Source organism: Bombina bombina, chromosome 7 (assembly GCF_027579735.1).
Source record: "Bombina bombina isolate aBomBom1 chromosome 7, aBomBom1.pri, whole genome shotgun sequence".
In the NCBI taxonomy this organism is placed as follows: Eukaryota; Metazoa; Chordata; class Amphibia; order Anura; family Bombinatoridae; genus Bombina; species Bombina bombina.
The window spans coordinates 216598412-216742590 of record NC_069505.1 but is presented as its reverse complement, the minus strand read 5'-3'; positions in this window follow the sequence as shown (position 1 = coordinate 216742590).

Here is a 144179-nt window from a genome sequence, read left to right as displayed (position 1 = left end):
AATTGTCTACCTAAACTTTGTGACAAATTGATACCTTTCTTTTGTTTCAATCTGTGGTCAGAGTTAGCGTTAATGCGATCTTTTAGCAAATTATTTCTATCAAAACTTGATACTAAGAGAGACTGTTTTTTCAAATCTTCCAAGTTGTAACCTCTAGCTACCAGGCGTTCTGTCAGATCATTGGCATGTTTCCAATAATCACTTAGGTTAGTACAATTACGTCTAAGTCTAATATATTGGCCTTTTGGTATCCCTTTTTTTTAAAGTGTTTAGGGTGGGAGGAGTCTGCCTCGAGAATAGTATTGCCTACTTATTTCTTTCTATATACTTCTGTAAATACTGTTTGACCCATCATTTCTTAGTAGTGTATATCAAGATAAGCAATGCTGGTGTGGGAGGCACTGAAGGTAAACTTAAGATTCCCATCATTGAAATTAATATAATCTATAAAATTATTTAATTCTGCCTCAGAGCCCTCCCCACACCAGTAAAATATCATCTATATACCTGGTATACATCTTATTATTATGATAGGTGTTATTCCTCACTGAATATCTTCAAAATTTCAAAATTGCGAGATAGAGATTAGGCATACGAGGGGGCAAATTTTTTCCCCCATCGCAGTAACCCCTGAGTTGGACAAAAAATTCTCCATTGAAGATGAAAAAGTTCTGTTCAAATAGAAAAGTTGTAGCCATTAGGAATAAATTCTATTAATTCAGCATCATATCCAGAATATCTTTCCAGCATTTTTTCATAGCATATATTCCCAGATTGTGTGGAATGCAGGAATAAAGTGAGGTTACCTCTAAAGTGACAAATAGAAAACCCTTTTTCCATTTAAAATCTTGAATTAACCTAATCAGATGTTGTGGTATCTCTAAGAACTCCCAGGTAGCGATTGCACAATGGTTGCAATTGGGCATCTACCCATTGGCCCAGTTTTTCTCCCAGGGAGCCAATCGCAGAAATGATTGGTCTCCCTGGGGGGATTAACCAAAGATTTGTGTATTTTTGGTAAAAATTTGAAAAACCGGTACTCTTGGGTTCTCAACAAAAACAAAATCACCATGTTTTGGTTGTGAGTATTGAGTTCTCTAACCCTAATCTAGGAGATGTCTTAGTTCTTTTTGAAATTTGTTCGTTGGATTAAATGTCAATTTTTTATATGTGTCAATATCATCTAATTGCCTGTAGGCTTCTTTTAGATAGTCAGTACTATTCAAGACTACAATGGAGCCCCTTTGTCTGAGTCAACAATCACTATATCTTTGTTGTTTTTCAACCTCATTAATGCCTGTGTTCTCTTTGTTACTTAAATTCTTATAAGTTGTGTTTACCTGACTTATCATTATCAATTACGTTTCTCTGACAAAGATATAAGATCTTGTTCCAAAACAGAATGGAAGAGGCTCAATGACATCATTTCTAGCATTCACTGGATAAAAAACACTAGGTTTTCCAATCTTTAAGTAAACATTGTTTTGTATATCTGCCATTATTCATGTCTGCATCCTGTAGCTCACTTAAAGACACTATGTCACAAAGATCTTTGAAATTACATGTGTCATTCACTGTACTGTGTCATATCTGTGTGCCACAGGGTTGATCATCAGTATCCAAATTTTTAAAGTCTTTAGTTAAAGTTATTTTACGGACAAATTTATTAATGTTCCAACATTGTTCAAATAAATTGAAGTCCCTAGTTGGTGAAAAAACCCAGTCCTTTGCTAAGAACCGAGACTTTGTTGGGATCCAATATAGTTGATGACAAATTGATTATTTGTCGTTTTGGGGTTGTTTTTCTCTTCCACTGTGTGCGTCGACTTGGATACCTGGGTATCACTGGTCCCGGTACTTGATTCTCCTCTGGTGTTTCTTTTGGTTTTTCTTTTGTATTGATCACCTGGACTCTCCCCGTTTTTTGGCTTAGCTCTAGTCTTGAATCAGGGTCTGCATGTATTCTAATGGGTGTTGAAGTTGTTTGGTACAGCTGGATCTGTTGCTGTTACTGAGGCGGAGCTTGTGTTAGTTTCACTTAAGCCTGCTGTGCTTTCAAAACTTGAAAAAGTGACTTTTTTTTGGTTCTTATCTTTATTCTTGATTTTATTGAAATTCTTCTGCTTGTTATTCTTATTTCTTTGCATCTTCCTCTCAGTGTTCCAGCTATATACTATACCCAGTTCGTAATCTTTGCAGTCTCTTTGATATTTTTTATATTTGTGGTCAGATAGCTCCACACTCAATTTCTCCAAAGTCTCATCCAATTGATTTTGATAAGGTATTAATTTTTCATCATCCTTAAAGCACTCCAATTGTTTGTCCATTGATTCAATTTCAACTAGTATATTTTCTCTTTGTTCCTTTTTAAACTTCACCAGTTTCTCCATTAATATCAGGGAGCAATCTGACAGAGATTCATTCCATGTTAACATAAACTCTGGGAATTCCCTGTGAAATGCCGGAAACTTTTTCATTCTCAAACCTCTGGGAATTCTTTTTTCTTCAAGATATTGTTCTAAAAATTCTATATCCCACCAGAGTTTGAGTTCTTTGATATGTGTCTTTTCTTTATTGGCAAAAAAGGTTCCCAAGTCAGGTTTGTTCTTATTATGTGCTGTGCCTTTAAGTACCTGTTCAAATCTCTCTCTCCTATGTTTATCGTTAATCTATGCAGACAGGGAGGTCCTATAAAATAAGAGAATCCATTAACTGTAATTCCACTTACATAGTTTATCTTATAACTTGCTCATTTTGTAATTTTCAATATATTGGCCTTACCTCAAGGAATCTCAAAGATCGAATAAGAGAGCATCTGTTGTCATTGGAAGCAGAAGTTCCAAAGACTCCAGTTGCCAAACACTTCTTTGAACATACCAACAGACTTGCTCACTTTCTTTTTCAAGGGATTGAGCAAGTCACATTGGGAGCTAGAGGAGGAGATAGATATCAAGCTTTATCGAAAAGGGAAATTTTTTGGATTCATACTTTAAAAACGGGTCATCCATTAGGGATCAATAAAATTAGCGATGTCAAACTGTTCATAGATAGGAGCTAATATACACACAAAAATATTTGCACCAAATATTTAAAATACTCTAGAAATATAGGTGCTTATTTAATTATTATGTTGGCCTATCTAATATTTTACAAATATTACCTAACATTTGTAACCCTTAATTCGGTGTCTTTCATATCCAGAATCATAATGTATCTTTCTTATGTACTTTTCTTGATGCTATAGTTAAAAACTAGGATTGCTGGTCTATTTGTTTAAAACCATTTAGTTATCTTTCGATCTTGATGATGACCCTTAGACAATATTTTGCATTTATCTTATATATCGTAAACGGCTATGGGCTAACTCATCTTTATTATCATTAACTTTAAACAACGTTACAGCAATGTTTAAACATAGGCCTAACTTTTGCATGTTATTGGCTAAGATCTAAATTGTTCCCAAGCAAGTTTTATTATATTTACTAAAATTTTAGATTAAATTGTTCACACTTTGTATTTCTATGTTTGCGCTGTTACACCTCAGGTACCCCACCGGCTCGGTCATATATAAACAATGTGTAATACATCAATGGTAATGAATGGGTTAAAGAGTGGGTGTTTTCTACTAACACCTAGCGAAAATGTGATTGGACCTTGTGGGTTTACCTGTGTGTTTAAACAGCAGCTTCAGGTGATCTCTGTATGCTCTGATGAACTGCCCGTGAGGCAGGAAACGCGTCAGCAGTGGAGATTTCTATGTGCTGTGCCAGGTCTGTTTTAACGAATTTAATAAAATGATATTTTAATATATACCAACAACTCTCTCTCTCTTTAACTCCTATTGACTGAACTGTGAAATCTTGTTGTACTGTGTTACTGAATCAGACAGGTGAGGACAGTGACACTCAGTCACAAAACCACCGGCAGGCCCTGCAGCTTCTCTATCATCCATATTAACTCCAGTGCAAGCAATTTCATTTTCATTTCCCTAAGACTATGGTATAGTTTTTCACCCTACCCTTTCTACGCTCTCTCACCCCCTCTCTATCTCTCCACTGTCTACCCCTTATCTGTCTCTCTCCCTTCCAATGTTTCCCCTCTCTTTCATTCTTCCTCTTTTCTCTTCCACCCCTCTAGGTCTAGGAGTCGGATTTGAGGTGTGTCTATAGCTGACAGATCGGTTGTGAGGCTAGCTGCCTGATGAGTAACAGCGGACTTGCAGGGCCACATGTTTGATGCCAGTATATGTCTGATAGGCCAGCTGCAGGACAAGGTGCCTGATCTGAGGTCTGATGGTCACATGAGCCGCAGGGCCAGGAGTCTTATCATGAGCATGCTACTTTTTTTGTTTTTATAATGTTGCATTACCTGGGCACTGTACTTGCTCCCTGGCCCCAAAGTTGCTAGTCCTCCCCTGATGCTAACTCAAACGAATTTTGTCTGGTCTCTAGGCTATACATCTTATGCTGTAATTCTTATGTTTGGCTTATTTGTGACTGTAGTAAATGAGGTCCATAGTTTATAATAGAAATTGAAAATATGTTTCACTGGAAATATCAGTTTTCCTTTTTTAAATTTATAAGATGTCCTGCCAAATAGTTTAAAACTCATAGAATGGATGAAGTTGTGTGTTAGCACTGCTCATTTACTTGTGTACTCCAGTATTCAATAGTTATACTTTTTGTAATGGTGTATTGCACATGAAAGACTCTAATCAAAACCGTAGGCCTCAAAATTCAGTCATTTTAAGCTTTATTTTAAAAAATCGGTCCCAAACTGGGTTTTTAACTAGCTACTATTTAAAGATCTTCTTAAACACTTCATAAACCTGGAATTGATACTCTCCAATGGGCTTGCAAACATTAACCTGCTTAGTTTCTTATACTGTAGTTCCCACTGTCTTTGTTTCTGTTTTCTTCTGTGCGTGTGTGTTAGTGTGTGTGTAGTGTTAGTGTGTGTCCTGTGTTAGTGTTTCTGTATGCATGTCTGTATCAATGTGTGTCGTGTTAGGTGTCTGTGTGTCTGTCTTTATATATAAGCTTGTGTGTGTCAGTGTTAGTGGCTCTCTGGTGTGTGTAGTGTTAGTGTATATCTGTGTTAGGTGTTTCTGTGTGTGTATGTCTGTGTTAATGTTTCTGTGTGTGGTGTGGTCTGTGTTAATGTATCTTTGTGTGTGTTAGTGTTTCTGGGGTGTGTAGGTGTAAGTGTGTGTCTGTGTTTCTCAGTGTGAGTGTCTCTAATAATGTGTATGTGTTAGTGTGTGGCTATGATTCCTGAAGGAACGCAGCGCCGCCAGACCATATCTACACTTTGAACATATGGTTTAAGGAGGACCAGGGCAGGCAGCAATCTCTTTTAAGGGAAGTCATTTACACAGTTTTATACTTACCAAATATCTATTTTAGTGTGTCTATGTTTGTTTAAGTAAGTGTTAGTGTGTCTATGCCTGTGTATATATGTACCCCAACATATATAGCTGGACAGATAAGGTTAGCATGCTAAGGCACTGTGGCTGAGCTCTGTAGCAACCCAAGGGTTGAAGGTTCAATCCCCAGGGAGGTCCACTCAGCCTTTCATCCTTCCGAGGTTTATAAAATGAGCATACCTTGAGCCCCTTACGGGGTGATTAGCAGCACTTTGCAAGTACCCAATACATTTATATATACACATATTTTGAGATATATTGATTACTTTACTATATGGTTTTATCTGCTTTTATTGGATCTGTATTTGAGATATATGCATTTCATCAATACATGCTTTTATCTGCTGATATTGGAGCTGAATTTGAGATTTACGTATTAGTTTACTTACTACATGCTTTATCTGCTATAATGGAGCTGAATTTGAGATATACATTACATTAGTACAATGCTTTATCTGCAGGCATTGGAGCTGTACATGATAAAATGCATTACATTACTACATGACTTTTATCTGCTGGTATTGGAGCTAAATTTGAGATATTTGCATTACTTTACTATATGGTTTTTATCTGCTGGTATTGGAGGCTGTATTTGAGATATACATATTACTTTACTACATGTTTTTATTTGCTAGTAATCAACATTGCAGATGAGCTGATGCTTTAGTGCAGTATTTCCCAACAAACGGTTTCTCAAGTACCCCTTGCAGGCCAGGTTTTCATTATAGCTGAACTGGTGCACAGGTGAAGTAATCAGCTAATTAGTAACACCATGGTTACTAACCTGCTCTCACCCATCAGCTTATTATGTCACATGTGCACTGGTTCAGCTATATTGAAAACCTGCCCTGTTGGGGGTACAGTGGCTCACCAGCCTCTGACCTCACTGGAGTTAAAGGCACAGTCAAGTCAAAATGATACTTCATGAATCAGATAGGGGCATGCAATTTTAAACAACTTTCCAATTTGCATTTATTATAAAAGTTGCTTTGTACTCTTGGTATTCTTTGTTGAAAGCTAAACCTAGGTAGGCTCATATGCTGATTTCTAAATCCTTGAAGGCCGCCTCTTGTCTCAGTGCATTTTGACAGTTTTTGACAGTTAGATCAAGTGCTAGTGTGTACCATAGAGATAACAGTGTGCCCCCCCCCCCCTCGGAGTTATTTTGAGTCAGCACTGATTGGCTAAAATACAAGTTTTGTCAAAAGAACTGAGACAAGGGACAGTCTGCAGAGGATTAGAGACAAGGTAATCACAGAGGTAAAAAGTATATATATATATATATATATATATATTATCTACATGGCACACATGAACTAGCACTGTCTAACTGTAAAAACCTATCAACATTTACTGAGATAAGAGGCAGCCTTCAAGGGCATAGAAATTAGAATATAATACTACCTAGTTTAGCATTCAGCAAAGAACATCAAAAGAACAAAGCAAATTTGATAAGTAAAAGCAAATTGGAAAGTGGGTTAAAAAATGTATGCGTACATGAGGCAACTGCTCAAAGCAACCTTCACTGCTTAGTAAATGGGGGCCCTTTTTTCATCAATTACCCCAAAACTATTTGATGATTTTTCAATGATTTATAGATGTTCATCTTTATGACCCCTATAATGCAATTTAAAAGGAAACTGGAATTCAATGAATGCAAACCTGTTCCGAAAATGGCAAATATCTTCCAATATTCTATTATGCTTCTATTTTGCAAGGGTTCACTAAACATGGCAAACATTTTAGATTTTTTTGTTTCCAGTGAATGACCATTTAATAAGTAACTCATGGTTTGGAAACATATATCATTTTCTATGAAATACAATAATGTCCAGTTCATTCTGTCTCCAATACCGTTCCAATTTTTCAGAACACTATAGCATGTGCATACGGCATGCACTGATAGGCACATAGATCCGGAACAATCGAGGGGAATAGGTTAGGTTGAATAACAATCTTCTTATATGAAAGATTCTATTTCTTGCTATACAAGACTGAGTTGTGCTTTCATATATTATGATGGATGTGAGGTTATGGATCACGTCCCTCACTTGGAAAAAATAAATGTACTTTGCTAGCTGCCAATTTACTTGGAGTTTTTTTTTTTTGTTTTTTTTTAAATTTGTATTCTTTCTCATAAAAAAAAAACACAATTTAATGGAGGGGGGGCCTTTGAAAATGAGTGACATGGTAAGAAACTTCATTATTTGTAGTCCCATATATATGTTTTCTTGAATATATTGAAAATGATGGAAATAATATTGAGAAATAGAGTTGATTATAAAAGATAAAGAGTAACAAAATTACATATAGTGACACACATCAATTCAACTTATGTGTCGGTCTTTGCAAGTGCCCTAGAGAGATTTAGCACTACAGATTAATGTTTCTGTTACTACATCTGTACCAATATTCAGCTGGACTTTATATATTTATTCCTTTCCAATAAGCAGTACACATCATATAGATTAGTAGTGTCTAACCAATCCCCTTATGGGCCAAAAATAGGGAAAAGATTTAAAATCTCCACTGCTTCTAGCAGAGGTATTTAAAGGGACATATAAAGCAATAGCTAGGGAATGTATATTCGGTAGCATTTGGGCTGATCAGAATGCAAAAGAAGGTATCAGCAAACCCCATTCGTCAATTTTCAGAGCAGTATTTATTTCCGATTGCCCAAATACTCCAAATGCACATCCTTTGCCATAACTACAATATTTTTAAAAACATTAAAGTTTACTTATTTGATCATATGTACCTCTTTTGTTTGGTATCCTATGTTAAAATGAAGTTCCTTTTCATTGAGTATACTTAGGCCTAGATTTGGAGTTTGGCGGTAGCCGTGAAAACCAGCGTTAGAGGCTCCTAACGCTGGTTTTAGGCTACCTCCGGTATTTGGAGTCACTCAAAAAAGGGTCTAACGCTCACTTTTCAGCCTCGACTTTTCCATACCGCAGATCCCCTTACGTCAATTGCGTATCCTATCTTTTCAATGGGATTTTTATAACTCCAGTATTTAGAGTTGTGGCTGAAGTAAGCGTTAGAAATCTAACGACAAAACTCCAGCCGCAGAAAAAAGTCAGTAGTTAAGAGCTTTCTGGGCTAACGCCGGTTCATAAACCTCTTAACTACTGTACTCTAAAGTACACTAACACCCATAAACTACCTATGCACCCCTAAACCGAGGCCCCCCCACATCGCCGCCACTCGATTTTTTAACCCCTAATCTGCCCCCTCAACGTCGCCTCCACCTGCCTACACTTATTAACCCCTAATCTGCCGAGCGGACCGCACCACTATTATTATAGTTATTAACCCCTAATCCGCCTCACTAACCCTATAATAAATAGTATTAACCCCTAATCTGCCCTCCCTAACATCGCCGACACCTAACTTCAATTATTAACCCCTAATCTGCTGACTGGAGCTCACCGCTATTCTAATAAATGTATTAACCCCTAAAGCTAAGTCTAACCCTAACACTAACACCCCCCTAAGTTAAATATAATTTTTATCTAACGAAATTAATTAACTCTTATTAAATAAATTATTCCTATTTAAAGCTAAATACCTGTAAAATAAATCCTAATATAGCTACAATATAAATTATAATTATATTATAGCTATTTTAGGATTAATATTTATTTTACAGGTAACTTTGTATTTATTTTAACCAGGTACAATAGCTATTAAATAGTTAAGAACTATTTAATAGCTAAAATAGTTAAAATAATTACAAATTTACCTGTAAAATAAATCCTAACCTAAGTTACAATTAAACCTAACACTACACTATCAATAAATTAATTAAATAAAATACCTACAATTACCTACAATTAAACCTAACACTACACTATCAATAAATTAATTAATTAAATACAATACCTACAAATAACTACAATGAAATAAACTAACTAAAGTACAAAAAATAAAAAAGAACTAAGTTACAAAAAATAAAAAAATATTTACAAACATAAGAAAAATATTACAACAATTTTAAACTAATTACACCTACTCTAAGCCCCCTAATAAAATAACAAAGCCCCCCAAAATAAAAAAATGCCCTACCCTATTCTGGATTACTAAAGTTCAAAGCTCTTTTACCTTACCAGCCCTGAACAGGGCCCTTTGCGGGGCATGCCCCAAGAAGTTCAGCTCTTTTGCCTGTAAAAAAAAACATACAATACCCCCTCCAACATTATAACCCACCACCCACATACCCCTAATCTAACCCAAACCCCCCTTAAATAAACGTAACACTAAGCCCCTGAAGATCTCCCTACCTTGTCTTCACCTCACCGGGTTCAGCGATCGGTCCAGAAGAGGGTCCGAAGTCTTGATCCAAGCGGAGCAAGAAGAGGTCCTCCATCCGATAGAAGTCTTCATCCAAGCGGGGCAGAAGAGGTCTTCCATCCGATTGAAGTCTTCATCCAAGCGGGATCTTCTATCGTCATCCATCCGGAGCGGAGCAGCAGGATCCTGAAGACCTTCGACGCGGAACATCCATCCTGGCCGACGACTGAACAACGAATGACGGTTCCTTTAAATGACGTCATCCAAGATGGCGTCCCTCGAATTCCGATTGGCTGATAGGATTCTATCAGCCAATTGGAATTAAGGTAGGAATATTCTGATTGGCTGATGGAATCAGCCAATCAGAATCAAGTTCAATCCGATTGGCTGATCAATAATTTATTGATAGTGTAGTGTTAGGTTTAATTGTAGGTAATTGTAGGTATTTTATTTAATTAATTTATTGATAGTGTAGTGTTAGGTTTAATTGTAACTTAGGTTAGGATTTATTTTACAGGTAAATTTGTAATTATTTTAACTATTTTAGCTATTAAATAGTTCTTAACTATTTAATAGCTATTGTACCTGGTTAAAATAAATACAAAGTTACCTGTAAAATAAATATTAATCCTAAAATAGCTATAATATAATTATAATTTATATTGTAGCTATATTAGGATTTATTTTACAGGTAAGTATTTAGCTTTAAATAGGAATAATTTATTTAATAAGAGTTAATTAATTTCATTAGATTAAAATTATATTTAATTTAGGGGGGTGTTAGTGTTAGGGTTAGACTTAGCTTTAGGGGTTAATACATTTATTAGAATAGCGGTGAGCTCAAGTCGGCAGATTAGGGGTTAATAATTGAAGTTAGGTGTCGGCGATGTTAGGGAGGGCAGATTAGGGGTTAATACTATTTATTATAGGGTTAGTGAGGCGGATTAGGGGTTAATAACTTTATAATAATAGCGGTGCGGTCCGCTCGGCAGATTAGGGGTTAATAAGTGTAGGCAGGTGGAGGCGATGTTGTGGGGGGCAGATTAGGGGTTAATAAATATAATATAGGGGTCGGCGATGTTAGGACAGCAGATTAGGAGTACATAGGGATAATGTAAGTAGCGGCGGTTTACGAAGCGGCAGATTAGGGGTTAATAATAATATGCAGGGGTCAGCGATAGCGGGGGTGGCAGATTAGGGGTTAATAAGTGTAAGGTTAGGGGTGTTTAGACTCAGGGTACATGTTAGAGTGTTAGGTGCAGACTTAGGAAGTGTTTCCCCATAGGAAACAATGGTGCTGCGTTAGGATCTGAACGCGGCTTTTTTGCAGGTGTTAGGTTTTTTTTCAGCTCAAACAGCCCCATTGTTTCCTATGGGGGAATCGTGCACAAGCACGTTTTTGAGGCTGGCCGCTTGCGTAAGCAACTCTGGTATCGAGAGTTGAAGTTGCGTTAAATATGCTCTACGCTCCTTTTTTGGAGCCTAACGCAGCCTTTATGTGGACTCTCAATACCAGAGTTATTTTTATGGTGCGGCCAGAAAAAAGCCAGCATTAGCTTTTCGGTCGTTACCGACAAAACTCTAAATCTAGCCCGTTAGCAAGGCTTAGGAGTGTGCACGTGAGCCTACTGCACTTTAAAAAAAATAAGTAAATAAATTCACAAGTTTTTCTAAAAGGAATCTACTCTGTAGATGTCAGTTGATTACCACAGGTAGGCTGTGTTGTTGCACAAATGTCCAGGGCAAACCCATGTCAGTAGAAACACCTACACAACAGTTTTTTAATTGCCAGTAGATACATGGATATCAGTCCAGCCTAACTTTCTAATTAAAACTGACCTTATTTGAAGGCAACGGGGTTTAACATTGAAGTGTACTATCTTAAAACAGTCAAACTAGTGCATATTGATTTTGGCCTTTTACAATTTTTGGACTTCACTTAAAATTTGCTTTCTCTCTATCTCATTAAACTAGGTCAGAGTTTTAATGCTGTCTCTTTCTTGGTTGGGAGGTCATGGCCTATAAAGGTCAAAAGCCTCGACTGAGTGACAGCTGGGACAGTGTTTGGGGTAACAATTCTCTGGTGTTAGTCTAGAAAGGCCCCTTCCTCATAGGTAGGTTGACTGAAGACATCCTAGGTCTTCTGTGTCTTTCAGATAGGAAAGTACGAGTGCTCCACATTTGTTCAAAGACCCATGTTTTTTTTTTTACTCTTTATACTTTGGGGTTTATGATAGGGAGCTGCAGCTTGGAAGTTCCAGCTTCTTTACAGAGTTTAGTTCTGTTGATAATTAATAAACACTATCAGGGTTTCCTTCCAATTTTCCAGCTCTGCTTCTGTCTTATATTCTCTAGGGAAGATACCTGTTGCAGCAAGATACCTGTGATGAAGTAGAGGGCCCAGAATAGTGTAATCCCATAGTAGTTAGTCTTAAGTAGGTGACAATTAAGAAGGGATGTATCGCTTATGTACAGATTTTGTGTCACATGGGATTTGGAATTTCTGTACTATTTGTATATTAAACAAAGATTTATTGTGGTCAGTTTAAATGTCTTAGGTAACAAATGGAAAATGTGAGAGTGCTCTGTATATATAATGTGATGCAAAAATAGATATCAAAAAATATTTGTGTAATTTTCTTTAATAGACAAACTTATGTTTTACTAAGCAAAACTACCAGGTGGGAAAAACACCTGCAAACTGTAAAAAGAAATTGACTCAATATATTACACTGCATCATTTTAGTTGTAATTTAAATATGCTGCCAAAAAAAGCAGTTCAAAAAAGATAGCTTTTTACTACTGAAATGCGTCTGCCAATATTAAACATCTCCAACTGTAATTATTTTATTTGAAAGCAGACTTCAAGGGCACTACGGATAATATGTATTTCACAACTAAGAAATATATTTAACTTTTTAAATATAATTCAGATTTCTAGGACTATATTGTTTTTAAATTTAGTCTTCACTTAATTTTGCAATGATTCAAAGGAACACAGGAAGCATTGTGAGTTATAATGAGTCTCTATGCATGTAATAAATACGAAGTCTATATTCATTACAGAAACTAATTTAAAAATAAAATCATACGTATGTTTTCCAGTATTCTTAAAAGAAATACACTGAAAAGAAACAAAATGTATGAATCTCGATCCAGCCATAGAACCACAAAGAACAGGTAAATTAGTAGGTAAGTTATTATAAACAATGAATTAATAAAACACATATTACATGCTCTCCTGAGCACAACACGGTCAGCAAACCAATCATGCAGTCACATTTAAACACCAGTCATCGGCCATTTCCTATTTAGAAAACATTAATATTTGTAGCTCCATTATGGGACTTTAACCCCCAAAAGGACTTACATATAGATAGACACCTAGGTCTCCTTTTATTAATGAGCTTGCAGGCAAGTATTCAAATAGGCTTGCAAAGGGGCATCTGCCTTTAAACATTAGCATTGCACAAACACTAACTTTCCTGTAATTGGTTAGGCTTTTCAACCATTTTACTCCACCTGAAGTGGCTGTGAAGTTAGAAAACAACAGTCTTGAGATGGCTGCTCCTTAACTTGTGATTACAGGCTAGAAGGAATAATAAATATATTGCTCATTGTTACACCATCTGTTAAGGTAAGATATGGCTGAGATATAAGCAGGGTGTTAAACTGCAAAGAGCTATAATACATGTATTTACATACATATACATTTCTTAATTATCTGTATGTATATATGTGTATATATATATATATATATATATATTAAATATATATATATGTGTGTATGTATATATATATATATATATATGTGTGTGGCGTGTGTGTGTATATATGTGTGTGCGTCTATGTATTTTATGTGTGTGTGTATATATACTGTATATATTCATGTGTGTGTATGTGTATTTATATGTGTGTGTGTGTATATAATATATATATATATATATGTGTGTGTGCGTATGTGTATGTATTTATATGTGTGTGTGTGTGCATATATATATTCATATGTGTGTGTGTATATGTATTTATATGTGTGTGTTGTGTGTGTAATATATATGTGTGTGTATGTATTTATATGTGTGTGTGTGTGCATATATATATTCATATGTGTGTGTATATGTATTTATATGTGTGTGTGTGTATATATATATATATATATATATAAACATATTTGTGCGTGTATATGTATTTATATATGTGTGTGTGTGTATATATATGTGTGTGTGTATGTATTTATATGTGTGTGTTGTGTGTATATATGTGGTGTGTGTGTGTATATGTATTTATATGTGTGTGTGTGTATATGTATTTATGTGTGTGTGGCATATATATATTCATATGTTGGTGTGTATATGTATTTATATGTGTGTGTGTGTATGCTATTTATATAGTGTGTGTGCATATATATATTCATCTGTGTGTGTGTATATGTATATACATGCTTCTTTTAAAATTGAAATGTTACATACACCCACATCCCTACAGTACACACACACACACACACAACAAGTAGCCATAGGAAATTACATTCACATTGTGCAGACAGCCACAGAAACAGGCTCCCACAGACCTCTACATAAATACACACACAAGCATCCACAAAAATCCCCAGTCCCATTCTTCACAATACTTTTTTAATAATAAATCCTACACCGCTTCTTGACAATTTAATGATCTACAGACATTTCCTGCCACTGAAGTGTGCTCCTCTAGTGAATCAGAAGAGGTAGATGACATGATCATTGACTTTCACTCACACACAAAACTTTGCTTTCCACTTGTAATACACACACTAACCTACGTGTGTTAAAAGTTTATGTCTTGTGGTGTTTGTGCATAATTGCTAAATAGCGTGCCACTTCTGGCCCTATACTGGGGGCGGGCTAGTGTCCCTCCCTGGCAAAGCCATTGCTATTGAAAGGAGGACTCTAGACTGAGCATCAATATTAGGGGAGGGGAGGTTCCATGAAGTATGAACAGCTTACAAGTCATACAAACCTTCAAATAGATTTTTAATTATCCTAGGTGGAAGTGGACAAGAACTCTATCTAGCCTGCTAAGATAACGAAAGGATTATGGCGTGTGGGCAAAATGTAGTTGAATGCTGTACCCTTGCCAGCAAGACATATTGAAATGAGCCACCCTTCACCTATTCTTTTCAAGGGCTTTTCAGATCAAAGCAAGGATACTATATTCAGGTCACAAAAGAATTGGTGCATAAATTCAATCAATTAAATTCGTCAATGCACATGTATGATTGCAAGTTAGCCGTAGCTTGAACACACCAAACAATTCTCCAACAATGCAAAGTCACTATAGACCACAATTGTAATAGATAATAAACTGATAGGCAGACTCACGCTTCCACATGGTGGGAGGGACCTCCGCTAATCCTGCGGTGCGAAGAGAGCTATGCTCCCTACTTCCTTCATCTTCTGTAACGGGCGTGTCTCCAACCTCCGTGACGGTTCTGTATCAGCTGGTATCTGATTCCTTGGCGCTCTCAGTGACGTCAGCACTGGTGCCTGTGACCTGAAGCTTATGCAAAGAAGCCTGTGATGCTGGCAAAGTTACCGTTCTGTACGTTGTAAGGAGTATCCAGATCTGCTTAGAATTTTAGTGAGGCAAGAAGAAGAGTTCGATCCACTCCCAAAAGGGTTTAAAACATCCAATCTTTAATCAAAAAAGGTTTTAAAACAAATGATGCTGGGAGCACTTTACAGAGTATGGCCATAGCAGACATAGCACTGGGCTTACGCGTTTCGGCTGAGTGAGCCGTAATCATAGCCTGGTGTGCTAAGCCTTGTCATACACTTAAAAGGCAAAGGTCTTATACTATTGGCTAATAGTTTAAACCTATTAAAACAATTGAACATCTGCTACGAATAATTTAACCGCTCTCAGTATTGCAAACAGAGTACATAGTAGAGGGACAACTTTAGAAACTTCCATTAGAGAGTTGAGAGAGATCTGGGTTAAATTGGCCCAGGAGATGGAGAAACCATCTCAAAATTTAACTAACAGGGAAAGGAAGGCATTGGTATCTCTACAGAAAAATGAGAATTTGATGATACGTACAGCCAATAAAGGAGGGATCGGTTGTCGTTATGGTCAGGGAAGGGATTAAGTAGCTGAGGCTTTACGCCAGCTTCACAACCCTATGAGTGGTGAAATTCTTAATAGGGATCCCACCAGTGAAGTTGGAAGAGAATTAAGACAACTTTTGGATGATGGTAGGGGACCAGGGTTTCATTGATAAACAGAACCTGTGAGTATTTGGATGTGCAACATCCTATGATGCCCTGGTTCCACCATCTTCCAAAGGTGCATAAGTCTTACATCAGGTCCAGTGGAAGGCCCATTGTGAGTGGAATTGGCTCACTTTTGGAGCACCTCTCACAGTGGGTCGATTCCATTCTCCAACCACTAGTAACATCATTGCCAGCGTTATTTGAGGATACTACGCATGTGATTAATATACGTATATTACAAGGAATGGAATGGGAAGTAACAAGCGCATGGCTTACAGTGGATGCTGTATTCCTGTATACCCATGAGAAGGGTGTACAAGCAGTTGCCTTTTTCTAGATTTGTGTACTGATTATTCGCTTCAATTTCAAAGTTATATAGTCAGGACTGTTTCATTTTTGCTTACTCACAACTATTTTAAATTCGAGAGGGTTTGCTATCTCCAGAAGTGCGGCACAGCCATGGGTTCAAAGTTTTCCCCATCATACGCAAATTTATATCTTGGCAGGTGGGAGCGGTGCTGCATTTTTGCGAGATAGCAACCCCTTCAGAGGTAACATCAGATTATATCGCAGATTTATTGATTATCTGCTATTTGTCTGGGTTGGTGATTACAGGCTTATACCACCCGGATTTTGACAGATTTCTGAATGTCAATTTGGGTATGCAGTTTACATTCAAGTCTGATACAGTGAAGAACAATTTTTTGGATCTTACACTGAGAGGTAAAGTAGGAGAGCTGGTAGAGATGGGGTGTATACCGCAAACCCATTTCTGGTAACAGTTTGTTACATGGAAAAAGCAGCCACCCTCGGCAAATCAGATATGCAATTGCAAAATGACAGTTCTCAAGAATCAGGAGGAATTGCTCTAATGACAGAGAATTTGAACTTGAGGCGAAAGAATTGAGTAGAAGACTCAAAGAAAGGAAATATCCTGAGCGGGATATAAATAAGGCCAGAAGTGTAGTTGAGTCTACCTCTAGAGAGTTACTTCTGTCTAACATGCAGAGATCAACTAAGAAACAATTTGAAGGGGTATATTTTTATTACACAATTAGTGCCCAGTATCAATCAGTGTGTAATGTTATAAAGAAACACTTTCCAATTTTAAAGGCTGATGACAACTTGGTAACCCTAGTAGACAAAGGAATTAGGTGCTCATACAAGAAAAGTACCACACATGGGGAACATCTTGGCACCAACACAATTACGTAAGGAGACGCCATTCCACCAGCTCATGGCTTAGGCATTCAGAGATGTTTAAGTGTGGCAGCAGACGATGCAAGCCATGCGAATAGTACAAATTGCCAAAGTTTTGTTTCATATGCTAATGGGAAAAGAATACAGGATACAGTCCTGTGTCAATTGTAAATTGAGCTATGTGATCTATCTAATTTCCTGTACTCAATGTCACCTACAGTTACGTAGGTTTAACATCTAAGGACATGAGAAGCAGGGTCAGGGAGCATTTGTCAACCATTAATGTGGGCAAGTCAACCACCCCTTTGGTACAGCACTTTGTGACCAAACACGGAGGGTAATCTCAATACCTTTCAGTGGTGTATTATTGAGGAAGGTAGTGCTACCACCAAGGGGTGGTGACTTGGATCATATTTGGCTAAAAGAGAAATCTTTTGATCTTTCAATTAGAAACAAGAGTACCTAAGGGCCTAAAATTCAAAATATGATATGATAAATTTCTAGGAGTAAATGGATTGCATTTACTCTCTTTTTTAAAGATTTAAGTACATATAAGTGTTTTGGATATCTTGGTTATTGTATTTGTGTAGTGATCATGATTTTGTATTTTTCAGGTTATGATGGACACTGTTCTGGTAATAATTATTTATTGTATGGGTCCACAATGTCCCATGTCTTTTTATTTTTAAAGTTATGTATTGAATTTAACGTCTTGCTACTGTTTTGGGGCCTTAATATCATGTAATAACGTTGAGTACTTTCTTTTAGGAAATGTAAGAGCCTAGACGTAATAGTGTTTAAATTCATTTCATTACATTTATACATGCATTCTTATATGATATGAGCCTATAAGGGTTATAAATCCACAAGTGCTTTTGTTAAGTATATATGCATAATATGAAATGTGCATTGTGGAAAGATAAATTATAACTTACAAATAGGCTATTACAATACACGTAGATATATTGATTAAATTTAGCCAAGGCTCAATCAGTATAATATTGTATATTAATTTTTGACAATGCATTTGTTCATTCTTTGTTTGCAATACTGAGAGGGTTAAATTATTCGTAGTAGATGTTCAATTGTTTTAATAGGTTTAAACTATTAGCCAATAGTAATATGACCTTTGCCTTTTAAAGTGTATGACAAGGCTTAGCACACCAGGCTATGATTATGGCTCACTAAGCCGAAACGTGTAAGCCCAGTGCTATGTCTGCTATGACTATACTCTGTAAAGTGCTCCCCAGCATCATTTGTTTTAAAACCTTTTTCGATTAAAGAATGGATGTTTTAACCTTATGGGAGTGGATCGACTCTTCTTCTTGCCGCACTACTATATTCCGTGGCTATCTATCCTGGAAGGTTTTATTACCAAAAGTGTGCTTGACTGACTGAATGGAGATAAGACAAAGAAAGTCAAAGAGGTTCCTTTCCCCCTTATGGTTTCTGAAAGTATTTTAAGAAGCTACCAAACAGCCAATGGACGTAGGCTGCATACAGCACCTACCTAAGTATCACAGAGAATTTATGCAGATGTATGGAGGGACATTATTTGTATTATTGTAAGCCAGGTCATGCAGTCTGTGTCCAGCTGCTTAAATGTAGTAACTAAATGGCTTAGAGAATAATTGTGGAGCCTGTCTAAGCATCAGGTCCACCCTTTCACCTCCTGAATCATGGTTATGAATATTATTTATGGTTAAACCACTGTCTTCAGAGAAGTCTTCATAGATTCAGGTGCAGCCACTAACTTCATAGGTCATCCAATGAACAGGGTATGTCTGTGATATCTGTAGATGGAAAACCATAGGTACTGACCTAGTTACCCACAAGACCAAGGCAGTACACCTGACTAAAAGAGCTGATCATCAGTCTCGTACAGCCTATTGAGTATTACACCTTTAAAGTTATCCCAGGATTTTCATATGCACAATGCTATAATTAATTGAAAAATAAAAAATAAGAAACCTAATTTATGCTTATCTGATAAATTAATTTCTTCATAGTGGTGAGAGTCCACGATCCATTACTCCTGGCAACTACTCTTCCCTATCACTAGGAGGAGGCAAAGATTTCCAAACCCCAAGAGCTAGGTAGTAAAAGAAATTAGAGTAAAAAAATAGCAACACACAAAAAAACACAGGATGGGGTCTCGAGGACTCTCATCACCATGGAAGAAATAAATGTATCAAGTAAGCATAAATTATTTTTTCTTTCATACAGGTGGTGAGATCCCCGAATCCATTACTCATGGGAACTAATACCCAAGCTGTGGTGTCCATGAGTAATGAGACATAAAGAGCGGAATTTAAAAAACATATTTTTATGTGAAAAACAAAATTGACAATTCACAAGAACCCCAAAACAGCATTTGTTTTTTAATGCACTTAAAATGTAAACAACAAGAAAAAATAAATAAAACTGAGACAACTGCTTGAAGGACTTTCCCACCAAAGGCTGCCACAGAAAAAGCAAAAACATCAAAAAGGTAGAATTTAGTAAAAGTATGCAAAGAAGACCAAGTTGCTGCCTCACATATTTGGTCAACTTAAGCCTCATTCTTGAAAGCCCAAGAAGTAGCAACGGATCTTGTAGAATGAGCAGTAATCTGGTTTGGTGGAGGCTGACCTGCCTTTAAGTAAGCCTTATGAATCAAATGTTTCAACGAAGAGGCCAAAAAAACAGCAGAAACTTTCTGCCCTTTCCTAGAACCAGAAAAGTTAACAAACAAACTAGAAGTTTCTCTGAAATCCTTAGCAGCATTAAAATAATATGGCAATGATCTAACAACAACTAAATTATGCTAAAATCTCTCTGAAGCATTTTTGGGATTAGGACACAAAGAAGGGACAACTATTTCTGATATTGTCTGAAGACACAACTTTAGGCAAAAAATCATATTTAGTCCTTAAGACAGCCTTATCCTGATGAAAGATAAGGAGGGGTCACAAGAAAGAGCAGACATTTATGAAACTCTTCTAGAAGAAGAGATCAGCCAATAGAATGCGAGCTCAATCTGATTGGCTGATTGGATCAGCCAATCTGATTGAACTTGAATCTGATTGGCTGATTCAATCAGCCAATCAGATTTTTCCTACCTTAATTCCGATTGGCTGATAGAATCCTATCAGCCAATCGGAATTCGAGGGACGCCATCTTGGATGACGTCATTTAAAGGAACCTTCATTCGGACTTAGGTCATCGTTAGAAGAGGATGGATCCACGCCGGCTGCTTCAAGATGGAACCTGCTCCGGATGGGAAGAAGATAGAAGATGCCGCCTGGATGAAGACTTTGGACCCTCTGGAGGACATCTTCTTGCCGGATAGGATGAAGACTTCGGACCCTCTGGAGGACATCTTTCTTGCCGGATAAGGATGAAGACTTCGGACCCTCTGGAGGACATCTTCTTGCCGGATAGGATGAAGACTTTGGGACCCTCTTCTGGACGGATCGTGATACTCGGCTCGGTGAATACAAGGTAGGGAGATCTTCAGGGGCTTAGTGTTAGGATTTTTTAAGGGGGGTTTGGTGGGTTACATTATGGGTATGTGGGTGGTGGTTTGTAATGTTGGGGGGGTATTGTATGTTTTTTTTTACAAGCAAAAGAGCTGATTTCTTGGGGCATGCCCCGCAAAAAGCCCTTTAAAGGTCTGGTAAGGTAATATAGCTGTTAACTTTTTATTTTAGAATAGGGAGAGGGGCATCTTTTTATTTTGTGTGCTTTGTTATTTTTTTAGGGGGCTTAGAGTAGGTGTAATTAGTTTAAAATTCTTGTAAATCTTTTTTTATTTTTTGTAATTTAGTGTTTGTTTGTTTTTGTAATTTAGTTTAGTTGATTTAATTGTAGGTAATTATAGTAGTTTAGTTAATTAATTTATTGATAGTGTAGTGTTAGGTTTAATTGTAGACTTAGGTTAGGATTTATTTACAGGTAATTTTGTAATTATTTTAACTAGGGTACTATTAAATAGTAAATAACTATTTAATTAATTATTGTACCTAGTTAAAATAAATGCAAAGTTGCCTGTAAAATAAATATAAATCCTAACTAGCTACAATATAATTTATTTGTTATATTGTAGCTATATTCGGGTTTATTTTAAAGGTAAGTATTGAGGCTTTAAATAGGAATTAATTTATTTCATAAGAAATAATTTATTTCGTTAGATTTAAATATATTTAACTTAGGGGGGAGTTAGGGTTAGGGTTAGACTTAGCTTTAGGGGTTTTATACATTTATTAAAGTAGCGGCGAGGTCCGGTCGGCAGATTATGGGTTAATAAGTGTATGTAAGGTAGCGGCAACATTGGGGGGGGGCAGAGTTTAGGGGTTAATAAATATTATGTAGGGTGGCGGCGATGTTAGGGGCAGCAGATTAGGGGTACATTGGGATAAAGTAGTGGGCGGCGGTGTGCGGGTCGGCAGTTTAGTGGTTAAAAAATGTTATTAGAGTGGCGCGATGTGGGGGGACCTCGTTAGGGGTACATAGGTAGTTTATGGGTGTTAGTGTACTTTAGAGCACAGTAGTTAAGAGCTATAAACCGGCGTTAGCCCATAAAGCTCTTAACTCCTGACTTTTTTTTCTGCGGCTGGAGTTTTGGTCGTTAGAGGGTCTACACCGCTCACCTTCAGCCAAGACTCTAAATACCGCGTTAGGAAGATCCCATTGAAAAGATAGGATACGCAATTGGGCGTAACTGGATCTGCGGTATGGAAAAGTCGCGGCTGGAAAGTGAGCGTTAGACCCTTTCCTGACTGACTCACTAAATACCAGTAGGGGCGGCCAAAACCAGCGTTAGGACCCCTTAACGCTGGTTTTGATGGCTAACCGCAGAACTCTAAATCTAGGCGCTTGTATCTAAGCCTCTGCAGACTGCCCCATTATTTCAGTTCTTGCATTTTAGCCAATCAATGCTGATTCCTAGGTAATCTCCACGGGAGTGAGCACCGTGTTTATCTATATGGTACACATTAACTAGTATTTCTTGCTGTAAAAACTGTCAAATTGCATAAGAGGCTGCCTCTTATGCATAAGAGGCTGCCTTCAAGAGCTTAGAAATTAGCATATGAGTCCAAGAGAGAACAAAGCAAATTTGATTATAAAAGTAAATTGGAAAGTTTGTTTAAAATTGCATGCCCTATCTTAATATGAAAGTTTAATTTTGACTAGACTGTCCCTTTAAGGAACTACCGTTCAATCTCCATGCCATCAAGCTTAGAGATTTGAGATCCAGATAGAAAAATGGACCTTGAGAATAAAAATTCTGAGAAAGCGGAATAGGCCAATGACGAAAACTGGACATCTGAACCAGATCTGCATACCAAATCCTGAAAGACCAAGATGGTGCAGTCAGGATTACTGTTTATTTCTCTAGCCTTATTTTGGAAATTACTCTGCGAAGAAGAACCAAAAGAGGAAACATATAAGCAACTGGAAATGAACAATGAGCCACTATAGCATACCCAAAATCCGCCTAAGGGTCCCTTGACCTTGGAAAGAACCTGGAAAGTTTGTTTTTCAAATGAGAACCCATCAGACCTATTTCTGGGAGACCCCAAAGATTTATAATCTGATTAAACACACATCCTGGAGAAGAGACCCTCCTGGAAACGAGACGATTTCCATTAGATGCAGAGACTGACAACTGAGAAAATCTGCTTCCACCTCCTGCAATATAAACTGCATAGACTAGACAGGGATTGACTTATCCCATAAAAGATTTAAGACACTTCTCTCATGGCTAGGAAACTGTGGGTTCCCCTATGATTGATATAAGCCACTGGTGTGACATTGTCTGATTGAAAGTGGAGATGAGACTCTCTTTTCTACAGAGGCCAAATCTGAAGAGCCATGAAAATAGCAAAGAGTTCTAGAAAATGTTTTGGCAACCTTGTCCTCCTGAGGAGCCAGTTCAAACCCCCCAAACAGCTCCCCGAGCCTGAAGGACTTAGAATAATGAACTGATGATCCAGCCACCAAGTCAGAGACTGACTTGTACTGTGATCCAGAGAAATCTTTTGAGCTGAGTATGATCCCTGCACCACTTACAAAGCATACAAAGCTGATGAGGTCTTATGTGAATTGAGCAAATTTAATTGCATTTAAAGCTGCAATTATGAGACCCAGTACTTCCATACAAAGAGCAACAGAGGAAAATGAGAGAGACAGAAGGTTTAGACTGCTGACATCATTCTAGCCTTCTCTGATCTGTTAGAGAAAGACTGATGGAGACTGAAACTTTCCTGAAACCCAAGAAAAGATGAAACTATAAAGTCTGTTAGTGTAAAATTCTTGCTAAAAGAAAAGATGAAACTTGAACCATGATATCATCCAGGTAAGAAAACACTGCAATACCCTTAGTTCTGAGTAAAAATAATAGGGAACCCAAAAACTTTTTTGAAAGTACTTGGAGCTGTAGCCAGACCAAATGGTAGAACAAGAAACTGAAAATGCTTGTCCTGAAAGGCAAACCTCAGAACCTGGAAATGTTCCCTGTGTATTGCAACATGCAGATATGTATCCTTTAAATCTATTGAGGACATAATCTGAACTTGCTAAGCAAAAGGGCATAATAGTCCAAATGGTTTCCATTTTGAAAGTAGGGATTCTGACAAACATTGTTCAGAGCTTTCAGATCCGGAATTGGGTCTGAAAGTACCTTCCTTCTTTGGAACAATGAATAGATTTGAATAAAATCAACATTCCCTGAACCTGCAAAGGAACTGGTATGATCCACTTCCATAGTTTCCAGATATGAAACTGACTGAAAAAAGCTTGGGCCTTTAAGGTATTCCTTGGAACATTGGACAAAACAACTTTCTTCTGGTAAGCCTTGTTCTGAAATGTATCCGATAACACTGGGAATCTATATTCAGAACCAGAGATCTGGAACAGACTGAACCCAAGCTACCTGAAAAGGGGCCTAAACCTGCCCCTACCAGGGCTTCTGGATCAGGGGGCCACACCTTCATGCAGACTTAGAAGTAGGGGTGGAATATTTGTCTTGCTTAGATCTGTTCCAATTTGCACAAGGCCTCCAGACTGGCCAGAGGGCTTTGCTTCTGAGAGGAGAAATCATACTTTCTGTTCCTTGTTCTGAAAAATGGAACGAAAATAATTTGAGGATTTAGATTTTCCCTTGGACTTTTTGTTCTGAGGAAGAAAAGCCCATTTACCTTCAGTAACAGTATAAATGATAGAATTCAAAACAGAACCAAGCATGTATTTCACTTAAAAGAAAGAGATAAAAGGTCTGGATTTGACATCAAATATCAGCAGACCAGGACTTAAAGATCTTCTTGAAAGAACTTGCCAAGACATGTTTTTAACATTTTAATAATATCAAACACAACATCACAAATAAAGCAATTAGCACTTTTAAAGAATCCAAGAGGTTTAAAAAAACCTTCACTAGGTAAATCATTAGAAAAAAGGTCTGAAAGATTAGTTAACTACTAAGAAGAAGAAGCAGTTACATTATACAAGATAGATAGCTGACTTAACAAATAACCTGCTTTCAGAAAGGACCCTACTTTGAAAGGATTTATAACTTCCAACCTAAACGGTCCTTAAAAAAAGTTTTGTCTTCTAAAGGGACAGTAGTACACTTAGCCAAGAAGAAATGGCCCCATCTACTTTAAGGGGACAGCCTCCCTCAGATCAATATTAGAAGCAGGTAAGGGGCATAGCTTTTTAAACATTGCAGAAGGATTAAAAGAATTACCTGGGCTTAGACTATTCCCTAGACACTATTTTCAGAAACAGCATCTGGAGTAGGAAAAACCTCAGGGGTTTTAGCAACAGTTTATAGATTAAATCTAAACTGTTAAAAAGGGGCTTATCCTCAGAACCCTTAGAGTCTTAACCCCTAAAGTAAGCAAAAACCTCTTTAAAAGGGAACTAACATTTCTAACTTTAAATACAAAAGAGGATTGTTCAGGTTCCACATCAAAAGATGATTCCTCATCACCAGAGGAAACTTCTCGTTCTGAAGACACAACAGAATTATCCCTACCCTCAGAAGGCATAGCACTAGTAGAAGGTAAATTCTGAGCTGACCTTTTATGCTTACTTGAAGGCAGAAGGGCTGCCAACATTTCACAAATAGTAGATTTGATGAGATCTTTCACATCTGAGAAAACTCCATAGAGCTTCCCTGCAAGGAACAAACAGGAGGAGCAGTAATACCCATAGAAGCAGCATTACGCTGGTCAAATGCATAGTCATCTTTAAACATGAGTCAGATAAATAAGCTGAAGGAGATATGTCAGCTTTTTTTCATATACACACTTAATATTGGTAGGAAAGTGTTCAGAGGACCAAGCTTCAAAAGTAGATTTAAAGGGACAGTCAAGTCCAAAATAAACTTTCATGATTCAAATAGTGCATGTAATTTAAAAAAAACAATTTACTTCTATCACCAATTTTACTTTGCTCTCTTGGTATTCTTAGTTGAAAGCTAAACCTAGGAGGTTCATATGCTAATTTCTTAGAACTTGAAGCCGCCTCTAATCTGAATGCATTTTGACAGTTTTTCACCACTAGAGAGCATTAGTTCATGTGTTTCATATAGATAACATTGAGCTCATGCACGTGAAGTTACCTAGGAGTGAGCACTGATTAGCTAAAATGCAAGTCTGTCAAAATAACTTAAATAAGGGGGCAGTTTGCAGAGTCTTAGATACAATGTAATTACAGAAGTAAAACGTCTATTATTATAACTGCATTGGTTGTGCAAAACTGGGGAATGGGTAACAAAAGGATTATCTATCTTTTTAAACAAAAAAAATCTGGTTTTGACTGTCCCTTTAAGGACTGAATCAGAATGCTCCATTATAGCATAAATAATAGCATAATTAATTATATCCCCTTAAAAAAGTTCTTGAGTGTTAGGGGTTAATGTTGACCTGACTAGTGCCATCTTGTTCTTGGCATCCATCTTGTAATGATTAATCTTTTTATAATGGGTTATTCTGTAGTGAGAAATATATGCTTGTTATTTTACTCTGCAAAGCCAGCTAACCTTGTTGATGTCCCTGGCACTAGGCCCGGAGGGTACTATCTCTATAAGATGTTCAAACTACCTTGTTGTTCTCCGAGATGCACTGCTTATTATGACTATAGAATATTGTTTAGAGCTAGTGACTTTCCAGAACAACACTGTGTATAACTGTGTAAAATGACTCGGTCATAACGTGTCATCAAGTTAACCCTATCTGCTGTTACTGTAGCCTATAAGACATGCTTTGTATCTTGATGGATGATTGAAATCCGTGTAGAGGTTAAGTAGCAATACTTAACTAGCATTTCATGCTTACTCGTGCAAGCCAAAAACGCTTGGGCTCCGAAGCTGCTCTCGCAACTTGATAAATGGAGCCCACTTATATTTAAGCATAGCTGAAAATCCTATTAATAGGAGGGGCAAGTGAAAACATGTCTTATAATGTATTCTCATCTGTATCTTATCTGATGTAAAAGCTAATTAGTTTGATCTAAGAATTAGACTGAGCTATCTTAATAACAGGACATCCCTTAAGTCTAATTTAAATTAGTTTCTGTTGTTAGAGAATCACTTGTATTTCAAAGCAAAGAAATTAGTTCAATAACAATTTTATGTCTTTCTTATTATTTATTTTGTCTGGCTCTGACCTGTAGATGGATACGGGCAAGTTCCAATATGATATTGAATGGAAGGAGCCAACCAGCTTCAAGGGGTTGCAACAATGTTTAGAATTCAAAAATTCCATCACCATTTAAACAGAAATTGTTCTAACATTACAGTCCCACCCCCCCCTCAGTAGACTAAAATAAGAGGGGTAATCCCAGGTTTTGCCTTGAATAAGACAATCTTTCTGAAGTTAAAGACAGGTTCATCTCTGCTCCAACACTCATGCATCCGGATCTCATGATCCCATGTTTCAATTTATTGTTGCTGTGGAAACATAGGCCTAGATTTGGAGTTCGGCGGTAGCCGTCAAAACCAGCGTTAGAGGCTCCTAACGCTGGTTTTGGCCGCCCGCTGGTATTTGGAGTCAGTGATTAAAGGGTCTAACGCTCACTTTTCAGCCGCGACTTTTCCATACCGCAGATCCCCCTACGCCATTTGCGTAGCCTATCTTTTCAATGGGATCTTTCTAACGCTGGTATTTAGAGTCGTTTCTGAAGTGAGCGTTAGAGCTCTAACGACAAAACTCCAGCCGCCTGAAAATAGCAGGAGTTAAGAGCTTTCTGGCTAACGCCGGTTTATAAAGCTCTTAACTACTGTACCCTAAAGTACACTAACACCCATAAACTACCTATGTACCCCTAAACCGAGGTCCCCCCACATCGCCGCCACTCTATTTAAATTTTTAACCCCTAATCTGCCGACCGCCACCTACGTTATACTTATGTACCCCTAATATGCTGCCCCTAACCCCGCCGACCCCTATATTATATTTCTTAACCCCTAACTTGCCCCCCACAACGTCACCGCAAGCTACTTAAAATAATTAACCCCTAATCTTCCGACCGCAAATCGCCGCCACCTACGTTATCCCTATGTACCCCTAATCTGCTACCCCTAACATCGCCGACCCCTATATTATATTTATTAACCCCTAATCTGCCGAGCGGACCTGAGCGCTACTATAATAAAGTTATGAACCCCTAACCCGCCTCACTAACCCTATCATAAATAGTATTAACCCCTAATCTGCCCTCCCTAACATCGCCGACACCTAACTTCAATTATTAACCCCTAATCTGCCGACCGGAGCTCACCGCTATTCTAATAAATGTATTAACCCCTAAAGCTAAGTCTAACACTAACACCCCCCCTAAGTTAAATATAATTTTTATCTAACGAAATAAATTAACTCTTATTAAATAAATGATTCCTATTTAAAGCTAAATACTTACCTGTAAAATACATCCTAATATAGCTACAATATAAATTATAATTATATTATAGCTATTATAGGATTAATATTTATTTTACAGGTAACTTTGTAATTATTTTAACCAGGTACAATAGCTATTAAATAGTTAAGAACTATTTAATAGTTACCTAGTTAAAATAATAACAAAATTACCTGTAAAATAAGTCCTAACCTAAGATATAATTAAACCTAACACTACCCTATCAATAAAATAATTAAATAAACTACCTACAATTACCTACAATTAACCTAACACTACACTATCAATAAATTAATTAAATACAATTCCTACAAATAAATACAATTAAATAAACTAGCTAAAGTACAAAAAATAAAAAAGATCTAAGTTACAGAAAATAAAAAAATATTTACAAACATAATAAAAATATTACAACAATTTTAAACTAATTACACCTACTCTAAGCCCCCTAATAAAATAACAAAGCCCCCCAAAATAAAAAATTCCCTACCCTATTCTAAATTAAAAAAGTTACAAGCTCTTTTACCTTACCAGCCCTGAACAGGGCCCTTTGCGGGGCATGCCCCAAGAATTTCAGCTCTTTTGCCTGTAAAAGAATAAATACAATACCCCCCCCCCAACATTACAACCCACCACCCACATACCCCTAATCTAACCCAAACCCCCCTTAAATAAACCTAACACTAAGCCCCTGAAGATCTTCCTACCTTGTCTTCACCATACCAGGTTCACCGATCCGTCCTGAAGAGCTCCTCCGATGTCCTGATCCAAGCCCAAGCGGGGGCTGAAGAGGTCCATGATCCGGTCAAAGTCTTCATCCAAGCGGGGCAGAAGAGGATCTTCCATCCGATTGAAGTCATCATCCAGGCGGCATCTTCGATCTTCTTCCATCCGGAGCGAAGCGGCAGGATCCTGAAGACATCCAGCGCGGAACATCCATCCGGACCGACGACTGAACGACGAATGACTGTTCCTTTAAGGGACGTCATCCAAGATGGCGTCCCTCGAATTCCGATTGGCTGATAGGATTCTATCAGCCAATCGGAATTAAGGTAGGAATTTTCTGATTGGCTGATGGAATCAGCCAATCAGAATCAAGTTCAATCCGATTGGCTGATCCAATCAGCCAATCAGATTGAGCTTGCATTCTATTGGCTGATCGGAACAGCCAATAGAATGCGAGCTCAATCTGATTGGCTGATTGGATCAGCCAATCGGATTGAACTTGATTCTGATTGGCTGATTCCATCAGCCAATCAGAAAATTCCTACCTTAATTCCGATTGGCTGATAGAATCCTATCAGCCAATCGGAATTCGAGGGACGCCATCTTGGATGACGTCCCTTAAAGGAACAGTCATTCGTCGTTCAGTCGTCGGTCCGGATGGATGTTCCGCGCTGGATGTCTTCAGGATCCTGCCGCTTCGCTCCGGATGGAAGAAGATCGAAGATGCCGCCTGGATGATGACTTCAATCGGATGGAAGATCCTCTTCTGCCCCGCTTGGATGAAGACTTTGACCGGATCATGGACCTCTTCAGCCCCCGCTTGGGCTTGGATCAGGACATCGGAGGAGCTCTTCAGGACGGATCGGTGAACCTGGTATGGTGAAGACAAGGTAGGAAGATCTTCAGGGGCTTAGTGTTAGGTTTATTTAAGGGGGGTTTGGGTTAGATTAGGGGTATGTGGGTGGTGGGTTGTAATGTTGGGGGGGGGGGGGTATTGTATTTATTCTTTTACAGGCAAAAGAGCTGAAATTCTTGGGGCATGCCCCGCAAAGGGCCCTGTTCAGGGCTGGTAAGGTAAAAGAGCTTGTAACTTTTTTAATTTAGAATAGGGTAGGGAATTTTTTATTTTGGGGGGCTTTGTTATTTTATTAGGGGGCTTAGAGTAGGTGTAATTAGTTTAAAATTGATGTAATATTTTTATTATGTTTGTAAATATTTTTTTATTTTCTGTAACTTAGATCTTTTTTATTTTTTGTACTTTAGCTAGTTTATTTAATTGTATTTATTTGTAGGAATTGTATTTAATTAATTTATTGATAGTGTAGTGTTAGGTTAATTGTAGGTAATTGTAGGTAGTTTATTTAATTATTTTATTGATAGGGTAGTGTTAGGTTTAATTATATCTTAGGTTAGGACTTATTTTACAGGTAATTTTGTTATTATTTTAACTAGGTAACTATTAAATAGTTCTTAACTATTTAATAGCTATTGTACCTGGTTAAAATAATTACAAAGTTACCTGTAAAATAAATATTAATCCTATAATAGCTATAATATAATTATAATTTATATTGTAGTTATATTAGGATGTATTTTACAGGTAAGTATTTAGCTTTAAATAGGAATCATTTATTTAATAAGAGTTAATTTATTTAGTTAGATAAAAATTATTTTTAACTTAGGGGGGGTGTTAGTGTTAGGGTTAGACTTAGATTTAGGGGTTAATACATTTATTAGAATAGCGGTGAGCTCCGGTCGGCAGATTAGGGGTTAATAATTGAAGTTAGGTGTCGGCGATGTTAGGGAGGGCAGATTAGGGGTTAATACTATTTATGATAGGGTTAGTGAGGCGGATTAGGGGTTAATAACTTTATTATAGTAGCACTCAGGTCCGCTCGGCAGATTAGGGGTTAATAAGTGTAGGCAGGTGTCGGCGACGTTGAGGGGGGCAGATTAGGGGTTAATAAATATAATATAGGGGTCGGCGATGTTAGGGCAGCAGATTAGGGGTACATAGGGATAACGTAGGTTGCGGCGGTTTACGGAGCGGCAGATTAGGGGTTTAAAAATATATGCAGGGGTCAGCGATAGCGGGGGCGGCAGATTAGGGGTTAATAAGTGTAAGGTTAGGGGTGTTTAGACTCGGGGTACATGTTAGAGTGTTAGGTGCAGACGTAGGAAGTGTTTCCCCATAGGAAACAATGGGGCTGCGTTAGGAGCTGAACGCTGCTTTTTTGCAGGTGTTAGGTTTTTTTTCAGCTCAAACAGCCCCATTGTTTCCTATGGGGGAATCGTGCACGAGCACGTTTTTGAGGCCGGCCGCGTCCGTAAGCAACTCTGGTATCGAGAGTTGCATTTGCGGTAAAAATGCTCTACGCTCCTTTTTTGGAGCCTAACGCAGCATTTGATTAAACTCTCGATACCAGAGTTAAATTTATGGTGCGGCCAGAAAAAAGCCCGCGGAGCGTTAGCAGCCCTTTTACCGCCGAACTCCAAATCTAGGCCTTAATATGTGGGTTGTTGCAGTTTTATTTTCCAAGAGGATAGCCAAATACATCCCTAATACTTTATTTCTAAAAACAAAATAAATGACATCATTAGAAGCAACGAGCTTTTAGCTGCCTTGAAGGTGCTATGAAATCTTTTCTCATATTAATCAATCATAATAATTTTCTCTACATTTTGTCCACTAAGAAATTAAATGCCTTTTAGGCCCATTATATTCTCTTTTCTTTTCAGAGAAATAAATTAGCTTATTTACCTGTTTAGCAAATATGCTTATTTAAGATATAGCTGATATCTTTCTGTAGGAGGTAGAACATCTCCATAAAATTTATGTATGTATTCGTGACATACATTGGTAAATCTACCACCTGGAATTTAATAAATTTACATAATCATTTCTTACCAACATCTCCATTATTTGCTGATTTAGGACATCATCCTATTATCCTTTCTTCTAGTCCAGCTACATTTCAGGTATGTCAAGCTCTCAAGCCTGCTGTAGAAAATTTAAGAGATTTGCTTACCTTTCCTGTAGGCCAACCCTAGTGAATTAGGGGCTGATTATCTAAACTTCACCAGATCAAACATAGTTTTTCACCCCGACCCTTGGAGTTGCTGCCCTGGTGACATTTTCTAAAAAAGGGAGAGTCCCTGCTAGTGGGGAGATATCACCTATATAAAGATCTGGAGCTCGCTGGAAAGGGAAACTTCACTATTTAGAGCAGGGGTGTCAAACTCAAATTCATCGGGGGCCACATCAGCAGTTTGGTCACCCTCAAAGGGCCTCAAAGGGCCGGTTGTATAGGACTATATATATATTATATCATGCTGGTGGTATTGATATTTAAAGAGCTAGGGAAGGCTTAGCAATGCATTAGGGCTAACAACTGCTGGCTTCTGCTTATTATGGGCCTCTGGTTGTGGTTTATTATAAAATTAATCAGTGAGTAGAGTAGTCAGTAATAAATTATAGATGGCGCCAGTGCCAGACCCTTCCCTTAAGTTCAGAGACCCCCATCAATATGTGGACAGACAGTGACACAGTGCCCCCCTCCCCCATCCCCAGCCTGGCCATTCAAGATTTTCCAGCAATCAATCTGTGGATAGACAGTGCCCACCCTGGCCCCCCCATCCCCAGCCTGGCCATTCAAGATTCTCCTACCTGGCTGTACTGACAGTCGACACTGTGGACCTGGACTAGTTGTCTGACTCCACTCGTCACTGAGCTACCTGCAGCCTGCTGCCTGTCTGGAGACGTCACGTCAGGCGGCCATGGCTGTATCCCTCTGCTTTCTCCCGCTCTCATTCAGAGTGAGTGACGTCATGTGAGGCAAGTGAGCTGCGCCTGGTCACCAGTCCTCCACTGACACAATCACAATACGCATGCGTGATCAATAGGCAGTATTAGGCTATCTATGCCGGGCGGCCGGGCCAGCACACTGTGGGAGGGAGAGGAGTGGGACGGGAGGCGGCAGTGACAGTCAGTGAAGAGGCACACAGGCAGGCTAGGCAGCAAGTCAGTACTCTGCAGGTGTACTCTGCTATGCATAATAATAATAAGGCGGCGGCTACACGGGCCACATGACAAGGTCTGGTGGGCCGGATTCGGCCCGCGGGCCTTGTGTTTGACACCCGTGATTTAGAGCAGGGGTGATAAACTTTCATCCTCCAGAGCAGCGGTTCCCATCCTTTTTTCTCTCCCGTACCCCTTGATTAGGCTTTTCATTTATGAGTACCCACTGTCTTTATTACCCCCACTCATCCCTCAAAAAAGATATGTCATATATATATATATATATATATATATATATATATATATATATATACTTATTGCAGATGGGTATGTATTCTCTTTCATTGTAAATTTTACATTTAGAAATAATTTAAGGACTGAAATATGATTGGCACAAAAAAGTGTGTCTATCCAAGATAACTGGAGAATGTCTTAAATAGAGATGCCCAGTATTTATGATATGATAGATATTTTTTCATTTCTACTGGAAACAAAGCAGGACATTATTATATTATTATTTAATAATTGCATAAGACAGCATGTTCTTTAGTCATATTGGGAGTTCAATGAAAGATATACAAAACATAACAAAAGACATACAGTAGTTAGGGCCAAATCCATACGAGTCATAAGTGGTGCTTGCTGGGGACAATAAAAAAGAGGACTTATTGATAAATGTCAACTTGTTTTAAAATGCTATCAAACAAATATAAGTCTGAAATTGTCATACAGGATCTAGGAACTGTCATAGCACATTTAGCTATGAATACAGAGAGTAAGCCTGGCAGAGAGAGATGGGAGTGTTACTAGACAAGTGCATTATAGGAGATTTCTAGTTGAAGTGATGAATATATATATAGGGACCTAATTATGAAAGGCCTGTCGGACATGATCCGGCATTGCGGATCATGTCTGACAGACCTCGCTGAATGTGGAGAGCACTACAAATTCTAGAGCAACAAAGAATTAGGATTGTTTCCTGTGCTTCAGTTACTTCCTGCTGCAACACACAATGTTTTCCTATTGTACTCTGCATCCAGTAGTTCTGAGTTCATTTTTGATGCTTATATCTAAGTTACCATCAAGGCTGTGACACACTGCGACGCGGCACTCAACATGATGAAGCAGCTATGTGCGCTCAGTGTGTCTTGCCTTTTCTTCTCTGCGCGCTCAGCCGCATCAAGTTGTGTAGCTGAGAGCTCAGAGTTGAAATATTTGAACTTCAAAAGCGATGCAATGTGGCGCGAAGCAGCTGCTTCACCTTGCGCAGCATCGCTTAAAGTGTGTCACAGACTTCATTCACTGTTGTGAGGTTTTACACTCTGACATCTGTGCAACATATTGTTAATCAGAATAAACTATTTGGCATCTATTTATCAAGCCGTCAACCGCAAATAAGCTGGAATTCCGCAGCGTATTTGTGGCGAGCCTGATTCGCCTTAGTTAACAAACCCTACAAACCGTCAAAAGTAGAATTTAGTGACGTAACATACGATCCGCCAGACTCAGTCCTACACAGATCGATGCTTACGTCACTACAGATGTTCCAAACTCAAGTTCGGCACTATCTGACTACTTTTGCTAGTTATCAAATAACTAGCATGTACGCTCGCCACTATTCCGGCCCAGCGTACCTGGTTTTCAATCCGCTGCCCTGGAGGCGGTGGATGCCATAGGAATCAATGGGAGTCGGAAAGCAGGGAAAGCTCATGTTCGCTGCTGCCCGATAGCCCATTGATTCCTATGGGAATGTTTAGACCTAACACCCTAACATGTACCCCGAGTCTAAACACCCCTAATCTGCCCCCCCTACACCGCCGCCAAATAAATAAAAGTTATTAACCCCTATCCCACCGCTCCCGGACCCCGCCGCAACTAAATAAATGTATTAACCCCTAAACCGCCGCTCCCGGAGCCCACCTCCACCTACATTATACTTATTAACCCCTAACTTTCCACCCCCTACACCGCTGCCACCTACATAATATTTATTAACCCCATATCTACCGTCCCCAACGTCGCCGACACTATATTCAATTTATTAACCACTAAACCTAAGTCTAACCCTAACCCTAACACCCCCTAACTTAAATATAATTTAAATAAATCTAAATAAATATTACTATCATTAAATAAATTATTCCTATTTAAAACTATATACTTACCTGTAAAATAAACCCTAAGCTGGCTACAATATAACTAATAGTTACATTGTAGCTATCTTAGGGTTTATTTTTATTTTACAGGCAACTTTGTATTTATTTTAACTAGGTAGAATAGTTATTAAATAGTTAACTATTTAATAACTACCTAGTTAAAATAAAGACACATTTACCTGTAAAATAAAACCTAACCTAAATTACACTAACACCTAAAACTACACTATATTAAATAAATTAACTAAACTGAATACAATTAAATACAATTAAAAAAAATATCTTAAGTACAAAAAACCCCCCACTAAATTACAGAAGTGACGTCTTGGATGACGTCACTTAAAGGAACCTTCATTCTTCAGTCGCCGTTATCAGAAGAGGATGCTCCGCGTTGGATTTCTTGAAGATGGAGCCGCTCCGGGCCGGATGGATGAAGATTGAAGATGCCGCCTGGATGAAGACTTCTGCCCATCTGGAGGAAAACTTCTGCCCGTCTGGAGGACCACTTCTGCCAGCTTCGTGGAGGACTTCGGCCCGGTTGGGTGAAGACTTCTCAAGGTAGGGTGATCTTCAAGGGGTTAGTGTTAGGTTTTTATAAGGGGGGATTGGGTGGATTTTAGAGTAGCGGTTGGTTGTGTGGGTGGTGGGTTTTAAATGTTGGGGGTGGGTTGTGTAATTTTATTTTTACAGGTAAAAGAGCTGATTACTTTTGGAGCAATGCCCTACAAAAGGCCCTTTTAAGGGCTATTTGTAATTTATTGTAGGTTAGGGGCTTTTTTTTATTTGGGGGGGGGTTATTTTGTAGGTGTAATTAGTATTAAAAATCTTGTAATTATTTTATTATTTCTGTAATTTAGTGGGTTTTTTTGTACTTTAGATATTTTTTTTAATTGTATTTAATTGTATTTAGTTTAGGGAACTTAATTTAACTATAGTGTAGTGTTAGGTGTAATTGTAACTTAGGTTAGGTTTTAGTTTTACAGGTATATTTGTATTTATTTTAACTAGGAAGTTATTAAATAGTTACACAACTATTTAATATCTATTGTACCTAGTTAAAATAAATACAAAGTTGCCTTAAAATAAAAATAAACCCTAAGATAGCTGCAATGTAGCTATTAGTTATATTGTAGCTATCTTAGGGTTTATTTTACAGGTAAGTATTTAGTTTTAAATAGGAATAATTTATTTAATGATAATAATATTTATTTAGATTTCTTTAAATTATATTTAAGTTAGGGGGTGTTAGGGTTAGGGTTAGACCTAGGTTTAGGGGTTAATAAATTTAATATAGTGATGGCGACGTTGGGGGCGGCAGATTAGTGGTTAATAAAACTAATGTAGGTGGCGGTGGGCTCCGGGAGTGGCGGTTTAGGGCTTAATAATTGTATTTAGTTGCGTCGGGGTCCGGGAGCGGCGGTTTAGGGGTTAAACACTTTATTAGAGTTGCGGTGGGCTCCAGGAGTAGCGGTTTAGGGGTTAAACACTTTATTAGAGTTGCGGTGGGCTCAGGGAGCGGCGGTTTATTGGTTAAACACTTTATTACAGTTGCGGTGGGCTCCGGGAGCGGCGGTTTAGGGGTTAAACACTTTATTAGAGTTGCGGCGGGGTCCGGTGTGGCGGTATAGGGGGTAAACAGTATAGTATAGTGTGGGTGTTTAGTGACAGGGTACCAAGAAAGCTGTAAAAAAGCCAAAGAGCAGCGAGATCAATAACTGTTAGATAACAACAGTCCGCTGCTCATCGCCCCGTACTTGGCGCACAGCTTTTTTGATAACTTTGGAGAACATATTCAGGTCCGCGGCAGCGATGTTAGGTGATCTTAGGCGTATTGGTGCTGTCAAATGCAGGTCAGTTGACGCTTTGATAAATAGATGCCTTTGTGTGTAATATTCAACTTCTGCATTATAAGAGGGCTCTCAATGGTATACAAAATCACAAGTAAACATTAGAAACTTAAACCATAAAAACCTAGGGCCCGATCCGATATGCAGCGTCACCCGCAAAAGCCGGCGACGCCAAATTTTGCGTGGGTTTGGTATCACATATACGGCGTAGCATGCAACTTACGCGCGTATATTTCTGCCTTCGTCCGTAGCTTTTTACCCATAGACTGACATACAAAACACGCGCAGTTTGGTATCCAATATACAGCGTAAGGACTTACGCGCACAGATTTCAGAAAATCTACTCCATTCTCATCTCGCTACAAATTGCAGGCGCAGAAACCCTTGCACTGACTAAAAAAGCAACGTAACTCCCTGAAAGCCTTAACAAACACATACATTTAAGCAGCATCTCACAAGGTTAAAGGGACAGTATACTATGATATTGCTTTTTTAAGGTTTATTTGTGTATTTGAAATAGTTTGAAGCCACAACATAAGCAAATGGATTGAGCTTGTAGGTACCTTATCACATTGTGGACATATACTTGCTTATTTACTTTCAATTGGATTATCTTAATCTCTTTAGAACCCACTGGATTGTAATTTATTCTAATGCTAACACAGCTTGGCACTGATGCCAAAATATTTAAAGGGACAGTCAAGTCCAAAGAAAACCTTCTTCTTTTAAATAGGGCATGTTATTTCAAACTACTTTCAGATTTAATTAGAACACTTGCTTTGTTCTCTTGGTATTCTTAGTTGAAAGCAAAACCTAGGATGGCTCATATGATCATTTCTAACACCTTCTTGAAGGCTGCCTCTTTGCAATTGTGTCAAACCAATCACAGACACCACAACCTCTCACCTGCAGACTTAAAACACCTGATAATGCCCACCCTATCAGTAACATCACTACTATATATACCAATGTGTCAATTTATATTGGATGTGAGATACATTGATTTACATCTTACAAGTGAATATTACTATATGTACCCTTCAGAAACTACTATTGTGGATGTGAGTTATAGTACAAGAATATGTCAGAAACAGGATAATATTACCTTTTTGGGCCATTTCCACACAGGCCTTATTATATGTTTAAACAATATTATTGTACTAAAACACCCCTCACATGGATGTGGATGACAATTATATGGTAAATAACAGAGGACAAGATTTATGGTGAACAATAAGAATATTTTTTTTTTTTCGGCTTCTTGGATGTGGGGGCTAAGGTGACTGGAGTGGATTTCCTGGTTTTCCTGGTTTGGGAAGCTTTAGATGATTCTGCTGGAGTGCTGGCCACAGATGAAAGGCTGGAGGCCTGCTGGTGTGTAGTGCTCAACCAACACACCCAAGAGTTGGTTTTGTTCCCGCCATCTGTTGTCAATCTGCATCTGCATATCAGAAATAACTCTCATCATCTGCAACTGTTTTTTTACAATTGCAGAAAATGAAGCTGCCATGTCCCTCTGCAGCTCTATGCTACGCTGGAGTAACCTCTGTTGGCTCCTGTGAAACCTGTGTTGGCCTTTTTGTCTGCTCTTGCAGCTTGTTATGAGCCTCCTCTGGAGTGAAATGTATTCCTCGCCCAGGGGAGAATACAGTGGATCTACAGGCTCTTGAGCAGCAGTGATTCTAGGTGCAGGTTCAGCTCTATCTGCTGGTGCTTCATGGGCAACTTCAGCTGCTGGTCCTTCATGGACAACTTCAGCTGCTGGTGCTTCAGGGACAACTTCAGCTGCTGGTGCTTCAGGGACAACTTCAGCTATATGCTCATCTGAGGATGGAGGAGCTCTCCCAAGGGGAAGCGGATGGTGGAGCTCTCCCCAAGGGAAGCGGATGGTGGAGCTCTCCCAAGGGAAGCGATGGTGGAGCTCTCCCAAGGGAAGCGGCATGGTGGAGCTCTCCCAAGAGTAGAGGGATGGAGCTTTTCAGGCTGGATTGGTAGTCCCATTGACGACTACTGTGCAACCACTCAGCCTGTCCAATTTGCATTTCTTGTGACATCCCCTGTGTGGAAAAGCCATGACTGGCCTGATATTGTGTTTTGGGGGGGTAAAGACATGGACCCTTCGTGGCTGACTTGGCTCCCCCCAAAGCCCAAAAGGATATTCCTCAGGTCAGGTATCTTGCCAGGGGTCATATGCCTCGTGGTGGTGGCATAACTTCTGGGTCCTCAACGATGCAATCCAACCCTGATCATGCCTGGGAGCATACTGTCCATGTTGCTGCCTGAAGACTGGTGGTGGAGGTGGCTGCATGGCTGTGACTGGTGGTGGAGGTGGCTGCGTGCCTGTGACTGGTGGTGGGGGTGGAGGTGGCGGCATGCCTGTTTGCAGCCTGGTGACAGGAGGTTCTGTGGAGGAGTCAAATGATGATAGGGATTAGTACAGTCATATATATGTCCATGTGGGCATACAATGTACATTGATACATGCTAGGGACAATACTCATTCTCATGCATGTGCACAATGTGATTTGTGATATGAGGGATTTTAATCTGCACAGTATACAAGTATATGTTTCATACAATAGTTATGTGTACATGTCAGTGATGGAGAAAATGTGTTCTTTAAGTGACACTATGGTCACACAATTTACTTTAGCCTGAGGTAGGCACAGAACCTGCTTTCGGAGCTAAAAGTATTGTGATGGCTATAGTGTCCATTTACTGAAAACTCAACATGTGGCTTGTGGTCTGTGTTACTCTGAGACATGTTAGTATTGCACTATTCCACCTCATATCATGAATTGCAATTGTGTTAAGTAGTGCATTAATGTGACATATAATGTAGATGTTTTTTGTTAGGTAGGCCAAATACCATGCTCCCTCATTGTGTACATGAATGTGTGACATTAAAGGATGTTATATCTCAAATACATATAATACTGGGTGTGTGGGATGTTATACCACCAGCATGAGGTGCTGCAGTTGCAGCCCCTGAGTCACGAGCCGTGGAAGTCCACGGACTGCTGTGATACTCAGGGACCTGCGATCATCTCCTGCCAGGGTTTTGTATTCTGGGTCCAGGGGTGGAATTACCGCCTGTTCCCTCTGGTGCATGGCTTCCTGCCCCATCTTCTCTTTCACCCACCTCTTGCATCGTTCCACCTTTTTTTAAGTCCCTCGACAGGTCCTCCTCTGTGGGGCCACACTGTTTACAGCATGCTCTACCGCCAACCATGCTGCCTTACACCTTCGGGGCAATGCCTTTGCCCTTTCTCCTCGGCCAAATAGGGCACTGTGGTTGTCCATGATGGCCTGGACTAAGCGCAACATTCTCATCTAATGAAAAGTTTGGGGCATCTCACTGTGCTTCCTCCTCTGTGGCCACCTTGGCTTCCTCCCTGGGATGTCCCTGGTGTGGGTTCCTCCCTATCCTCCCCCCTCCTCCCCCCTTTTGTCCCCATGTTCACCCTCTGTCCTCTTCTAAGTGTGCCTGGTCTCTGGGCATCTCCCCTCCCATCATCCCTTCTAACTCTCCCTCTCCCCACTCCACTTACTCCCTGATGAGGACCCCGCTGCTCCTCCTGTCCGCTACAATACTCCTCTCCCTGCAACTCTGCTCCCTTCCTCCCCTCTGCCCTACCTCTCCCTGCCATCCTCACACTACACACACTCACACTCACTCCCAGTTCAATCACAACCAAACACTCAGCCTATCACACTGTAAAATTGAAATAACATGTGTGAGGGTGTTAGAAAAAAAAGTGTTGTGTATTTTGTATATATGTAAGTATGCAATATGTGTGCAATATGTAAAAATAAGTGTAAGTAAATGTACAAGCTTACCCAAACAAAAATCCGACTTAACTAAATATTATGCTGCGCCTCTCTCACTACTCTTACTAATCCTAAACTCACTGTAGTGTGCTGTAGCTCAAACGAACCATCCAAACACACTGAAGAAAATGGCGGCTGTGCATTGGGTTTATATATGACATTTGAATGCGTAATACGTTGCGCATTTTTAGATGGAATAGTTGGTAATTTTACGAGTCTTAGCCAAATTTGCATAAAACTACATTTACTTTATTGAGACTTTACATGAACAAAACACTGGCGGTAAGTACTTGCGATGACTAAAATGTGTATTTGCGCACTTTTCGGAACAACGCCAGTTTGTCCTACTTACGCCACTTTAGCATCTGATGGCGCCATATATTGGATAGCCCAATGTGCGAGATGAAATTTACGGCGGCGCGGGTTCCCTCACTTGCGCCAAAAACTACGAGCTATATCGGATCGCGCCCCTAGTTTTCTAGTGATTTTGAATGTAATTTGGAAACCACAAAACATGAGCAAACCATTTTCACAACTCTTCAAACACATTTGAATATACCTGATGTATTTTCTTAAATGTAGTAAAGACATCTACAGTTTAAAGTGAATGTCAACTTTCATGATAAAGTGAAAAAAAATGAAAAAAATGAAAAAAGGAAGAGAGGGCGCCACAATAGCGTAATATTGTCTGGTAGTGTAGGAAAAAATATACAGACAGGTAATATGCTTACCAAGAGCGAAAGGCACTGTACTATGACCAGTGCGTGACAGCTTCTAGCACTTAACAGTGGCTAGTACACTGGGAGAAGACGTTCCTTGGCGTCTTTTCTGATACCCCCTAGGCGAACTCCTCTAGGTGATAAAGTGCCCATTTCTTAAAAAAACTATTAAAAACAGGGCCTTTCATTCATGAAAGTTACATTGCACCGGATTTTACAAATACCTTCTTCTCCTGAAAATGCTGGATCACCGATCCCCCCACCTGCAGGTCCTCTGTACTTCATTTAGCAATGACGAAACCGACTTCCTCCAGTCACGGGCTTCCCCCCAGGAGCGCCCATCTGTTGAGGCCACGCTGTAATTGGAGGCAGATGATTTTGTCATTGCTGCGTAAGTATAGCAGGTGGGGGATCGAAGATCCGGAGTTTCAGGAGAAGAAGGTAAGTATTTGTAAAATCCAGTGGCAATGTAAACTTTCATGAATGAAAGTGCCCTTGTTTTATTAGTTTTTTTTTTTTTTAAAATAAAACAAGCTCTTTATCATGAAAGTTTTTTTTTTTTTAATAATACTATAAAGGAAGCTGACAAGGGGAAAGATTATTTCTTGATTTGTTCTCTTAATATTTTGAGCATACCTAGATTAGATTCAGGAGCATGCACTTGTATTGAGTTCTCTATAGCAGAAGTGTTTGTGTCTGCAGGGTACCAGGAATCAGACTGAAGTGAAGTGCAAAAAATAATTACACCTTTATTAATAACTAATTTACAAAAAATAAAAAATAATTTACAAACATTATAAAAATATTACAACAATTTTAAGCTAATTACACCTACTCTAAGCCCCCTAATAAAATAACAAAGCCCCCCAAAATAAAATAAATGCCCTACCCTATTCTAAAATAAAAATTGAAAAGCTTTTTTACCTTACCAGCCCTTAAAAGGGCCTTTTGCGGGGCATGCCCCAAAGAATTCTGCTCTTTTGCCTGTAAAAAAAAACATACAATACCCCCCCACCCAAAATTACAACCCACCACCCACATACCCCTAATCTAACCCAAACCCCCCTTAAATAAACCTAACATTAAGCCCCTGAAGATCTTCCTACCTTATCTTCACCACACCGGGTATCACCGATTCGTCCAGAAGAGGGTCCGAAGTCTTCCTCCTATCCGGGCGATGTCTTCATCCAAGCGGGGGCTGAAGAGGTCCATCATCCGGCCTGATAGTCTTCTATCAAGCGGCATCTTCAATCTTCTTTCTTCCAGCTCCATCTTCATCCTGCCGACGCGGGACATCCATCCTGGCCGACGACTTCCCGATGAATTACGGTTCCTTTAAGGGAAGTCATCCAAGATGCGGTCCTCGAATTCCAATTGGCTGATAGGATTCTATCAGCCAATCGGAATTAAGGTAGGGAAAATTCTGAATTGGCTGATTGAATCAGCCATCAGATTCAAGTTCAATCCGATTGGGCTGATTGGATCAGCCAATCAGATTGAGCTTGCATTCTATTGGCTGATCGTAACAGCCAATAGAATGCGAGCTCAATCTGATTGGCTGATTTTTTTACAGGCAAAAGAGCAGAATTCTTTGGGGCATGCCCGCAAAAGGCCCTTTTAAAGGGCTGGTAAGGTAAAAGAGCTTTTCAATTTTTATTTTAGAAAAGGGTAGGGGCATTTTTTTTATTTTGGGGGCTTTGTTGTTTTATTAGGGGGCTAGAGTAGTGTAATTTAGCTTAAAATTGTTGTAATATTTATAATGTTTGTAAATAATTTTTTTTTTTTTGTAACAGTTCTTTTTTTATTTTTTTGTACTTTAGTTTATTAATTGTATTTATTTGTAGGTATTTGTATTTAATTGTATTTAATGATAGTTTAGTGTTAGGTTTATTTGTAACTTAGGTTAGGATTTATTTTACATGGTAAATTTTGTAATTATTTTAACTAGGTAGCTATTAAATAGTTATTAACTATTTAATAGCTATTGTACCTGGTTAAAATAAATACAAAGTTGCCTTTAAAATAAATATTAATCCTAAAATAGCTACAATATAATTATTATATATATTCTAGCTATATTAGAGTTTATTTTACAGGTAAGTATTTAGCTTTAAATAGGAATAATTAATTTAATAAGATTTATTTTATTTCGTTAGATAAAAATTATATTTAAACTTAGGGGGGTGTTAGGGTTAGGTTAGCTTAGGGATTAATACATTTATTTAGTGTAGTGGCGAGGTCCGGTTGGCATATTAGGGGTTAATTCTTGAAGTTAGGTGTCGGCAATACTATTTATTATAGGGTAGGCAGGAGTGAGGCGGATTAGGGGTTAATACCTTTATTATAGTAGCGGTGAGGTCCAGTCGGCAGATTAGGGTTAATAATTGTAGGTAGGTGGCGGGCAACATTGGAGGCGGCAGATTAGGGGTTAATAAATATAATATAGGGGTCGGCGGTGTTAGGGGCAGCAGATTAGGGGTAAACTTATTATTAACCCCTAAACAACCGCTCCCAGACCCTGCCGCAACAAAATAAACGTATTATCCCTAAACCGCCACTCCCGGATCCCACCGCCACCTACATTATGGTATTAACCCCTAATCTGCCGCCCCCTACACCGCCACCACCTACATTACATTTATTAAACCCTAATCTGCCACCTCCAACATAAATTATTCCTATTTAAAACTAAATACTTACCTGTAAAATAAACCCATACACCTAGATTTAGAGTTTTGCGGCCAAAGGAGTGCGTTAGCTACGCGTGTTTTTTCCCCCCGCACCTTTTAAATAACGCTGGTATTTAGAGTTCTCTGAAGGGCTGCGTTAGGCTCCAAAAAGGAAGCATACAGGCATATTTTCTGCCACTTCAACTATAAATACCAGCGTTGCTTACGGTAGCGGCCATCTTGAAAAACGTGCTCGTGCACGATTCCCCATAGGAAACAATGGGGCAGTTTGAGCTCCTAACGCAGCCCCATTGTTTCCTATGGGGTAAATACTTCCTAAGTCTGCACCTAACACCCTAACATGAACCCGAGTCTAAACATCCCTAACCTTACACTTATTAACCCCTAATCTGCCACCCCCGACATCGCTGCCACCTGCATTATATTATTAACCCCTAATCTGCCACTCCGTACACTGCCGCAACCTACATTATCCCTATGAACCCCTAATCTTCCTGCCCCTAACACCCGCTGGACCCCTCTATATTATATTTATTAACCCCTAATCTGCCCCCCCAACGTCGCCGCTACCTACCTTAATTTATTAACCCCTAATCTGCCGACCGGCACCTCGCTGCAACTATAATAAATTTATTAATTCCTAAACCGCCGCACTCCTGTCTCGCAAACCCCTATAATAAATTTTATTAACCCCTAATCTGCCCTCCCTAACATCTTTGATACCTAACTTCAAGTATTAACCCCCCCTAATCTGCTGACCGGACCTCGCCGCTACTCTAAAAAAATTTATTAATCCCTAAAGCTAAGTCTAACCCTAACACTAACACCCCCCTAAATTAAATATAATTTAAATCTAACAAAATAAATTATTTCTATTAAATAAATTAATCCTATTTAAAGCTATATACTTACCTGTAAAATAAATCCTAATATAGCTACACTATAACGAATAATTATATTGTAGCTATTTTAGCATTTATATTTATTTTACAGGCAACTTTGTATTTATTTTAACTAGGTACAATAGCTATTAAATAGTTATTTACTATTTAATAGCTACCTAGTTAAAATAATTACAAAATTACCTGTAAAATAAATCCTAACCTAGAGTTACAATTAAACCTACACTACACTATCAATACATTAATTAACTAAGCTACTACAATTACCTACAATTAAATCAACTAAACTAAATTACAAAAACAAACAAACACTAAATTTCAAAAAAACAAACAAACACTAAATTACAAAAAATAAAAAAAGATTACAAGAATTTTAAAACTAATTACACCTACTCTAAGCCCCCTAAAAAATAACAAAGCCCCCCAAAATAAAAAGATGCCCTACCCTATTCTGAAATAAAAAGTTAACAGCTCTATTACCTTACCAGCCCTTAAAAGGGCTTTTTGCGGGGCATGCCCCATAGAAATCAGCTCTTTTGCCTGTAAAAAAAAGCATAGAATAGCCCCCCAACATTACAACCCACCACCCACATACCCCTAATCTAACCCACCCAAACCCCCCTTAAAAAATCTAACACTAAGCCCCTGAAGATCTCCCTACCTTGTATTCACCCAGCCGGGTATCACTGATCCATCCAGAAGAGGGTCCGAAGTCTTCATTCTATCTGGCAAGAAGATGTCCTCCAGAGGGTCCCAAAGTCTTCATCCAGGCAGCATCTTCTATCTTCTTCTTGGAGCGGGTCCATCTTGAAGCAGCCCGACGCGGAGCCATCCTTCCTCACCGACGGATTAATGACGAATGAAGTTCCTTTAAATGACATCATCCAAGATGGCGTCCCTCGAATTCCGATTGGCTGATAGGATTCTATCAGCCAATCGGAATTAAGGTAGGAAAAATCTGATTGGCTGATTGATTCAGCCAATTAGATTCAAGTTCAATCCAATTGGCTGATCGAATCAGCCAATCAGATTGAGCTTGCATTCTATTGGCTGATCGGAACAGCCAATAGAATGCGAGCTCAATCTGATTGGCTGATAGGTGTTAACTTTTTATTTTAGAATAGGGGTAGGGGCATTTTTTTTATTTTGGGGGGGCTTTGTTATTTTTTTAGGGGGCTTAGAGTAGGTGTAATTAGTTTAAAATTCTTGTAATCTTTTTTTTTTTTTAATTTAGTGTTTGTTTTTTTGTAATATATTGTTTTGTTTTTTTGTAATTTAGTTTAGTTGATTTAATTGTAGGTAGTTTAGTTAATTAATTTATTGATAGTGTAGTGTTAGGTTTAATTGTAACTTAGGTTAGGATTTATTTTACAGATAATTTTGTAATTATTTTAACTAGGTAGCTATTAAATAGTAAATAACTATTTAATAGCTATTGTACCTAGTTAAAATAAATACAAAGTTGCCTGTAAAATAAATATAAATGCTAAAATAGCTACAATATAATTATTCGTTATATTGTAGCTATATTAGGGTTTATTTTACCGGTAGGTATTTAGCTTTAAATAGGATTAAATTTATTTAATAAGAAATAATTTATTTTGTTAGATTTAAATTATATTTAATTTAGGGAGGTGTTAGGGATAGGGTTAGACCTTAGCTTTAGGGGTTAATACATTTATTATAGTAGCGGCGAGGGTCCGGTCGGCAGATTAGGAGTTAATAAGTGTAGGTAAGGTAGCAGCGACGTTTGGGGGGGGGGCAGATTAGGGGTTAATAAATATTATGTAGGTGTCGGCGATGTTAGGTTAAGCAGATTAGGGGTTCATAGGGATAATGTAGGTTGCGGCGGTGTGCGGTTGACAGATTAGGGGTTAAAAAAAATTATTAGAGTGGCAGCGATGTGGGGGGACCTCGGTTTAGGGGTGCATAGGTAGTTTTATGGGTGTTAGTGTACTTTAGAGCACAGTAGTTAAGAGCTTTATGAACCGGCGTTAGCCCAAAAAGCTCTTAACTCCTGACTTTTTTCTGCGGCTGGAGTTTTGTCGGTTAGAGTTCTAACGCTCACTTCAGCCAAGACTCTAAATACCGGGGTGTAGGAAGATCCCATTGAAAAGATAGGATACGCAATTGGCGTAAGGGGATCTGCGGTATGGAAAAGTCGCGGCTGGAAAGTGAGCGTTAGACCCTTTCCTGACTGACTCTAAAAACCAGCGGGCAGCCAAAAGTAGCGTTAGGAGCCCTTAACACTGGTTTTGACGGCTACCGCAGAACTCTAAAATGTAGGCGTAAGATAGCTACAATATAACTAATAGTTACATTGTAGCTAGCTTAGGGTTTATTTTTATTTTACAGGCAAGTTTGTATTTATTTTAACTAGGTAGAATAGTTACTAAATAGTTATTAACTATTACTAACTACCTAGCTAAAATAAATACAAACTTACCTGTAAAATAAAAACCTAAACCTAAGTTACAATAACACCTAACACTACACTACAATTAAATAAATTAACTAAATTAACAGCAATTAAATAAATTAAATTAAATTAGCTAAAGTACAAAAAAAACCCCACCTAAATTACAGAAAATAAAAAACAAATTACAGATATTAAAACTAATTACACCGAATCCTATTAGCCCTTTAAAAAAAAGCCCCCCCAAAATAAAAAAAAAGGCCTAGCCTAAACTAACTATCAATAGCCCTTAAAAGGGCCTTTTTTGCGGGGCATTGCCCCAATGAAATCAGCTCTTTTAATGGGGAAAAAAATACAAACAACCCCCCCAACAGTAAAACCCACCACCCACACAACCAACCCCCCAAATTAATTACTAACTAAAAAAAACCTAAGCTCCCCGTTGCTCTTAAAAGGGGCATTTGGATGGGCATTGCCCTTAAAAGGGCAGTTAGCTCTTTTGCAGGCCCAAAGCCCTACCCTAAAAAATAAAACCCACCCAATACACCCTTAAAAAAACCTAACACTAACCCCATGAAGATTCACTTACAGGGAGAAGTCTTCATCCAAGCGGCAAGATGTCCTCAACTAAGCCGGCAGAGGTGGTTCTCCAGACGGCAGAAGTGGTCCCTCAGATGGGCAGAAGTCTTCATCCAGACAGCATCTTCTATCTTCAACCTTTCCGGCGTGGAGCGGGTCCATCTTCAAGACATCCGACGCAGAGCATCCTCTTCCAACGACGTCTTCTTGCTGAATTAATATCACTTTAAGGATGTCATTCAAGGATGGCGTCCCTTCGATTCCGATTAGCAAATAGAATTCTATCAGCCAATCGGAATTAAGGTAGAAAAAAATCCTGTTGGCTGATGCAATCAGCCAATAGGATTGAGCTGGCATTCTATTGACTGTTCCAATCAGCCGATAGAATGCCAGCTCAATCCTATTGGCTGATTGAATCAGCCAATCAGATTCAAGTTTAATTTGATTGGCTGATCCAATCAGCCAATCAGGATTTGAACTTGCATTCTATTGGTTGATCGGAACAGCCAATAGAATGTGAGCTCAATCTGATTGGCTGAATTGGATCAGCCAATCCGATTGAACTTGAATCTGATTGGCTGATTCAATCAGCCAATCAGATTTTTCCTACCTTAATTCCGATTGGCTGATAGAATCCTATCAGCCAATCGGAATTTGAGGGACGCCATCTTGGATGACGTCATTTAAAGGAACCTTCATTCATTGTTAGTCCGTCGGTGAGGAAGGATGGCTCTGCGTCGGCTGCTTCAAGATGGACCCGCTCCGCTCAGGATGAAGAAGATAGAAGGATGCCGCCTGATGAAGACTTCGGACCCTCTTCTGGACGGATTGGTGATACCCAGCTGGGTGAATTCAAGGTAGGGAGATCTTCAGGGGCTTAGTGTTAGGTTTTTTAAGGGGGGTTTGGGTGGGTTAGATTAGGGGTATGTGGGTGGTGTTTTAATGTTGGGGGGGTATTGTTATGCTTTTTTTTACAGGCAAAAGAGCTGATTTCTTTGGGGCATGCCCTGCAAAAAGCCCTTTTAAGAGCTGGTAAGGGTAATAGAGCTGTTAACTTTTTATTTTAGAATAGGGGTAGGGCATTTTTTATTTTGGGGGCTTTGTTATTTTTTAGGGGGCTTAGGAGTAGTGTAATTAGTTTAAAATTCTTGTACTCTTTTTTATTTTTTGCAATTTAATGTTGTTTGTTTTTGTAATTTAGTGTTTATTTTTTTGTAATTTAGTTTAGTTAATTTAATTGTAGGTAATTGTAGGTAGTTTAGTTAATTAATTTATTGATAGTGTAGTGTTAGGTTTAATTGTAACTTAGGTTAGGATTTATTTACAGGTAATTTTGTAATTATTTTAACTAGGTAGCTATTAAATAGTAAATAACTATTTAATAGCTATTGTACCTAGTTAAAATAAATACAAAGTTGCCTGTAAAATAAATATAAATGCTAAAATAGCTACAATATAATTATTCGTTATATTGTAGCTATATTAGGGTTTATTTTACCGGTAAGTATTTAGCTTTAAATGGGATTAATTTATTTAATAAGAAATAATTTATTTGTTAGATTTAAATTATATTTAATTTAGGGGGGTGTTAGGGTTAGGGTTAGACTTAGCTTTAGGGGTTAATACATGTATTTTAGTAGCGGTGAGGTCCGGTCGGCAGATTAGGGGTTAATAGTGTAGGTAAGGTAGCGGCGACATTGGGGGAGGCAGATTAGGGGTTAATAAATATTATGTAGGTGTCGGCGATGTTAGGGGCAGCAGATTAGGGGTTCATAGGGATAATGTAGGCTGCGGCGGGTGTGCGGGTACTCAGATTAGGGGTTAAAAAAAAATTATTAGAGTGGCGGCGATGTGGGGGGACCTCGGTTTAGGGGTGCATAAGTAGTTTATGGGTGTTAGTGTACTTTAGAGCATAGTAGTTAAGAGCTTTATGAACCGGCGTTAGCCCAGAAAGCTCTTAACTCCTGACTTTTTTCTGCGGCTGGAGTTTTGTCGTTAGAGTTCTAACGCTCACTTCAGCCAAGACTCTAAATACCAGCGTTAGGAAGATCCCATTGAAAAGATAGGAATACGCAATTGGCGTAAGGGGATCTGCGGTATGGAAAAGTTGCGGCTGGAAAGTGAGCTTTAGACCCTTTCCTGACTGACTCTAAATACCAGTGGGCGGCCAAAAGCAGCGTTAGGAGCCCTTAACACTGGTTTTGACAGCTACCGCAGAACTCTAAATCTAGGCATAAGATAGCTACAATATAACTAATAGTTACATTGAAGCTAGCTTAGGGTTTATTTTTATTTTACAGGCAAGTTTGCATTTATTTTAACTAGGTAGAATAGTTACTAAATAGTTATTAACTATTTACTAACTACCTAGCTAAAATAAATACAAACATACCTGTAAAATAAAACCTAACCTAAATTACAATAACACCTAACACTACACTACAATTAAATAAATTAAATAAATTAACTTAAATTAAATACATTAAATTAAATTAGCTAAAGTACAAAACCCCCCCACTAAATTACAGAAAATAAAAAACAAATTAGAGATATTTAAACTGATTACACCTAATCTAATAGCCCTATTAAAAAAAAATAAGCCCCCCCCCCCAAAATAAAAAAAGCCTAGCCTAAACTAAACTATCAATAGCCCTTAAAAGGGCCTTTTTTGCAGGGCATTGCCCCAAAGAAATCAGCTCTTTTAATGGGGAAAAAAATACAAACAACCCGCCAACAGTGAAACCCCCACCCACACAACCAACCCCCCCAAATAAATTACTAACTAAAAAAACCTAAGCTCCCCCGTTGCCCTTAAAAGAGCATTTGGATGTGCATTGCCCTTAAAAGGGCAGTTTAGCTCTTTTGCAGGCAAAAAGCCCTAACCTAAAAAATAAACCCACCCAATACACCCTTAAAAAACCTAACACTAACCCCATAAAGATTCACTTACTGGGAGAAGTCTTCATCCAAGCGGCAAGATGTCCTCAACGAAGCCAGCAGAAGTGGTTCTCCAGGCGGGCAGAAGTGGTCCTCCAGACGGGCAGAAGTCTTCATCCAGACAGCATCTTCTATCTTTATCCTTCCGGCGTGGAGCGGATCCATCTTCAAGACATCCGACGCAGAGCATCCTCTTCCAACGACGTCTTCTTGCTGAATGAATATCACTTTAAGTGATGTCATCCAAGATGGTGTCCCTTCGATTCTGATTGGCTAATAGAATTCTATCAGTCAATCGGAATTAAGGTAGAAAAAATCCTGTTGCAATCAGCCAATAGGATTGAGCTGGCATTCTATTGACTGCTCCAATCAGCCCGATAGAATGCCAGCTCAATCCTATTGGCTGATTGGATCAGCCCACATCAACCAATAGGATTTTTTCTACCTCAATTGTGATTGGTCGGAATGTCTTGAAGATGGACCCGCTCCATGCCAGAAGGATGAAGATAGAAGATGCCATTTGGATGAAGACTTCTGCCCGTCTGGAGGACCACTTCTGCTGGCTTTATTGAGGACATCTTGCCACTTGGATGAAGACGTCTCCCGGTAAGTGAATCTTCATGAGGTTAGTGTTAGGATTTTTTAAGGGTTTATTGGGTGGGTTTTAGTTTTATGATTAGTACTTGGGCCTGCAAAAGAGCTAAATGCCCTTTTAAGGGCAATGCCCATCCAAATGCCCTTTTCAGGGCAATGGGGAGCTTAGGTTTTTTTTAGTTAGGTTTTTATTTGGGGGTTGGTCGTGTGGTGGTGTGGGGTTTTACTATTGGGGGGGTTGTTTGTATTTTTTTTAAAGTAAAAGAGCTGATTTCTTTGTGGCAAATGCCCTGAAAAAGGCCCTTTTAAGGGCTATTTGTAGTTTATTGTAGGTCACTAGGTAAGTGTTTTTTTTTATTTTGGGAGAGCTTTTTTATTTTCATAGGGCCCTTAGATTTAGGTGTAATTAGTTTAAAGCTTTGATAATTTATTTTTTATTTTTGTACTTAGTGTTTATTTTTTTGTGTAACTTAGTATTTGTTACTTTTTTGTAACTTAGTTATTTGTAACTTAGTAATTTTTTAGTGTAGATTTAAATTATTGAGTAGGGTTAGGTGTTTAAATATATCATATATTATTTTAATTTGTAGTTTTATGTATTTTAGTATAAAAGTTAGGTTAGATTAATCATTAATATAATATAGTTTTATGTAATTTTATAATAATAGTTAGGGGTAGGTTAATTATTAATTTAATATAGTTTAATGTAATTTTATTATAATAGTTAGGGTAGGTTAATTAACAGTTTAATATAGTTTAATGTAATGTTATTATAATAGTTAGAATAGGTTAATTATTAGTTTAATATAGTTTAATTTAATTTTAAAGCTAAGTTTAAATTTATTATAATATAGGAATGAGTTAATATTTAATATAAAGTTAACGGGTTGTTAGGTTTAGGGGATTAATAGGTTAATTTAGTTTATGGCGATGTGGGGGACTGGCGGTTAGGGGTTAATACATTTATTCAGTTGCGGTGGGCTCTGGGAGCGGCAGGATAGGGGTTAATAACTTTATGTAGGTGGCAGCGGTATAGGGGGGTGGCAGATTAGGGGTTAATAAGTATAATGTAGGTGGCGGTGGGCTCCGGGAGCAGTGGCTTAGGGTTTATAAGTTTATTTAGTTGCGGCGAGGTCCCAGGAGCGGCGGGATAGGGGTTAATAACATTATGTAGGTGGCAGCGGTGTAGGGGGTGGCAGATTAGGGGTGTTTAGACTCGGGGTACATATTAGGGTGTTAGGTTGTAAACGTAACTTTTATTCTCCCCATAGGAATCATTGGGATATTGGGCAGCAGCGAACCTGAGCGTTCGCTGCTTTCAGACTCCCATTGATTCCTATGGCATCCTCCGCCTCCAGTGCGGCGGATTGAAAACCAGGTACGCTGGGCCGGAATAGTGCCGAGCATACTGGTAGGTATTTGATAAATGGCAAAAGTAGTCAGATAGTGCCGAATTTGCATTCAGAATATCTGTAGTGACGTAAGAATCGATCTGTGTCGGACTGAGACCGGCAGATCGTATGTTACGTCACAAAATTCTACTTTTGCCGGTCTGTAGCCTTTGATAAAAAAGGCAAATCAATCTCTCCACAATTACACTGCAGAATTCCAGCGTATTTGCGGTTGATGGCTTGATAAATAGAGGCCAAGGTCTGAGTGATGTAGGGGGGGAGCAGTGCAGTTGAGGGCCTTGTATGTCAGAGTGAGAATTTTGTGTTTATTCCTGGAGGCAAGAGGAAGCCAGTGAAGGGATTGGCAGAGAGGTGCAGCAGATGAAGTGCAACGTGCAAGGAAGATGAGACTGGCAGAGGCATTCATTATGGATTGTAAAGGAGCTAGGCGGCAGCTAGGGACACCAGAGAGGAGTTGCAGTAGCCAAGGCGGGGAACGGATGAGACAGTGGATTAAAATCTTTGTTGTGGTTTTTTTTTGTAAAGAAATGTCTAATTTTAGCAATGTTTTTAAGGTGGAAGTGGCAGGCTTTAGCCAAGGACTGAATGTGAGGAGTGAAAGAAAGATCTGAGTTCAGTGTGACCCCAAGACATCAGACATGTAAGGTTGAGGTAATGATGGAGTTATCAACAGTAATAGAGACATTGGGGTGGAAGATTTTGGAAGAAGGGGGGGAAATAAGGAGCTCAGTTTTTGAGAGATTTAGCTTGAGGTAGTGAGAGGACATCCAAGATGAGATATGAGAGAGACAGTTAGTGACATGGGTTAGCAAGGAAGGAGGTAGTTCTGGTGCAGAGAGGTAGATTTTGGTATCGTCAGCATACAAATGATAATGAAACCCATAGGACTTTATTAAGGAACCTAGTGAGGATGTGTAGATTGAGAAGAGAAGGGGACCGAGGACTGAACCTTGCGGTACCCCCAACAGAAAGAGGTAACGGGGCAGAGGATGCCCCAGAGAAGGCTACACTAAAGGTACAGTTAGACAGATAGGAAGAGAACCAAGAGATAGCTGTGTCACAGATGCAAAAGGATTGGAGTGTATGGAACAAAAGAGAGTGGTCAACAGTATCAAAGGCTGCAGACAGATCAAGGAGGATAAGTAGAGAGAAGTGGCCTTTGATTTTGCTGTAAGTAGGTCGTTGGTAACCTTAACAATTGCTGTCTCTGTTGAGTGAAGGGGCGAAATACAGATTGCTGTGGGTCAAGGAGGGAGTTTAAGTGTAAGGAAATGGGATAGATGTGCATATACTAGCTTTTCCAAGAAGCTTTGAGGCAAGAGATAGTAGGGAAATAGGGCGTAGCTGGATGGGGAGGTTGGATCAAAAGAAGGTTTTTTGAGGATAGGTGTGACTAATGCATGCTTAAGAGATGTGGGAACTATACCAGTGCTGAGGGAGATGTTGAAGATGTGGGTGAGTATAGGGGTAAAGGTAGAAGAGAGGGAGTGGAGTAGTTGTGAGGGGATGGGGTCGAGGGGACAGGTAGTGAGGTGAGAGGATAGTATACAGGGCAGAAACTTCATCCTCTGTAACAGGGGCAAAAGAGCTAAATTTATGGCTATGTGGGTTTTGGATGATTGTGAGCTTTTGAGGGGGGAGGGAGACCGGTAGTATGTTGAGAGCTGATTTCATTCTGATGGAGTCGATTTTGTTGTTGAAGTAGCTGGCAAAATCATGTGCTGAGAGAAAAGTTGTGGTGGGAGGTGGGGGGTGGGCGGAGAAGAGTATTGAATGTGGAGAACAGACATTTTGGGTTTGAAGAAAGAGTAGAGATAAGAGTGGAGAAGTAGTGTTGCTTATATAGATTAAGGGTAGAATAGTAAGAGTTCAAGATGAACTTATAGTTAAGAAAGTCAGCAGAACTCCGAGATTTCCTCCAGTGTCGCTCAGCAGTATGGGAACATCTGTGTAGGTATGCCAGGGGCTGGAGGATGAGTGTTTGTTACTCAAGTTATGGTAGGTAGGGCCAGGTTATTTAAGACCGATGTAAGGGTGGTAGTTATAGTGGCAAATGGATTCATCAGGACAGGAAAAGGAGGGGATGGAAGAGAGAAGAGGTTCAAGAGTGCATGCAAGCTGTTGCTGATCTAATTACTTGACTCTTCTGTGAAGTTTAGTGTGAGGGGTAGAAGGAGGGAGAGTTGTAGGGAGGGAGGTGATGGTACAAGTGAGGAGGTGGTGGTCAGAAAGAGGAAAAGGTGAGTTTGTGAAGTTTGAGATAGTGCATCAATATCTGAAAATCAGATCAAGGGAGTGACCATCTTTGTGAGTGGGAGAGTCAGTCCATTGTGACAGGCTGAAAGAGGAAGTGAGTTGCAGAAGTTGTTTTGCAGAGGAGGCAGAGGGATTATCAACAGGGAGGTTGAAGTCACCAAGAATGAGGGCAGGGATATCCGAGGAAAGGAAGAAAGGTAGCCAGGTGGCAAAGTGATCTAGAAAAAGAGTTGCAGAGCTGGGGGGGCGGTATATGACTGCAATGCATATAGAGAGGGGAGAGAATAAGCTAATAGTGTGTTTCGAATGAAGAAAATGTGAGAGAAGAGAAGGGCTGTATTTGTTGAAAGGTGCAACTAGAGGAAAGTAAAATACCAACACCACCTCCTTGTCTATTGTCAGACCTAGGAGTGTGGCTGAAGTGGAGACCCCCATGTGACAAGTGCAGCAGAGCAAGCAGTGTCTGAAGGAGAGAGCCAGGTTTCTGTGAGAGCCAGAAGATTGAGAGAGTGGGAGATAAAGAGGTCATGGATAGAAGTGAGTTTGTTGCAAACAGAGCGAGAGTTCCATAGTGCACAAGTGAAGGGGGGTGGTGGCTCTAGATGCAAGAGAATACGATTAAGGTTACCAGAGTTTTGTTTTTGAAGTCTATTGAAGGGCACACATGGGTGTGCAGGTCATGGAAGTTCTGGGGGACCATGATTGGGGGAGATGTTGCCAGAAGCTAGTATGAGCAAGAGGGAGAGTGACATAAGATGAGATGTGGTTCTGCAAGGGGAAGAGAGAGTCTTTAGGATTGTGTGAAGTTCATGAATACAAAAGTATGGTGAGGTTAAGAGAGATGGGCTAATGAGCAGTGCAGGTGGTGAGGGGTAAGGAGTAATTGAGTAAAGTAGTTTGTTAAACAGACAAAAAGGTGGTAAAAAGGAATATGAAGATATTTAGCATTTTTACAAAATAGTCAAACAGTGCATACAACTTAGTAAAAATACAGCACTTGCCTTATCCCTTGTCCACTCCTTGTCCAATTCTTGTATAATTCTTTGTGTGTCACTTATAAATGTTCACTTAAGAGATGTGAACAGATGATCTTACAATACTGCTATCTAAGCATGCATTATGACTTTCATGTCCCAGTTGATGCCCCTGCAAATCCCATATTTTATCAAGGTTATTTAGGTGATTCTTTCCTTGACATGGGAGTCATCTCTACATGAAAATTGTTCTTGCTTTCAACACTTGTTGGTTCTTAAGCTCTAAGTGGATTTAGTAATCAGCTCCATTTATCAAGTTGGGACAGACAAGGTTTCCAGCTATGAACCTGCCATTCATGTTTGTGGCAAACAAGCAGCATCCATAGTCCGCATTTAACATTACATCTTGAGCAGGATGCCCTCTATTGGTTTAACAAGAGCAGGATTTGTTATTCATCATGGGCAAATCAGTCTGCAACTATTTCACTCTTATCTAGCGGTTTGCAGGCAGAGATGAGTTAGCCAGCACCACAAGGGTTCCCAAACTGTGGCCACAGTTATTTTCCTACTCTTTTAACTCTTGGTCCATATCAGGAAGATAATATAATTTATAATAGGGATCACTGTTCCAAAAGACCTGCACAATCAAAAAGCATTAAAATTTATGATTCGAAATGGTTAAATTTGGTAGCAGGACAGGATGGTCAGTCGCTGTTCTGAATTGTTAAGGCAAGAAGTGTATCAAAGCTAGTATATGAATGCCAAAGCAGCAATAGGAAATCAGTAGCCAATATATGCAGTAACAATGTGTATATGTGCTCAACCTATGAGTAACAGTAAGATTGCAGGAATATATTTTGGGCAGTAGCATAAGAAGATTACCAGATTTCACATTTAAACCACTTACGTGACCTTTGTCCATCTGGTGATGCACATCTGTAAATTATACTAGACAGTTTGTAATGCTTCCATTATAAAACATTTTATACATTTTCTGGTACATAATTCTACATATTCTGATACTCAATTTAACAGCCATTAGGGGGTGGTAGAGTAGGTAGGTTAAATAAACCTCATGCACTGCTAATATCAATCATAAGGCATGCATAATACATGCTATTGCTTCTTAATAAGGTGTCTTGAGTCAGCTTTGACTTGTCAATGCCATAACCCCTGATACAAGTCAAAGCAAAAAAAGCAGCACTTGTCTCTTTATTATACGTGATACCGTTGCACTTCAATAAAGCTCAGCATAAAAAGTTTCTGTATACACACTAAATTAAGCTTGAAAAAAGGGGACATTTCATCTTTAATCTATTTACGTCTGAATATTTAACATACAATTCTGGCACCATTCACCAGATTTAACTGGAAAATTACTCACTAATCTGTTTGCTTATTTGGAATAATTGGGTAAGCTGCCAGAGTAGAGGATTTCCTTCTCTGTTTAAAGTCTCAGTTAGTAGTCCAATTTCAGCTTGGCGGCATAATTACTCTGACAGAGCTATAGCCACAGGGCCTGTGAGTGGGGCTGCTTTTTAAACCGTAAATTATGGAGGATTAGCATTTATGAATTTTAAATTAGGGTTTTGGTAGGAGACACTAAAGCTGCTTACAGCTTGCAAACCCCTGCATTCAACCACTGATCATTAACACATTGCTTTCCAAGCCTACATCCAGGGTAGAAAGTGTGTTTAATGTCTTCAGAAGATGACATACCTCTCTTGCTGCTACCAGCTGATCGCATCAAGTATTTTAACATATTACTATGAATCATATTACTATGAATCATTCCTTCCCTTCCTAACTGGTGATTTTGATTTAACGTCTACAGAGATGATGTTGATAAAAGTCTAAATAATTACACGTCTCATAAATTGATGACACTCCCATGGCAGTGGTAGGCAAACTTTCCCGTCGAGCATGAAACTGTTTGCCCTTCAAATGATTGTTTATCCTTGTATATGACATTTGCTCATTTGATTCTTTAAAGGGATTGAAGCTTTTTCTTATGAGATTTTCAAGGTATCAAACAAATTTTAGGAAAAAATTACAGTGGATGTTTGCGATACAGATATCTGTAGCAAGCCTAATAATTGCACAAAATGCTGAATATTTACACATGCAAACATATTTCATAATATTTACTTAGTTATAGCAAGTGATCTAGAAATCTGTACTAATATGTAAATTAATTATAAATTTGTAGTCTGTGGTTTAGTTGTTTGTTTTTCTTCATGGATATAGTGTGCATAAATATCTGTTACCCTCTACACATTGTCAGCATCTAAAAAGTGTTCCTAGAAATTATATGTGTGGCCCTCTCTTGACATTTTAGATGTGATTCAATTAGAAATGCAATGTCATTTAACTATTATGAAAAAATGAGGAGCACGACAGGATTTTATCTTGCTGAAGCATGAATGGGTCTATACCAAAATTGTTTAGATCAAAGAGACTATATTATAGTTAGAAATTATTCTGAATGACAAATCAAGCAATACAGAAACACTATAGACTATCTCTAATATAGCTTGCTGAAATAAACTTTTTATATGAAGCAAACTCATTCACTAAGTAACATTTAAATGATAAAATGAATGTTCTACTTGACATTGTTTCAGCAATATAGATTCTTTAGAGAATGAACGTTATCAATCAGATATTGACTAATATTCAAATATGTGAATTTTAACATATTTGATGATTAATTCCATTATATTTACATTGTAATTATGAGAATCAATTTTTGAATGTTAAAAATAAAATATGAAATTATTACATTTGATATTCAAATTTTACATTTGTTAAATAGGAAGTAATTATTTTGCAAAACATAAATGTTGAATGTTTGACAATTGTTTAGAATAATGTAGACATTTGTTATTAAGCAAATATAACAAACATTTACATATCTCTGTTAGATCCTCATATTAATCACAGATCGCCAGTAGATAAACTGTATTGAATTGTATTTTTCTATCTATTTGATTCAGAAAACCATAAAATCATAGAGACTTATCACACAGTTCTTGAGATGAAATCCTCACCACACATCTAGTTTAGGAATTTCCCGACTACACCCCATATCTCCTCACTATACCCATTATCTCCTCAATACACCCCATATCTCTTCACTACACCCCATATCTCCTAATCCCCAGAGGGCAACTATGTTGTTGATGAGCTGCACACATCTTCTGCTCCAGTATCCTTCCTTCTAAAATATTCCACAAGACTAAGGGTCAGATTAGGAGTGGCTCGTTAACAGTTACACGTGAGTGAAAAAGGGTTTATCGCGACTGTTTGCGTGCGTCGAGTTTACTGCTCGTATTACAAGTTGAAAGTAAATACGATCACTTGAGCGCTATTGCAATTTATGCAAAAATGATTACAGTATCCTCAGAGCTCTGGTTAATTTTTTCACGATACAAAAAAATGTCACAAAACACATTGCAAGGTTCAGTTACACTCATAATAATCATAAATTACAAAAAAAGATATTGCACAAAAAAAGATATAAAGGGGCATATCTATCAAGCTCCGGATAGAGCTTGAGGCCCTGTGTTTCTAGCGAGCCTGCAGACTCGCCAGAAACACCAGTTATGAAGCAGCGGTCTAAAGACCGCTGCTCCATAACCTGTCCACCTGCTTTGAGCAGTCAGACAGACATCGCCGCAATTCAACCCGATCGAGTACGATCGGGTTGATTGACACCCCCCTGCTGATTGACCCCCCCCCTTGAGGTGGCAGATTGAACTAGAACTCAATGGGAGTCTGAAAACACAGAAAGCTTATGTTCGATGCTGCAAGAGATTGAAGTATATTACATAATAAAAGTAAATTAGAAATTCTATTAAAATTGTATACCCTTTCTAAATCAAACAATATTATTGCTCTACATTTGGTGCACTAGTAGATATAGGGATGAAAATGAAAAATACATTACTACTTATGCATTATGCTACAAATTTGTCTCTCATTACAAAGCAAGGGGATAATTTTATTTCTACAAATTTGCTGAAATGTTTTCTCCCAAACTTGTCACACTAATAGATATAGAGATAAAAATGAAATAAATACACAACACAATATAGCTAACTTTATTTTAATTTTTTTGGGGAAAAATCTATATGCCCCATGTTTAAGCCATGTAATACAAGTCACACTCTCCACTTCACACCAATTTTGACTCAACACTTTTCGCACCAATTATGACGCAAATTCCTAAACAATCCACACACTAGTGAATTTTTCAACCACTTTTGATTGGAATATGCACAATCACATGATTTATGACATCAGCCAATCTGATTCAAATATACATTTTAAACTATCACTAACTAATCAAAATGCTCAATACTTGTGTCATTGATCACTCATCAGAATTAGTAAATGCCATTTGTTACATTGTGTATTATACGTTGAAAGTATGTATATGTGAATTTATAATTAAAGATAAACATTGATGCTGACTTTAGGACACACAGTGTAATATTTTAGACAAGGATTTTAAAATTCGAATTAATGTTTGATTAAATATAATCTTAAAATGATAGCTCAAAGGGATAGCCCACCTAACATTAAACTGTCATGATCCAGATACAGCAGAAATTAAAATCACCTCTTTACTCTCATGCTATTTTCAGTGTATTTATTCCTTCTCTTGAATTTCTCTTTCAGTAAGAAATGTCATCTTATATGCCAGCCCATTTTATAACACCTTTGTAGGGGTGTTTTGTTAAACTAGATTGCAATCAGAAGGGGTTACAGAGGTACAGAGAGAAAACTGGCCCAGCTCTTAAAAAATCCATTGATTGCCAATAAATACATATGATACCCTGATTACATGTTATATTTGCAATTATTCCTGCTCAGAATAATAATACATTTAAACTATATGCATATAGTGGTATAAATACAGTGGGGGAAAAAAGTATTTAGTCAGCCACCAATTGTGCAAGTTCTCCCACTTAAGAAGATGAGAGAGGCCTGTAATTTCCATCATAGGTATACCTCAACTATGAGAGACAAAACGTGTAAACAAATCCAGACAATAACATTGTCTGATTTGGAAAGAATGTATTTGCAAATTATGGTGGAAACTAAGTATTTGGTCACCTACAAACAAGCAAGATTTCTGGCTCTCACATACCTGTATCTTCTTCTTTAAGAGGCTCCTCTGTCCTCCACTCATTACCTGTATTAATGGCACCTGTTTGAACTTGTTATCAGTATGAAAGACACCTGTCCACAACCTCAAACAGTCACACTCCAAACTCCACTATGGTGAAGACCAAAGAGCTGTCGAAGGACACCAGAAACAAAATTGTAGACCTGCACCAGGCTGGGAAGACTGAATCTGCAATAGGCAAGCAGCTTGGTGTGAAGAAATCAACTGTGGGAGCAATAATTAGAAAATGGAAGACATACAAGACCACTGATAATCTCCCTCGATCTCACCCCGTGGGGTCAAAATGATCACAAGAACGGTGAGAAAACATCCCAGAACCACATGGGGGGACCTAGTGAATGACCTGCAGAGAGCTGGACCAACGTAACAAAGGCTACCATCAGTAACACACTACGCTGCCAGGGACTCAGATCCTGCAGTGCCAGACGTGTCCCCCTGCATAAACCAGTACATGTCCGGGTCCGTCTGAAGTATGCTAGAGAGCATTTGGATGATCCAGAAGTGGATTGGGAGAATGTCATATGGTCAGATGAAACCAAAGTAGAACTGTTTGGTAGAAACACAACTTGTCGTGTTTGGAGGAGAGAGAACACCATACCTACTGTGAAGCATGGGGGGTGGCAACATCATGCTTTGGGGCTGTTTCTCTGCAAAGGGAACAGGACGACTGATCCGTGTACATGAAAGAATGAATGGGGCCATGTATCGTGAGATTTTGAGTGCAAACCTCCTTCCATCAGCAAGGGCATTGAAGATGAAATGTGGCTGGGTCTTTCAGCATGACAATGATCCCAAACACACCGCGCCGGGCAACGAAGGAGTGGCTTCGTAAGAAGCATTTCAAGGTCCTGGAGTGGCCTAGCCAGTCTCCAGATCTCAACCCCATAGAAAACCTTTGGAGGGAGTTGAAAGTCTGTGTTGCCCAGCGACAGCCCCAAAACATCACTGCTCTAGAGGAGATCTGCATGCAGGAATGGGCCAACATACCAGCAACAGTGTGTGACAACCTTGTGAAGACTTACAGAAAACGTTTGACCTCTGTCACTGCCAACAAAGGATATATAACAAAGTATTGAGATGAACTTTTGATATTGACCAAATACTTATTTTCCACCATAATTTGCAAATAAATTCTTTCCAAATCAGACAATGTGATTGTCTGGATTTGTTTCCACATTTTGTCTCTCGTAGTTGAGGTATACCTATGATGAAAATTACAGGCCTCTCTCATCTTCTTAAGTGGGAGAACTTGCACAATTGGTGGCTGACTAAATACTTTTTTTCCCCACTGTAAACACAGAGATATGAAAGACAACATTGTTTAGAACAAAAAAAGGAATTTAGGGACATGTAAATATGTTTGCAAAAGATTTCTGACATACACACACACACACACACACACACACACACACACATATATATATATATATATATATATATATATATATATATATACTGTATATCTATATTTATACAAGTATGCACAAAGATATATGTACAAATTTGAGCATTAATAATCATTTATAAAAAATAAAACATGAGATAAAAGCATATCATGGCTTCTAGAAATACAAATACACATTAAGTTATGTGAAAGTATCATATAACAGATTTTTTTGTATAACAAATAAATATAAAAATAACTTTCTTTGAGATATCGTTTGTTGAGGTATAAATGTAGCTATTTCTTGGACATTAACAGTTGAAAAATAAAAGATTAGCTTTAGAGAAATGTGCTTGTTCATGGACAGTAATGAAATGGTATAAATAAAGTTAGGAAAAACCCGAATATCCGCAACATCGATGACTATTAGTTAACACCAGTCCGATGCTCATCACACCATACTTGACGCTCGTGTTTTTGACAGCTTTTTTTTATAAATATGGGTATCGCATTCAGATCCGCATCAGCAATGTCTGGCGAGCGTATTGACGCCACTGAGATGGACGCTTTGATAAATTGACCCCACAGTATATATATATATATATATATATATATATATATATTGAAAAGAAAGGAGGGGGTTTGTGAATTGGCGCAAAGGGAATAAAAGATATATAGATATCAAAATAAACAATAATAAAATAAGTACAATAAATAAATATTCACAAGCACAGTAATAACAAGTTAAAATTATAAATTGATTACTGTTAAAAATTCACTTATAGTCTAATAGACATAAAAAGCCTGATACAAAATCATGTATAAGTGCATATAAAATATATATGATTTATAAAAGAGTCCCAATAGAGGAAAAAACATTAATGACTCCTAGTAATGAATACAATAAACAAGAGGTAGTCAAAAGTTCATAATGTCAAAATTGGAAGATCAAAATCCTGATCCCTTTTGAGCATCTACTTACACTCTTCTACTTCAATCAATATGAGGTAAGGGCCACACAGTGTATGGAAGGTCTTGTCATAATAGACACCAGGAATAGCTTGTCTCCACGTTGTATAGTGGTAAAATCCAGCATTGTCCAAACATGCAGTCACAGATCACTTCAATAAAATGTGGCTAAAACTCTGCTCCGAGGATTCTCAGTTCGGCTTTTAATGTGCATCGGGTTAGCACATGAGTGAAATTTTTTTACTTTCAACTTGTAATACAAGCGCTACACAACATGGTCAAAATGCTTACTTCTAGTAGAGTTAGTGCTCGAGCATGAGTGCTAAATACCGAACACTTGTAATCTGACCCTAAATGTTCAAGACTACAGGTGTATGATGTATGGTGAGACTACTGGATTTTTATATCATGCTGAAACTATGAGACACATGGGGCCAAATTTGACTACATTGTTGAGAGCTCTGCTTCCTTCCACTTCTTCAGGGCTGATGGAATAGTTTACTTCATGCATTGAAATGTGAATTGGGGGGTAGCCAGAAACTCTACTAGAATGTTGGCATCAGCTGAAATAATAAACATATGGGTTTTGCACAGTTCCTTGACATTTAAAACAATGCTCATATGCACTGGGCAGTTATCATAAGTGTCTTTCAAAAGCATGATGTTCCTTATGTTGTATTATAAATATTAGCCTATATTTTCTTTTGGTTTTACAATAGTGATCTATTGTTCTTTATGTTAGCAACATTCACTATTTCTTCTTTAAGTAATTGTTATATGTGCTACACTATCACCTAGATTATGAGTTGTGCGTTAGGAGGGGTGCGTTAGTTACGTGTATTTTATTTCCTTTGCACACTTTTCTTAACGTAGGTATTACGAGTCTCAAAACAACCTCATAACGTGTCATGGTAACATGACTACTGCATTTATTTTATATGCGTAATCACGGCAGCATTAAACATTCCCCCATAGAGATCAATGATAAATCAAAGAAGCATGCATTTTTCAGCTAACACTCCATCTTGCGAGAAATACACACTGCTCTGTCATATTACGTATACCACATAATGCACAACAAAAACACAGCTCAAATATACTAACAACAATCACACAACATAGCACATACGCATTACACATGCACAATCGGAAAAGAAAAAGAACAAACAACATTTAGACTAAACGAGGAAAGCAGAAATACCTTACGATCTTGCAACATGGAACAAAACAACACAAAAAAAGATTTGCACATTCATACACAAACAAAACATTTGCATTCAAGATTACGTAACATTAGTACAAAGAAACATTTACACCACTTCACAAATACGACACCATCACAAATATGGATTTACATTTACAGATAATTTTTTGGGACAATGTTATGCAAAACGATCACTGTGACATCATCAGATTATACACATTCCACAAATACTAACTCAATATGAGCATGCACAAATTCACACAACTAATACAAATTGCACACATACTAATTAGTAACAAAACACCCCTGAACATACTTTACTTGGCAAACCGGTACATCATTAAACATTTACATAGGGTATATAAGCACGCCACAAGCATGGCTTCTTTGATTGTGTTGATGGAGGATTTTTGGAGATTAGAGAGTTATTGGTATTGTGAGATTTAGTGAGTGAGTGAGTTAGTTAGTGGTAGTGTGAGAGAGTGAGATAGTTAGTGGTATTGTGAGATTTAGTGAGTTAGTGGTAGTGTGAGATAGTGAGTGAGCAGTAGTGAGCGAGAATTTGTTTGGGTGAGTGTGCAAGTGGTTTTTCTGAATACTTAACACATTTACACGCAAACACATTCAATATATACATACACTTATCAATAACTCTACATACACTCCATACCCCATCCCCTCTCATATTAAACTCCATACCCCATTCCCTTTCATCCCATTCCCTTTCATCCCATTCCCTTTCATCCCATACCCCATTCCCTGAAAGAACATGCCCATCCCATAGTTAGATTTTGTTTACATATCCTCATTTTAGTCTTTTTCTACATTTTTGTCTGTTTAACATTCCTTACCCTCTTTTATTTATATCCCTTTCACACTTTGAGCACTTTTTTCCATTTTTGTTATTCCTTTTGACCCCCTTTCATTTGGGCACATTCACTTTTTGTTGGAGTATGTCGGGAGGTTGGGATAGGGGGCAGATTAGCCCGCAGCTATTAGAGCTGATTAGGCAGGAGTTTAGAGAGGAGATTGTAGAGGAGGTTAGGCAGGAGGTTAGGCCGGAGAGGGGGAGAGGGAAAGGAACAGGACAGGAAGGGGGACAGGAAGGGGGGGGGGAGATGAACAAGTGGCTGGGCCCAGTGGTAGGCAGCGTAGAGCTTCACAGTCTGGGAAACAGAGGCTCACATCCCAGGGGAAAGCCAAGCTGACTAGGGAGGCGAGATATACTATGGAGGAGAAGGAGGCCCTCATAGAGGCTTATATGGAGAGGGCTAGGAGGCTGCAGGCTTAGAAGGTCACCCCTAGGGAGAAGAGGAAGCTATGTCTGGAGATCAGGGATGCCGTTAATGCAGTGGGGGTCCAGAACAGGGATGTCAAGTCCATACAGCATCGCTACCGGGACTGCAAAATAGAACTCAAAAGAAAGAAACAATATCTAACAGGGACCGGTGGCGGTCCAGAAATGATTGTGGAGTATTCCCGATGGGAGGAAATGTTGCGTCCCAGCATCTCCGAGGTGGCCATAGTCGGTATCGGAGGAGTCGATACCGAGAACCTGCCACTCTCATCTTCCGGTAAGCTCATTTGATAGTCTTTTTACATCAAAAATAATTAATGTATTTAAGGATATGATTAACGCTATTACGCTTTTTTAGACATTATTACTTAAACCCATTCACAATTACCTTGCGAAAGTTGCATTTCACGAAAAGCCATCACATTAGTATCTAGGCTACAGGTTAGGTGTGCATTTATTCAGACTGAAAACAAACGCAAAAACACATTCAGATTGACCATATAGATATCAGAAATACGGTTTGGAAAATGCGGAAATCTTATTCATTGCTTTTGCTTACAATAGAATTACAAAGGCAGCCTCATTAATGCACTTTCAAATACAACATTTATATCTTTATTTGTAACTGTGCTAATATCTCTATTTCTTTCTTTTTACAATATACAGAGTCTGAGCCCGGGGAGGAGGCAGCACAGCAACCACAGGCTTCTCCTTCACCCAGGGATGAGAGTGGAGCAGATGAGACGCCACCTCAGGGAGACATGGAAGACATCCCTCTATCCTCATCCTCAGAAGAAGCCCCCTCTGCAGGAGAGATCCCTGCAGCAGCCCCTCCTGCACCAGCAGCCTGCCATGCACCAGCAGCCCGCCGTGCACCAGCAGCCCCTCAGGAGGAGATAGCAGAGATGCAGATATTAAGAGATTTTCTGGAAGAGATGCGTGCCTCCCGGAGGGAAAATGTGGAAAGCAGAATCCAGCTGACGGAAGCAATTAATGCCATTCGACAAGACCAAAGAGAGCTTATCCAAGACCAAAGAGAGCTTATCCAAGACCAAAGAGAGCTTATCCAAGACCAAAGAGAGCTTTGCCAAGACCAAAGAGAGATCTTTATAAGTAACAACTAAAAATCAATGCGCTGGTGGCACATATAAGACAATCATAATTACCAAAGAGAGATCTTGCATACTCGGAGAGATATATTGCAGGTCCTCCTGGAGGTGCATAATGCGCCATCTGCTGCTGGGCCAGCTGCTGTTGGGCCATCTGCTGTTGGATCATCTGATCCTGGGCCATCTGCTGCTGGGCCATCTGATCCTGGGCCATCTGATCCTGAGCCATCTGCTGCTGGGCCATCTGATCCTGGGCCATCTGCTGCTGGATCATCTGCTCCTGGCCCTCCTCCATCTCCTCCTCCATCTCTTCCTCCATCTCTTCCTCAGCCAAGTGATCCCAGTACTCCTCCTTCCCCTCTTCCCCAAACATCTCGATGAGAACTTGAGCCTCAGTCTCGTGGGAAGAGGAGAAGGAAGGGGAAGTAAGTATTTTTTGTTACATATATATATATATATTTATTTATTTAATGTGTAATGGATAGGTATGTGATGATGTGGTCTTCTTACACTTGTGGAGCACACTCTGTATATAATCTGCTTCTATGGGACCGGGTCCATAGAGGCAGATTGTTTGCAGAGTGTGTTTTACAAGTGTGTGGACACCACATCATCACATATATATCCTTGTTCATTACATTGATTGGTTTCTGTGATGTGATGTCCAAACTGTTTCCCTAATCTCAAACAAAATGACCATTACAATTATACATGATGGCATATCACTGTTTTGATGCCAACAACACAGCTTAAAGGGACAGTCATAACATTAATTATTGTTGGTTACAAAGAAAACACTTTATTACAAATTATCAAGTTTTGAAAAACCAGACTTAGAGAAATACACGTTTTACTTCTGTGATTAACCTTGTATCCATGCCTCTGAAAAATGACCACTTATTTCAGTTCTTTTGACAGACCGCCATTTCAGCAAATCACTGATCAATCCAGGGTAACTATACTGCATGAGCTCAATGTTTTCTATATCAAACACACAAAATAATGCCCTCTAGTGGTCAAAATGCATTCAGATTAGATGCACACTTCAAGGTCTAAGAAATGAGCAGATGAACCTCCTAGGTTTAACTATCACCTAAGAATACCAAGAGAAATAAGAAAAATTGGTGATAAACGTTTGAATTTTTGGAGATTAAAATCATTACTGTTTTGCTTGACTTGACTGTCCCTTTAAATAAGAGCATATGCTAACATATACTAATCCTTAGGGATTGTTGTTAAATCTACATGTACTTGTTCAAACAAGAAAATATTTGAATAGGATACTAAGCCTGTTGTATGCCATATTTCTATTGGCGTGTTAAATAAAGTCTATTTTCCTAAAGATACATTATTGTGTTTGAATTATTTAAGAAAGACATTTAATTTAGAAGGAATATGGTTTCATGAATTTTTAAGAGTTACATTAGAAATATATGCTCACAGTAATATATTTTGAGATTAACAATATGGAACTCATACATGACACAATACTGAGCATTTACATTAAAGGGACAGTATACACTCATTTTCAGAGAACTGCATGTAATAGACACTACTATAAAGAACAAGATGCCCACATACTGATATAAAAATCCATGCTAAAAACGGTTTAAAGACCTACTTATAAACTCTCACTGTAGCTATGTTGAAAAGTTAGCTGGAAATCCCATTGCAAGTGGGAAATAAAACAATCCCCCTACTTTTGCATATGAAAAGACCCTTTACACAAACAGGAGCAAGCTGGAGAAGGTAGCTGATGGTACTCACATCAAACTTTGAGGCTTAGTTATAAACATAAGCAAAACTAGACATTTAAAATGAATAAGGACTATATAAATAGATCATCTACAAAACATATGTGCTAAGAATAAATTAGTGTATAATGTCCCTTTAAGAAAAAATAACATGACATAACATCTAGAATAAGTAGGCATCTCATATATTTAGCATATGATAAAGGTCAATGCATATTGATTACTTGATTCAAATACAATAGCGCATCTTTAGGAATTAGATATGTAGAAAATTCAACACAACACAGTAATTATTTATAAAAAGGAAAATATTGTTGACAAACATATTAAACAAGATGGACTATATTCATGGATTGCACTTGCCTCAGAATATATTATGCATGAAAACATATTGCCTTCATTCGTTTCTTCAATGAGACAGCCATCAAAATAGATTTTTGTGTTCTTTATCAGCTATGGTTCAACAATGTACGTGATTGACACAATCCATACTCGCCATGGTTTTAAACTTGGCTTCTCATTCGCAAACATGGTTTACGGGCAAAATCAAATATTGCAGGACTACGTAAGCCAATCAAACAGATTTAACACCTTGGCATGTGACATCTTAAGCAATATGGCGCATCCGAGATTGCGCAAAAACGTCAGCCAATCCAAGGTGCATCTGAGGTTGCGTAAAAACCTCAGCCAATCCTTGAAATTTTACAGCTTGGCATGTGACGTCTTAACAACATGGCGCATCCGAGATGGTGTAAAAACGTCAGCCAATACTTCTTTTACAGCTTTGCATGTCAATAAGAAACGTATTTATATTTTAAAAACTCGTATGTGCTAAATTGTTATCTATGAATGTCATGCTAGATAACGTAATACTGTGATATATGAAATAGAATCCATTCTTGGTAACAAGGATATATTTCATTAGAATAGGAGGATTATTAACTATTTATGAAGCAGCAGGGTTTAAATGGACATAAAACACACATTTTATGTTCCACAATTACATACGATATTGAAATTTGGACTACTTTTTAAAATATAAGTATATTATTTAAATTTGCTTCTTTTTCTTGTTATCTTTTGATGAAATGTGTTTAGAGGTAATCTCAAGCGCAGAAAAATAAGATGTTCTAACTGTGATTGGTGGCTACATATATATACCAATTGTCATTGGCTCACCTATGTGTTCATTTAGAGACCAGTAGTGGCCTGCTGCTCCTTAAACCAACGATACAAAGAGACTTATGAAAAATTTAGAAGTTATGTAAATAAAAATTCAAAACAATCGTATGTTAGACATAAATGAGAAATAATGCTACGAGATACATTATGAAAATCTGGATTGGTTATACATTATATGTTAACCATAGCTATGGTGTCCATCTTTACGCTTTAAAAAGGGACTCATGAGAAATACATATGTCAGGGATGTTTTCAGATATGTTTGAATATTTATTTTGAATAAGAATAATGACACATGCATTTATCATATGTGTCACTTGTTCAAGTTTAAATATGGTCAGCCTACCTTATAGCAATATCTCGTTGGATAATTAAAGAGAAACAATAATAAGAGAAAGATATTAATCAGCTAAAATATGCACATTACACACAGTGATTGCTTTTGTTAGACTACTACAATAAGATATAAGTGAAATTGGAATACATGTGCTGTCAACATTCAAAAATAGTCTTTTTAAAAAATAATATGTGTCTATGTTGATGTCAAAAGGACCAATTTTTTTTATAAATGCATATCCATTCATAAAGAATTGTGGTCAGCATCACTTAAAGGGACATGAAATACAAAGAATTAAGTTCAGGATTCACAGAGAGGATACTATTGCCATCAAATTCATAATTTACATTGATTATCTCAGTTTAATAAACTTGGGATCATTTGTTAAAGGTGCATTAATTCACAAATTATTTAGAAATGAACACATGGATGAGCCAACAACAACCAATATATATATACACAAACAACAATCAACATCTAGAACCTCACTTCTCTGATTGATAATCATGATCTTGCAAAGATAAACCTTTATGCAAAGTATATCAAGAAAATGAAGCAAATTAAATAAGAGATGTAAATATTATATTTATTGAAAAATTGATTATATATCTGATTCATGTAAGACCATTTTTTGGTTTCATGTCCCTTTAAGGATTAACCACTGATTGACATATATATTTCGGTCATTGCCTCTGTAATCTTTAATGTTCTAATTTAAAGCTTCATGCTTCAATCAATTACTCTTCAAAATATATCCACAGTAGATACTACCATTCATATTATCTATTAATAATATAATCTTCTCTATCATCTGATTCAATTTTCAGATTAATGTTGTGAATTTCTCTTTTACATTAGGATTAAATGTATGTCATCACAATATTAAGACACATTTATCAATGCATGCTTTAATTTTGTGGAATATTAATGTTTTATGTATTGAAATGGACAGTATACACATAAATATAATAAAACTATATTAACATCTCATACATCATGAAATCAAATCAAGGCATTTAAACATGATTATGTTTTATGTATACTTAGAAGTGGTTTTGAATTTATAAACAATGATGACATAAGGATATGGTCTGCATATAGGCACTCAGAGGAATAGCAATGACTGTCTGTGCAATCAGAAGATGATTATTGTGGTTTTGCATGAAATATGCACGTGACATCATGATGTCATTAATGACAAATCATATATAAATGAAAGAAAAATAAAAACATATGTTCATGCTGCATGATATAGAAAGGGGGCAGTAGTGTATTGTAAAAATAATGGAATAATAAATTTTAAAGTGCCAAAGCTGTAGACTTTGTTTTTCTTCCAGAGAATGTTTTAAAAACAATAATACATGTTTGATACATGTTATATATATTTGACATACCATCAGACTCCAAGCCACTTCCTATGTTGTGTACACATTAAAAACCAATATTCTAACATATGCTACTGTTGTTCAAGGACACATATCAATGTTGCATTAAAAATATACTGAACCAAAGGTAGGAATTACATCATTTTGATGGAGCATACAAATGAAATTAGATTTGCAATTCTCAATGAGTAATAATTACATTTTAGTGTCTGTATTTTTAAAAAAAAATTCAAAAGCTGAGTACATGGAACATTTAAGAGCTCTAATGTGTGTATCACTTGATGATTGTTGTCTAAATTTATACTAAAAAGAAACATATGCTATCCATGTATTGAAGCACAAAGGTGTAGACTAAAAAGCTTTGAGATCTTAATCTTAAAAAAAAATAGATATATAATCAGAGTAGTAAATTATATGTTTTATTCAAATGGAATGCTTCATCAGAATCATGATCATAATATTTATTAAAAATACACCTTCAATGACATATGAATGAGTCAATGGACTTACCCGAATCCTGCAAAGGCAGGTCACCATTGGTGATGGAACCCTCTGGGCTCCCCACAACAACTACATCAATTAATGATATAGATATATATTAGTGAACACAGTTTGGACATCACTAAATCCCATCAGTATAGAATATTCAAAATAATATACTTAGAAATGTGAAGAATAGAGCACTAATATGAACAATAAATGCATGAGTTAATCAAGGTGATACTAAAGAAAATGATTCATCTCATATGATTCTATGGCATATCTAAATATACCTATTGATCAATGTTTTTAAAATAATACACACAAAAAACACTTTGAATAACAACTGGTGACAAATTGAACAAAAGCCATGTGGCACATAGATCCATTTGTGCAATGTACAGTAATCTTTTTTAGGACTCAACACATATTGATCACAATGCAAAACAGAAGATATTTGTAAAAAAATATGTCATCATGGTGCTGTTAGAGTATGCTTATATCTATAAAGTAAGTCCAAGAGTGAATATGTGATTTAGATATCAATATTGTTTCATCAAAACAATGTAAGGATGAATGAAGATATTTATTATTAAAGGGACACTGACCACAATTTTTTAATTCATTGATTCAAATAGAACATGCAATTTTGAGGGGGGCGGGGCCGGTAGCGGTTAAGATGGCCGCGTAATCTCCGAGCTCCGTGTAAGCCTGCAAAAGTTAGAGGCAATAATGCCATCAATTCAAGGCTGAATAACACGGAATGGCACAAAACAGTTCCTGTATACTGGCTGAACCCTAAAATGCTCTCTATTTGTAAAAACAAGCCTTCTGGGGGACACCACTGCCAATCTATATCAGGACCACACCCGGAGACATAGAGACATCATGGCGCAGCACAATGTGAGCAAATAGTGAGTGAACTAAGCTCGGTTATCGCATCTGTCTACAAGTTCCAAAAGTGCGATCAACAGGACTACAGTTACAGAGGTGACCTGGTCTCATTGATCGGCAGCTAAATGTTTAAATTTACACTAAAGATTCTTAGGAGCAGAGCATAGGCACCGGATCAATCCAGGTAAACGGCTGCATAGTACTTGTATTAACAGCTTGAAAATGGCACACAGCGGGGTCAATATTTAATAAAAAAACGCCCAAAGAAGCAGGTTAACATACTCTAACTTGTACATAAGACTGTATTAGGCCCTTGGAGCCCTCATCACAAAGAATAAATCATAAGGCTGCACTACCGATATCTTTGTACCATAACCTACAAACAACTAAAAGACAGAGTGTGGACCCCTACATATATCTGGATTTTTTGGTTATGTGCAATATTTATTGTCAGGGACTGTGTTGCTAAAATACACCAGACCAGTTTTTTTGAGACACCAAATGGCTTGAAAAAGAAACGCCAGAACAGACAGACCGTCTAAGCCCTCAATAAGTAAAATCTCTTCTGTGGCCTCTTATTTTAATCCCTCTGAGGGCTCTGGCAGTGTGAACATTTCTTCCTCCCCACCAGCAATGACCACTCCACAATCACAATCACAGCATACTGATCCTCAACCACCTGAGGTACATATTCCTTCAAGCATACTATCCACTCTCCCATCCAAGCAAGATATGGCGGACATTGTCCGTGCATGTGTCAGAGAAGAATTGGCAGACCTAAAGCAAGACATCAACGCAATTGGGTTTAGAGTGGAGGCCTTAGAGGATAGCAATGATACTATTAGAGAAGATGTGGAAAGTCTACAATCTCAAGTGGATGCATTTACTTCTAATATAGAGGCCCTACACTCTAAAATCGAAGATTTAGAGAATAGAAGCATAAGGAAGAATCTTAGGATAAGAGGGGTACCTGAGTCTGTTTTACCCAAAGATTTACCCACGTTTTTACCTGCTCTGTTTCAACACCTTAAGGGTGATTCATCTAAAGAAGAGATCCCATGGGACAGAGCGCATAGGGCTTTGAGAGCTAGGCCTCCTGATTCTGCTCCTCCCAGGGACATTATCATAAAGTTTAAAAATTACAGAGATAAAGAGGAACTCCTCAACCTTTCAAGGAGAAACCAACCGATTAGATTTAGAGGCACAGTGTTACAATTTTATGCAGACCTTTCACAAAGTACATTGCAAAAGCGTAAAGAATTTTCACCGTTGACGCAACTTTTACGCAATAAACAGATCCCATACAGATGGGGGTTTCCTACACATTTGCTGGTTATTCATGAAGACAGGAGAGTAATCTGTGATGATATATCTGAGGCCTCAAAATTCTGTGAAATCCTTCACCTGGATCCTCCAGATTTGAATGTTCCCTCCTCCTCAGCACCCCCAAACAACATACAAGAGAAGTCCCGAAACAACTGGTCCCTTACTCCAGCCAAGCCCCAGAAGCGCCCCTCTGCAGCACGAACTCTAGAAATCGGCAAATGATATATCCTTGGAACTAATCTTCTGATTGCTACTAGACATTTCTGCCCTACGGCCTATGTTCTTGTCGATTGCAGTTTACAAGCCTTCTATAACAGCAAGATGTTGTTCACATGATCTCAAGAAACATATCTTTTTATGGACGTAGGATTTGTGAGTATGATCATAGTTAAGGTAAGTTATCTTATTGCTCATTATTCCCTAAACAGACATTACTTAATTCACATAAATAGATTTTTCCTGGACACTGGGACATGGAACTTATCTTATATATGGTAATTCACAACAGCACTGTTGCTGCCCCGTAATTCCTCAAAGAGCTAATGTATGTTACATATCTTTTCAGCATAGCCAACAAGCCAGATTGAATAGGCTTACTTTTACTTTTTCCCCCTTATTTTCAATTCTTATTGTTATATTGGTGTAAAGGTTTATATTTATGCCTGCACTAATGGTTTGTACATTGTATTCTATGCTGGTTTTTAGACTGCGTAAGTTGAGAAATGTACGTTCTTATTTTCTTTTCTACAGTTATACTTGTTATGTTATTGTTTACAGGTTACTAATGTTATTGTGTGGAACAATATGGTACTATCACTTGAGATATGCATGCTCTATTTTAATAAGATTTGCGAACACAATTATTAACAATGTTCTCTAAACAGACAATATTTCCTCTTTCTATAGTAACCCAAAATGTGAAAGGTTTTCTCTCTCCATGTAAAAGATCAAAAGCATTATCAGACCTATACAAGAGAAAAGCTGACATATTATTTTTGCAGGAAACGCACTTTAAAAATTTGCAGATCCCTAAATATTTTGGTAAACACTACACACAGCACTTCCATAACACAGCGTCAACAAAACACTGTGGGGTGAGCATTCTATTGTGCAAACATATTCCATTTACTGTTCTACCAATAGCTAAAGATACCGAGGGCAGATTTTTCGGTATCACTGGTCTAATGTATGGAAGACCTATTACATTAATTAATGTTTATGCCCCTAATATACAACACATGCCATTCTTTAAAACCATGTTTCGGAAATTACTAGATATCTCTAAAGGCCCAATTTTTCTTGGAGGAGATTTTAATTTCCCATTTAATCCTTCTGTGGATACCTCCAATCCCCAACCGAGAACTCCGAAATGCACATTAGCGTACCTATGGAAATCCCTGAGAGATTACAATCTGTATGACATATGGAGATTCGTACACCCGATCACAAAAGATTATACCTTTTACTCCCATCCATTGCAATCTTATAGTAGAATAAATTATTAGTTAACAAATCAAGAGGGACTTTCACTGATAACTAATTCTACAATTGCCCCTACGTCTTGGTCCGATCACTCGGCCGTTATAGTTCAAATTAAATGGCCTAATACTCCCACTAATCCTTTCCAGTGGAGACTAGACAACATATTATTAACCCACCAACCCTTTACAGAACATATCACCAAAGTATTAGAAGAATACTTTCAAATTAATACCAACTCTGTAAAGGACCCATTTGTGGTATGGGAGGCTCATAAATGCACCCTTCGGGGAGAATTTATCAAGTATAAAGCTCATATCCAAAAAACCTCCAGGCAGAACTATTCCACACTTACAGTTAAACTGGCACAACTAGATTTCTCACATAAAAAAGACCCTAAAAATACTATCATTTTACAGGAAATACAGAATACCAGGGAACAACTGGATACATTTCTAGCTCTTGAACACCAGAAAATAACTGTAAAATTAAAACAAAAATTCTATCATGAAAGTAATAAAGCAGGGAAAATGCTGGCCAGAACCCTAAGACGAACAATACTAAAATAATTTATTCACAAGCTTAAAACATCACAAAACACTCAAGTTTACACTACCCCAGATATATTGGACCAGTTTTTTCAATACTATTCCTCCCTATATAACCTGCCAGACAATCTTTCCGAAACCGAAATATCCTCAAAAGACTTAATTCAAAAATATTTGGACACATGTAACCTCCCCTCACTGTCCTCTGAACAAAAGGAATCACTAGAATCCCCAATATCTGCGAATGAACTTTTATCAGCCATTAAAGATCTAGCACCAGGTAAAAGCCCGGGCCCAGGCGGCTTCACGGCCAAATACTATAAGACCTTTGCCCCAATTTTTACCCCAATTCTACTTAATCTCTACAATAATGTAACCTTTACCAATCACTTCCCACCCACTATGTTAATGGCGCATATTATAGTTCTCCCAAAACCAGGGAAAACTCCAGATACCCCACCCAATTTTCGTCCTATATCACTGTTAAACACGGACGTGAAACTTTATGCAAAAATGATGGCAGGTCGCCTGAAAAAACTACTCCCACAACTGATACATCGCAACCAGGTAGGCTTTACACCCTACAGAGAAGCCAGGGACAATACTATTAAAATACAAACTCTAATAGATCATTCGGTAAAAGCCAAAGTCCCAACAATCTTCGCGTCCTTGGACGCGGAGAAAGCTTTTGATCGGTTAAATTGGAATTTCCTTGAATTAATTTTAATCAAATTTGGTTTCCCAGATAACTTTATTTCAAAGATAATGTCCCTCTACACTGTCCCCGTTGCTATTCGCCTTGGCCATGGAAGCCTTGGCAGCTAGGGTTAGAGACAACTCAAAAATCACAGGCATAACAAAACAAGAAAAGGCCTATACAGTATCCATGTACACAGACAATGTCTTTTTGACCATTACTAACCCTTCCACCTCTCTGTCTGAATTACACTCGGAATTTCAAATCTATGGTAGGCTTTCTAATTTTAAGATCAATGCCGCTAAATCTAAATTTATGGGGGTAAATGTTACGGATCTTGAGATTGAATATGTAAAATCCACTTATCACTTTAAATATCAGAAAAGCTCACTGAAATATCTGGGTATCCAAATTACAAATAATCCGCAACTGTTGTACACAGCGAATTATATCCCTCTATTAAATAATATACAACAAGAGCTACAATCCTGGCGACACAAAACCTTGTCATGGCTGGGTAGATTACATGCAATTAAAATGACCATTTTACCCAAAATACTGTACATCTTTCAAACTGTCCCAATAACGTTACCTAGAAGCTTCCTCGCTAAGATTCAAAACGTATTGAATGCCTTTTTATGGCAACATAAACGCCCTAGAATAGCTAAAACGATAATATACCGTTCTAGATTAAAGGGAGGATTGGGCATGCCAAATCTTCACTATTACTATATAGCAAGTACACTAACCAGAATCATTGACTGGTGTAAACATGGCACACATAAAGAGTGGGTAACACTAGAGCACAACCTAGCACAAAACTCGCAACTGGGATTCCGCACATTCACAGGGTCCTGCACCACTAGACCTCCACACTGACTAAACACACGTTTAAAATATGGGCTAAATGTGTAAACAATACCCCATGGATTTCTGGAATCCCGTCACCATTGACTCCTCTGAAACACAACCCAGAGGTGTTAATGTCATTCCCTACTCTATATGAAAGGGGCTTATTCTTACGCGATGTCATACCATGTAGCCTGGCCATGGAAAACAAAGCCTTTAAACCAAAAGCTGAACTACAAGCAACGTTTGGTAATTACTTTACACCTTGGTTTAGATACTTTCAACTATCACATTATCTCACTACACATACCAAACGTACCCAGTTTTACAGATCCTTATCCCCTTTTGAAACTATATGTAAAGCTGATACGTATACAAAAGGCTCCCTTTCACTGATATATAAACTATTACTTGACTACCATTCTAGAGACCTACCGACATATACTAGTAAGTGGGCAGAAGAACTACAAACGCCTATATCCCATGAGCAATGGAACAGGATATTTAGTAATATGAGCACACATACGTCATCTATAGCACAACTAGAGTCGAATCTAAAGCTAATGCTTAGATGGTACTATACCCCAGTAAGATTAGCTGCTATAAACAAATTAGGAAATAATAAAAGTGTGGGGACATAGGAGATTATCAACACATATGGTGGACTTGCCCCAATATCAACCAATACTGGAGGGAAATACAGCTGGTAATTAAACAAGTAATTAATATTGACCTCCCCCTAGAACCTACCATATTTTTATTTAATAACTTACCCAAAATTAAATGTAAACTCAGACAAAGGCTACTGATTATTTTACTAAATTGTGCTAGGCGACTCATCCCAAGGAAGTGGAAGTCAGTGGAAGTCCCATCGGTTAGAGAATGGCGGACTCTAGTCACTAATACATTAGCAATGGAAAAATGCCAATACACTAACACAAAGAGATTGGATGATTTCCTTGGGATCAATTTTATTTGGGAAGAATATTGTAATCTGATACGGCAGAGCGGACACATTAGCTCATAGGCTGTGAGATACTCAGAATGTATACTTTTATGCAAATTTTTACTTAAACTGTGTTCAGAAGGAGTAAATGGTGTTTAGTTAAGACCTGCATACTATTAAGAAATATGTTGAATAGGAAAATTTTTGTTCCTCTCCTTTCCTTTTTATTCAATAAATATAGATGATAACTGTAGGGATCATTACTGACACAATTTTGTCCATCTCAATGTTAACTATTCCCTTACTGTGAGACAATAGTATTATTGTAACCTGTTTTGTTTGATTGTTTAATTTTGTATGCAATTTTACTTTCAATAAAATAAAATTTTGAAAAAAAAAAAAAAGAACATGCAATTTTAAGCAAATTTAACATTTACTCCTATTATCAATTTGTCCGCATTTTCTTGCTTTATTTATTTTAAAAATAAGGCAGCTAAGCAATATTTTGGTTCAGAAAATATTGGTCGGTGAATGTATCCACCAATCAACAAGAACAACCCAGGTTGTTCCCAAAAAATGACCTACATCTAAACTTACATTCTTGCTTATCAAATAAAGATACCAAGAGGGGGGGGGGGGCGGAGCCAGCAAGGGATCTGATCGGACGCTGAAAATTTAGCTCCTGGAACAAATAAGCTAAATAGCCCTTTTTTGAGCCATATAACCTTTTGAAACTCCCTATTATCCGTTAAGTATGCCCTAAATACCCTATTCATAAGTCCCTTTGCCGATAATGCCCTAATCTAGTGAAAGTAAATGTACTTTAAAGATCTGCAGTTAACCGGAGGAACTGAAGCCACGCGCGCAAATCTATAAGAAGCTGCTTGGACTCTGTAGAACTTGGGTGCATATTTTATCATCCCGACACTTGCTTCAACAGCTACCGGTGGTGCGTAGTGAGCTCTGGAGACACCTAAAGCTACACTGCTATGAAATCCTGATTGCGATAGAATGGGAGGTATGTCTACGAACAGTCGCCATCTTTGATGGCAGATAGGTAATTGATGTAAGCGCGGACAAAGCTATAATTGAAACGATCCGCATCGGCGGATTATGGCAAGACCTCTCTGATACGCTGTGTGTGTAACATAGTTACGGCACCCTTCGTGCAAGCCTTTAAAAATGAAGTCAGCTACCTACTTACTGAAAGTACTGTGTAACCGCCTAGACTCCCAGCACGAGGACCTCGTGGAGACCTTGAGGGCAGCTTTTTAGTCCCCCGGTTACAACATTTGGGACTACCTTATCTGCATATGATCTTGACATACTACTTGCTGGAGGTGCTGTCAAAAGACCACAGTATGGGCCCCCAACCGAATGCCATGCTCCTGGGACTCTACATTTACAGCAGATGGACACTACACTAGTAGATACGGTGAGTCTCCAGTTTAGTCATGGCTCTGTTATACCAGGGTCAGGGGACAACATGCTTGAATATACGGGGCTAGAGTTGCATAACGATAACGGGCTGAACAAAGAACTGAAGTTGAAGTCTGCCACACACCCAGTGAAGAGATTATCAAACCAAGCTGGGTATTTTTCTTTCTACAGCAACTTGGTTTTGGGACCTTGCATCTCTTGCCATGACCCCGCATCTGTAAAGCTATGGAACACAATCCGCAAGCACTCTCTCATTGCTTGTTTAATTGGAATACATACCATGAGAACCGGAATAGGTTGAATCAGGTCAGACTTTGATTTGGCGATGGGCTAACTGCTAGGGGGATGCCCTATGAAGCCTCACTATTCTATGTACATTCTCAGACTCTGGATTCTGCTTGCTTTAGGCGCATATATATGCCACAATTATGGATTATCAATATTCTAAATGAAGTCTAACGGCCTGAAAACTGGGATATAATAATTTATTATGTAGATTAAGGTTATCAGGCTTCAATTTTGCTTCAAATATTAAAACATATTAGGCTACAACGCTACACCTACAATATATGAATGTACAGTTTACTGTATTTAGTTTGTCTCTCCTATGTTTGCACAATTCTACAATAGTCCGAAAACTCCCTATTATAGTCAAGTTTACATAGAAACATAGAAACATAGATATTGACGGCAGATAAGAGCCATAGGCCCAGCAAGTCTGCCCGACCTTACCTAACAGTATAAACTTATCTAGTTCGTAGGATAGCCCTATGCTTGTCCCATGCATTTTTAAAGTCCCCCACAGTGTTTGTTGCTACTACCTCTTGAGGAAGTTTATTCCATAAATCAATCACTCTTTCTGTAAAGAAGTGCTCCCTCAAATTACTCCTGAATCTACTACCCTTTAGCTTGAGCTCATGACCCCTTGTTCTTGAATTTTCAATTTTATGTAAAATACCCACAGCCTCAGTTTTACTAAACCCTTTAATGTACTTGAAAGTTGCTATCATATCACCTCTTTCCCTTCTCTCCTCTAAGCTATACATATTTCGGTCATTGAGCCTATCCTGGTAAGTTTTATTTTTTAGACCATGTACCATTTTGGTAGCCCTCCTTTGCACAGATTCAAGTTTGTTAATATCCTTCTGAAGATATGGCCTCCAGAACTGCACACAATACTCAAGATGAGGCCTAACTAATGATCTATAAAGTGGCATAAGAACCAAATACCTCTACCAATACATCCAAGCATTCTGCTAGCCTTACTCGCTGCATTACTACATTGTTTACTAAGTTTTAAATCATCTGAAATAATAATTCCCATGATTAGAGCCACACATTAGTAAGATAAAGGCCCAACTAATTGCTGCATAACACAATAGGGTAAGATACATCTCCCCAGGGATAAAGAAGCTTAATCTCTCACAGTATCACTAAATCCAATCCCTACCTATATATAAGCAATTTTGTAAATATATTGGAGTCTACCACTGCCTCTAATGATTTAATTCATGCTAGACACTATAAGGTTTAAAAGTTTGTACCTGGTTTAATGTGTGAACTAACTCCATTCCCTGATGGACTTCTTTCCATATACTAGCCCAGTCTCATGTATTTTTTTACATAATATGCTGTTATTATCACTATAGTCCATTTTTTTTGAATGTCTGCTTTATGACCTCTATTTCAATGTAGAACTTTGCTTTTGGGACACTGATTTTGCACCTAGAACATAGACAGTGTTTCCGCTAGCTTTGCCATTACTAAGGTTGCTCTTATTTAGGCTATCTGTATGTTCTTAGCTATATGTATAGTTTGAACTAATTATGGAGGTTTGTATGAGATGTAAGTGGGGAAAAAGTAAAGCTGTTTTATTTGGGTGATAATTGTATTAGTCATGGGAACTTTGTATATCTGATAGATGCCAGTATGATGCAATATGTCCAACACAGTTTATTGATATTGCTTATTCCTACAGGTTGGCTTATTTCTCATATTTTTATCGGCTGTACAGTCTTCAGGGATACTTCAGGGTGAAACTTCCTACCATCTACCTTAACCTTAGATATACATACTATATGATAATGGCCTTTTGTATACATTATACATGGGGGACATCAAGTATTCTCTATAGTTACTCCTTCTTTGTGCACACAGAGAAACTCCCCTTTAGTGCTATTGTAGTATAATTTTAACTTTTAGACCAGTTCTTGCACAGAATATATATGTTTGCACCTAGTATTTAATAGTTATGCAAGCCAGACTTACTGGGATGTTTCTTTGCCCTTCATATTAGATATACAGAAGAGCCATCTAGTGGAAATGCCCAGGCATACTTATTATGTTGTTACTATCTACATTATATTGGCTAGTATACTATTGCACAATACATAATTCCGGTTTTATGGCAGCGGTCTTTACTTGAGATTTATTTATCTCAGTCATGCAGGCCAGCTAAAACAGGGAGCTATTGTATTAATGATGTTTCTTGCATAACTCGTTACTGTTTTGAGGCCTATATCTATACAGTTTTGCTAGTTTATAGTTTAGATGGCCCATACTGGCTCTATCCTATCTTTTTTAGAGGCTATAGCTTCAACTATGTCTGAACATATGCCCTTATTAGCTCCTCACCTGCAATGACAGTTCAATTCAGATTATGCCTCTAGTCCTATTTAAACTTACATGACTGCCCTAGGTTTCCATACAAACTGCTGTTAATTAAGCCCCAGTAAACATCAAGCTTTTCAATGCCATAGAATTCTCACTGTTATTCTGCCCTATACCTGCCCCTTAGATACTCAAGAAACGTTCCTATATGGCTCCGCCCCTCCATCCCCCCTTATTCAACAAGCGGTGCTTATCCGCTGAAATTCATCCCCCACCCATAATATATTTACTATGATCTATCCTTAGGCCCAATAGTGGCCGCAGATCTGACTATTTTATATATTATTTCATCTCAACGCAGCCAATGGGCCCCTGAGAGGCCTTCTCACTAGTCAGCCAGTTTTGCGAATATATATAAAAATCTAGAGGTTTGAGAAACTCATTTGATGTCAGACATTGTTGCAATTTTTGTTGTTTCTGATTTCTATTGTCTTTTTATGATCGAAAATGTTTAATCACAACTGATTTAAGCATATTTTCTGTTGCAAGCATATCAATGCATGATGTTTTTTTTTGTACTGTTGCATAACCTCAATAAAATAAAATTATTAAAAAAAAAATAAAGATACCAAGAGAATAACGAAAATATGAATAAAGGAGCAAATGAGAAAGTTTATTAATATTGCATGCTCTATCTGAATGACAAAAGACAAATTTTGTGTTCAGTGTCCCTTTAATATTAAAAATATCTTTATTTGACAATGTCGCTGTTAATGAATTGTCTAGTCCATATGTTGATGTAATGAATGGGATGGAGCATGCAATTACAATAAAATATGTAATTTAAGGATATCATCAAGATTCTTTAATTATCCTTCTCTCTTAAAGGGACATGAAACTCAAAATGTGCAATTGTATTAATTTTAATTTTTCAAATCCAGCCTGTGTTTTAAAAAACCTTTCAAATAGACTTATTTTTTGTCTATTTTGCTTCATTGTCTTATAATCTTTTTTTAAAGGAGCGACTATGTACTACTGTTATCTGAAGACATGAGTTGAACCAATGAAAATAGGCAATTTTCTGCATCAAACAATCAGTTGGTTACTCCCAGTAATGCATAGCTGATCCTGAGCCTACCTAGATATGATTTTCTAATAAGGATAACAATAGACTGAAGAAATTTCTATAATCAAATCAAATTTGAAATTTGTGGTAAATCACATGTGTCTAAATCCTAAAAGTCAAATGTTTGTTTTCATGTCCCTTTAATGATAAGAAGAAAAAATCAAAGCATATGAGATGTATATTTTTCTAATCTGCACATATGCAAAAATGTGTTAGTGTTGTCTAAATGTATCCAAAAAATGTCAAGCACTACACAGGGGCAGAATATAAAATGGCCAGGAACCTAAGATTACATTAAAATGAAGATATCAAGAATAGAAGGGATATCTTCAAATACTCATAATTTGAGATTTGTATTACAATGTATACCAACTTTGATTCGTGATTCTTACTTTAAAATAACAAGAAAAGAGAATTAGAGTATCCATATAAATATCTATTAATGTGAATGTATTATGTAATGTTATGTCCAGATTTGTAAGACAAAGGTAAATTAAAATGAGACATACCATGCTGTGACGAACCCTGGTTTGAGGTTCCAGCACCAACATCCATATCTGTAAAATATTCAATGAGGATTGGATATCATTAATACAAATCAGGCCATGGACACCAACAATCAGATTTTTAAATTGTAATTGACAAAGTAAAAATCTATTTGTATTCACATTAGTTAATTGTTTCCTCAATTAATGTCTAAATAAAGAGATCCTGTATTCTTATTTTCAATCTTTTATGTTGTTGACTGTAGCTTTAATTCATGTTGTGTCTTCTTGCATTGTCATCAATTGATAGAGATTGTTCATTTTTTATTTTGATCTTGCTAGTATAACTTTTATAATGTAGGAGATTGTAAATAAGGATACTGTATTCTTCCCATATATACTAATTAATGTATACATTTGACCAACATGTCTAAAGCAATGCCACTGTTACAGCAAACATATGTTCACATGTGTGCGCAATTCTATCTTTCATGATCATTGCACAATGATTCAAAGCGGACTTGTGCATCAGTGATTTGACCAACATGTCTTAAGCTATGCCACTGTTACAGCAAACACATGTTCACGTGTGTGCGCAATTCTATCTTTCGTGATCATTGCGCAATGATTCAAAGCGGAATTACGCATCCGTGATTTGACCAACATGTCTAAAGCAATGCCACTGTTACAGCAAACACATGTTCACGTGTGTGCGCAATTCTATCTTTAATGATCATTGCGCAATGATTCAAAGCGGAATTGCGCATCCGTGATTTGACCAACATGTCTAAAGTGATGCCACTGTTACAGCAAACACATGTTCACGTGTGTGCGCAATTCTATCTTTTGTGATCATTGCACAATTATTCAAAGCGGAATTGCGCATCCATGATTCAGAATTGATTTGGATATAGTAGTGTGATGAGTATCATTTATAAAGACTTCAAATATATTTGCAATTGGGTGTATTTCGAGATTCAACTCGGATATTTGTTAATATTGAATGATAACAATTAATATTTAGAACTGGGGTATGATTCGATAGTCAATGTATGAAATGGCGGATGATAGGAATTTCACGGATGTGCAATACCATTTTTGCACTGTGACGCATATTCTGGAGAGCGCAAGAAACATCATTCCTATTTCATGTGTGACAAATCTAAATTCAGATATCTAAACATCCTATGTAGCGTATTTTGTGAGATCTATATAGGTTGAATATATGACTATATACACATTTCTTACAAATCTACTCAAATATTAATATATTATATGAAGTTGGATATTTACCTGGTTCAGATTCTCTATCTTCTTCGCCCAGTCCACCGGACAGAGAAGCAGCTGCACAGGCCTCCGGGTCAGGACTTTCAGATCCAGCAGCTGGGAGGGAAGAAGAAGAAGCAGAGGAGCGAGAGGATCTAAATCTGCGGGGGACCCGGAGATTGAGGAGGTCACATAAAGTCGCCTCATAAGTGAGTAGGTACAGTTTCCGTGGGGGTCGAATTTTCTTTCCATCCCTCCGACGGGATTTTACCCACTCCCTTATGAGGTCGACTTTCTTGCTTAGACGCAACCTCATATCCCCAAACCTCTGCATGATTTGATCCGTGGTCCTCTGGATGCCACACACCAAATTAACATAATTTTTTTAAAATGTCCCTTCTTAATGCTCTGCTTCGTCGACTTCTTGTTCCCAAACAGCTGCGGATAGAAGTCCTTGACAGCGTTGACCAGTGCTGCACTCTCCGGCTTGGTGAACCTGGGAGATGTCATGCCTGCTAGCTTGGCAGATATATTATATATATATATATATATATATATATATATATATATATATATTGTCAGGATAGGTTAAGTCCAGAGTTAGACCCAAATGCTAGAATGAGGTTTGTAAACACCCTAGCACTGTGAGTATATACCAGGACCTGACCCTGTGACAGCTACAGTAAAATACTCACTGAAATAAACTGGAAGTTGGCACAGCAGGGTCAGGAGAAGAAACTTCGTGTAGAAAGGGTTAACCAAAAGAGTAATCAAGCAAGCAATATCCAGCAACGTGTAATCAGGCAGGTAGGGGTTAACCAGTAGAGTAATCAAGCAAGCAATGTCCAGCAACGTGTAATCAGGCAGATAAGGATTAACCAATAGAGTTATCAAACAAGCAATGTCCAGCAACGTGTAATCAGGCAGTTTGGGGTTAACCAGTAGAATTATCAAACAAGCAATGTCCAGCAACGTGTAATCAGGCAGTTTGGGGTTAACCAGTAGAATTGTCAAACAAGCAATGTCCAGCAACGAGTAATCAGGCAGTTTGGGGTTAATCAGTAGAATTATCAAACAAGCAATGTCCAGCAACGAGTAATCAGGCAGTTTGGGGTTAACCAGTAGAATTATCAAACAAGCAAAGTCCAGTTAACAGGTATCAGGCAGGTAGGGGTTAAGCAGGTTGAAGTTAAACAAGCCAAGAAGTTCAAAAGGTACTCACAAGCCGGGTAAGGAGAACAAACAGGCACCGAGGAGAGGAGACCTTCTGACGTCAGCAGAAGGGGCCGGTGTGACACAGGGTTGCTAGGCAACCAAGGAAGCGCTACCGTGCCGACACATGCAGGAAGGGGAAAGCGATCAGCAGCAGTGCGATCGCGACAGTGCCCCCTCCTCAAGGACCCCTCCGGGGAACACGAACAGGTTTTGAAGGATTCTGGGTGTGGAACTGTTTGATCAAAGCAGAGGCGCGGACATGAGAAGCAGGTTCCCAGGAACGTTCAGTGACGGGATATCCCTTCCAATGGACCAAATAATATAAACGGTTACCCCTCAATTTGGAATCAAGAATTTGACTGATCTCAAATTCTGAAGTACCATCCACAAGAAACGGAGAGGGAACTTTACATTTGGTGGAAAACCGGTTAGAGACTGGTGATTTAAGAAGAGATACGTGAAATACAGGATGAATCTTCAGGGTGTCCGGTAAAGCCACCCTGTAGGCAGTAGAACATACCTTGCAAACAATCCTAAATGGGCCAATGTATTTAGGACCCAATTTAGCACAAGGTTGTTTGAGTCGAATGAATCTGGTGGAAATCCAAACCTTGCCTCCAGTGCGAAATGAAGGTGCCTTACGGCGTTTGCGATCAGCAAACCGTTTATACTTTTGAGAAGAGAGGAGAAGAATTTCCCAAATCTTCTTCCAGTGTTTACAAAGATTCTTCACAGTTCGATCTGCTCCAGGAACTCCAGAACCCCCAGAAAACATAGGAAAAGTTCTGGGCACAAATCCATAGGCTGCCTTGAAAGGAGAAGTCTGTAAAGAAGAATTGAAATGGGAATTGTAAGCAAGTTCTGCTAAAGGAAGAAGTTGAGACCAATTAGAGTGCTGATGATTAACATAGTGTCTGAGATAGGATTCAAGAGATTGGTTTACCCGCTCAGTTTGACCGTTGGATTGAGGATGATGGGCAGTAGAAAGTGATATGTTAACTCCAAACTGTTTGCATAGAGATTTCCAGAATCTTGAGACAAATTGAACTCCTCGATCAGAAACAATGTCCAAAGGAAAACCATGTAATCTGGTGATATGGAGTATAAACAGTTCATCGAGTTTCTGGGCAGATGGTAATCCAGGTAAAGGAACAAAATGAGCCGCTTTGGAAAATCTGTCTACCACAACCCATATGGTCTTGTTTCCGGCAGAATTAGGAAGATCTGTAATAAAGTCCATGGAAACATGAGACCAAGGATAATATGGAACAGGCAGAGGTTGTAAGAGTCCAAGAGGTAAACAAGAAGACTGTTTATTAGAGGTACAGAAATGACAAGCTGCAACATAATCCTTGACATCTTTGACCATAGAAGGCCACCAGACATGTTGTTTGAGTTTCCACAAAGTATTACGTACTCCTGGATGTCCAGACAAAATATTATCATGAGCCCAACGAAGAAGTTTGAGGTGGAATTCTGCAGGTACAAACAAGATCCCAGGAGGTATGTTATAGGAGGAAGGAATAGAGGCTTGAGCAGACTGTAATGCTTGGAAAGGAAAAGTAGATAACTGAGCTAGAACTTTAGCAGGACGGAGAATGGGTTCAGAATCCAATAATGTAGAATCAGAGGCCAGAAATTGTCTGGATAAAGCATCCGCTTTAGTGTTCTTAGAACCAGGAATATAAGAGAGGACAAAATTAAATCTGGAAAAGAACAGAGCCCATCGGGCTTGACGTCAGTTGAGACGTTTAGCAGTATGAAGATACAGAAGATTTTTATGATCTGTGAGAATAAGAAATGGTTGAACCGTGCCTTCAAGCAGATGTCTCCCTTCTTTCAAAGCCATCTTAATAGCTAACAGTTCCTTGTTACCGACGTCATAATTCAGTTCTGAAGAACTAAACTTTTTGGAGAAGAACCCCACAGGAAGAATTTTGCTAGTAACAGGATTTCGCTGAGATAGCACAGCCCCAGCAGCGATCAAAGAAGCATCCACTTCAAGGATGAATTGGAGACTCGGAACTGGATGACAAAGAATAGGAGCCGAAATAAATGCAGACTTCAAAGATTCAATGGCCTGTAAGGCTTTATCAGACCAATGCTTGCAATCCTGTGGTATACCTTTAACTCTAACCCCTCCTATGTGGTCTCCTCCCTATTTAAGGACTACCTGTAACATTCATTCACTGCCTGATTATTGAAGTCATACCTACTCTGTTGTAGCTATTCTTATTTCAGGTCTCCTATCACTTGAATCCAGAGCAAAGTAACAACACCAATATTTACTTTTGCTACCTTTGAATCTCTTATGATCTTGTCGCAACTTTGTTATTATCGAGCTTGGATCATTGAACGGCCGGATCTACTTTTTTTTTTTTTAATAACTTTATTTATGATTAGAATCCAGTACATACATGGCATAAGATTTAACTTAGTGCAACTCAATGATATTATTCAAGAAAAAGACCATTGAAAAGGTACAAGTATCAATCTTTGTCTAGACACATCCTCAATGATCTGCAGAACTTCACCATGCAGAGGTCTGGGTTCACTTTTTCTTATAAATGACAAAACAACATTATAACATCATAACATAAATCTTAACAAACAAAAATAACTTACTTACCCAGGGCCCCCCGGCCAAGGTCGCCCCCCGTGGACACGAGGGAGAAACAGAGAAGGAGAAAGAAGATGACAGCAAGAAGTGGTACCGCCACAAAAGACCCCAGAGCAGACAAGATTATGTGCACCCAGACTAGGCTTATTGATTATTCTTGGGCAGCTGGGAAAGACCATCTGCCTTTGAGATTCTCATTTAAGATAAAAAGACTATTTTTAAATGGGTATATGACTCTTTCTCTAACTGACTCAGGTAGGTATAGAAGATAAGTGTCCCACTTAGATATGAAGTGTTTTATCCGCTTCTCCGGGTCGCCCTTCACGTCTGCCTGCTCAATTAGCATTTGCGTGTGTATATTTCTAAGCAATTTTTGAAGAGAGGGAGGTTTTTCCCCCGCCCATCCTGCCAATATACCTTGTTTTGCCAAAACCACAACCAGAGATACAAAGTTATCAAAAGGATGGAAGACAGCGGCAGAGATTAGGAAGATTATGTGTTGGGCCGAGAGTACAATCTGAGATTTTGTTACTTTCGTAAGCCAGTACGATACCTTGTGCCAAAAGCTCCTAAGCTTGGGACAATTCCATATTAGATGCAACCAGTCAGGGGAGCTATAGCTACATTTAGGGCAGATATCCTGAGCCTCAGGAATCCATCTAGAGCGCAGATGCGGGGTAATGTAGGCTTGCTGAATAAATTTTAGGTGTGTCTCCCTTAATTTTGCCGAGATAGTGACTGTATGTATTTTTTCCAAACTGTCACAGATAAGCCCCTCATCTACTAATAAGCCCTCAAAGCCATCCCATTTCGATGTGAGTCTGCGCATTGCAGTGGCCTCAAAGTGTCTAAGTATGGTGTTGTAAGTGTGTGCGATTTTACAGGAACCCTGTCTCGCCAGTGCACACAAAGTGTCAATATTGGTGGGTTCTTTGGGGAGATGCCCCTCTGCTTTTAATTTAGCGATATAGTGCCTGCACTGAAAGTACGCAAAACTGTGGCAGCTCGGGAGATTAAACTTTTCCTTTAAATCTTGAAATGGGACAATCTCCAATGTTAAAGGGTTAAAAAGCTGTTTGACCATGGTGAGATTTTGGGCCTGCCATACCTGAAATGCCTTGGTAGTGTAACCTGGTAGGAAATTCAAATTACCCTGAATTGGTAGATATTTACTCACAGATTTGTCTATCCCCCATACCCCGCACAACTTGGCCCAAGCCCTAAGCGGATCCCTGTACAAGACATGGCACTGTATTTGTGCAGGTAATGAGGAGAAATTCGCATGCGGCAGAAAAGCCAGGGCCATTGGTTTGACCAGATTGTTTTCTAGTGTGGGGACAGTAAAGTTGTTATTGCCAACCAGCTTGGCTAGGGTAGCCCAGTTGTACCATGCTATATTCGGGAGACGAAGACCCCCTTTCTCAAAGGGCATGACCAGATAATCTCTCCCTATCCTATGCTTCTTCCCTCTCCAAATGAATTGTCCCAACGCGGACTGTAGTGATTTAGTATCTTGCTGGGTGAGAAGTAGAGGTAGCATCTGCAGAGGGTACAAGAGTTTGGGTAGCGCCACCATTTTAAAAAGGTGTATTCGCCCTGTGAGTGACAGGGGCAAATTGTGCCAGCCCGAAAGCAGAAGTTTTATGTTACGTAGAGAGTCTGACAGATTTAAATGGTATAATTTATTGGGGTTCATATGTATTTGAATGCCTAGGTACTTAAAAGATCCGTCTGTTATTCTAAGTGTGGTATTTGTCAAAGGAGTGTTTTGCTTGTTTTGTAACCAGAGAACCTCCGATTTATTAATATTAATTTTATACCCTGTGAAGGTCCCAAAATTTTCAATTATATTCAAAAGAGGTGTCAAATTAGTCGCAGGGTTGCCTATAAATAGAAGCAGGTCATCTGCGTACAGTGACAGATGCAGCTTCTGATCCAGGACGTCTAGTCCGTCACATGTTTGACGAATGTGACAAGCAAGGGGTTCTATGGCTAGGTCAAACAATAGAGGGGAAAGAGGGCACCCTTGCCTCGTGCCCCTCTGCAATGCAAATGAGGGAGAGAGTTCGCCGTTAATAATCAAAGATGCCTTGGGGTCTGTATATAACCGGTTGAGAAAAGATGCAAAATTGCCCGAAAGGCCAAATTGTTCCAATGATGTATGTAGGTGGTCCCATTCTATCCTATCGAACGCCTTCTCAGCGTCAAGGGCCAGGAGACAGGCATCCTGCAAAGCTACAGGATTGGGGGAATGGGAATTATACCAATAGTGGGAGGTGATTGCTAAAGTTTTCCTGATATTGATCACAGATGATCTACCTTTGATAAACCCAGTCTGGTCTGTGTGTATAAGTGAGGGAAGGACCTGTGCTAGTCTATCAGCTAAGATTTTGGTTAACAATTTGTAATCTCCGTTTAGTAACGAGATTGGGCGATAGGAGGAGGTGTCCGTGGGATCTTTATCCGGTTTAGGGATAAGACAGATATTTGCCTCCGTAAATCTGGTATCTATTTGAGAAGAGCCCTCTAAATATGCTGTGAATAGGGAGGACAGGGCAGGGGCAACCTCATTTACTAGGAGTCTATAATATTCTGTGGGAAGCCCATCAGGGCCCGCAGCTTTTCCAAGCTTGGCTCTGCTTATAGCTTTAATTACTTCCTGAGGTAAGATACTGGCGCTAAGCAGGGAATTCTGTTCATCCGTGAGGGTAGGGATACATGTATTGTTCCAAAAGTTTTGCTTAGCCTCCAGATTAATTTCCTGGCCTGTGTACAGGGAGGTGTAATACTTGACAAATTCTGACATAATTTCTTTATTGTTCGAGGTTAAGCAGGATTGGGATTTTATGGCCAATATGTGTGATTTAGGGGTAGAAAGCTTGACTAAGTTTGCTAGTAGTTTACCTGACTTGTTACCGTGCCTAAAATATCGTCCCTGTCTGTGTATGTCGAAGTTATTGTTTTGTTGGGTTAAATATGTGTCTCTAGCGAGCTTAAGATCGTAATATTTTTGTTTAGAGGTGGGGGTAGGATTAGAGAGGTACACATTGTATGCGTCAGTAAGGTTTGCTAGAAATGTCTCGTCAATTCTTGCAAATTTTTTATTGTGGTGAGCTGTAAAGGAAGTAATGATTCCCCTCATAACTGGCTTAGAGGCATGCCAGAACAGGTTTGGGTTATTACGGTGCTGCTCATTATCTGACGCATAGTGTGCCCACTCTGACCTGAGAAGTTGTCGGAAATTTATATCATTATATAAGTAAGAGGGAAATCTCCAAGTCCTGTTCGGGGATCTAACGCGTGTAGGTTGGAGTGTGAAATGGATTGGGGCGTGGTCTGATATTACTATGCGCTCAATGGTTGGGTGGTGAATTTGAGATGTTAATTCAGAGGAGGTAAGAAAATAGTCTATTCTTGAGAGGGTGCTGTGCGTCTTGGACAGACACGTGTAATCTCTCTCCAGTGGATTCCTAACCCTCCACACATCTACAAGCCCTAACGTAGATTTTAAGTTGTTTATCAGTGATACCTCCCTCTTATATCTTGTGTGTGAATGTTTGGAGGAGCTAGCTAAAGTAGGGTCCTTAAATCTGTCCAAGGGGAGAGCCTGGGCCAAGTTGTAGTCCCCCCCCAGGATAATAGGAGCAGTGTATGTGGCTAGTTTAGCCAGCAGAGTCGACCAAATGGAGGGGCAGAACTCGTTGGGGCCATAGACATTGCATAAAGTGTAATTCATGTTGCCCACCCCCAGGGCAGCCAGAATGTATCTCCCACCTCTATCTATGTCTACCCGCGAGAAAGACACCGAAAGGCCCTTCTTTACCAAGATAGCTACTCCCCTCTTTCTACTCTCAGTAGGGGAGTATAGGATGTGACCTACCCACCGAGACTTCAGCTTCTCATGTTCAACTGCGGTTAGTTTTGTTTCCTGGAGCAGCGCTATGTCAGTATGTAGGGTTTTAAGCTGCTGTAGGATCATGCTCCTTTTTGCCGGGGACGTAATGCCCCCCACATTCCAGGAGGTAAACCTAAGGCTTACAGCCATACGTTAGATTTAGGGTTAAGGTAAAAGTGAGTAAAACTAAGCAATAGACCATATGGAGTGGCCCTATGTACCTGAGTTTCTATTCTGCAATGTAGGAAGGCATGACCCCCACTGATGGGGTAGGAAGCACTTATGTGATGTGTGGATAGGAGTGTGGAGAGATGAGAATCTGAAGGTTGACTCACCAGCAGAGGACAGCCAGGGAACACTTTCCAGGGAATCGTGTCCAGGGGGGGCGAGACCAGGTGAGTACCGGGAGAGGTCTGAGGACAGGACCAAAAAGAGAGCATAGTTAAAAACATAGTCATAAACATTGACAGGGACCCCAGTATTCTCACAAAATCAGCAGACAGAACCCCCTTATTTTTTAACAACCAGCCCCACCCCATGTATAACCGTAGCACTTGTGCTAGAACTACAGAGAGATGGCATGCAGCGCAACCTAAAGTGGTCTGAGAGACATTTGAAAAAGGAGTCAAGGGCATAGGGGGCATAGGCCCAGCTGCAGGCAGACTAAATGGGCTGAAGGTTACTGTTGCCAGGGGAGAAAGCTCAGAACAACACAAGAATATTAGTTGGGGGGATATGTGATCCCATAAAGTTCTACAGGGAGGTAGCGCGATTATCAGCCCCTCTGTGGAAAAGTGAGGTATGCAAACTGCGCATAGGCACTGCATAGGGTGAGGTATAAGTGTGTAATCAGCGGCTAGGGGAGGAGCTCGATACTTCTTATGGACATACAGGAGAGGGGCTTTACCCCTCCCGCCCGATGTAAACAGAGTAATAAGGAAAACAAAACATAAAACCCTGTGAATGCCCCCATCCTCCCCCACAAGGCAGGTATAAAATTTACGTGTCAAACATTGTAGTCCAGATGGCTCTTGCCGATTTTCACCAAGACCTAGGATAAAACATAAAACACAACAGAACAAACCAAATAAGGAAAATACAGTACTCAGGTATGTATTGATAGTGATGTAGACAACACCACAAAGTCCATGTGTGGGGAGCTCGGGGAGGAACCCCACGTCTGGGCTTCTCCGTATCAGCCTTTGGTTATAAACATAAACTGGCTTGCACTGAGGCAGATACTTATTTCTTACTTTAGATGGTAATAATAATTTTGGAAACAAAGTACCAGATCCGTATAGTGGATAGCGTGGTGTAATGGTCGTGCAATACGCCCTGGGGGGCAAAAAGAAGCTCACCAACCGCGGGATCACAGGGGATCCGGGTATAAACGATTTCAACAATGCAGATACAACATGAACAAAGATTAAAGTATATAAATGCAGATACTTAGTCCTTGATTTAGCAGGTGGTGGCAGTCCTTGAAGCAAAGTACCCATTCTGCAAAGTGGGTGAAGTGAGGAAGCAGTTGTGCACTGTGTGCGTCCTTCAGCCCTCTCCATTGCATGTATCAGCGTTTAGGAATTCTTGCAGCTGTTGCGGACTCAGAAAGAACTTGGGGCCTCCAGGTGTTGTCAGACGCAGCTTGGCCGGGTAGAGAAGTGAGGCCTGTCGGCCCATAGAGTGTAACTTGGAGCAGAGGGGGGCAAATTCTTTCCGTTTTCTAGCCACTTCTGCCGAAAAGTCCTGAAAGATAAGAAGCTTATGTCCTTCATACAATAGGTCAGGTTGAGATCTGTATGCCTTTAAGACTGCTAACTTCTCCTGATATCTGAGTAGTTTGAAGATGACTTGCCTTGGTCTTTGGTTAGGTTTGGTTGGCAGTGGGTCTGGGCCTATTCTGTGCGCCCTTTCAATATCTAATGGCATTGTTTCTTGATCCATCTTCAGCAGTTTGGGCAGGGTGTAGGCTGTGAATTCCATGAGGTCTTTATTTTTGACCGACTCTGGGACCCCCACAACCCTCAAATTGTTGCGGCGGGACCGATTCTCCAGGTCGTCTAGTTTTTCCTGCAGGAGTAAGTTGTGGCGTTCTAGGCGTTGCATCGTTACAGTAGACGTGTGTTGGGAATCTTCCACGTCGGATATCCTTTGTTCTGCATGTTGCAGCCTGGTGGAGTATTGGCGAATCTCAGTAGTGAGAGTGTCCATTCCCGCCTGAAGTGTATCCATTTTGGGAAGGAAGAAGGCCTTTAGATCTTGCAGCAAATCAAGTGGCGGTTCAGAGCTGGAGTCTCTCTGGGTGGGGGAGGTAGGTGCTGTGTGTATTTCTGCAGCGTGTTTCTTGTTCTTATCAGATGCTTTTTGTTTGCCGGCCATAATGGGTATAGCCTGTGACGCTGAAACCTTAAAGTATTTGTCGACTTTCATGGGAAGTGCAATTGGTTATTTCTTTTCTGTTTGTGACTGTAGCAGGCGCTCAGGAGAGGTATGAGCAGCTGAAACTACAACCACTGCGGGTTAAGGTTAAACAACTACTCTGCTGTCTTTTAGCAGTGTATAAGGGTGAAGCACTGTCTCCCTCACTCTCTCTCGCCTCTCCCGCTTGTAACTGTTAGCAAGATGGAGTCTCTGTAGTATGAGGGCTTGTGGCAAAAGTTTTGAATATGGAGTAGAACAGTTACAATCACTTCTCTTTTGTGTTTCTGTGTAGACTCAGGTGGTTGATGAATTATAACCACTAATTGCGCTGTTGCCAGGTAGCTGTGCTCTTCATTAAATTTTTGCAGGGATGATACTTAGGCCACGTGGGGTGGTGTATATGTGATGTTGTGCAGTCTGGTGTATGCAGACCCTGTTCCTCAGCAGCTACGGGTGTGAGTGCTGTTATTTATGCTGACCTGGTGTGATCCGTTGCGGCACTTCTTTTTTATGCGTTTGGATTTGACCCCTTCATTGAGCAAGCTGCTCTTTGGTGCTCCAGACTGCCGTCTCTGCTGTGCAAACTTCGGCCGGGTGAAAACCAAGATGGCGCCGTTGCGCCTGGAGCCTTTTGCAATCTAGAGGTTCCGGTGGCCAGGATCGATGTAAATTGTCCTGCACACTGAAGTAGACAGCCGGTGTGTGTCTGTTACCCGGCAAGTCTGCTGTGCGGGGTTAGGCGGCTTGAAAGACAGCGTTAGCTGAAGCAGTCTTACGGAGCTCTCACTCTATGCGACTGTACCGCTGGCCCGCCTACCGGAAGTCCCCAGGATCTACTTTTTTTACCGCTACCCGGAAGTAAGCCGCATTCACACACGCTGCCAGTCCCAGACACGGATCTCCCAGTGCGGTAACGGAACACTCTCGGTCCTCAAGGGGGTAACGTACTCGAACAAAACTAAAGCCTTTAAGCTTCTTACCTGCCTGTTTGTTATCACCAGTCTGCATTATTGGGCAATTCCTGTTATCCGCAATATCAGTTACAAACAAACAATGTGTGTCTGCGGAGTGTCTGTACTTGTATATATTTTAGGATGTGTGTGAATGCGTGAAGTAAAAGGAGATCATTCTGTCTCATTCCTGTTACTATCATTACTGATTAAGACAGTGTCAGTATTTCTACTCCATCTGTGGCTCTTATTTAGATATATATTGAACATATGATATATATCTTATTTATAAATCTTTATCATTATTAACACCTAAGTCTGTAGTTAATACCTAAATTCATCATATATCAAATGCCTCATGTTGTCTAATCAGGATACATAGAAGTTGTTTTCTGATTAGTTCAAAAAAGAGCAACAAGCTCTAATTTTAGGGCTAATCTTTATATAAAGTGCACAAATACTTGTTTTCTGAATTGTAAACCTCAACATACCACATAATAATCAGGCCTAAAAAGACAATCAAAATTCTTTTGATTCAATTCATTTACCGTTATGGATCCTAATGAAATAAAAAAGGAGTTTAATAATGTCTATCTCAAACTTGATTATTTAGCAAGAGCAGTGACTGAAGTACAGACTGAAAATGCAGCACTTAAAACAATAGTTAAAGATTATGTCTCACAAAAGCCTCATGATCCACCTGAACCTCATATTAATTATCCACAACCTTTCTCAGGGAAACGTTCTGAGTTCAGGGAATTTAAGAATGCCTGTAACTTATTATTTTCCCTTAGACCTAAGACTTATCACACTGAGCGGATTAAAGTATGTACTACAATATCTTTCCTACAAGGTGAACCAAGGACTTGGGCCAATAGGTTTTTTGAAAACAATAACCCTATCCTAGATTCATTACAGGATTTTTTTTCTGCTTTGACTAGTCTCTATCAAGACTCAAATACTCAAATAAATGCTGAAATGAGATTGAGGTCTTTAAAACAAGGTTAGGGAAATGTGGAAGATTATACCACTGAGTTTCAGATGTGGGCTGAGGACTCTCAGTGGAATGAAATCAGTTTAAAGAATCAATATTGCCTGGGTTTGTCTGAATCACTCAAAGATGAACTTTCCCGTCTTGAGATCCCAGATACCCTTGAGGGTCTTATCAAATTAAGCACTTCTTTGGATCGACGTTTGAGAGAAAGGAGAGCAGAGAGGGCCTCTTATGATAACCCATCCAGGAAACCTTATCAAGTCACAACAAGTCATGATAGAGATCATGGCAGTGCTACCCCTATGGAGATTGGAGTTCTTAGAGGACCTCTGCCACCAGAGGAAAAAATTAGAAGGAGGTTGGAAAATCTCTGTTTATACTGTGCTCAAAAGGAACATGCAGTATCCACTTGTCCTTTGTTGAAGAAACAAAAGAATGGTAAGGCAATAACCAATGACTTTATTTACAGCATTGCAAATGATACACACATGACTTTGTCCATTTTTTTACAGTGGGACCAGAAAAACATCCAAACCAAGGCATTAATTGATTCGGGCGCTTCCGGCAATTATATTGATTCCACCTATGTAAATAAAAATAAAATACCAGTTATTTGCAAACAAAACCCTGTGTCCATTAAGTTAATAGATGGTTCATTCATAGAACAAGGGCCTATTACACATTAGATAACAGACAAAGTTCGTGAGAACTGCACGTTGTGATTAAGCCACTGATTTTCTTAGTATGCAATCCAGTTTTACATATACAGTAATAAACTAGCGTGTCACTTTGTTTTCTTAGTAGGTAAAGTAAAGTAAAAAATGGAGCCTTTAGACAGTGGAAAGTAACAGACCTCTGTATCTAAGCCGAGAGGATAATGTGCTGCAGTCGGCAAATTATGGCAGTGATAGAGTTCAATCTTGTTATGGTTCTTCAGTAAGAACTACAAACATGTAAATACAACAGGTATAGTCTCACCGCTATTGCCGCTCTCCGTCACGCCCCTCAGGCCGTCCCAATACCAGGTATGGATTCACTCCTCCGACATCCAAACATATAATTAAATGAACAAATAGGGTTACCTGTATTGAAACTGATTGTAGCCGCAGGCCTTGGTGCAGGTAAAATACTTCTTTATTAAGGTAGATTAAACATTCACAGGGTGAAACAGACTCAGGGGTACATTGAACACAAACGTCCTGGACGTTTGTGTTCAATGTACCCCTGAGTCTGTTTCACCCTGTGAATGTTTAATCTACCTTAATAAAGAAGTATTTTACCTGCACCAAGGCCTGCGGCTACAATCAGTTTCAATACAGGTAACCCTATTTGTCCTATTACACATTATACTGTTCCCCTGCTTGTAACATCATCTCAGGGACACACCGAATATTTATCTTTCGATCTTATATCCATACATCAGCATACACTCATTCTAGGGTACCCTTGGTTGAAGAATCACAACCCAACCATAAATTGGGTTTCAAATAAGGTAACATTAGATTCTACCTTTTGCTCAAACACTTGTTACCCACATCAAACCATAGCGTCACTTGATAATGGTTTACCCTCATGTTATCAGGATTTGGCAGAGGTATTTAATTTAAAAGAGGCAGAAAACCTTCCACCCCATAGGGAATTTGACTGCCCTATCGATATAATACCTGGTTCCAAAATCCCACATGGTAAGATCTGTCCTCTCTCTCAAGAGGAACTTCAATATATTAGAAATTACTTAGACGAAAATTTACGTAAGGGATTTATTTCTCATTCCACATCCCCTGCAGCTGCAGGAATGTTTCTAGTAAGAAACAAGGATGGTACCATAAGACCTATTATTGATTATCGGGCATTGAATAACATCACAATAAAAAACAGGTACCCCTTACCTCTAATACCTGAACTTTTGGAACGTCTAACTGGTGCAACTATTTACACCAAATTAGACTTAAAGGGAGCTTATAATTTGATTAGAATCAAGGAAGGTCACGAATGGAAAACAGCATTCAGAACCAGATATGGCCTTTTTCAATATAACGTAATGCCTTTCGGTCTGAGTAATGCCCCAGCAACTTTTCAGTTTTTTATAAACAAGATATTTCGTGACCTTATTGAGGTTTGTGTCATAATATACTTAGATGACATCCTAATTTATTCTAGAACACCACAGGAACATGAAAAGCATGTACGCTGGGTACTAACTCGTTTAAAAGAACACAAATTATATGCTAAACTGGAAAAATGTTCTTTTCATGTCAAACAAATAAAATTCTTGGGTTATATCATCAGTCCCAACAAAATACAGATGGATCCGGAGAAGGTTTCAGCAATTTTGAATTGGCCTACTCCAACTTCAACAAAATCTGTACAACGATTCATTGGTTTTGCGAATTTCTATAGAAAGTTTATTAAGAATTTCTCTTCAATCGTTAAACCTTTAACAGCACTTACTAGTGAAAAACAAAGATTTAAGTGGACAGAATCCGCAACTCATGCTTTTAACAAGTTGAAAGAATATTTTACAACAGCTCCCATCCTAGCTATGCCAGACTTTGATTTAGAATTTATCCTTGAAGTCAATGCATCCGACTCAGGTATCGGTGCAGTATTATCACAACAAGATAAGAACAAGACTGAGATTCATCCTATTGCTTTCTATTCAAAAATGTTGACTAGCGCTGAGAAAAACTATAGCATAGGAGATAAAGAACTTCTAGCTATAAAACGTGCCCTAGACCACTGGAGGCATTTATTGGAAGGTTCCAAACTGCCTTTTAAGATTTATACAGATCATAAAAATCTTGAATTCTTAAAAACAAGTAAGACCTTGTCTGTACGGCAAGCAAGATGGTCAATATTCTTTGATCGTTTTAATTTTCTCTTAACATACAGACAGGGACACTTGAATACCAAAGCCGATGCTCTCTCTAGACTACATGATCAAAACACTCAAGATCAAATCAACCAAATCATTCCAAAAGAAAAAATTATAGGTTTACTTACACCTTTAGAAGAAGAGGTATTAAAAGAATTAAAGCAAGAACCACCACATGGAATAGACTGTCAGAAAGATTCCAATACTGGTCTTTTTTACCATAAATCTAAACTCTATATCCCCCAACAAATGAGATCTTCCATTCTTAAACAAACCCATGATGGGACCCTAGCGGGTCATCCAGGTATTTCTAAAACTATTGACCTAACCAGGAGAAATTATTGGTGGCCCCTCATGGATACTTATATAACAAATTACGTAAAACATTGTGATACCTGCGCCAGAAATAAGTTAGTACACAAAAGACCATCAGGTCTTTTATCTCCTCTGCCCATTCCTGACAAACCCTGGAGTACCATATCAATGGACTTTATTGTCGAGTTACCTGAATCCCACCATTACAATACTATCTTAGTTGTCATTGACCATCTAACAAGACTGGCTCATTACATTCCCCTAAAAGGTCTCCCAACAGCTTTCACAACAGCTCACGTTTTCCTAGACAACATAGTTCGCTTACATGGACTGCCTAAAGTTATTATAACTGACCGTGGTACTCAGTTTACCTCTAATTTTTGGAGATCTTTATGCAAGTTAATCAAGATTGATTCAAGATACTCAACTGCATTTCACCCCCAGACAAATGGTCTTACGGAGAGACTTAACCAAACTCTTGAGCAATACCTTCGTTGCTACATAACTCATCTCCAGGATGATTGGTCATCTTATTTACCTTTGGCGGAATTCTGTTACAACAATACCACTTCTTCATCAACTAAACTATCCCCATTCTTCGCTACTTACGGATATCATCCTACCACTATCTCTTTATCCTCTCAACAGGTGAACTCACCCTCTGCATTGGATTTTGCAACTACTTTGCAAGAAAGGCTGGACGTCTTGAAAAAACATCTCTCAGAAGCTAAAGATTATCAGAAAAGGTTGTATGATACCCATCACACAGCCGGTCCTTCATATCAAATTGGAGATTTAGTTCTACTCTCGACAAAAAATCTTAAGCTTTCCGTTCCTAGTAAAAAGCTTGCAAATCAGTACTTGGGTCCTTTTAAGGTGTCTAAAATAATCAACCTCAATGCTGTGAGATTGGAGCTCCCTCAGGATTTTAAAATTCACCCCTCTTTCCATGTCTCTTTGTTGAAGCCATATCTTCCATCACCTCAGTCCCTCTCCTTGTCTCGACCACCTCCGATCCTCATTGATGATCGAGAGGAGTATGAAGTCGAAGCTGTGTTGGATTCTAGGATCCATAGGCGGAGGTTGGAGTACCTTGTGAAATGGAAGGGTTATGGTTTGGAGGATAACTCTTGGCAACTCCATTCTGATCTTCGCACTCCTCGTCTTTTGCGAAATTTTCATTGACGCTACCCTGAGAAACCTAGCTTGGAATCCCCTGGGGTGCTTCCTTGAAGGGGGGGAGATGTGGTATACCTTTAACTCTAACCCCTCCTATGTGGTCTCCTCCCTATTTAAGGACTACCTGTAACATTCATTCACTGCCTGATTATTGAAGTCATACCTACTCTGTTGTAGCTATTCTTATTTCAGGTCTCCTATCACTTGAATCCAGAGCAAAGTAACAACACCAATATTTACTTTTGCTACCTTTGAATCTCTTATGATCTTGTCGCAACTTTGTTATTATCAAGCTTGGATCATTGAACGGCCGGATCTACTTTTTTACCGCTACCCGGAAGTAAGCCGCATTCACACACGCTGCCAGTCCCAGACACGGATCTCCCAGTGCGGTAACGGAACACTCTCAGTCCTCAAGGGGGTAACGTACTCGAACAAAACTAAAGCCTTTAAGCTTCTTACCTGCCTGTTTGTTATCACCAGTCTGCATTATTGGGCAATTCCTGTTATCCGCAATATCAGTTACAAACAAACAATGTGTGTCTGCGGAGTGTCTGTACTTGTATATATTTTAGGATGTGTGTGAATGCGTGAAGTAAAAGGAGATCATTCTGTCTCATTCCTGTTACTATCATTACTGATTAAAACCGTGTCAGTATTTCTACTCCATCTGTGGCTCTTATTTAGATATATATTGAACATATGATATATATCTTATTTATAAATCTTTATCATTATTAACACCTAAGTCTGTAGTTAATACCTAAATTCATCATATATCAAATGCCTCATGTTGTCTAATCAGGATACATAGAAGTTGTTTTCTGATTAGTTCAAAAAAGAGCAACAAGCTCTAATTTTAGGGCTAATCTTTATATAAAGTGCACAAATACTTGTTTTCTGAATTGTAAACCTCAACATACCACAAATCCTGACCCTTCTTAGTAAGAGCTGTAAGGGGTGCCGAGATGTTAGCAAAGTCTTTTATGAATTTACGATAGTAATTGGCAAACCCCAGAAATCTCTGAAGAGATTTTAAGGAAGATGGTCTAGGCCAATCTATAATAGCCGACAGTTTGTCAGAGTCCATCTTAAATCCAGACGGTGAAATGATGTAGCCCAAGAAATGAATAGATTCTTGATGAAAAGAGCACTTTTCAAGCTTGGCAAAGAGAGAATTTTCACGTAATCTCTGGAGTACTAGTTTAACATGATGAACGTGATCCTGTAAAGTCCGAGAATAAATCAAAATATCATCAAGATAGATAATGATGAATTGATTAAGATAGTCTCTGAATATTTCATTAACAAAATGTTGAAAAACTGCAGGGGCATTGCATAACCCAAAAGGCATAACTAAATATTCATAGTGCCCGAACCTAGTGTTGAAGGCTGTTTTCCACTCGTCCCCTTTACGAATCCTGACCAAATTATATGCCCCATGAAGATCCAATTTGGTAAAGATGGAAGCACCCTGGAGACGATCAAACAATTCGGGAATGAGAGGAAGAGGATAACAATTCTTGATTGTAATCTGATTTAGAGCACGATAGTCAATGCAAGAACGAAGACCTCCATCTTTTTTTTCAACAAAGAAAAAACCTGCTCCTACCGGAGAGTAAGAAGGGCGAATAAAACCTCGGGCCAAATTATCCTTGATGTATTCTTCGAGTGAAACATTTTCTTGACGAGAAAGTGGGTATGTTTTACCCTTAGGAAGAGGTGCTCCAGGTAGTAGGTCAATGGGACAATCAAAGGTCCGGTGTGGAGGTAATATTTCAGCATCTTTCTTAGAAAAGACATCACAAAATGGATGATATTGTACAGGCAAGGAATCAGGAATGTCCAAAACTGCCACAACTGTACTAGAAGGTTTGGGAGTATTCTGAAGACACTGTTTAAAACAAGAAGATCCCCAAGTAACAAGTTCCCCTTTAGACCAGGAAAAAACTGGATCATGAAGTTGAAGCCAAGGAAGTCCCAAAATTAAAGGAAACTGAGGAGAAGAGATGATGTCAAAACTAATGGTTTCTGAATGAAGTACTCCTACAGACATGAGAAGTGGTATCGTCGAATATTGAATGATTCCACTGACAGAAGTGACCTTAATTACTTGGCTCTTGGAAAGCAAAGGAATCCGAAAAGTATTGACAAAATCCGCATCCATAAACATTCCTGCAGCTCCAGAATCGATGAGTGCTTGAGCCTGGAATTTGGTGTTGCCAAAACGGAAGGTGACTGGAACAAACAGCTTAGGATTGAGGGTAGAAATAGATCTTTGGCTTAACTCAGTCCCTCTTTCTGGAGTTAAGCCCTGGCTCTTACTGGACGGGTTGGACAATCTTTTAACATATGCCCTTTAATACCACAGTAAAGACATAGTCCAAGATTACGCCTTCTGAGACGTTCAGCTTCAGATAACTTAATTGCACCAACCTCCATGGGTTCACTTGATTCAGAGATAGATGTATTCGGAGCAGGAAGGTTTGGTGAATGAGACATAGGACGGAAAGTAGATTTGATAAAGGATCTTCTGTTACGGTCACGTTCATGGAGACGTTCAGAGTAACGAGCATCTAACTTGATACATAAATTGATGAGTTCTTCTAGAGAATCAGGAAGATCCCTATAAACCAGTTCGTCTTTTAAACGATCACAAAGACCTTTACAAACGCTGCACGCAGGGCCCCATGATTCCACATAGTTTCAGCAGTTAAAGTCCGGAATTCTATAGCGTATTGTGCTACAGAAAGAGAACCCTGCCTTAAATCTAAAAGTCCTGCTTCGGCAGCCGCTGACCTTCCAGGTTTATCAAACACGGAAGAAAATATGGATACAAAAGAGTCAATATCGTGTAGCAAAGGATCATCCTTTTCCAACAGTGGAGAAACCCAAGCCAAGGCTTTACCCTTCATAAGAGAAATCAAAAAGGTGAGGATTATTTCTGAAGTGAAGACGGCACTGATTAAGAAATCCTTGACAGTCTTCAGGATTGCCGTCATATTTATCCGGTAGCGGAGTTCTGGGAATGAACTGTTCTGCAGGTTGTGGCGGATTAAATGCAGGATTAGAACTGGCCGCAGGAACAACAGGTGTTGCAGAGACTTGTGAAGGTGGAGAGAGATTATGCAAAAGAGCAGTAATTTGATCCAATTTAGAATCCAGGGATTGCAGGTGTGCAGAGTGGGTTCCAAGAAGCTGTCCCTGTAGAGCCACAGCTCTGGATAACTCACCAGGGTCCATTATATGGCCTGTTTGTAATGTCAGGATAGGTTAAGTCCAGAGTTAGACCCAAATGCTAGAATGAGGTTTGTAAACACCCTAGCACTGTGAGTATATACCAGGACCTGACCCTGCGACAGCTACAGTAAAATACTCACTGAAATAAACTGGAAGTTGGCACAGCAGGGTCAGGAGAAGAAACTTCATGTAGAAAGGGTTAACCAAAAGAGTAATCAAGCAAGCAATATCCAGCAACGTGTAATCAGGCAGGTAGGGGTTAACCAGTAGAGTAATCAAGCAAGCAATGTCCAGCAACGTTTAATCAGGCAGATAAGGATTAACCAATAGAGTTATCAAACAAGCAATGTCCAGCAACGTGTAATCAGGCAGTTTGGGGTTAACCAGTAGAATTATCAAACAAGCAATGTCCAGCAACGTGTAATCAGGCAGATAAGGATTAACCAGTAGAGTAATCAAGCAAGCAATGTCCAGCAACGTGTAATCAGGCAGATAAGGATTAACCAATAGAGTTATCAAACAAGCAATGTCCAGCAACGTGTAATCAGGCAGTTTGGGGTTAACCATTAGAATTATCAAACAAGCAATGTCCAGCAACGTGTAATCAGGCAGTTTGGGGTTAACCAGTAGAATTGTCAAACAAGCAATGTCCAGCAACGAGTAATCATGCAGTTTGGGGTTAATCAGTAGAATAGTCAAACAAGCAATGTCCAGCAACGAGTAATCAGGCAGTTTGGGGTTAATCAGTACAATAGTCTAGCAAGCAAAGTTCCAGCAACGTGTAATCAGGCAGTTTGGGGTTAACCAGTAGAATTATCAAACAAGCAAAGTCCAGTTAACAGGTATCAGGCAGGTAGGGGTTAAGCAGGTTGAAGTTAAACAAGCCAAGAAGTTCAAAAGGTACTCACAAGCCGGGTAAGGAGAACAAACAGGCACCAAGGAGAGGAGACGCCGGAATAAGAAGACCTTCTGACGTCAGCAGAAGGGGCCGATGCGACACAGGGTTGCTAGGCAACCAAGGAAGCGCTCCCGCGCCGACACATGCAGGAAGGGGAAAGCGATCAGCAGCAGTGCGATCGCGACATAAATAAATTATATATACTGTCTGCCAGCAGGCATTAGAGAACTGACAAAAATGGCAACGTGTAATGGACTTTTATATGGTGAAGTAAACATGATATGCACCATGGGACATGGTATCTGTACATCTGATTGGATAAAATATTGAAATTTTGTTATCATGTCTGTGAGACCATAATGACTCAAGTTATGTTTGTGTGATGAACTCTGATTGGCCGTTCCTTAATGTTTCATATCTTAGTAACTTCCATACACATACCTCTTGGGGGTCCTGTTACTACATTTTTCATGTAGACTTATTTGTAATTCATGGGACTGTTATGCGGATATGTGTGACGCAGATGTAATATACGTGATCCATTAAATATTAATATATTAAGTCGACATTTGTTTTTTTTGTAAATATAATCCAGTCACATTAGTAAATGTTTTACACATTTCGATGTTTAATATCGCTCAGGTTCTTTAATACCAATAATTTTTATTAATAAAAATTAAAAATTGTATGTATTTCTTGTTTATTAAATACATTTTGTGACTTATTGTGAAGTATTGACATTGCTCTATTAAATGTATTTATAATGCACATCAATTGTGTGTTATTGCGTGACATTAGAATCTAATTTTTAAAGATGCGAATCTCGTGTTGCAAGATACGTTTCCCACGCTATATTTCAGAAATGCGTAATTTCTGGTTATAATGGCCGGAACTTGGATAATCTGTTTATAAATGTTAAAATACACGTTTGTTTATTATTAGTAAATAAACCTCAAGCTTGTATTTGTCTGAACTGCTCACGCATGTTATTGTGCAATGGTGTCTTTATTTTTAAAGGGACATTACACCCAAATAATTTCTTAAAATGATCCGGAGAGAGAATACATTTTTATCATTTAAAATGTAACTATCAATTTAGATTATTCTTTAGATATCCTTAACAGAAGAAATTGAAATGCACATGGTTGAGCCAATCACACAAGGTATCTCTGTGCATCCATCAATCTTCAGCTACTGAGCATATCTAGATATGGTTGTAAAGGAAATAATCTCAAAAGAATGAATTAAAATCAATGATAGAATTAAATTTTAATGTTTAAAATTATATTTTATTTATGAATCCAGAAAGAAACGCTTTTGAATTACCGTCCCTTTCATGAGCTAATATGCAATCTTGAACTTGATCTAAATACATCTGTCTAAACATTGTAAATATGCATTGTTGGCCACCCACAAATAAGTAGATATTTCCCAGTAATGCTTTGCTGATCATAAACCTATGCACCTCCCTTTCTCAAACTTAGTATAACATGGAAATAAAGCATATTTGTATTAGCTTCAGTATTGTTTGCCCCACTGTGAATGAAATATGTTCAAATGACTGCATTTATACAGCTTTACCTTAACGGGACATTAAGCTATATGTTCTTTACTGATTTAGATGGATAATATAATGCTAAAACAACGTCATATTTAGTTTGATTATCTCATTAGCTTTTTTCAGAAGATATTCTTGCATGAAAACCATATCTAGATAGGCTTTGTTGCTGCTGATTGGTGGTTGCACATAGATGTCTTATGTCATTGTCTAACCCATGTGCATTGCTATTTCTTTAACAAAGGATATCTAAAGACTGAATATAATTAGATAATAGAATTAAATTTAAATGTGGTTTTAAAAGATAATATGTATTATCTCTGAATAATGTGGAGTTAACATTGTAGAAATAAACTAAAGGGGAATGAAAATACCTATAGATATGTAATATCTATCCAACACATAAGGAGTATAATTGCTAGATATTATCTTGGGAAATATCTATAGTTAACTGACCCTTCAAATGACTCCACTAGAGCTGAAAAGTAATCAATATGGCATACAATAACTAGCTTGGTATTAACTTACTTTTTATTTGCAGATAATTTCGGACATAGTAAGTAAAAAATAATTTAAGCCGCTAATAATGTTTTTGGATACCTAAGGAAGATTACAGAGATTAGAATGTAAATCTAACATTCAACTACACTGTCACTTTAATGTAAGTTAAACACTTTCCTTTCTTAAAAGTGAAATGAACAAAGTTGTTCTGTATAATTTAGACTACATATCCTCGTCATAAACAATTTATGATTTTAACATCTATGAATCACACAATAGAAGCATAGATAGATGTATTTAACTCCAAATTAAATGTTGTAAGATACTTGACTTTAACATTATCTGAATAAGCTGTGTTGATCATTTACATTCAATGCATTAACCAAAATTAGTATATTTGATATCTGGCATGTGCTTGTCAAATAGATGACTTTAACAGTCATGGGACTAATATTTTGTTTACATGTCAGAATATTAGATGGATATATTTCTTCTTATCTTACTGTGATAGAGATATGTTTCAAAGAATATGTAAATTGAAAAATATATAGTATGAAAATAAATTTATTGACAAAAAAAGTTAATTCATCACAGATAAAATTCTGAAAAAGAAAGAAAAAATAATAAAAACATTATTGATTTAGGTTATTTAATGAACACATGTCTTAAAATATTCCTTAAATCTAATAATTGTTAAATCATCTTGTGTCTATGCTCTAACATGTATTTTTGTCTTGATATTAAAAACAGGTTTGTACTTGAAATCTATATCTATCCATAATTTGAAATGAATCCCATTATATTGTAGAATCAATATTAGAATTAAACATTAGCATTTAACATTAGACTAAATAATGCATATCATATTTAATAAATATTTTATATTGGATTGTATGAGGAACATAATTGATTGTAATATTTCATGTCCCTTCAAATAATATACCTCTATATCAAATAGAAAATGTTTCCCTTTGTCTGATTGGTCAGAATCTGAGTCCTCTCTAGCACAAAGTAGGGGTAATGTCTCTAAAATAAACATATTCCAATATAGGACATATATCTATTCCTAATTATTTTAACATTCTTCCTCCTGTGATTCTTAAATAGCATGCATTGTGCAAACTAACCTGGATGTATGGTCTTTGAAAGGCAATTATCTTCAAAATAACAGTTTATCTTCATTAGGTGTCTTAATCATCATTTTCAAGATAGAGGATTGTGAAATACCATCTAACAAAATAAAATAAATCTAAGTGTCTCCAATAGGATGCATCCACAGTCTTGGTCCATAAAATTGTTGCCACTTACCATGTGAACGTGTCTTTGTATGGTTTTCAAGGTCAGCACATTTGAAAGACAATGCAAGACATGATCACATTGGTATTCATCACTTTCAATCTGGAATTCTTCACTTTCAGTCTGGGATTCTTCACTTTCAGTCTTGAATTCTTCACTTTCAGTCTTTAGATGAAGTTATCTCCCTAATGGCAGAAAAAGTGTAAATCAAATAATTAATAGAAGTGTGTGACTTAGTTCTGCACCCCCCCATTTCTGAAACTATTTATATCACTAGCTTACTAAGCGTGTGTAGCATCTTGTGTTATGTTCTATCAATCAAGTGTGAAGATGAGTCATACATTGTGCAGACATAACCTTTGATGTGTGACTTTTAATATGACTTTGAAGCATATAGTCTTGATAGAGGATCCCTTTCTGAGTATCCAAAAATCTAGTAATGTGTAAACTAAATACTACTTTTTAAAATGTATGCCATATGATGGCTGATTGTGCAAAATTCCCGCCAGCCACAGTCCATACATTGTTTATACTTACCAGCTGATGTTGTCTTTGAAAAACAGGTGGCAAAGTCATTACAAGACCCAATGCCAGAATCATCTGATGTATGAATTACCTATAATAATAATAAAAAAATATTTATTATAATCATTTGATGAACAATCCTAACATGTTTTTCACAATTCTCTACTTCTCATTGCCTTAAAATTCACACATATTCGCAATGCTCCTATATAACTTCTATTATTTACCATCTGAAGTGGCGGTTGATGATGTTTGCTCTGACATTGAGGCCCTCATCCTGGAATGGCCCCTCTAGAACAGGCTCATCCTCCTCATCTTGGAGGAGTCATTGGGGAGACTGGATGGCTTGCAGCATCCCAGGCCGCTGTGCAATGTTATGCAGGATGCTGCAGGCTATAACGATCTTCGTCACCTTACTAGGGCTGTATTGGAGGCCTCCTCCAGACCTGTCCAGGCATCTTAGTCTCATTTTGAGGAGCCCAAGCATCCTCTCCACTGCAGCCCTAGTCTGCTTGTGCACCCGATTGTAGCGCTCCTGGGCCTCATCCGTGGGGTTACGTAACGGCGTAATGAGCCAAGGCCGGCTCATGTAACCCGAATCACCTATAAATAATGAACATAACAAAATGACAAATATTAAAAATATCATTCAAATTAGTATATTAAAATATAATTAATTTGTGTACATGAAAATCCCCTAAAATAAACATTTTTTAAATTGCATTCTCTATTTGCCCATTTAAGCTCGGCCATGCTACCTATGCGTATTTCGCATAAAGCAGACATTTGCTAAAAGAGAAAGAAATGGTTAAATTGCATCCTAGAGCTGCCCATTTAAGCTAAGACATGTTACATATCTGTTTGGAGCTAAAACTAGACATTTGCTGAAAGACAATTAAATGGTTAAATTGCATCCTAGAGCTGCCCATTTAAGCTAAGACATGCTACATATCTGTTTGGAGCTAAAACTAAACATTTGTGGAAAGAGACAATGACATGGTTAAAGCTGATTCTATAAATGCCCATTTAAGCTAAGACATGCTACCTATGCGTATTTCGCATAAAGCAGACATTTGCTAAAAGAGAAAGAAATGGTTAAATTGCATCCTAGAGCTGCCCATTTAAGCTAAGACATGCAACATATCTGTTTGGAGCTAAAACTAGACATTTGCTGAAAGACAATTAAATGGTTAATTTGCATCCTAGAGCTGCCAATTTAAGCTAAGACATGCTACATATCTGTTTGGAGCTAAAACTAGACATTTGCGGAAAGAGACAATGACATGGTTAAAGCACATTCTATAAATGCCCATTTAAGCTAAGACATGCTACCTATACGTATTTCTCATAAAGCAGACATTTGATAAAAGAGAAAGAAATGGTTAAATTGCATCCTAGAGCTGCCCATTTAAGCTAAGACATGCTACATATCTGTTTGGAGCTAAAACTAGACATTTGCGGAAAAGAGACAATGACATGGTTAAAGCGCATTCTATAAATGCCCATTTAAGCTAAGACATGCTACCTATGCATATTTCGCATAAAGCAGACATTTGCTAAAAGAGAAAGAAATGGTTAAATTGCATCCTAGAGCTGCCCATTTAAGCTAAGGCATGCTACATATCTGTTTGGAGCTAAAATTAGACATTTGCTGAAAGACAATTAAATGGTTAAAGTGCATCCTAGAGCTGCCCATTTAAGCCAAGACATGCTACATATCTGTTTGGAGCTAAAACTAGACATTTGCTGAAAGACAATTAAATGGTTAAAGCGCATCCTATAGCTGCACATTTTGCACATTACACAAATGCAACAGTTTTTTATGACTACAGTGGCAATTGTCTAACTAATTAACCATGTTGTGCACAAATACTCACTAACGAGCCACCCAGGGGGATACTGTCTGCCAGGGGGAAACTGTCTGCCCTCAAACTGCCACTACAGGGACGACTGTCTGAGGATGCAGGCATCATGACAAGCCCTGCCGAAATTCGCATCCGTGCGTCACAAACAAACTGCCTGTTGAGACAATGGCCCCTAGTTATCAAGCCGTCAACCTTAAATACGCTGGAATTCCGCAGCGTATTTATGGCGAGGCTGATTCACCTTAGTTATCAAGCCTGGCAAAAGTAGAATTTTGTGACGTAAGCTTCGATCCGCCGGACTCAGTCCGACACAGATCGATGCTTACGTCACTACAGATGTTCCGCACACAAGTTCAGCACAATCTGACTACTTTTGCTAGTTAACAAAAAAATAGCAGGTACGCTCGGCACTTTTCCGGCCCAGCGTACCTGGTTTTCAAACCGCCGCCCTGGAGGCGGCGGATCCCATAGGAATCAATGGGAGTCTGACCATAGCGAAAGTTCATGTTCGCTGCTGCCGGACATCCCATTGATTCCTATGGGAGTTGTCTACACCTAACACCCTAACATGTACCCCGAGTCTAAACACCCCTAATCTGCCCCCCTACACCGCCGCAACTAAATAAATGTATTACCCCCTAAACCACCGCTCCCGGAGCCCACCGCCACTCTAATAAACTGATTAACCCCTAAACCGCCGATCCCAGACCCCGCCGCAACTATAATATATGTATTAACCCCTAAACCGCCGCTCCCGGTCCCCGCCGCAACTATAATATATGTATTAACCCCTAAACTGCCGCTCCCGGTCCCCACCACAACTATAATATATGTATTAACCCCTAAACCGCTGCTCCCGGACCCTGCCGCCACCTACATTATACCTATTAACCCCTATCCTGCCCCCCTACACCGCCGCCACTATAATAAATTTATTAACCCCTATCCTGCCTCCCCTACACCGTCGTCACCTATAATAAAGTTATTAACCCCTATCCTGCCCCCCTACACCGCCGCCACTGTAATAAGATTATTAACCCCTAAACCTGTCTAACACTAACCCTAACACCCCCCTAACTTAAATATTAATTAAATAAATCTAAATAATATTTCTCTTATTAACTAAATTAATCCTATTTAAAACTAAATACTTACCTTTAAAATAAACCCTAATATAGCTACAATATAAATAATAATTATATTGTAGCTATCTTAGGATTTATTTTTAATTTACAGGCAACTTTCAAATTATTTTAACTAGGTACAATAGCTATTAAATAGTTATTAACTATTTAATAGCTACCTAGTTAAAATAAAGAGAAATTAACCTGTAAAATAAAAACTAACCTAAGTTACAATTACACCTAACACTACACTATACTTTAATAAATTAATCCTATTTAAACTAAATACTTACCTGTAAAATAAACCCTAAGATAGCTACAATGTAATTAATAATTACATTGTAGCTATTTTAGGATTTATATTTATTTTACAGGTAACTTTGTATTTATTTTAGCTAGTTAGAATAGTTATTAAATAGTTATTAACTATTTAATAACTACCTAGCTAAAAGAAATACAAAAATACCTGTAAAATAAATCCTAACCTAAGTTACAATTAAACCTAACACTACACTATCATTAAATTAATTAAATAAATTACCTACAAATAACTACAATTAAATTAAATTAAATAAACTAACTACAGTACAAAAAATAAAAAAGCTAAGTTACAAAAAATAAAAAAAATAAGTTACAAACATTTAAAAAATATTACAACAATTTTAAGCTACTTACACCTAATCTAAGCCCCCTAATAAAATAACAAAGCCCCCCAAAATAAAAAAAAATCCCTACTCTATCAGATTGTGCTCGCATTCTATTGGCTGTTCCGATCAGCCAATAGAATGCGAGCTCAATCTGATTGGCTGATTGGATCAGCCAATCGGATTGAACTTCAATATGATTGGCAGATTCAATCAGCCAATCAGATTTCTCCTACTTTAATTCCGATTGGCTGATAGAATCCTATCAGCCAATCGGAATTAAAGCAACGCCACCTTGGATGACGTCCCTTAAAGGAACCTTCATTCGTCGTCAGTCGTCGGGAAGAAGAGGATGGCTCCTCGTCGGCTCGTCTGAAGATGGCTCCACTCCGCTCAGGATGGATGAAGATTGAAGACGCCGCAAGGATGAAGACTTCTATCGGATGGAAGACTTCTTCAGCAACCCTTGGATGATGACTTCTGCCGCTCCGGATCTCCTCTTCGGTTCCATTGGTGGCCGGCTGGCTGAAGACAGCTCAAGGTAGGATGATCTTCAGGGGGGTAGGTTTATTTAAGGTGGTTTGGGTTAGTTTAGGGGTATGTGGGTGGTGGATTTTGGCGGCGGTATAGGGGGGCAGGATAGGGGTTACTAGGTATAATGTAGGTGGCGGCGGGGTCCGGGAGCGGCGGTTTAGGGGTTAATACATTTATAAGAGTTGTGGCGGGGTCTAGGAGCGGCGGTTTAGGGGTTAATAACTTTATTTAGTTGTGGGAGGTTCCGGGGGTGCCGGTATAGGGGGTAGAACAGTGTAGTTAGTGTGGGTGCTTAGTGACAGCTTGTCAATAAAGCTGTGAAAAAGCTGAAGAGCAGCGAGATCGGATGAGTGATAACTCTCACAGTCCGCTGCTCATCGCCCCGTACTTGGTGCGTGGCTTTTTGACAGATTTATTGATAACTTAGGCGAAATTTTTCAGGTCCACGGCGGCGATGGTAGGCGAGTTTAGGCGGGCGTATTGGACCGAAGGCAGGTAAAGTAGACACGTTGATAACTAGAGGCCTATGGAAGTGTTTGCAATTTTGGAAGGGCATGTCATATTCTGGAGCATGCAGCGCAATGTGGGTGCAATCTATTGCTCCCAAGACTTTGGGCATTCGAGCTATTGCAAAGAATTCCCTCTTCAGGCGCCTCCAATCACCATCATTTTGAGGGAATCCTATGTAACGCTTACTGACTCGTACCATGGCGTCCAGAAAGTTGTCAAAAACCACAGAGAAGGTACCCTGAGCCAGCCCATGCATGTACCCCTCTCCAGATTGAAAACTCCCGGAGGCCAGGACGTGTATGCAACTTAGCATCTTGGTCATACCAGGGATTGCAGTCCGCATACGTCTACGTGGCTCCATATAAAGTATAAGAACATTGTAAAGGCTAATGAGCTGTTCGCGATTGAGCCTATACTTGTCATAAACCTCAAAGTCGCTCATGTTATCCAAGGTGGGCCTCACCCTGTTAACAGGAGGACCTCTAACCAGACGAGCCCTATGTCTCTCTTGGAGATGCTGAGCCCGCCTGATTCTATTGAACACCACTCGTGCAACAGCACCAGCAGCAGCTAACTGAGGATTATCCATATTTGCCAAGCTAAGCAGCACAAAGCCAAACAGCAGAGCAAACACACAAGGAATAACAAGATATGCAAAAACACAAAAGCGATTTGATACAATGTTGATCACAAGGGACGCTTTGGCCATGTTGTTTGGGGGATTTTTAGTGCAATGTTTCCAATGGAAGTGAGTTTGTAATGATTGTTGATTGTATTCACTAGATTGTATGTGAGCGGCGCAAATGTTTTCAAAGTGGCCGTTTTTTTAGGTGTTTGCTGAAATTTTGTTTCCCCCAATGAATCGTAATGTGAAAGTGTAAAATGTAACATATACAGTGCATCTTCGTAATGTTTGTTCATATGCGTAACAAATACTTATTAAACTAGATGTTATAGTAAAAAGCACACGTCCACACTAAATGAATGAAAGTGCATACTTGTGTATAATGTGTATAGACATGGCACAGAATCTGATCGATCAATGTTGCTGCAATATTGTTTGTAAATGATAAAGTAACAGCTGACATCTATAATATTGTATATATAAGTGATTGGCGAGATGTCAATATTTTATGCTTCCCATTAAAATCGCAATAATAATGAAGATCTTCCGGCTGACATCTATAATATTGTGTATATAAGTGATTGGCGAGATGTTAATATTGTATGCGTCCCTTTGTAATCGCTGTAATAATGACGATCTTCCGGCTGACATCTATACTATTGTATATATAAGTGATTTGCAACATGTCAATATTGTACGCATCCCATTAAAATCGCTATAACAATGACAATCTTCCAAACTCTCGTTTACGTATATGTAGTATTGTAGTATTGATTGAGAAACTTCTGAAAGGGGCGGTACAGTCCTAAAGCTGTAATCTGTATGGTTTAAGTTTATAATGATGTCATCATATTAGCAACCTGCCTGTCTAGTTAGAAAATCTTCATTCTGCTGTTGTATTTTACTACATTGCTATTGTGTGATGATTAAAAAAATAAATGTGTGCTTTGCTGTTGTGTGATGCGTATTATGTACATATACGTATGTATTGTGATTCTCTCCCACATATGCTGACTTATATAAAGCAGTATAGCATTGTTGTTCCTTCCCAAAAAGTGACAGCTGTAATCAGTTCTAATGCTAATTTCTTATTGTACGTAATTCCTAATGGTATATTCTGAGTGAATCATGATGTTAAAGGGACAGTAAATCCATATTTTATGTTTCATGATTCATAGAGAGAATCTAATGTTAAGCAACCTTCCAATGTAGTTGTATGATGTAAATGTGTTCATTGTTTATATGTGTTTTTTGTCATAATATCAATGCACATGTATGAGTGAATGACAAATGTCATGTATGTGCATCCATTAATGATCATGTGTTAAGCCTATGTAGATATGCTGTTCATGCAAGCATATGAGTTGAATAAATGAAATGCTATAATAGAGGTAAATGAGACGTGTTTCCAATTGTCTATTGTTTGTGAATAATGAAATGTGAAAATTATTTTTCTGTCCATTTAAATCTGATGTAATTTTTCAAAAAGATTTCGTATTGGTGATGGTGATTTGTAGTTGATGTAATGTAAATTTATATAACAATTTTATGTTGTAGTGAATTTCACACAAGTAAAAGCCATAACTCCATAGGAAAATAGTAATTTCTTGATCTATTTGTCATAGCGGGAATAACGCAAGAAAGAATGAGTTAGTTTCACAATTAGAAATAAAAAAGAGGGCGCCACATAGCGTGATATTGTTGGCTCAAAGTCCAAATGGGTAATTATTATCGTCGCTTACCGGAGAACGATGCACCGTATTGTAACCGGTGCTGACAGGCAGGCTAACACTTTCAGTGGTTAGCACACTGGGTGGGCTCCGGCAGGTTGTGCACAGCTGGTACTCAGCGTTCACTTGATTGGTGTGCGTCTATGCAGCTAGCGAGTCAGACACTGTGGTGGATCAGACAATTTCAAACCTTTGTCAGGGAGGAAGCACTGCAGTAGATCGAACACTTTGACACCTTAACCAGGAAGGCTCGAAAGAGAACAGAGGACAACTTCCGTATATAAAATAAATGAATTTTATTCCATACAATCTGCTACGCGTTTCTAGACCTACACCGGTCTTTTCATCAGGCATACAAACAATGGATACAAATTTCTTAAAATAACAATCTTATATACAATTAAAAACGGAAGTTGTCATAGTTTTCAGCAACAACCAATGGGCTGAAAATGGATACTCTGTATCCCATTTGTGCTAATTAGGCTTGGTCACCTGTAAACATCATTAACCTTTGCATTGTAAATCCTAAAAAACCCATAAGTATAAATGAATGAAAATAAAACAATTTCTACAACAGTTTAAAGGGTCTCATCACAATCTGCTACAATTATCGCTAATGTGTTGGAGTAAACCTACATAAACATTTGCAATATAATGTATGATTCGCATATCTAAATGAAAGATAAATAAAAAGTAAAACAATTTCTAACAAATTAGGACAATTTAAAGGGTCTCATCACAATTTGCTACAATTAACACTGAAGTGTTGGAGTAAGCCTACATAAACATTTGCAATAAAATGTGTGATTCGCATATCCAAATGAAAGATAAATAGTATATGATTTTGTTTGGACCGGGTTTATCTTCGTATCAAACATGAGTTAAATTCAAATTTAAAATTGTAAAACAACCACTGACTGAATGACTCAGTCATTCAGTCAGTGGATATTTCATTACACTATAAGATTGAGGGTATCATACAAAATCAAATGTTGAATTAATAGAACACGATCTATATATTACAATATTGGTAATCACCTTTTTTCTATACACCATTCAAAAAACCAATTTTAGTTGGGTATACACTTCACTTACACATATACACATACACATCACTGCATTTGTTTGTTTAAAATAACATTTCTAATTTAGATATAACACACATCACACTTTTTACATACACTCACACATACATCAGCTCTTTTCATGTTATGTTATTATTATTATTGTTTCAGAATAAGACTAAAGCAAAACACTCCTGAAGTGATTAAACATGAGTCATTCAGTCAGTGGTTGTTTTACAATTTTAAATTTGAATTTAACTCATGTTTGATACGAAGATAAACCCGGTCCAAACAAAATCATATACTATTTATCTTTCATTTGGATATGCGAATCACACATTTTATTGCAAATGTTTATGTAGGCTTACTCCAACACTTCAGTGTTAATTGTAGCAAATTGTGATGAGACCCTTTAAATTGTCCTAATTTGTTAGAAATTGTTTTACTTTTTATTTATCTTTCATTTAGATATGCGAATCATACATTATATTGCAAATGTTTATGTAGGTTTACTCCAACACATTAGCGATAATTGTAGCAGATTGTGATGAGACCCTTTAAACTGTTGTAGAAATTGTTTTATTTTCATTCATTTATACTTATGGGTTTTTTAGGATTTACAATGCAAAGGTTAATGATGTTTACAGGTGACCAAGCCTAATTAGCACAAATGGGATACAGAGTATCCATTTTCAGCCCATTGGTTGTTGCTGAAAACTATGACAACTTCCGTTTTTAATTGTATATAAGATTGTTATTTTAAGAAATTTGTATCCATTGTTTGTATGCCTGATGAAAAGACCGGTGTAGGTCTAGAAACGCGTAGCAGATTGTATGGAATAAAATTCATTTATTTTATATACGGAAGTTGTCCTCTGTTCTCTTTCGAGCCTTCCTGGTTAAGGTATCAAAGTGTTCGATCTACTGCAGTGCTTCCTCCCTGACAAAGGTTTGAAATTGTCTGATCCACCACAGTGTCTGACTCGCTAGCTGCATAGACGCACACCAATCAAGTGAACGCTGAGTACCAGCTGTGTACAACCTGCCGGAGCCCACCCAGTGTGCTAACCACTGAAAGTGTTAGCCTGCCTGTCAGCACCGGTTACAATACGGTGCATCGTTCTCCGGTAAGCGACGATAATAATTACCCATTTGGACTTTGAGCCAACAATATCACGCTATGTGGCGCCCTCTTTTTTATTTCTAATTACAGATATCTCCTTTCCGAAGACCAGAGGAGCGTTTGCCGCCAGTATATTTGATTGCAAGATTCAGCACCATCAACTCACATGAACTTTATGGTTTGTTTTTAGACCAATACCACGTATTAACCTTTTTCAGCGCACCCCGCACACGGTTCCCCTCGGGGTTCCCTTCTCATGACTGTTTAGTTTCACAATTGTAACGCTGGTATTAGGAGTTTTCTTGTGTAATAAAAAGGGGGATTAATGTGCGCTACAGGATTGTAATACTAAACACTGCTCTAAAGATACAATCCCTGTAATGTATCAAACACAAGTATAAACACAAACAAAGCACTAAGCTTCAAGATAGAGTAAGTGCGCCCTTAGGGTAAAAGTATACACACCAGATAAAAATTGTAGACAAATTTAATAAGCACAGATATGCACAATATAAAAAACTTTTCTAGGGACGTCTCCCTGTAAATACAAATATATAAAAAAATAAAAGTATAATACACTCGCTAAGTTCAATGCGGGCTGGATCCTCAAATTACTATACAAACAATGTATCATACATTGACATATATAAACGTTATTTCATGTCAAAAGAGTGCTATCCCTCTAAGTAAATAAAAAACTTTATGGCACAAAAAGATTATATAACCATATGTGACAGATATTAAAACAAATAGGATGGAGAAACTTGATAGCGGAAAGTTCAAATGTAAAACTGCAGTGCAGATAGCCGTCTACAATCAGCGTAGGGGTTTAGACAAATGCATGGAATGACAGCTCAGGTCAGCTTGCTGTAAATATGCTCCACATTAAATGTGTAAGATTACTATACCATGAGTCCAGAGGGTGTTACAGGAAAGTTTGTTCCTTCGGTCAGAACTTGGACCGCAAATGTAGTCACCGCCGTTCCTGGGGATAGAAGTGTACAGACCTCTGCACGTGTGAGTCGGCGTCTGACGTCACAGATTCCCCATATGCTCTTCTCAATCCGATGTTCCGACAGCGTAAAGGCAAACAGCTGATCGCTGTGTCCGTATATCAGCTTGTTGGTTAAACAGACTTGCCAGCTGAAGGTGTGCTCTTAATTCCAATGGAGAGGTGGGGTACAGGTTCTTCCTCACCCTTGAGTATGTAGAAATGAAATTAACCCGGGTTAAAACTAAAGTAAAAACTGCAATAAATTGTCCTTCTTTCAAAGTCACAGTGTCACAGGTGCAAGCGACGCGTTTCGCCCTCCCTTGGGCTTTTGATAAATACTTTGCTTCAAGGTTGGCTTATACTGTTTACATGAAATTGCATATTTGTGGGACACACAACACATCACATATAAATTTGATTGTACCAAAGTTCAGTCTATGTTGGAGATTATTATTTTTTTCTCATTACATTAGTAATACTATGGACTAAATAAAGTATTTATACATTTTCATTAATAACATTTTATTCACGACCAAGATTTTGTGATGCAATCGTAAGAAAACTGGATACCACAATAATTAACAATAAACCCTCATTCGAAAGTGGAGCTTTTACTTTTTCAAATGAAAGGTTTATTGTCCCTATAGGTCCAACAATGTAGATATAGTCCCCATTAGCCAAAACTGATACCAAGCTTCACGGGTGATCAACAACACACATTTTTGGTGCATCTTTAAAGTGAATACATTTGACTGCATTTCTTCACACCATGAGAGTTGAGAAAGTGCCTCTGTCTCTGTGTACTTCCTGATTGTATGTTATAGTGCCTCATTATATAATGATGTCACGGGCATTGTCAACAACCAGCAATGCTTAAAACTGACAAGGGCTCTCCAGTCCAATGATTAGTGATGACCAACCTCTTAAAACAGGGGCCACAGATCAATATTTTAGAGGCCTTAAGGTCTGCATATAAATGTATAGATATTTGTATCACAAATAATTATATGTTTCATACAAATATTAAAATATTTCCTAAAAATTACAGTGGCACAGGGTCAGGTTTATGTAAAATTGAAGGGTACCCTCTATTTTCTTTTCACCTCTCCAAAGGGATTTTTTGAATTGTGGGTTTGCCCACCCACCAGAAATCCCCAAAGCCCACTATTTTATTTGCTAGGGCCACAAAAACTATGAAATATTCTTAGTAGTTCTACTTTAAAAAAAAAAAAAATGTTACAAAGCCACATGAGCCGTCAGACAGTTTCCGCTGCCCAGTGGCGACTCTAGGAACAATATATAGGGGGGGCACATAAGATACCACAGTCAAAACTGGGGGGGCACAAATAATTTTTACCACTAAATTACACCACAGAAAAAAAAACTATACAGGGAGTGCAGAATTATTAGGCAAGTTGTATTTTTGAGGATTAATTTTATTATTGAACAACAACCATGTTCTCAATGAACCCAAAAAACTCATTTATATCAAAGCTGAATATTTTTGGAAGTAGTTTTTAGTTTGTTTTTAGTTTTAGCTATTTTAGGGGGATATCTGTGTGTGCAGGTGACTATTACTGTGCATAATTATTAGGCAACTTAACAAAAAACAAATATATACCCATTTCAATTATTTATTTTTACCAGTGAAACCAATATAACATCTCAACATTCACAAATATACATTTCTAACATTCAAAAACAAAACAAAAACAAATCAGTGACCAATATAGCCACCTTTCTTTGCAAGGACACTCAAAAGCCTGCCATCCATGGATTCTGTCAGTGTTTTGATCTGTTTACCATCAACATTGCGTGCAGCAGCCACCACAGCCTCCCAGACACTGTTCAGAGAGGAGTACTGTTTTCCCTCCTTGTAAATCTCACATTTGATGATGGACCACAGGTTCTCAATGGGGTTCAGATCAGGTGAACAAGGAGGCCATGTCATTAGATTTTCTTCTTTTATACCCTTTCTTGCCAGCCACGCTGTGGAGTACTTGGACGCGTGTGATGGAGCATTGTCCTGCATGAAAATCATGTTTTTCTTGAAGGATGCAGACTTCTTCCTGTACCACTGCTTGAAGAAGGTGTCTTCCAGAAACTGGCAGTAGGACTGGGAGTTGAGCTTGACTCCATCCTCAACCCGAAAAGGCCCCACAAGCTCATATTTGATGATACCAGCCCAAACCAGTACTCCACTTCCACCTTGCTGGCGTCTGAGTCGGACTGGAGCTCTCTGCCCTTTACCAATCCAGCCATGGGCCCATCCATCTGGCCCATCAAGACTCACTCTCATTTCATCAGTCCATAAAACCTTAGAAAAATCAGTCTTGAGATATTTCTTGGCCCAGTCTTGACGTTTCAGCTTGTGTGTCTTGTTCAGTGGTGGTCGTCTTTCAGCCTTTCTTACCTTGGCCATGTCTCTAAATATTGCACACCTTGTGCTTTTGGGCACTCCAGTGATGTTGCAGCTCTGAAATATGGCCAAACTGGTGGCAAGTGGCATCTTGGCAGCTGCACGCTTGACTTTTCTCAGTTCATGGGCAGTTATTTTGCGCCTTGGTTTTTCCACACGCTTCTTGCGACCCTGTTGACTATTTTGAATGAAACGCTTGATTGTTCGATGATCACGCTTCAGAATCTTTGCAATTTTAAGAGTGCTGCATCCCTCTGCAAGATATCTCACTATTTTTGACTTTTCTGAGCCTGTCAAGTCCTTCTTTTGACCCATTTTGCCAAAGGAAAGGAAGTTGCCTAATAATTATGCACACCTGATATAGGGTGTTGATGTCATTAGACCACACCCCTTCTCATTACAGAGATGCACATCACCTAATATGCTTAATTGGTAGTAGGCTTTCGAGCCTATACAGCTTGGAGTAAGACAACATGCATAAAGAGGATGATGTGGTCAAAATACTAATTTGCCTAATAATTCTGCACTCCCTGTATATATATATATATATATATATATATATATATATATATATATATATATAAGATTCCAAAATACCAGAGTAATGCGGTATGCAATGATACCTTTATATTGTATTAACCTAATACTTAAAAGACAAGCTTTCGAGAGTTTTCCTTTCTTCCTCAGGTATTTCTTCAGACCCGAGAAGGAGAGGAAAACTCTCAAAAGGTTTTCTTTATAGTTTAAAGCAATTTCAGCAAACACCAGGGCTCTGTAAATCAGGGTTCTTCAAACTTTTTATCCCCAAGACCCAGTGCCATGATACCACATACCTTCCTGACCCTATGTTTGTGTTTGGTCTGAAAATACACACACACACACCCCCTCATACTACACACACGCCACACCCTCATACAACACACACACCACACACTCATCTTAATACAACATACTCACCCTCATACAACACACACACACACTCGCCCTCATACAACACACACACTCACTCACCCTCATACAACACACACCCCACTCACCCTCATACAACACACACCCCACTCACCCTCATACAACACACACACACACACACAAACTCATCTAATAATAATAATGTAAAAAAAAAAAAAACATGAGAGCAATAGTCATTGTGATACACTGCTTGTCACTGGTTCCTAGAAAAGGTTCAGTAAGTAAGTAATACTGTTACACAAAGCAAATGGAGGGGCAGGGGCTTAAACACTGACAGCAAATAAAAGCTAGTGTCTTACTTGTAGCTGCTGAATACAAAGTTGGAAAGGAATCCCCAGCCCCCCTGCACTTCACTGTCAGATAAACAATCATTACACAGGCAGGAATGCAGCTGAAGCGTCCAGTTGCTGCTGGCTGAAATTAAAAGTCCCAGCAATCTTTTGTGGTGGAGTGCAGAAGCTAGATGTGCCCACTGTATAGATAAGCCAGAACTCGTAACAATTAGCAGTAAGGAGGGGGGGTTATTATGTGTAGGGACCCAAGCAGAGTTTAGAGGTAATGGAGGAGGAGCTGCTGCATCCATGCTGATAACATATCAGATAATGTAGAACGTAGTGCAAAGCAACTTGTATGTTAGTGAAAATATTGGTGGAGCCACCAAGTACAACAGAACATTCATGTAACAGTATGATCTTTTGCACCCTACCCCAGAATAAGCTCTCTCCTTTGGACTGGGGACGACGTCACAGACCGTGAGACCGGTATTTACAATGCGCCACACTCAGCCACAGCAGTGCCAGTCAGTCAGTGCCAGGAGCTCCTTCCCCCACGCTTCTGCAGAATCTGCACAGTGCACACACTGCACGCATCACCTGTTGACTTGCTCCTCCCTCTTCCCAGAGTCTCCGGTCATGAGTTCCTTGTGCTGGGCCTGTGAAGGAACGTGAGAGCACTGGAAATAATCTGGAGGACTCAGGAGGAGGGGCAAATAACGCCAGCAACAAGCATTGTATAGGGTAATAGTCCCTGAAGAATTATGAAAGTGCCAGGGCTGGTGGGTGGGGGGCAAGCCATTTTCTAGGGGCGGGGCGATAGAATATGTTCTATTTATTCATAAATACATATTTCTACATATATATAATATTTTATAGTACAAAATATATTTATATACATGAATATATACGATTATATATATATATATATATATATATATATATATATATATATCAGTAGCAAAGATGTGCACTCTCACTTAGTAACAACTGCCAGGGTGCTAGTGAAAATCAATATAGAAAGAAGAAACAAACTTGCACTCGCTGGTCTTTTTTTAGTGAAATAATTTACTGCAAAATAGTGACGTTTCGAGGACAAAAATCCCCTTCCTCAGACAATGTGTTTAACAAACAATAGTGACTTTATACACTGTGTAGACCCAAACCCCTCCCCTCAATTAGACAAAAAAAACGCCAAGACTGGCAACAAATATCTGGGTATCCTGTCTCGTGGCCTTGTTATATCTGCAATGATATAATGATGAATGTCCACATTAGAATCATTTTTATTTTAATATGATGTTTAATGTTAATGTTTTTAAAAGTATGGATATTATATATTCCATAGTAAACCAAAATTATTAATTAAAATATTACAATATATATATTTATATATATATATATATATATGTACACACATACACATATCTCTATCTATTTATTTATCTATCTCAATTAAAGTAAATATATATATATATAAATATATATATATATATATATATATTTGTTAATAAATTTGAAATCGTAATCTATAATCTATTAACAATGAAAGCAATAAACATTTATTTATTTATTTTTTTTAAATTGCATTTTTTTTGTCAATAAATATAATTTGTTGTAATATAAAATTGTTCAAGATTTTAATTTTAATCCGGTTTTATTTTATGTGCATCATGTTTGTCAATATACTGGATAAATAATACTCACATCTCCGGATCAGTGATCTGATCGCTGCATAGCGATCCTGCTCCCTATGCCTCAGATCACTGAACCATCAAAGACATTGACGATGCGACCGTTGTATTCCGGACACCCGCCTTATGCATCGCATCATCTCATAAACAATGTGTGTCCCGTTGTTCATGTCTGATGCCTCTCACTCCACCTATCCTCCTTGGGAAATACCAGTTCGTCCCATAGACAAGAATGACCAGTTCACCATCACTAAATGGTGGTGGACATAGCTAAATTAATTCTAACAAATACAAAAAACACAACTGCTCTCTCAAATACAACTGCACTCTCTCAAACTCCTGCTCCAAACTTCTGCTCTCTCTCAAACTCCAATAGCAAAATAATCCCTCCCTCAAAAAAATATAAAGTGACACAAAAAAAAAAAAAAAAAACATAAAGCTATCTTATTGGTTCTTTGTAATATCAATTTTATATGCATTTTGATAGGGGCAATATATGAATCATGTGCTCAGAACAGCGAATCATTGATAATATTTAATGCGTCACCAATGACTGACTGACAAGAGATTAAAATCTATTATTAATAACTGTGTATACAAGTCAAATTTTAGTTATCCCTAAAATATGGGCCTTTAAAAATGATAATAGGATTACCTGGATTGGTGGCGTCTTAAAAGTAATGTCCAAAAAAATAAGGATGAGATCTCTGTCCTTGCACATAATTACACTCACTCACACAATCCATCTGAAATATCTGTCAATTCCGTCGAACAGGATGACCAATTCACCGTCACTAAATAATTGAGATCACGCCATCTTGAACTGTAAAATGAATCATTATTATTTTAATGAGACAACTATCACAATTGTAGATGGTTGTAATTCATTATGTATTAAGTTGTCATATGAGGATTATATTAATTATGCGTCATAAATGATGGAATAGTAAATACGATGTCCTATCATATTGTTAAAGTTTTATTGATTATTCTCTAATTGTCAATGGCTGATTGTCTACGTATTTATCTATAAAAGGGAATTGAAAATGGAGTCTTTTAAGTCCTACTAAGCTTTGACAAGAGCTGTAGGTCTTAGTTTTCATTTGATTGTTCATTTGATTGTTATTCTTGCAACATTTGTGTGCTCTATTATTTGGTTTTGTTATGTCTGGGAAGACCAAGACTGGGAGAAATATTCAGTTTACTTTTGAGCAAAACAAGTTTTAGTTACCCTTGTTTTAGAGCACTATGATTTTATTTATGGTTCCAAAGCCCAAAAGACCTCGCTCTCCAGAAAACAAGAACTTTGGAGAGCAATTGCTGGCAGTGTCTCCGCCGAAGGCACTCATCCCAAAATGGTGGAGAACTGTAAGAAGAGGTTCTCTGACATTAAGAGCTGGCCAGGGAGAAGCAAGCTGCACATTCTACTGGTGTGCCATATACAGTTGAGCTCTCAGAGTACAAGACTCAGCTGAGGGAGAAGCTGGGAGCAAATATGATGCTCGATCTGGATTTGGTGGGGCATGATACTGACGAGTTGGCAGGTAACATTCTATTACATGCGTTTTTGATGTTGCAATAATTTGAACAATCTTTAACCTTTTTATGGTTATTGAGATTACGATGTGCAATTATGTTGAGACTAATCTTTTCTTTCATGTTGTATTTTTGTTTTAGCATCTGCCAGTGCTGCAGCTGCTGCTGCTGCAATTACAGCTGATGATGATTTTGCCACAGATGGAGATGAGACCCTCCTATTGCCCGTCAGTATCTACACTGAATCCAGCCACAGTTTCTCCTTGGCCGCCACACACCCGGACATTATGTGCAGCACCCCTGATGAAGCAAGCATTGGCCGTTCTACAGGTATGTTTTTTATTATTCATTTTGTTTTAAGTAAATTGTTCTTACTTGTATGATTGTTCACATTTTTAAATATGTATATTAAATTTTTCTTATACAGCTGAGGTCCGAAGGGCTTTGGGACCCCCTCCAAGATCTACGATCTCCTCCTCAGGTAACAAAAGCAAGATCAAACATGAATGTTATGTGTGCTCACATTAGCGGGAATGTCAATAGCTAAATGTGAAAGTTAAATTAGTATTAATGAAGAATATCACTGTCTTAAAAAATAATGTGAAATTACATAGATTGTTTAGATAATCTCTCATTTCATAGTATTTTAAAGATTAGTACAGTCAAATGATTTTATTACTCATTTACATAGAACATTTATTTTAGATACACATACTAAATTTGGATTATTGTTAAATTTAAATCTTTTGATTATCTTTAGTTAGCCATAAATTTAGAGGGACATGAAATACAAACCTTTATTCAGTGGATTAGGATAGTGAATAAGAGATGAATCATATTTAAAATGTAATTATATTAATTTTTTTTTTTTTTTTTTTTTCAAAAATGTTTTATTGAGGTCGAAAATTACAGATAACGTCCAGATAATGCGTATACATCCAATTCAAAATCAATTCAGGTATATGACAAAACTTTTTTCATATTGTGCGGCATGCCGTTATTTTCAGTACATAGATGTACAAACAACTTGTAAATGAGTAATAGTAATGAGAAGCAGAAAAGATGAATATTAGAGCCTTTTTATGTTGTATAGAAATCATCGGGACGGGTGACCCATGGGGAGAGGAGGAAATCGTTATCGAGGAGAAAGCAAAGGAAGAATGGTAGGGAGAAGAGGGGAACAGAGGAAGATGGGATGAATATGGGGGAGGAAAGGAAGAAGAGAGGGAGAAAAAAAAGGGGGGGGGGGGGGCTGGGGAGGGAAAGAGAGGAACTAGCCTCAGCGATATATCGGACCGTCACACTACTTATGCCTATGTCCATTAGTGATTATTCCTGGGGGTTTCCCTCAAAGTGTTATTGAATTGTGTCCAGGTGTCCCAGATTTGAAAGTGTAAGGAAACCTTGTTCTGCTGAGTGAAGCTAGGGCCCTCCATATGCTCAAAGTAAGTCATAATTTTAACTACGTCGCCCCTTCCTGGGATTGTCTTTTGTTTCCACAATCTAGCAATCGCCAATTTGGCTGCTGAGAACAAGTATATGCTTAGGAAGTCTATGGGAATGGAGGTCGTCTTAACGTCTAAGTGAAATAAAATTAGTTTGTGGGAGGGTACTGATCGAGGGGTCTAGGGATGTGCATTTGTTAGTAACCTCAATCCAAAAGGGCCGTAATTTCGGGCATTCCCAACAAATCTCTCCAGCACAGTGGGGAGTTTAAGTGGGAGATTTTGAAGAGCCTGAGCGTTGTAAGGTGCCATTGGGTGCAAACCTTAATATATAGCTCCAGCAGGGTTACACAGTGAAGTGCTTGTTTAGTTTGCGTGGCAGCCTTAGACCAAACAGCTTGCTCTGCGTAAAATTGTAAGTCCCTTTCCCAAGCCAGGATATAGGCTGACTTGTAGAAGGTAGGGGAATTCAGCAGGTCCCTATATGAAGTGGAGAGCGACCGTGGCGATTTTAGTAAACTACGTAATCTCCAGAATTCAAATTCTAAGAGAAGCGGTGGATTGTAAATTGAGCAGAATTGTGAAGTAGCAATGAATCGCCCTCTGGGGAACAGATCAGCTATGAAATTTATGTCCCGTTCATGCCATAGTTGCGGGTGTGAGTCTCTGAGGGCTGCCAAGAGGCCCGAAAGGGAGTGAATGGGGGAGGGATGCGGGGCAAGTTGCTGTAGTGAGTGTAACCTGTCCCAAAGACAGAGAGCATGTAAAATAATGGTGTTGTGAATCATATAGGTAGATCTAACGTGTTTGGGGAGCCAAATAAGGTCTGGTAGGAGAAGTGGATGGGGTAAAGTAGCTTGCTCCAGTGTTTGCCATTTATTAAGCTCCGAGGAGACATTCCACGAAAGGATATGCGCCAGCCGTGAGGCCTCATGGTAGGTAGCAATGTTAGGGGTGCCCGCGCCCCTTTGCACAGTGGCTGTTGCAATATCTGAGTGGCTACTCTGGGATGCTTATTTTTCCAAATGTATTTATTGCAAACTTGCTGGAATTTGCCTATGAGTGACTTGGGAATTGGGATGGGAAGTGAACGAAAGAGGTATGTGAGCTTGGGGAGTAGAATCATTTTAAACGCTGCCACGTGACCCAGCCAAGAGATGCATGGGACACTCCATGCATCCACATTTTTCTGGAACTGTTGCAATAGGGGGTAGAAATTAGACTCGATGATAGTAGATATATTGCACGAGGGGAACACTCCCAAATGTTTAATTCGATGTTGGGACCAGTTGAATGGATATGTTCCCTTAAGAAGCTCTAACTCTTTGTCCGCCATATTGATAGTGTATGCGTCAGTTTTACTGATGTTTAGCTTATAATAACTAACTTTGCCAAAATCATTTAGTAAGCGGAAGAGACCTAATGGGGTCCCCTAGAAGAATAGTTAGGTCATCCGCAAACAATGCAGTCTTCTGCGGGGTCCCTGCAATCTCAACACCTTGTATATCAGGATTGCTCCTGATAGCCTCAGCTAATGGCTTCATAGCAAGAGCGAATATTAACGGGGACAGGGGAAACCCCTGGCAAGTTCCGTTGGACACTTGAAATATGGGGGAGCGAAACCCGAGGCCTCTGACTGAAGCCGAGGGAGCAGAATATAGTGATTTAATGCAGGAGTGGAAGTTCGGGGGAAAGCCACATTTTTTTAATACCTCAAATAGATAATCCCAATTTACCCTATCGAAGGCTTTTTCGGCGTCAAGCGCCAGAGTTGTACAAGGGATATTTTGACGTTTAGCTTCAAAATAGATATTAAGTAACCTTCGGGTGTTGTCCGGGCCTTCTCTGCCCGGGGTAAATCCTACCTGATCTACAAGTGAAGGAAGAACACTGTTGAGCCTAGAGGCCAAAATTTTAGCAAGGATTTTAACATCCATGTTAATTAGGGAGGTAGGACGGAAGTTTTCGCATAAGTTGGGAGCCTTTCCAGGTTTCGGTATAGTTACAATAACTTCCTCGAGCATCTCCGAGGGAAGAGACCCAGACTGTCTGGCCAACAAGCAAATTCTAGTAAGCAACGGAGAGATATGTGGGAGAAATGTCTTATAGAAGAGGGCACTATACCTGTCTGGCCCCGGGGATTTATGGGGCTTCAGTGATTTGATGACTGAGACCACTTCCTCAATGGAGATAAGAGAATCAAGTAGTTTTTTCTGGGATTCGGACAGGACTGGGAGGGATAGGGAGTCTAAGAAATTCTGGATGCGCTGAATAGACGGGGTAGGAGAATCAGGGGATTGCTTCAGATTATATAGGGAGGAGTAATAAGATGCGAATGCCTTGCCAATATCTGTTGGAAGGCGTACTTTCCCTTGTGGTGTTGTCAGAAATGGGATACGGGCTTCTGCTGCGCGTTGTCTCAACTTATTAGCTAGTAGTTGATCCGCCTTGTTCCCCTTGGAATAAAAAGTTTGTTTGAATTGGTAGATCTGCGACTGCAAGCGTTTAAGTTCTAGGGCCTCTATCTTCATTTTAGTGTCTAATATTTTAATATTTGCGAAAGAATCTGTGGGTCTAGGGACGCCATATGAGAAGCTGTTAAAGAGCGAAGGGTTGTGTGTAGCTGGGCTAATGTCCTCCCTGACTGCTTTCTATGTTCAGCCTTCAACTTAAAAAACAATCCCCTAACATAAGCTTTGAGTGTGTTCCACAAGCAAAAGTCATCTACCATTCCGTTATCATTGATTTTTAAAAATTTGTCTAATTCCTTTTGTATAAACAAAATCTGCTCTGGGGTTGACACTAAGTATTCTGGAAATTTCCAGGAAGGTCTGGAAGCCAAGCAATTCGGTGTCTTCAAGGTAAACTGAACTGGGGAATGATTGTACCAGGAGCACCCCGGCATAGAGACCTGCTGAAAAAGATCTAGTAACCGTGGTTCGCAGAAGATGTAATCAATTCTAGTATATGCATTGTGAACTGCAGAGTAATAAGAGTAATCCCTGGAGGTAGGATAATGGGACCGCCAAGCGTTGAACAGGTTATATTGTGCAAGAAGGTTGTTAAATAGTCTGGCAGTCCTAGCAGTCTGGGGATCGCAAGGTTTGAGTTTAGATGAACGTCTGTCCAGGGCTGTGTCTAAAATCATATTAAAGTCACCTGCGAGTAGCAAGTTCTGGGACCTGTGTGAAGCTAAAAACCTCAAGAATTTCCTAAACGCTCTGATCTGTCCCAAGTCTGGGCCATAATAGTTGGCTAGGGTGTATGGAACATAATCTAACTTACAATTTAGGATAAGGTATCTACCTCTTGGGTCTTTATATACTTCCAATCTTTCATAAAGAACTTACTTGTGGATCAATATCGCAACTCCCCTAAATTTGGATGGGAATGACGCTGTCTCCACTACCGGGAACTGTTTATAATGTAGGGGGATAGGTGCATCTTCAGCCCAATGGGTTTCCTGTAGGAAGACCACTTTTGATTTGGCGTGAGTGAGAGATCTCATGAGCCGACTTATTTTATTTGGCGTATTGAGCCCCCTAACATTATGGTATGTACATACTATAGTCATGGCCAAGCTAGTTTCACTGTCGGGGGGGAGAAAGAAAAAAGAAAAGGGGGGGGTGGGGGGGTTGGTATGGAAAGAGAGTGAAGAGAAAGGTATAGGGGAGCGAATACAAAATAGAAAGAGGGAGAGAGGATAGTTATAGCATAGGTCACCCCGTGTAAAATTGTATTACAATGGGTTTAGTCTGGATCTAATGGTTGCGGTATATTCGAGAGAGACCACTTAGCTAGTCCCCCATCTAAAAGGGGGGCTCTTTATATGCTGGGAGGGTAAGGGGAAAAAAAACTGGGATAGTCAAGGTAGGAGAGGGGAGGGGGGGAGGTGGGAGGTATAAACCATACCTTATGTGAGTTTCAAAGCAGTAGTTATGATTAATGGAATAGGGGATCAACCCTAGCAAGGAGGGAAGTGGTACTAAGCGAACCGGCCTGGTCGCCTGCCATAAAATTTAACCAACATGGGAGTGGGATTTTGGTCAGTGTATAAATAGTAGAAGAGAAAAAAAATTTTGAGAAAGAAAAAGAGAATGAGAGGACAAAGTCACCAATAATAACAATGCAAATTTCAAACAATAGCCTATGCAGAAACAGTGCAATAAAAAGTTTCGAATAATGCAAACATTGCCCACCCTTTTCTTAGCTTTCCTTGCTTGTGGTATCATATGCGTCTGTCTGGGGAGGCAGTTAGGTGTGAATGAGTGGCCTACAGCTGTCCCTGTGTAATCTTGGCATAGAGTGGCAGTAAGAGTGGTGAGATGTAGCTATAAGGAAGTGCTGAGGGTCAATATCATTCTAGGTAGAGCCGTGGGAGTAATGCCAGCAGATAGACATCTCCATCCACTTCGGCCAACCACAGCGTCCCTCAAATACATTAGAGTCCAGGCTGCCCAGTCTGGTCCAAACCGCTCCATGCATTTGCGAATCTTCTCTTGAGTAAACTACTGAAGGCCTAGCAGCCTAGGGGGGACTAATTGAATTTGACTAAGCTGTACTGGGCTACTAAAATAAATGGTATAAGACATTAGCACGTGTATATATCATCTAGGAGGGTAAGGTCTAGGTGTATCTAAACTAAAAGGCCTGATGGGTACTAGGATTTCAACCCGCACCACAGTGAACAGGGACAGCTGCAAAATAATACATCCCATTTGCATACCAACAGTAGTATAAAGTCTATTTAGCGCCAAGAAAGTCCAGGGTGGTGCTTTTCAGTTTGTAAACTTGGAGACATTGGTCTGCAGAAGAACTGACATCAGAGAAAGTACCAACATACATATAGACAGAGAGTCACAAATACCATATGTAGTGCATGGCCCCTAGAGAGACCAACCCTTAAAATGTAGAGTAACCAGCCATGACTTTGGAGCGTACCTTTGAAATCGGGAAAGCTCTGGGTAGGGCAAGCTACTCTGGATATACTGGGCAAAGTTAAGTGGGCTCGGCTAGTATATACAGCAAGTCAATCTAGTAAGTAGGGTGGGGTACCATGGTCTATGACGATAATCTATATGTACTAGTTTGCATTCTCACAATAGCAGTACCATTATGTTGTATTAGTATAACAAAAATTAAACAGGGACTACATGATAAATGTGGGCTTAGTGACAGTATCCTGTCAAGGTAGTAATAGACATAGGAACATTTAACATATACAGCAAATACGAACAATATGGAAAACAAGAATGTTAACATATACTTATCAGCTCAGAGGTATGCTCAGGCGGTGAAAGTCCATTAATGTTCTCGATCAGGTAGAACAATGTCAGCTTGAACAAGCCAAGCCTTCTTGTGCTTGACTTAGACCTTCAAGAGGAAGATGAGCCAGATCTATGTTTCTGTGGAAGGGCTGACCAATCATGACTCTCCAGTTGCTTGCGGTGGGAAGAGCTGTGTGTCGCAGCGGCCAACCATTCTGGTTCTGTGGATCTATTGATACGCGGAGAGGCCCGAAGTTGACTGTGTTGTGGTTTTGGGTTATCTTTACTTGTGGGAAGTAGATTCCACATCTGAAGATACTCATAGCCTTTAGTAGGTTGTAGAATGGTAAACACTTGATTATCTTTGAAGATCCGGAGCTTAATGGGGTATCCCCATCTATACCTGATGTTGTTCCTCCGGAGTGTCGACGTAATTTCGGTAAAGTTTTTCTTTTTTTGTAAGGTCCTCATGGACAAGTCCGGAAATATTTGCAGACTCTTGAACTTCCCCGGGAGCACTGTTTTTTTGAAAATGAGCCCTTTGAATGCACTCCTTATAGGTGAAATAGTGGAGACGTACAATAATGTCTTTAGGCTGATCATTCGATAAACCTTTGGGCTTAAGGGAGCAGTGCGCTCGGTCTATCTGGTCTTCTGACCACGTGGCCGGAGGGGCCAATGTATGGAACAGCTCAAGTAAGTATGGTTGTATGTCAGCTGCAGAGACAGTCTCGGGCACACCTCGGATCCAAAGGTTGTTGCGCCGAGATCTGTCCTCCAGGTCTGCTATTTTGTCCTCGACCACATCAAAATGGTCTGACAAGCATTGCGCAAAGTTGAGTATGTTGGATTGTTCTGTGGATAAATCTTCTTGTCTCCGTTCAAGGGAGTCTATGCGCTCATTTGTTGAAGAGATTTCTTTTTTTAACTCAGCAATAGAGGCTGCTATTTTGGCAGTGAATGAGGCATGATGTTTATCAAGTAGATTTTTTAGGGAGTCCATAATGAAAGTAGGAGTAACCTCCTCAGGCAGAGAGTGTTGGATGTTTTGCATAGCGACAGAGGTTAGCTCAGAGATGTCAGACCTAGGGGAGCAGCTCAGTCTCGTTAACAGGTGTGGCACATGTGGTCCCAAAATGGTCCATTACCATCTTTTTTAAGGGATATGTCTGCTTGTTTTTCTTCCTGGCCGATTGTGACATTGTAGATGATAATGAAGGCCAAAGCAAAGTTAAGGAAACAACAGATGATGTATTAAAACGCTAGTTAAGCTGGTGGTATCAAGGCATCTACAGAATGCCGTTTTAACACTGAGTGGTAGGCAGGCGGAGGTAGCCTAAGTGGATTTATTCCATTGTCAGTTAGGGTAGGAGCCCAAAAGAGAAGGAAACTGCAGTGGAGAAAAACTTGTGCTGCTGTAGGTTCAACTAACAGTTGTTAGAAGGTAGAAGTAGGCCTTCAGGGCTTGCTGGGATAGGGGGGCCCTTAAAGTTTGAGAAGGATGGCACTTCACCCCGTAGTAGCAAACACCAAAAACACACTAAGATGCACGGCTTCTTCTTGCTTTGGCAGACTGCACCCTGTGTTACCCCTTCAGTTACAATTAGGGCTAGGCACTGCTCAGAATGTCAACCTGGAGGCTCTGCAAGGTAGGACACTATGGCAAAAAGTATAGTCAAAGTCTTCCTAGACTCTCTATGGTGTAGTGATCAGCATGTGCGCTATTTTGTGCTGGTTGATAGCATGTATAGTAGCATGCGAGGCTAGGGCGGTAAATAAGTGTCAGTGAGACGAGGGTAGGCCAAAGCAATAATCCTTCTGTCGGTGCTCAGGCTAAGCAAGTAGGCAGAAGGAAATACTGTGTGAGAACTAGATTATAGATGTATGTAACTCTACCTCAGTAGTCTTAGAAGTGTTTATTTATTTGATCTGACAGTGCAGCCCTATAGGCTAAATGGTCTTCCCCCTTTCTGCAGGTCCTACGCCCTTGTTGTTATGGTGCGTGCCTGTGTAGGGTCTACTACAGATGGCTACAGCCCTGTGCTGATGTCTGGGCTAACCACACAGTCATAATTGCTAACCTTTCAGGCAAGCTACAGTGAAGGGTTCCTGAATAGTAATAATGTGGTTATGCTTGCTACCGGTGGCTGCAACTTGTTGTATCCTGCTGACAGCACAGTGTGCTATACTGGATTTAATGTATGTCTGAGAGTTAATGGCAGTAAGTCTATTGATATGTAAGGCCTCCCAGGTCAAATGGGTTTAAATTGAGTGCTAGGGCTCCCTTTAATGCTAGAGAGCAAAATTCAAGGTGATACAAACTCCACGTGGGCAGCGGAACTTGGGAGTGAAGTGAGGCTGTAAAGCAATTACACACTAGCGCCTCAAATCCAGGCTGTGCTTATTTGAGTTGGTAAAAAATAAATAAGGCCCCCCTTCACTTGTTCCTTTTGTTGAAGCGACCAGAGTTTTGGATGAGTCTGGGCCAAATAGTAAATCGCACTATGCGACTGTGTTGTATATGAAAAATGGCGTTTCGTGCCAGAACAGGAACCACGCTCTGAGTCTCCAAAGTCTGTTAGCCTCTGCAGTCGCGGACCAGTCTCTTGCCCAAATTGTGTGTGTAAGTGGCTATGTCCAATTATATGGGACTGTTGGATCGTAATTGTCCAGTTGTCACTTACTTTTGCCTACCGGTCTGTACTGGTGCGAAGTCTCCTTAGCGGTTACCACTGCCGGTGCTAAAATTAGACGTGTAAGGCTCCGGAGCAGATCCCCAACCCTCCGGAGAAGGATAAACCACCGCAGTCTGACAGGCTCTGCAAGCTGTGTTACTTGCGTAGGCTGATACTGCTGAGCTAGGCACTCAGATGTTCACTGTCGATTGCCTCAAATCTGGTGCCCAGATCACAAGCAGCTGTCCTCCGCATAGTCAGGAAACTTCCACTTAAGTGACAAAGTAGGAGTAAGGGTGTTAGGGGTCCCCTAAAATTACTTAATTAACTAAAATATAGGCCGTTTATGGAGGAGCTCCTTGAAATGGCATCTGATCAGTACGGCAGTTGGCTCCGCGATATTAATTATTTTTCATCATTCACTTTTTATACTTTTGATTACATTTTTAACTTTGAAAGCTCTGTAGTATCAAAGAACCAAGGTTATAGATGATGATTGGTTCATGCATACATGGATAGATAGATATATTTAGTTACTGATTGTCATTGGCTCACCAATGTGTTAAGTCAGCAAACAGTAGTGCATTGTTGCTCATTCAACCAAACATACCAAGTAAATGAATTACATTAAATAGAACTATCTTTCTTTTTAAAAATATTTTTGGATTCTCTATCTTAAAGGGATAGTATAGTTAACAATAAAATTTCATTGTTCCGATAGAGCATACAATTTAAATAAACTTTCTAATTTACTACTCTCATTATTTTTTCTTTGTTCTCTTGTTATCTTTATTTGCAAACTAGGAATGTAAGCTTAAAAGCAAGCCCATTTTTGGCTCAGCACCTTGGTAGCACCTGCTGATTGGTGTCTAAATGTAAACATCCAATCACCAAGCACTATCCATTTTCAGAAAAAAAAAATGGGCCTGCTCTTAATATTACTTTCTATCTTTTTAAAAATAAAGATAGCAAGAGAAAGAATAAGAATTGATAATAGTATTAAATTTTAATGTTGCTTACAAATCCATATTCTGATTCATGAAAGTTTATTTATGAATAGAGTATCCCATTAATGATGAAAGAACATATTTGAATTGCCAGTGCTTTTAAAGTTCAAATAAATCACAGGTTTGGATCATTACCTGTGTATTGCATGCCAATTGTTTGTCTAGATTTCAACAACAATAATCAAGTGAGAAACACAGAACATCGAAGGCTACATTTTAGACAATATAAGCATTGTTAAAAGTTTATTTTGGCCTTAAACATTGGCATTATTGCATATATAGAGGTCTTTCTCTCTCTCTCAGACTAAGAGGTCCATTTATCAATCTACAAATGGAGATGGAGGGACCATTTTTCTTGTGAGCCTGCAGGCTTGCAAGAAACTGCAGTTATGAAGCAGCCATCTAAAGAATGCTGCTCCATAACCCTGGCCGCCTGCTCTGAGCAGGTGGACAGACATCGCCACTATTCAAACCAATAGAGTATGATCGTGTTTATTGACCCCCCTCTGCTGATGGACCATTGTCCGTGACTCTGCAGGGGGCATTTTCCATATTCATCGAGGTATGGCAGACCTGATCCACACTGTTGGATCATGTCCAACAGACCTAAGATAAATAGGCCTCTAAGATATTCTCAGCACAACAGCATTGTCAATACTCAAGCTTCTCACAGCACTAGTGGGGCTTGTAATCATGTCAGTGATTAAGAAACAGTCTAAACAGATTGTTCAAATAAGAAAAGTGCTGTGTTGAAAATGCTGTTGCATAGAGAATACTTTAATCCAATGTCGAAAATCATATAGCTTTTATAATAAGCCATTTTATTAATAAAAAGATATAACAACATTTTGATTTATTTTATCCATTTAAGATAACATTAACAATACAAATGTTTAATGTTAAAATACAGTGTCTTACATTTTCTATCTCAATATGAATCATGGAAGATATATGTTTAATATCATATGCATTTAATATTTCAATTTACATTAATTTGGATAGCAATATATTTTTAATTTCTCATTTCTTTAGATATGGAACGTGCACTTAATGTTTCGGAGGAGATCGACTGTTGTTTTCAACAGATGAGAGCTGTTATGACGAATGAGGAGGAGGAGTCCCTGGGAGAGACCCAATATCCTGAATCCCAGGAACAGGGAATCTCCCAGGTGCTGCCCCTCCTGACCCAGAAGACCCAGCTGCTCTGGACCCTTTTGCCCCTCCTGCACCTGTTGCTCATGCTCCATCAGCTCATGGTCATGCTGATCCTGGCCACGAACTGCCTCCCATCAATGATGAGGAGGTAGTTCTCGAAATGTTATATCTGGCCAGACAGTCCCGGGATGATCACCATGAGTTGCATGGGGCATTATGATCATCTGTTGATCTACAGGGGCAGATATTAGAGAGGGGCATTTTAGTAAATAGGTAAAGATTAGATTTAGAGAGGGAAAGGTTGAGGATAGAATCAGGTAGAATAGATTTAGAGAGGCAACAATTTCAATATGAACATAATAGGGATAGAGCCAGATTAGAATTAGAAAGGGGTAGATTTTTGTACGAAAGGCAGAGGGATAGTGACAGATTAAATTTTGATAGGGATAAATTAGAAGTAGATAGGGCCAGGGCAGCTACAGAGCAGGCAGAACTACAGCGGCGGGAGAGGGCAGATGAAGACAACTGCATTTTTAATTGTTAATTGTTTTTAACTTTTGGGAGAAGGGAAACAAGGCAGAGATCACCCCCCTTTCTCCATCACCAAAAAAAATAAAGATTAGGGTGTTTTCATTTGCTCATTTTATTAGGGTTTTTAATGTGCCATTTTTTTTTAACATTTCTTTTATTATGTCTGTGCTGTTTTATTTTTTAATTTAATTTTTTTATTTGTTGTCTTCTGTCTATCCTGATTTATTAATTTTTTTTTGACGTAAAAACAAAAAATATGAATAAAATTTTTTTGAATTATGAATAAATGTGTTTGTTATTACTTGATTCACATGTTACAAATGATTGATGTTCAAATTCAATGCAGGTGTAAGATATTATCTAGTCTTATTATTAAAGGTTAAATTTAATCAAAATATATTTCATTTTTAAATTAATATATAATATTGACCTTTTGGATAAACAACTCAATTAGAATAAAGGTTACATGAATCAATAATTATAATGTAACTATTCATCATTAACATGTGATATTCATTTATATTTATCTTTTATTAAATTGTGTAAGTTTATTCATTTTCAAAAGTATATGAACTTAAGAAAAAAATAAAAAGGAAAGTGAACCAACAACCAAATTATTAAAACAAATAGAGCATTTAACGGGACACTGAACCCTATTTGTTTCTTTTGTGATTCAGATAGAGCATGCAATTTTAAACAACTTTATAATTTACTCCTATTATCAATTTTTAGTTGTTCTCTTGCTATCTTTTTAAAAAAAAGAAAGTCCATAACCTTGGAAAGCACTTGTTTATTGGTGGATGAATGTATCCACCAATCATCAAGAAAAACCCAGGTTGTTCAACAAAATTGGCCGGCATCTAAAGTTACATTCTTGATTTTCAAATAAAGATACAAAGAGAATGAAGAACTTTTACTAATAGGAGTAAATTAGAAAGTTGATTAAAATTGCATGCTCTATCTGAATCACAAAAGAAAATATTTTGGTTCAGTGTCCCTTTAAAATGTAATGCTCTATCTGAATCACAAAAAAAACATTTGTTAGGTTCAGTGTCTCTTTATTATTTCTAACGTTAAAAAAATATATCTTAATGTATATATATATATATATATATATATATATATATATATATATATATATATATATATATATATATATATATTTAAAAATTAATTTTAAAAATGATTGGGGTTTTCAAAACTTTAAATCAATAGTTTACTAATAAAATTAAATTTTATCAGTGGCCTGTCAGAATATGCTTATAGAACAGATATTCTGAGAGGTAAAAACTATATAAATCTAACATTGTTGTTAATTGTAAAAAGGGGAATGTTTAGAAACCAAACCATTAAACAACTTTTTTGGAAAAAAAAATGATGTTTAAAGTCACTTTAAGCATAGACAGGCCTCTGCTCAAGAACATATTTAAGAATCCTCCCGAAATTTTAAAATAAATTTTAAAATAAAGACACATACGCCTAGATTTAGAGTTTTGCGGCCAAAGGGGTGCGTTAGCTACGCGTTCTTTTTTCTGGCCGCACCTTTTAAATACCGCTGGTATTTAGAGTTCACAGAATGGCTGGGTTTTGGCTCCAAAAAGGGAGCGTAGAGCATAATTTAACGCCACTGGAACTCTCGATACCAGCGGTGCTTACGGACGCGGCCAGCTTAAAAAACGTGCTTGTGCACGATATCCTCATAGAAAACAATGGGGCATTTTGAGCTGAAAAAAAAACCTAACACCTGCAAAAAAGCAGCGTTCAGCTCTTAACGCAGCCCCATTGTTGTTTATGGGGAAACACTTCCTATGTCTGCACCTAACACTCTAACATGTACCCCGAGTCTAAACACCCCTAACATTACACTTATTAACCCCTAATCTGCCGCCCCCACTATCGCTGACCCCTGCATATTTTTTTAACCCCTAATCTGCCGCTCCGTAAACCGCCGCTACCTACATTATCTCTGTGTACCCCTAATCTGCTGCCCCTAACACCGCCGACCCCTAATCTGCCCCCCACAACGTCGCCTCCACCTGCCTACACTTATTAACCCCTAATCTGCCGAGCGGACAGCACCGCTACTATAATAAAGTTATTAACCCCTAATCCGCCTCACTCCCGCCTCAATAACCCTATAATAAATAGTATTAACCCCTAATCTGCCCTCCCTAACATCGGCGACACCTAACTTCAATTATTAACCCCTAATCTGCTGACCCCTAAAGCTAAGTCTAACCCTAACACTAACACCACCCTAAGTTAAATATAATTTTATTCTAATGAAATAAATTAACTCTTATTAAATAAATTATTCCTATTTAAAGCTAAATACTTACCTGTAAAATAAACCCTAATATAGCTACAATATAAATTATAATTATATTATAGCTATTTTAGGATTAATATTTATTTTACAGTCAACTTTGTATTTATTTTAACCAGGTACAATAGCTATTAAATAGTTAATAACTATTTAATAGCTAAAATAGTTAAAATAATTACAAAATTACCTGTAAAATAAATCCTAACCTAAGTTACAATTAAACCTAACACTACACTATCAATAAATTAATTAAATACATTACCTACAATTACCTACAATTAAACCTAACACTACACTATCAATAAATTAATTAAATACAATACCTACAAATAAATACAATTAAATAAACTAACTAAAGTACAAAAAATAAAAAAGAACTAAGTTACAAAAAATAAAAAAATATTTACAAACATTAGAAAAATATTTTTTAAACAATTTTAAACTAATTACACCTACTCTAAGCCCCCTAATAAAATAACAAAATCCCCCAAAAGAAAAAAATGCCCTACCCTATTCTAAATTAAAAAAGTTCAAAGCTCTTTAACCTTACCAGCCCTGAAAAGGGCCCTTTGCGGGGCATGCCCCAAAGAATTCAGCTCTTTTGCATTGAAAATAAACACATACAATACCCCCCCCAACATTACAACCCACCACCCACATACCCCTAATCTAACCCAAACCCCCCTTAAATAAACCTAACACTAAGCCCCTGAAGATCTCCCTACCTTGTCTTCACCTCACCGGGTTCACCGATCGGTCCAGAAGAGGGTCCGAAGTCTTGATCCAAGCGACGGCTGAAGAACTCCATCATTGGGCTGAAGTCGGAAGTCCATCATCGGGATGAAGTCTTCTATCAAGCCGCATCTTCAATCTTCTTTCTTCCGGAGCGGAGCCATCTTCTTCCAAGCCGACGCGGAACATCCTCTTCAAGCGACGCCTACTCGCCGAATGACGGTTCCTTTAAATGACGTCATCCAAGATGGCGTCCCTCGAATTCCGATTGGCTGATAGGATTCCTTAAAGGAACCGTCATTCGTCGGGAAGTCGTCGGAAGAAGAAGATGGGTCCGTGGTGGAGGTCTTCAAGATGGAGCCGGTCGTCATCGGATGAAGATTTTTTGTACTTTAGTTAGTTTATTTAATTGTATTTATTTGTAGGAATTGTATTTAATATATTTATTGATATTGTAGTGTTAGGTTTAATTGTAGATAATTGTAGGTAGTTTATTTAATTTATTTATTGATAGTGTAGTGTAGTGTTAGGTTTAATTGTAACTTAGGTTAGGATTTATTTTACAGGTAATTTTGTAATTATTTTAACTATTTTAGCTATTAAATAGTTCTACCTGTAAAATAAATATAAATCCTAAAATAGCTATAATATAATTATAATTTATATTGTAGCTATATTAGGGTTTATTTTACAGGTAAGTATTTAGCTTTAAATAGGAATAATTTATTTAATAAGAGTTAATTTATTTCGTTAGATTTAAATTATATTTAATTTAGGGGGGTGTTAGTGTTAGGGTTAGACTTAGCTTTAGGGGTTAAACCATTTATTACAGTAGCGGCGAGATTCGGTCGGCAGATTAGGGGTTAATACTATTTATTATAGGGTTATTGAGGCGGGAGTGAGGCGGATTAGGGGTTAATAACTTTATTATAGTAGCGGTGCAGATTAGGGGTTAATAAGTGTAGGCAGGTGGAGGCGACGTTGAGGGGGGCAGATTAGGGGTTAATAAATATAATATAGGGCTCGGCGGTGTTAGGGGCAGCAGATTAGGGGTACATAAGGATAACGTAGGTGGCGGCGCTTTGGGGTCGGCAGATTAGGGGTTAATTATTGTAGGTAGCTGGTGGCGACGTTGTGGGGGGCAGGTTAGGGGTTAATAAATATAATATAGGGGTCGGCGGTGTTAGGGGCAGCAGATTAGGGGTACATAAGTATAACATAGGTGGCGGTCGGCAGATTAGGGGTTAAAAAAATTTAATCGAGTGGCGGTGATGTGGGGGGACCTCGGTTTAGGGGTACATAGGTAGTTTATGGGTGTTAGTGTACTTTAGAGCACAGTAGTTAAGAGCTTTATAAACCGGCGT